This window comes from Musca autumnalis, unplaced genomic scaffold (assembly GCF_047663935.1).
Source record: "Musca autumnalis isolate F117 unplaced genomic scaffold, ASM4766393v1 scaffold_3, whole genome shotgun sequence".
NCBI classification, from domain to species: Eukaryota; Metazoa; Arthropoda; class Insecta; order Diptera; family Muscidae; genus Musca; species Musca autumnalis.
In genome coordinates, this window is record NW_027411866.1 from 54,740,216 (window position 1) to 54,884,394 (window position 144,179).

The following is a 144,179-nucleotide window of genomic DNA, read 5'->3' on the forward strand; positions in this document are numbered from 1 at the left end:
CTCAATGAATAAAAATATCTAATTCATATAAGGGTACCCCGTTGTGGAGTATTTTGGGTTCTTAAGGGGCTATGGCCACTCATTGAGCATGAAAAACGCATTTTTCATGAATTTTTTATAAGAAATCTACCAACCTTTTTTAGAAGAATTTGCTTCCATTTGGAAAGTCACACTTTCAGCTACTTTTGGAATTTTTCTTGTTGAAAAATATTACACACTGTTCTGACAAATTGCCGCATACAAATCACTGTTTTTAATAAAGCAGTTTGCAGTGCACACTGTAGCTCGAAAACGAATTAACCGATCAACATAAGCTTTTGTGGGATCATTAAGAATCTAATAATCTTGTCCTTAAGCGAAACGGAATTAAAAATATCCATTTTTAAAAAATTAGTGAACTTCCAAAGTCAATATTTAAATTTTACCTAAAAAATTATAGCTGTTTCGCCATAAATCCGTTAAAATAATTTTTAAAAAAGTCTCTCGCTTAAGGACAAGCTTTTTATATGTATAATAATCCCACACAAACATATGAAGATCGGATCATCCATTTTCGAGCTACAGTGGACACCGTTTTCTAAAATGTCATTTCGAGAAAAATGAATTGTATATAAATTAATAAATTTATTAATAAAATTTGTTTTTTAAAAAGTTCCGGAGCGGATTTTATTCCGCTTGTGTTTGATTTATTTCCAATTTGCAACTGATTTCTTAAGTTTACTTAATTCTAAACGATAGCTACTTATTCTATTATTTTTGTTTATGTCTGCATTTTGTTATGATCACGCCACCAGTCATCCGATAGGCTGGGAAAGGTTCGTTGCTACCTGATTGCTTGGGAAGGTGTTGAAGTTATTTTTGGTGGCTCATGTTCCATATTTTGGCTGCGCGTGTTGTAACCTGATCTGTTGTTATTGCATTAACTGACTTATTGACTGTGAGAACATTTGTAGTAATCGTAAGCAATTTATTATGAGGTGGGAAACATTTATGTTGTAAACTCCTCCCCCTTTAAGTCCACGCGTCCTCGTGTGGAAGGCTCTATGTGGAGTCAGAAGAATGGCAGGCTATGAATACTCTTGTTTTTGGTCGGGTTCTGTACTTCTTCACCTTCGTAATGGACCGTACTACTTTGGGAATCTTGTTGATTTGGCGACTCAGGAACGTTTCTTTGGTTTTCAGATGGAACATTGATTTCCGGTGCGATAGAATGATTCTTTTTCAGATAACATGTTGTCAAAAACGCAAATAGTGATACTAATAACAGCAAGGGGACAACACCAATAATCATACTAATGTTATTTTTTGTCCGTAAGTCATTCAGCAAATGTGTGTTATTCAAATTCAATTCGTTAACAAGTTCCAATGACAATATTCTCTTTTGGTCCATGATTTTTATAGGTTGAACTAGTGCCGGTAGAGGTTTCAAGCCTGAGATCTGGGAAGAGTTGAACGTTCTGTTATTGATCTGAACTGTTGAGTTGTAGTAATGAATGATGTAGGAACCATTGAGCCATAATGTTGAGTTATCAGTTATTATTTCTCCAGCGTATTGATTCAGAATGATAATGTTGTCATCTATTTCTTCCATTGTTGGGACGTGATCATTGTTTGATGTAGTACAGGTTGAATGTTGGCTATTAAGCAGCTTCGGAATACAATTAGAATCTGTGATATCAATAATTTGGCTTCTTTCGCAAATATTTAAGGAATTATAAGTTTTACAATTTTCTTTAAGTCCAAAAATTGTTTTCTTACAATCAACAATGTATTCAAAATCTGTTTTTACAATTTCCTTTCCGTTTTTTATGGGCCTTATAAGTTTTTTTTACAATTTTCTTCATTAGTTGTAGGAATACTAATAATATAAATTACATTTAGTCCTTCTGATACAATTTTAACTTTAGAAAAATGCAATAATTCGGAATGTTTTCTTTATCGAATATGTTGTTTAAAGTCTCTATTTCAATTGATGATAAGATAAATGAATTTACAACATTTACTTTGGCTAGATGTATTGCTAGTTCGACATTAACAATCTCATCTTTTAATATTTCAAGTTTATATTTGAATTCAATTAATTTTTCATTTTCTTGATAATCTTCTGATTTTATAATTTTTACGATTTCATTTGACATATTGGTTAGCTTATTAATTTTTTCTATTGACAATTTATTAATTATTATTTGGTTTTCACTATTAATTAGGGTGTTATCAATTTTTTTTCTGTACTATTTCGAAGTCGTGGCTGTCTGGACTGCCGGCCAACCATTTCCAAGCTGTTCCGATAAAATCTAGTGATGTCTTGGATCTTATTCTGGGTTTGATTCTTGAGATGTGGGATTTAATTTGGGATATTGTGAAGGAAAGGTATGGGATTAGGGGATGACGGCTGCTATTTCTAAAAATTGTATATTCGAACTGACGAATTATATTCTCGTAGTTTTGTAGATCTATAGTGTGGACTATTTTAAACTATCCAGTTTGAATCTTTGCTAGACCTGCGTACATGGTCATTAATTTAGAGTTAGAGTAATCCAGTATTTGAACTTCCGCTCTGCATAGTAGCAGTAAGAAAGGTATGCTGTAATTTGATAAACGTGATAAAAATCGATTAATTTCTGATATGGCTCTTGTGGACAACTCGTCCGTTTTCGGTTATTACTGTCGAATTTCTATTTTCTTTCACTATTTCCTCTTTGTATCTTTCTGACAGTTTTGTACCTAGTCTTTTATTAATCCTCACAAAAATATGCTGTCCTGGTAAATATTCCTTGACTTCGGTCCTTTTATATCCTTTGCCTGTTTATCCTTCAATTTATCAATATTCGAGAGTCGTGTGCGGTCAAAACTTCCAGGAGAAAAATCTACAGTGCGACCGAAAAATAAGTCAACTGGTTTCCTTCCTATTGTCGAATGGATTGAGTGATTGTATTCATTGATAGCTTTTTCCAAAAGTTCCTCAAAATCCCGACAAATTCCCTCGGCTTTGATGCACCTTTAAAGTTCAGCTAATGTTGAATGAAATCTTTCAATTTGCCCGTTCACTTCACTCCTGTAAGGTGGGCATGTGAATGCGTCAATACCTAATTCATCTCTCATCATAAACATTATTGTCGCGGAATTTAGTGATCTTTCGTTGTCTATCACGACAGTCTTTGGAACCCCGTAATAAAATAGCAGATCTCGGAGTGGTCTCCGTACGTCCTCAGTAGATTTACCTTTAAGAATTCGAACTTGGGCGAATTTTGAAAATTTGTCTATGGCGGTTAAAATTAGTTTTTTTTGTCTGTGGAAAAAATAGCTATGTGTATGACTTGGCCTGGATACGTGGGGATAGGAGTTTCTTTTATTTTTGGTTCATTTGGGTGCCTTTCATACTTATTTTTTTTTGCAAATTGAACAGAGTTTAACCAATCTTTTTACTTTATTAAGCATCCCGGGAAAATAAAATTTTTCTAAAATCTGTAGCTTATTTTCTTCAGCATTGCGGTGTGCTCTAGTATGTGTATCAATTATTAAATTTTCTTGATCTGCTTCCGAAGTTATGTCGTCAACAACCTTTTGTGAAAAAACTATTTTGTAGTTTTGAAAATGATTAGGATAGATTTCCTGAATTTTACCCATTATGATTTCTGGTGCTTTTATACAGTTCCTGATTGACGGATTTAGGTATCGTTTCAAAAGATTAGTAAGGTTTTCCACTGTAAATTCCCTCTCTTTGATAATATGTCGATGATATCCCGGAAAAATAATTTGGAATTGGTATGATGGTTCATCGTGTATGGAAAACCAAATTTGGTTTTTGAACACGTTTATGGGGACCTCAACACTATGAATTAGGTTTTCAGAGGAACTTTCATGACTATGCACAGTTCCTGTAAGAGAATTTACATTTGTTATATTTGTCCCGGACAGGGCGTCAGCTACGATATTTGTTTTTCCTGGCTGATATCTAAGCCCATAATTATATTCTTCCAAGATAGCTTTCCATCTCTTCATTTTGGCATTATTATTTTTGTTACTAAGGGCGTAAGTAAGAGGTTGATGGTCTGTGTAAATTACAACTTTAGCCGTCCCATATACGTAATTTCTTAAAGTATCTAGAGCCCATATGATTGCCAACATTTCCCTTTCGTTTGTGGCATAGTTTTCTTCTGTCTGCGAAAGTGTTCGAGATATGAATGTGATTGGTCTACCGTCCTGGCTAAGAACGGCACCTAGTGCTTTATTTGAAGCGTCTGTATTTAAATGGAACTCTTTTCTATAATCTGGATAATAAAGCATAACATCTCTGGACAAGAGAGCATTTTTAAGATTATCGATGGCCTTTTTTTTCATTTTCTCCCAATCCTAATTTTATTCTGCTCGATTCTGATCTCGGAATTTGTCCGTAAGATCCTCTTAACATTGAAGTTAATGGTTTTGCAAGGTCCGCAAAACCTTGTACGAATCGGCGATAGTAGTTACAGAGTCCTAAGAATGATCTCAGTTGTCTTAATGTGGTTGGATATGGTATGTTAACTATAGCATCAACCTTTTTCCTTATAGTTTTTATGCCATCGCCAGATACTAAGAATCCTAAAAATTCCACTTCCATTTTGAAGAATTCACATTTGTCTAATTGTATTTTCATATTGGCATTATCTAGTGTCCGGAAGATTTCGTCCAGGTGCTTTAAGTGTGATTGTTAGTCCCTACTAAATATTATTATATCGCAACTTGCTAATTTCTTCATCAACTATTCCTTTAAGTGATATTGGGTATGGATAATTTCTGGTGTACGTCGGTGTGTCTGTTGTTGTGCGGATTTCTCCTTTAACTCTGGTGGTATACGTAAGGCTCTAATCTGGGTCAGCGAACAAATTTCGAAAAGTATCTACCATTCTTGAAAGTTGCATCTTTTGATTTGGAGTCATATGGCCCATTCTCATTTCAATATTATTAACGTTTTGAATAGTGTATTGGTATATTGGTATTTTAACTTGATCCTTAAGTGTAAAGTAATTTTTCGAAGAGAAAATCACAGCAGACAATTCTACGAGTGTATCGTTCCCTAAAATAGCATCGAATGTACGTAATCCTGGCAGTATATAAAATTTGATTCCCCCAATATTTTTTCCAAAAACTTCCATAATTGTATGATGAGTAACTAAGACATTACCCGATATTGCATTTGCCGAAAAGATGTCTTGATTTGGTAATGGATTTTTTACCAGTTCTGATTTAATATAATTTTTATTACTACCTGTATCTATTAAAATTTTAAGTTCTTTTCCGTTCCTCGTTTTAATTTTGAAGTATGGTAACGAGGAACTATTTAACCAAAAAAAATCATGTCTTCATAAGGATGAGACGGATGATCATTGGTTTGACCGTGTTCTTCATTGTCAAATCCATACGGTTCAAGGTACTCATTTATTTCATTCCGAGCGATTGCTTCGTCATATTCATTGCAGTTCAACATATCGCATGGGGTGTCCATGGATCCATGCGATATGTTGGATTCTATTGTTTCTATAGCACTTGTATTCCCATCAAATCCTGGCACATCATCGTCAGTAGTTTCTAAATGAAAATTTCGTTGCATTTTATTGATTGGTCCCTGAAAGGTTCCAGCAGATGGTCTTTTAAATGGAACATTATTCAGTTGCGGTCTGTTACTGTAATTAACGTTTCTAGTTTGTATGGATTGATCAACATCCACAGGTTGTGGATTAGGTTGTGCTGAATTGAACTGAGGACGATTGTGTCCGAATTGTTGTCCGAATGTATTGTTTGATCGAACGGTATTGGAGTGAGGACGATTTTGTCCGAACTGTTGTCCGATTGCATTGTTTGGTCGAACGGTACTGAAATGAGGATGATTTTGTCCGAATGCATGATTATTATTGTAGAACTGAGGCGTTCTAGACCAAAATGGTTTTGAAGTTCGCGGAGGAACTGGAGGTCTTGGCTGATATCTATGTTGTCCTTCAAAATGGACTAACTCCGGGAAAAACCCTTGTTTGGGCATTGGGTAATTTTGGTGATTCGCATTGAGTCCCCTCGTATGACCGAGAGCATGATGAGTTCTGATATTCATATTTTCTAGTTTCAAACAAATATGAAGTGCCTGTGGCAGTGAGTTAGGAGCCGAAATTGCTAACAATCTCGGTAGCTCGCCCTTAAGACCTCTGATGAAAGTATCTAATGCTTTATCTCTGTAAGCTTTTGTCATATTTGATAAACTATTCTCGTCATAATCCAAGCATGCTATTTTATCTAAGATAAGAGAGAGGTGTTGGTAGACAGCACGATAAAATTCTGTTACTGTCATATTTCCTTGCCATAAGGAACTCATTTGATATTCTAGTGTGCTTATGTCACGTTTGTCGGAATAGTGCATCATAAGACATCTTTTTATTTTTCCCCAGTCCAAAGGAGTTCTATATGATTCCAACGCTGTGTCGGCATCTCCGATAATTTTGGATCTAATGGTGTGTAAAATGGCAAAGTATCGACTCGTACCCTTAATAGTCTCGAATAATTCTAGTATCCTGTCAACTGATTTTCGCCAAGAATTAAATTCGCCTGGCCTTCCACTGAATTCCCTCAGACTTTTAACAATATCTGGAATTGAATCCAATTCCTTAATGTTAACCTGTGTTATAGGTTGATCTCCTATATCTTCAGTATTGTCTTGCGAAAAAAACTTTTGATGATTTGGATTACGTCATCCTTTTGTGTGGAATTCAATCCTATTGTTTTAGAAGAGGCGCCTAAATCTAGCCCTTTTTTCAATTTTTCTGTAATAGCATCTATTTCCGTCATGATTGGGTGATAAGGAAAAAAGGATGTAGGTGAAAGAATTTAAAATACAGGACTATTATTATATTTGCTTTTTCAGGAGGTAATAGAACTTAACTTTAACAAATTAATATTTTATTTTTTGTTTAACAAAAACCTAAAGTTCTTAAAGATAGGGCTTACAGTTTGATGGCTTTCATCTTTCAAATGCTTTAGTGTTGTTTGATGATTTTACTGCTGCTTGTTGTCGTGTTGATCCTGTTGGTTTTTCTTAGTTGTTATTATTATTGCTATAGATGATTGTTTCAGTTGTTTGATTATTTTCCTCTTTAATTTTTAATTTCTGTTAATGTTTAAGTTCCTTGTTTTTAATTAACTTATTATAATTCACTTTCAATAGTTTAATTCTTCATCGTAGTTTCACTTAATTTGCTCTTTATTTTTTTCTTACTTGTAATTTTCACTTTTTCAATTCGTGTCTTTGCTTATTTTATTAATTCTTCATTTAACTCTCATTTTATGTTCTTAATTATATTTTCACTTTAATCTTATTTACTTTATAATTTTTTCAATTTTCTTTTCCGCTATATTTTCTTGTTAGTAATTCGTACTCTTCTTTATTTCTTATCGATTCAATTCGGTTTCCTTTTCATTAATTTATTTCATTTATTTATTCATTAATAGCTCTGTTCCAGAACAAAAAAGTTTTTAAAATTTTTACCACTTTTACACATTTTGCGTTCCCGTACACAAAATTTATATGAAAATCGTTTACGACTTTTACAACTTTTACGACTTTTACCACTTTATAAAGTACGGGAACAGGCCAAATATTTTCCTTTAATTGTTCTTATTCAATTCAATTTCCTTTTTCTTGTTAATAATTGGTAGTTTTTCTTAATTTATTGTTTATTTACTCATTACTTTTCATAATTTTATTTATTTTTTAACTCAATTCTTTTGAATTTTTTTGTAATATTCACTTATTCCCTTTTGTTCTCTTAATATTTTATTCAATTATTTATTTCACTTTCTTATTTTTTATTCAACCGTTCTATTTATTTTTAAATGTTCACATGTTCTTTTTATTTTTTTCAATATTTTTGTAATGTTCATTTGTTCTCTTAATATTTTATTCAATTATTTATTTCACTTTCTTATTTTTTATTCAACTGTTCTCTTCATTTTTAAATGTTCACATATTCTTTTTATTTTTCAAATGTTGATTATTGTTTAATTCACGTTTTATTTTCACTTTTTTTCTTACATCACTAGTCGTACCAAGGCCGCAGGCTTTTTGTTAACTTGCCTCCTTTTCGAAATAAATCTACTAAGGAGCTTCTTTTCCTTGGATTTTTTATACTTTTTTTGAGTGCAAACCCGGTAACTTCTTAACTCGCGAGTTCGATCTTTTCCTTAGTTAAAAGAAGACCCACGTTGTTGGGCGCCAATTAATAAATTTATTAATAAAATTTGTTTTTTAAAAAGTTCCGGAGCGGATTTTATTCCGCTTGTGTTTGATTTATTTCCAATTTGCAACTGATTTCTTAAGTTTACTTAATTCTAAATGATAGCTACTTATTCTATTCTTTTTGTTTATGTCTGCATTTTGTTATGATCACGCCACCAGTCATCCGATAGGCTGGGAAAGGTTCGTTGCTACCTGATTGCTTGTTGAAGTTATTTTTGGTGGCTCATGTTCCATATTTTGGCTGCGCGTGTTGTAACCTGATCTGTTGTTATTGCATTAACTGACTTATTGACTGTGAGAACATTTGTAGTAATCGTAAGCAATTTATTATGAGGTGGGAAACATTTATGTTGTTAACTTATATACTAGTTAGCAAAATCAAAATGAATTGTTTATATACTAGTTAGCAAGCTTAGCCTTCGTCTGCCACAAAACAACATCCTAATATGCCTAATGATCGGACTTAACCACCCGTGAAACGTAGCATAATAGTTGGATGATGTGTGGGACCTGCGACGTACGCAGGGTGGGGCACAAGGAGCCCGGGCCCCCCCATCCCCCCCCCATCCCCCGAAATGATTTGGTCGACTACAATTTTTTGAGCTACTTTAACAACAGTAAAATCTGAATTACTTCTTTATCTCATGTAATTTCATTATCAAATAATAAAGGGTCGAGGAATTCTATAATGAATATAAAGGTCTTGAGGCTTTAAATTCATTCTGTATTCAAAAAATGACGAGTTTATTATTGTGCGGATTGGAAGTGCATGAAATGACATGTTTACTGGAGAAAATGTACGATATATCAAGTGTTTTCCGTGGAGTATATCTCTAAAACCAATTAGAAAATAGTTTTACTACCTTAATTTTTTTATTATTTATTTAATGGAGAAAAATTTATTGTTGTGCGTTATAAAGTGCTAATATCTGCTATAAGTAGCATACCCACCAGAATTTTTTTCCTACCATTAACAAAGTTGTAGCTGAAAACAACCGTAAACGAAATTAATGCTCAAACATTGGTTAAATTGTATTAAAATCTGCTGTAATTTCGGCCTTTAGGCTAACGATAAAAATGTACCTCATCGAAATAATGACCTTTGACTTCTCATATCTTTCGACAAAAGCCGCTTCAAATAATTTGGCGTCGATTTAGCAAAAATATACAAAATATTTCGCTAAAATGGTGCGCACAATAACTCTCGAAGGTCCAAATCGATTTCTTCGAGACATATGTAGATTAGGTTCGAATATGGATTATATCGGTTCACTCCTTCAGGTACCTCGCACACAAAATTTCAATATCCGATTTCACCGAAACTTTGAACATCCTAAAATTACTTCCGGACGTACATATCGCTCATTTACTCAAAGAGTGCCACATTTCAAAAAATCGAGTTTGGAGAAAAATGCGTTTTAAATTGGCGATTGAAATTTGACTTCCCAACTTAAAAAGAATATTACATAAAAAACAAAATAACTACGTGGACCATATTTTTCAAACACCTAGCCAGATATCAGTGTTAAATTTCTGTACAAGATCAAGCATGATTTGAAGTGTTTTATTGATTCATAAACTCCAAAAACTTTTGTGTTGAACTATGCGAAACTCGTAGTAAATCAGCTGTAACTCGTCGAGTTTTAGAGATATCAGCATGAAAAAAATAGAAATTGCTAACTCAGAAAGTGAATTTTTGAGTTATGCCACTCTTTGAGTAAATGAGCGATATGTATATCAAGTACCATGAGGGTCTATATGCGACAACATCTTCGGATACCTCCCTCACATAATTTCAACATAAGTGCAATTTATGGGCTGTTCGAGAATCCTTTGGACATTTTGACTAATGCTACTGCTTGCGGTCTTGGTTACAGCGATATTCTATTTTTCGTGGTAAGTCCATGCTTCCTGACATAACGGTTCAAAAGCTACAAATCTTACCATGATCAACTAAAATAACGGCTTGACACCATAACTATCAAAAGGAATGACTTCCAAAATTAGGTCCACTTCCAAAATGGACCATTCTTTCAGGTATCTTCTCCACAAAAGTGCAAAACTTTATGAAACTTATGAGCTCAGCATAAGCATTTAGTCGCAACACCCATAATCTTGATGTTTTACACCCAAATGTTTCGATATTTTTGTCGGAAAGTTTATACGTCCAAAAAAGCCACGAAAGCAGTGTAAAGTTATAACGATAGTAAGACTGTTTTAAATTTGTATTGAACTTTTCATATATAATTTTGGGTTTAAATTTTACCGATTTTTGTCGGTAACTCAAAAAATGTGTTTCGACTTAACCTTAACCTGTAGTGCGATTCTGTAACTTTTTTTAATAACGAACCGACATCGGTAGTTAACGAAAATATTCGGTTGAGTTAACGAATGTGCTATTCTGTAACTTTATGTTAACGATTGTAGAAATCGTTAACTCATACCGACGAAAATCGATAGGAAGGAAATGTCAAATATTATATTTTAATATTTATTAAAATATATTTTGAAGCTAAAAACATTATTTCGTCGCGAGTACAAAACATAAAGCGTTTAAGAAGGAAACAATTCAGATTTTTGAAGGATTTTGGCTAAAATGTGTGTCTTTTGGATGAATACGGATGCCAGTAAAGAAGGATTTCTTAAGATGTTTTTATTGTGTGTGGGATTTAAAAGTAATAAAAGTGATAAAACCATCATTAATCTTTTTTAAAAGCGCAGTTGTATTTTTTAATTAAAAGTTGGGATCATATTTTGGGTTGTGGCGCTCTGTGTGGAAATTCAGCTTTGATATTTGACATGACTTAAGCCCCTTCAGTGATCGTGGATCCACGTTACCGTCATTTGAGTTTATATATTCACATATTCAATTCACGCCCACATTAAATGAAATTTCTCATAGCGGAGAGTATGAAAAGTTCGAAAATCCAAGCTTATACGCCATTTTTAGCATTCTGATTGTTAGTGATGCTGAGTTAAAATCTATAAGATTATCACAGAACAATGCTAAATTAAAGCCAACGAAAGCCTCCTAGAAAGATAGTGTTACGGACATTGCTATAGGTCTTACATAGCAGTACCACACTTGAGTTCTTTTGAAGCATTAGCAAACGTTTTTCCTCTTTAGTAAGTAAAACAAAGGTTAGCGTAGTCTTCATATGTAGGATAGCATGGGGCAGCTTCGCCACTGTTGCGCCTTCGCCAGCGCCGATTTAATTGATGCTACATGAAGGTGGCCTAAAGGAAATTTATGAGTTAATCGAAGATCAAAGAGAACTTTGATGATCTTTATGCAGTTTCAATAAAATCGGCTCACACATATGTAGTTAACCCTTATGTAAACGCTTTAAGAAGATTTTTCTCTTGTGTACACTCCTCATTAACATAACATATGCTCATATAAAAACGCCGTTTTTAAAAGAAATCAACAAAATATTGCAATAATGTACTGTCGTTAAGACTTAACAACAACTTTTCTTTGGTTGTTAACTTAACAATAATTTTCGGTAATTAACGACAAAATTTACCGACAACAATTGTTAAAATTGGTATACAGAATAGCACTTACCGAAAATTATCGTTAACTACCGAAACTCGTCGTTAATTCTGTCGTTAAGGAGTTACAGAATCGCACTACTGAATCGAAAATGCCAAATAAGAGCTACTGTGGTTAAAAATTCTGGGATACATTAAAACGTAAACCTATATGGGTAATGTTTATTTGAAAGATTTTTTAGTTATTGCGTCAATTGCGTTGGAGAATTTGTTTAAAATCTTCAAAATAACAGGCGAAATTTGTGTATGGGGACTATACTGAACATGTTCTGATGTGGTTAATTTCAATTCTAAACATCCAAAGACTAATTTATTATACTCTGTTCCAAATTTCAAAGTTATATCTAAAATATTGTAAACTCTCTCAATTGAAATTATATACTTTGTGTCAATATTTCATATAAAATCAACTAAAACCCCTTTAAAATAGCTTTACGTAATGCTACACAACATTTTTTTTGGTCATGTCGTTTTCAAGCAAAATCTTGAAAACCCAAAAACCCTAAAAATTGTGACATTTATTTAAATTATTTACAAATCTCTCCGGCAATGTTTTGCTTTTTGATTATTCTCATCTATGAATATTGTAGTTGTTGAATCCGCAAAAACTTCCCAGGGTGTTAGCAATTTTCATTTAAAGTTAGTTTAGGCGCACCGTGTACATTATTACCACAAAAATTCCTAATATGTAGAATGCCGCCTATTCTAGGGATATCTTACTCATTCCATTTGTAGCCACCGTCGAGGACATGAAAATTCACTTAACGACAATAACCAACAATATATTGTCATTCAATTTCAATTGGAAATTTTTCAACAAATAAAAATCCTTACCACGGGACATAGTGAACATACACATATGTTATACACTCTCGTACAAGTAAACACACCACAGCTAATCTAAATACATCCACACAGTTTTAATTATTTTATTAATAAACATTCTCGCACTTTTATAGATTGCAAGTTCCATACAAAAACGAATACATACAGTGTCCCACAAATGTCTTCGTACACCTGGTAACAAAATATTTTTTTAGCGATAATTATTAGTTTGCGAAAAAATTCTACAAAATATTTAACTGTATTTGTCCTTCTTATACATTTCTTCTAGCGAATTTCGCTCAATAGTTCAAAAGTTATTAAAGAAATACTAAAAAATGTGCCCTTATTGATCCCACAAAAGTCTTCGTACTTTTCAGAATTGATTTGATTTTATTCAAATTTCCGCATATTAAAGATTCTTTTACAATTGTTCCTGTTAAAGAACAATAAGAGGGCCGCGCACTATTACAATTTGCATTTTTTGTTTATTATCAAATGAAAAAGCGATAACATTTTAATTTCATTTTATATATACCCCACTTTACACATCATTATAAATGAGACAGTGTATGTATGTACGAATAGACATGTTATATAAATACGTTAGGGCGGCCAAAAAAGACAATTTTTTATCCAAAAACCTTATATACGAAATTTCATGGCGATCGGTTAACGTTAATCTGTGCCACCAGAGGGATCATTGTTTCCATAGTCATTTGTATGGGCCCAAAGGTGCATTTTCACAAAAATTCTCTAAAATCCACAGTTATGGCCCAATCGATGAAAAATTTTTAACCAGTTCATTGTCGTGCCTAAAAAAACGAATCCTACAAAAATTGTGAAAATAGGATCGAATTTTGGTATAGCTTCGATAGGTCGATTTCAGGTATTTTGGGCCTAATATGCAAAATTTTTTGTAGGATTTGTTTTTTAGCCACAACAATCTTTGTACAATAAATGCGGAGTTTAGAGAATTTCCGCGAAAATGTACCTTTGGCCCCGTATAAATTACTATGAAAACAATGATCCCTCAGCTGGCACGGGTTAATGTAAAAACAACTTCGTCGTTTTTTGAGTCGCTCTTTCTATGTGTATACGCCAACATAAAACATAAATTTTTTGCATGACTTTAACACTATTGTGCAAATAAATAAAATGGCGAAATGAAAAATCAATGTAATGAATTTTCCATTATAATATTAGAAGACTGTGATCCTGCATTTGTCAGCTAATCACCCAGCAGGAGTTTATTTCGTTCTATAGTCTTCCAAGGAGATATCACATATTTTTGTTAACGAAAGGAGCAGAAATTCCATTTTAACAAGTCTAAAAAAGTTGTACAACACTTTTTTACTTTTTTTATACCTCAAAATATTATTTTCTTTTTGGGAACATTTTGATAAGTCTTTATTTCTCGAAGGATTTGTAAACTGTTAGTCCAAAGAAACCGCCAGCCACCACCGCCACCGAAAAAAGACTCAAAAATCGCTCTAACATCAAGTAATTTGTAATAAAAGAAGATCATTGATTTGTCAGGTATCTGAAAGTTCTGATACATGGATTTCATTGATCCACCAGTTAATAATTTATAGTCGAAATGCAATTCCGATGGTCACGAATTCTCGAAAATTTAACGTCACTTGGAGCTACAGGTGCTTCTCAAAATGGAGCAATGGTAAAACAGTCAATAAACCAAAATACTCGTAGTATATAATTTGGATATCCCTTTTCCCTAACCAAACATTCAATCGACAAACAAGCAAACCTGCTACCGGCATCCTCGCATCTCTTTTGAACAAGCGAACAAGGTAAAGATTATTAAATAGTTTCCTTAATTTTAGGTGTGTTTGTTCTTGTCACCTAGGTAAGTGAAGTTCCGTCATTCAATCATTTCTTGACAATTCTGTTCCTAGAATTAAATTACAAGCCAATACCGTACAAAATGTGTAAAAACTGGGGACATATTGCTAGGACTAGTTGCCGATTAAGTCCTGTTTTAACTGTGATTCGTATTAAATTGTGGCGAATGGAACCATACAGCAAATTGGAATTATTGTAAGAAGTACCAGGAATATAGAAACAGACTATTAGAGGAGAGTAAAGGTAAAAAGAAATTTACCGCACAGGATGTTCTTCGTGCTCTCACCCAGTTAGTGGTAGGAAATCGTTTGCACCCTATCTTAGGAATACTCATACACTCAAGAACTACTCCTCAGATATTGTGAGTCGTCTAAGGACCTATCCCGTAATAACGGATTTTTAGAGAATAAATAATAAAATATGTTCGTAACTTACCAATCGTAACTATAAAAATGTGTCGAAAGAACAAGCAAAACTCGAATGTTGTTGTAATGCATGTTGCATTTTTCTGCTTAATCTAGCTCCGGGTCTATCTCCATTTTCAGGAATGTGGCTGCTTCGATGTGTTTTTACAATAAAGCCGCTAGAGTTAGATGAGTAGGTTTGGCAAGACAGTTGAGAAGTTGCATTGGAATTTAGACGGCGGCATCAACCAAAACTGCTCTGTTTGTCGCTGCTGCTGACGCTCCTGATGGCTCTCACAATAATACCCGAACAAGTACTGCAGCGAGAACATGTCATCGTGTTGTCGTCCTGAAAGAATTTTCGTCTCTTCATGCAGATGATCCACTAAAGACATGAGGAGGGTGTCTTACAGTTCTCAGGGTTTGAATATTTTTTCATCGCTTTGCACTTTCATTCGTGGATCACAATGATTCCGCATCGACCGACCTATAGCGCTATATGTGGTCAACAAAGTTTCTTTATCTGCACCCCAATATCTGTCTGCTATGGACCTTGTGTCTACATCTCAACTTGTTTCTACATCTCAATCCACTGTTCTATCTCATGGCTTGTTATGGTTTATCCTCGGCTAATATGTGCAGATGGCGTGCACCACAACAGCGCTTACGAAGCCAATACTGATTGATCGGCTACTGGATAGCTATTTCTGACTTTGGATAGGAGTAAAACCCCAATAGTCTTTGCTACGGGTGAATGAAATAGGTCTGCACGATTCACTTTTGCTGGCATCCTCGCCCGACTTGAGTAGCGGGAGCCCCCTGCCCATTTTACAGACTTCGGATCGATGTTGGTGGCCAGCGACAGGTTGAGAACTTTCGTGATACTGTTTGCTGAAACAGCAAAACTCGAATGTTTGTTGCTATTGAAAGAAGTTTTGCAGTCTTATGCAAAATAAGACTTGGACGTTTCTGACGTTATATGTCAGATCTCTCGTGGATACGAATCGAGCTAAGTGAATTAATACCGTGTATCAATAATAAGCGAGTTAACTTGCAGCAATATTCATTAACTGTAGTCCTGAATATCTCTTGACATCGAAACAGATTCTGCTGCTTGGAATAATTATCAAATCTAAGAAAATTTACAACATTACGAGGTCTAGGTTAGGTTAGGTTTAGGATGCGCAGCTGCCGTGCTGGCAACCACTCCACTCGGAGACCTTGAGGTCCATTGTGATCATCCTGACTATTGACGTATATGTGTTGTATGTGATGATGATGTTATGATGTGATAGGTATGTAAGTCGGCTATGGATGAAGTGATTGTGGGTCCGGCTATATGGTGATGTGAAGTAGAAGTGTGATGTGATGTTTGTTATGGATGAGGCTGTATGATGTTGGTTTGGTTTCAAATTTTTTAACTGTAACCACAAGTAATTACATTAACAATTGCTAATTTCTTCGAAAAGTGTTTGACCACGCGCATCACGACACAATCACCTTAAAATTGATGAAGTGAGCGAAAATATCGCTTAATATGCTGAAATTTCGTAAATGCTGCTATATTTATGAATTACTTTATAGGACTTTTTAAATGAACGTATACTTTATATGAGAATGTTTGTTTGTATACATAAATGAGATTTTAAACATGTGTATTGCTACATTTATTCATACATATGTACATACATATGTGTATGCCGTATGTATCAATGCCATGGATACACGGAAAATAACAGCAAAAACTAACTTCACTTCCAGTTCTACCTACCATAAACACAAGAAATGCTCACATCCTGCACAAAATCACACACACACATAGAAAATTCCAGCACAAAGAAGAGATAACACAGCGAGTCGGCAAACGAAAAACTAATAGATTTTATCAACTTTTTCGAGAAATAGAAAAAATGCTACAAATAAAACCATATTAACGACGATATTAAATGAAAGAACGACAAATACGACCCTTCTGAAACATAAATATACACATTTGTATGTAGGAACATGATGATGATAGAAGAATTAAAAACCAATTTTAAAAATTCGCCAACAATAGAAATACATACTTTTGTAGAATGAGGAAGCGACAGCATTGTCCTTCGTATACATACAAATATATTCATGTGTATGGATATGCCAATCCATCCATGGCTGTATGTGTTTATGCGTTAGAAACAGGAAACAAAGAGGATACAACTTTATTGAGTGTAGCTGTCAGTGGGTCGAGTGGGTGGTTGCTTTGACAAGCCAAAGCTTTGTCAGATGTCAAACTGTCGGTAATAGTGGCAGAACAACCCCAAGGCGTATAAGTGGGGTGATTACGCGGGTACACTGGCAGCAGTGAAACAAGTGACAATTAATTGAATTGAGAGTGCGTTTGTTTTTCCTGTTTTTGTTTTAGTCGTTCAAAGCCCCCTTAGTGGATAGATTCATGGCAAATGATGATGGAAAACAAATCATTTTCAATGCCCCTGTATGCGTGAGCATTTGAATGAATTTTTATTACCTTTTCTATCTTTCTGAATACATAACCACATAAGTAGAGTATTGAGAAGGATTCAGAATCAATTAAAAATCTCAAATTACAAGTCATATAGTAATTAAAAGTATCAAATTACATATCTTAAGTAAACAAATGGGGTAAAAAGGGTCGCAGACTCATTTATAAAGTAAACAAACAGCATACCATGAGATGGGGTGACCGTGGGAAATTCTTGGAATTCCTTATGCTTGGGGGAAGCATGTCCACTATCAACGTGGGTGGCTTCGTTTGTCCGTCCGTCTGTCCGTAAGCATGCTGAATCGTGTCCATGATCAATGTGGGTGGTCTCGTTTGTGCGTCTGTCTGTTGATTGATCTAATTATGAAGCATTGACCATTGTTGAGGCATTGTGTTTATTGTATGTTTGTGTGTATGTCGTTTGGTTCCTTTTGCTTAGCATTGGATCAGCAGCCACGATAGCTTTATTGTATGTTTGTGTGTATGTCGTTTGGTTCTTTTGCTTTACTTTAAGTCAGAGGACAAGTGTACTGAGTATTTACTGTGTGTTTGAATATGAATTCGATCGATCTTTTCGATTTGTTTATTATTATTATTCGATGAAGGCGACAAAATCTTTAATATTGAATTGAAGGGTGGGTTGAATTTTTGGTTGCTTCAAATTGATCTTTGCAATGGATTTGGATATGTATGCAAATATGATTGGGAGAGTTAAGGGGGAAAGGGAACCAATGTGTACAAATGAGAAATCGATGACCATTGTTGGGGCATAGCGTTTGTATGTATGTTATTGAGCTTCCTTTAAATTTATGTTGTGTATGTTTGCATTAAACCTACATTCAGCATTATACAATATCGGATTTGTTTTGATTAAATGTTATGAAGCTGGGTTATTGAATTTTTTAAAGACGACACCACGTCTGGTTCTTTAAACCATATATGTATTTATAGATGTATGTATATTTCATATTCATATGTTCACATTGGCCTTGAAAAGGAATATGTTTAGATTATGACTTTGATTTCCTTACATCTGTGTATGGAAGAGTGAAGAAAGATTTATAAAGCTACTGTAGGAATCAGTTCCTCACTTTCAATTGAGAGTTTGAAGGAATAACATATCCCATTCAACATCAGCTTAAGTTAAAGTTCCTTAACGATTTCAACAAATCCAAAGATTTCTAAATAGTGAACTCATACTATAGTATAAAAGGAACAAGTGCAAAAAAAGTTTAAGATTTAAAGTGCTTTTGAAAAAAAAAAAAAATGGAAAGATTCGAGTGTAACGTTTGCTCCAAAAAGTGTGTGTCTAACGCTGCATTAAGGAAGCATTTGCAGTCCCACAAAATTTGCAATATATGCAATAGAATACTGCTACATTCGCAAGCGCTTAGAACACACTATGCTGTTTATCATCCGGAGTATCCGCAAGGACTACAACGTCAGGTTAATCATCAGCAGCAGAGATTAAGACAGGTGCCTCAATACCAACAACAACAACCTCTTCAGAATCATGGAATATGGCAAAATAATGGATTTTGGAATCAAGATAATCGATTATGGCAGCGATATAATCAACAGCCTCAAGCACTCCAACAATATCAAGACTTATGGAATAACTCTCCTGGATTTTGGCAGCCGTACAATCAACAGACTCAAGCACCCCAACAATATCAAGACTTATGGAATAACTCTCCTGGATTTTGGCAGCCGTACAATCAACAGTCTCAAGCATCCCAACAATATCAAGACTTATGGAATCACTATCCTGGATTATGGCAGCAATATAATCAACTGCAACATACACCACAACAACAAGTCAATCAAGATTTCGGATTATGGCAACAAAACAATCAACAACAGCAGGTGCCCCAACAATATACAGGTATATGGCACCAAGGTCATCGGTTATTACAACAACAACAAGCAGAATTTCAACATCCATATACTATGAATCAACATCCTCAACAATTACCGCAACAACAGGAACAACAAGTTGATCAAAGCACTCCTATATTTAAATATTGCGAATATTGCAAACTTTTTATAATAAGCACAAATTGGCTTCAGCACTGTAAAACAAAAAGCCACAGACAGAAAGTAGGTGGACGAATTAATGATGATATGACATTGGTCAAAAGTGGCTTCAGCAATAGGGTGCAAACTTTCCAATATAAAATAAAAAGGGATACATTTGATGTCGACTACATATTTCGTGAATCGAAAACAGCTCTAATGAATCAGCTTGATGATGCCTTAATCCGCCATGATTTAATAAAATTCTATTTGGAGCTTGGAGGAAAATATGTCAAAATTTCTCAAGAAAAGGTGATAGAAAAAAATATTTACCACAACACAAAAATGAAACAACTCTCTAGATCTGATAATATAGAGAGTCAAATAAATGATCATTTTGACTGCATTAAAGTTAAAATGTCTGAATTTCAAGAACGGGGATCTGGTTGGGCTCTTTCAAACATAATGAGCCTGAAAATTCACATTAATAAGTGTTGTCCTATAAGAGGTTCGCACTACATACCAACCCCCCGAAGAACTGCTTGATAGACATGCATGCATAAATGTATACAATAAAGATATATATTGCCTAAAGTGGAGTATAATTGCAGCGTTGCTAAACCCCAAAAACCCCTCAAGAACGTCATCATACGGGAGGATTAATATTGAATCAGATTTAGTCAGTTTGCAGAATGGCATAGTCCTTAATTTTAAAGGGATGGAGTTTCCGGCGGATGTCAAACAAATAAAAATATTTGAGGAAAATAATCCAAACATAAGTATAAATGTGTTTGGATATGATTATAAATCAAAAGCTATCGTTGGTCCGTATTACATCACTCAAAAGGAAAAAGATACGCATATAACGCTGTTACTTTTAGAAAAGGATGATAAAGCTCACTATATTCTAGTGAAGCATATATCTAGGTGAGTTATAATAGTTCAAGTATTATTTTAACATCGTTATACTAATTTTTTATTTTCCCTTAGGTTAATACGTCCACAGATAACTAAGAATAAAAGACGTGTATACATCTGCAACCAATGCTTACATTATACGTTTAATAAAGATTTAATGGATAGACATAAGAATATATGCAGCAGGATTGTGACCAGAATGCCTGTAGAAGGTAAATCGACCTTAGCATTTAAGAATTTCAAAAAACAAATGTATGTACCTTTTGTTATATATGCAGACTTTGAATGTATTTTAGAAAAATCAGGTAATAATGACAATATTGTTAATAAGCACATTCCCTGTGCTTTTAGCTTTTATATAAAATGTAGTTTTGACAGTAGCTTAGATAAGTTTTTTATATACACTGGTGAGGACGCAGCCAAAAAATTTGTTGAAATGTTAGATAAGGAATGTAAAGAAATCTATACAAACTATTTAAGCGTCAATAAACCTATGTCACCTTTAACTCAATCACAATTAGAAGATTTTGATGCAGCAGTAAATTGTCATATATGTGAAAAGAAATTAGACAATGATAAAGTTAGAGATCATTGTCACATTACTGGCGAATATAGAGGGGCTGCACATAATGAGTGCAACCTCAACTATACAGTTCCAAAATTTATCCCAATTTTATTTCACAATTTTTCATCGTATGACTGCCATCTGTTTATAAAAGAACTCATTAAGTATATACCTAGGAAGAAAACTAATATAATTCCTCAAAATAAAGAGCTTTACATCTCCTTATCTCATATCATTGATATGGGAAATAATGAAACACTAGAATACAGATTTTTGGATAGTTATAGATTCATGGCGGCAAGTTTAGACACTCTAGCCAGAAATTTGAAAGATGACGACATGTTATCGGTAAGATCACACTTTCCTAACAATAATGAATTCTCGTTAATGAGGAGGAAGGGCATATTTTGTTATGAGTATTTAGATTCATTTCAAAAGCTCAATGAATCAACTCTTCCTCCCATAGAGGATTTCTATAGCAACCTAAATAATAAACATTGTGATAAAGACGATTATGAGCATGCTAAGAAAGTGTGGGAAAACTTTAATTGTCGATCATTGAAAGAATATATGGAATTATATTTAAAAACAGATGTGCTCCTACTGACTGACGTTTTTGAAAATTTTCGCAAGTCTTGCAAAAAGGATCACCAGCTCGATCCTTGTCAGTATTATACTGCGCCAGGGCTAGCTTTTGATGCGATGCTGAGACATACGAATGTATCGCTTGAACTGATTAGGGATTTAGACATGTTTAATTTAATTAAAAAGGGTATACGGGGTGGTCTAACCCAATGCTCAAAAAGATATGCCAAAGCTAACAACAAATACATGAAGAATTTCGATAAGGATTTACCGTCAAACTTTTTATTATACCTAGACGCTAACAATTTGTATGGTTGGGCTATGAAACAATTTCTTCCCATATCAAATTTTAAATTTCTGGAGCCAGAAGAAATGATTATAGACGAAGAAGAAATAAAGAAGCTTCAACCAGATTCTGACATTGGATACATATATATAGTTGACTTGGACTATCCAAAAGAACTTCATGATAGTCATAATGATTTGCCCTTTTGTGCACAAAATAAAAAGGTAGGGGGTTCTAAATATGAGAAGCTTATTGCTGATTTTGCTCCAAAGAGGGAGTATCCAATTCATTATATGGTTTTAAAGCAATGTCTTGAAAATGGACTTAAATTGAAAAAAGTTCATAGCGTTATTTCCTTCAAACAAGCTCAATGGCTTGAGCCATATATAGATAAAAACACCGCTAAAAGAAAAGAAGCAACCAATTCGTTTCTTAAAGATCTATATAAATTATATAATAATGCAGTATTTGGTAAAACGATGGAAAATGTTGACAAACGAAAAATTGTGAAATTAGTAACTGAGTGGGAAAGTGAAGATCGGCGCACATTAGACGCCAGAAAATTAATTGCAAAGCCAAATTTTCATAGTATGTCGCAATTTGATAATGATCTTTGGGCAATACAAATGAATAGAGTAAATGTATTATATGATAAACCAATCTATCTAGGATTTTGTATTTTAGAATTAGCAAAGTGGAAAATGTATGATTTCCACTATAATTACATTAAGAAAAAATTCGGAAATCGGGCCACTTTATGTTATATGGATACTGATTCTTTCATTTATGATATTTTATCGGAAGATGTTTACGAAGAAATTAAACCTGATATAGATTTATACTTTGACACTTCCGATTATCCTGAAAATAATATTTACAACATACCACGGAAAAACAAAAAAGTAATCGGAATGATGAAAGACGAGAATTGTGGCAAAATAATGAGTCTTTTCGTGGGTTTAGGAGCAAAAATGTATTCTTTTAGAACTGAAGAGGATGAAGAGGTAAAAAAGGCTAAAGGTGTAAAGAAGAGCGTCATATCAAAATATTCCATATATGATTATAAAGATTGTTTATTTAATGAAAGCACTACTAGTGACATAACACTTAATTTTAGATCTAAGATGCATCAAATATATACAAATATAATGCATAAAGTTGTCTTAAGTTCTAAAGATACTAAGAGAAAGATTATGCCAGATAAAGTACATACTTTAGCTTGGGACCATTATAGTATAGAATTAAATGATTTAAATAACGGGCCTGAATTGAATGATTTAATAAATTTACCTGAATTTGTAACCGATATGGATATTGATTTAGATTTAGATACAACACTCAGTACCGAAGACTATAATCATTTACCCCCATTTTAAGGTATATATTGTTATTGTAATACATAAGAAAATACTTACATTATGAAAAAAGGACATCTAAATAAAACAAAACTTGTATATTGTTATATAATAAACATGTGTTTTATTTCATTATTGAATTTGCATGATGCAAAGGTAAGTATACAAATACATACAAACTTATACTATTTTTTCTGACAATTCCAGTCAATGGAACATACTCTACCAGACGATCATGGATAATTAAGCAGTATGCTGAGGTATTTTGAGGAATTGGTGTATTGGTTTCAAATTGAATTTTTAAATCGATGGGTCCATTCTTCACAGTTTCGTTTTGATTGCTGATGTCAATAACGGCAATGGGGTTGTCTTTAAAACTTGCATATGTGAGAAGTGGTTGTGGTTCCCTCATATAATAAGATTGTTGAAACTTGGCATACATGTCATAGAGTACTGCATAACGATTTTCTCCAAACTTTAGATTCAAATCATCATACGGATAAGTTTCAGAGTTCAAGTGAACTTTAATATTTTGAAGTTCACAGTGTTGTAGCTTGTTGTCTCTTTCAAATATCAAAGCAACGTATCGAGGTCTTTCGTGATTGGCAGACAATTTAACACTCCAGCTGTGTTGCCTTCCACCAGCAAAAGTTGGATTAAAGTAGCAATCCCAGCTGCGGAAAGCTATCGGTAAAGTTTTTCCATCCTTGATTGTTTTCAAGAAACTGATTTTTCTATAGTCTGACAAATGAATGTGTTGTACTTTCCAAACAATGTTTGTAATGGTGAGTTGAATTTCTTCGTTTTCAGCAGTTGAATAACATACATTTTTATCGTTGGCGCTTCTTAAGAGAATCAAGTCATGTTTACTATTGCAAATTACTTTATTAAAGTCCTCTGCAAAACCCAATAGACGATTCAAGGGAACACAAAAATTGAATGAGCTTGTATTTACGTCACCATCTGGATTCCAGCCTGCATTACTCATAACCTTGCTTTCAGATTCACTTAGAGAAATCCAATTTTTAACTTTTGTTGTTGTACCCAGATAACGAGTACGATCAATTTCAATTCCATTTAGCTCATAGCGAATTTCATCAAACATGTAACCCACACAATTATTCCTCAGTTTAGCATTCTGTGAAACATCCCCCTTTGCATTTTTCAAATTTCCTTCAATGTATAGATAGCTCCCCGATGGTAGTATGTAAAGATCTTGATTTTGTATACTTATACGAATTTCATCGTTATTTTTAAATGATTGGATGTATGGAACATAGCTGTGGTAGTCTCTCTTTACAATATTCTCATCAGAGATTGGACGTTCATTAATATCGAGTATTTCAGACATTTCGTTTAACTTTTAATTTAATGAGTTTTAAAAATTCTTTATTTTCCTTGGTTAGGAGAGGTCTTGTCGGTTTGACACCTTGATGTTGAATGTGTTTTGGTGTTTGTTTATGGTTGTATTTATTGTAAATAATCATGGTTGTCTTGGTCTAATATGAATTCGTAGAGTAATTTCTTCTCCTCTAAAGTTTATCAAGCGACCTTCTTGATCTAATATGAGTATCTCCAGATGACTTATTTCTTTGACGTTCACCGGCAAATAAATGAGGTTCATAGGTCTTTCTGCCAATTTATAGCCTGGAGGGACGTCAAGAGCGAATTCGTGCAGAATATGAGCAGGCGACCCATTCATGAATGAGCCGGTAACAATATTGCAATGTATTTGTATGGCATTGACCTTTAAAATGTTAACTGGAAGGTTTGAAATGTGCTTTTTGCCAGGTTCCAAAACTTTTCCGGTGAAACCAAAGAGTTTTGCAATGGATTTTTCTTTATCAAAGTATATGGGATCATGAGAGGATAAGATCTCTATCTGTAGCGTATTATTGTTGGCTTTAATCTCAATAGATCTGTTAATGTGGATTGCTCTATACTGTGTCTCCAAGTAGTGAGCAATGTCTTGTAGTTCATATGATCCTATGGGTATCTTTATAATTTTGTCTCCGATATGGAAGAGATTGTTATCATTGTCCACATTTGGAATGGAATTGTAGGATTGAAAATCTATTAAACAACACTCATAACTACCCTCTCCCAATTCAATAGGTGGTGAATAGTTTGAGTGTAAAATTGATGATTTACCCGTCAAAGTAAACGTTGTTGACATTGTAAGATTCTTTCTAGTAATAAGGAAAACATCAAATATACATATGTTTATATAAGGTTTTTATTTATTTTATTAAAATTATTTAAATGTGTTAAGTTTACAATACATTTGTCTTATCTATCCAGGAATTATGCTTGCTTGAAAATCCCAGCCATTTTACAAAGACTTTATCACCCTTTGTTTTTAATATTTTTTCTACTAAGTATGTGTTGGGATATTTTGTGGGTAAAAGTTCTTCTTTATAGAAACATCCATGTATGGGATTTCCTTCGTAGTCTTCTAGTAAATAAGTAGCAGGGTTGGTTAATCGTATTCCTCTTATTTTGAATATTTCTGTAGTCCAATTTGGCGTATACCCCTTTTCAAATTGATGTTTATATTTGCTTATGCGAACATGATCACCAGCACGAAGATTTTGCCTCTTAAAGATTTTTATATGGTTATACACAGTTTTTAACAACATCTGCTCATTGGATGAATTTACTTGAATAGGTGCCATTTTTATTGTTCGATGACGAGTTTTGTTGTATTGATCAACCAGCTCTCTATAAATATCAATCCATTGATAATTTCCATTGTAGCTAAACTCCTTCCACATCATACCCTTTAAAGTTCTATTGAAGCGTTCAACAATTGAGGCTTTCAATACACTGTATGTAGAGTAGTGGTTTATTGAATGTTTCTGCATTAATTTTTTAAATTCCTTGTTGAAAAATTCTTTTCCATCGTCGGTTTGTAAATTCTTTGGAATTCTTCCATCTTTTAAAATTTTTTCAAATGCTCTATATACTTCCGTTGCTGTTTTTGTTTTAAGTGCTTCGCACCAGGCAAATTTCGAAAAGGTGTCGATAACAGTAAGCATAAATCTGTAGCCCTTGTTTGCTTTAGAATAGCTGCCCATTTCAACTAAATCAGCTTGCCAAAGATCATCGATCCCCTTTGTAATAACCCTTCGTCTTTTAAAATTTCTTCGTGCTTGAGAGTGGAGTTCGTTTACCAATCCTCGCTTTTCCATTATTCAAGTTTTGGGGGATATATTAGAGCAATTGAGTTGAATGGGGGTTGAGATAAGACTTTAAAAATTTCCTTATGTGATTGTTTGAGATGGGATATTTCTTCTCTTAGTTGAGTACACTCCCGAATAATATTTTGGTTTAATACTTCTTGTATGTGCTTGATTTGTGAATATATGTATGCTTGGTTGACTGCATCCGTTCCTTCTGTTGGGGGTGCAACGTTCCTAACTTTTTTATTTTGCACGTCAAGGTTGTTATCTTCGTCAATATTAATTCCCAGTATTCTCGAAACATTGTCTCTTACTTCTATTGAGTGGGTTTTTGGATTATAATGATGACCAAACTTGTCAACAGTCATAGGTTGTTTGTTTCCTTTAAAGTTTACTTAATAGATTATGTTGCCTTCTCGCAGTTCTTCGATAATCGAAACAATCTCATTAGTATGATTATTGTTTCCGGCTTGTTGTGATGCCATCAACAGCTTTAATCGTTCTACCAACTCGTTGGGATCGTCCCAGTATATATAGTTGGGTTTACTAGGATTTAGTGTCATTAAGCCTTTGCCACTGTGAGTATTCCCCATTAACTTTTTAATTATCCGCTTATATTTTTGTCCTTTATTCCCCTTGATTCTACCATTAGGGTCATAGTTTATTTTAAATGTATTTGAGTCCAACAAGATTGTTTTATATATGTCGAGTTCCGTAGGATCATATTTTTTGGGGTTTTGATAAAATAAGAGTTCAAATAGTCCTGGTGTAAATGCCCAATTTTTATTTCCAATCGTAATCTTTTCATTACTGATTTTCAGTGGTTTATCTCCAAACATCCATTCCCCATTTTCATCTTTATGCGGTCCATATACTGTATCTAGTTTTTTATTTTTCTTCAAGAGTGTTAGACTAATTGGATCGTCTTCATCATCCTCATTTTCTGAATAAAATGTGTCATCTTTTGAGGTATTGTAAGTATCATCATTTTGTGAATAATCTCCATTATCCTCTTTCCCCTCCAATATACTTGGCTCAAGCTTAATCTCCGGTTTATATTTTTTAAAGGGTGTACTCGCAACAAAAGATTCTCTAAATGAATCCATATTCTCCTTCTTGGGTGCAATCATTTTGCTGGCATTCTCAGTTGAAAGCTTTAGTAGTTTGTTTATGGGTTCTGTTAATGGTTTAAAAGTATTTGTCAATTCAGTAGTTTTAGCATCTTCGCCCATTTTAATGCTTTGAAATTTTCTTTTCAAAACATTTTTGGACTTTACAAGTCGTTTCAACATTGCTTCCTCCATGGTTGCAGGTGTACTAATGTAAATATACTATATAACATCTTTTAAATAATATTATGGTTGAATAAATGTATGAAAGCCTTTTCGATATCTCCCAGAGTGAATTTCATCATCTTTAGAAATCGTTAGAAATCCATATTTTTCTTTCCAGCATTCATGACACATGTCTTTGAAGATATCAAAACTCATGTCACATCCAACATGATCGTTGTATATGTGTCTTAAATTCAGATCGTCTTGTTTAAACATGATTATCATATTGGCATTATCACGCAACAAATGCTTTGGGATACGGGTGTATGTTTGACATAAGTAAAATGAGTCAACACTCTTATGTCGACCCATACTAAAATAGTTTTTAATATTGTTCTGTTTATCACACGCTACATCGTCAAAAATCATGATTGAGTTTGGTTTTATTTCATCTGGTTGTATAACATCATCATTGTTGGTGAATGTAAACAATCCCATCCCTTTTACAGAGGAAATCAGTTTCTTTAGGTACTCATATTTAGGTTGATATAGCGATTTTGAATAAATGTAAACATTTTCAAATTTTAATCCATTTGGGCTTTCAATCAAACTAAGCATAACATTCGTCTTTCCACAGTTTGATGGACCCACTATTAATGCTCGTATAGTATTGGGTAACAAAGTACTATGTCGAGGGGTTTTCCTTTGTATAAAGTCCCCATTTCGTACTGTAATTTTAGCTTGTTGCTCAACTAATCTCATGTTTACAACTAATGATTAGTATAAGAACACATGACTATTTATAATATATTAAACCAATTTACATATATCTTTTGTTTAGAACCTGTAAAAAAAAGTATAAAATGATTGTTTACAACGCAAATCGATTTATTAGAAAGAAAGCCGTTAAAGGAGGAGGACTTGTAAATAAGTTGATAAACTCTCTTCCAGTCGAACTTCATCTACCAGGTTACCAATTTTGTGGACCAGGTACAAAGCTAAGAAAACGTATACAAAGAGGAGATCAAGGTGTTAATCCACTGGATGCTGCTTGTAGAGTACACGATATTGCCTATTCGCAGAATAAAGATATTGAACAACGTCATATTGCTGATCGTGAACTAACTGAACGAGCTTGGGAACGAGTAAAATCAAAGGATAGTAGCATTGGAGAAAAAATAAACGCATATCTTGTAACTAATATAATGAAGGCAAAGACAAAGCTTGGCATGGGGTTGGGAACCAAAAAACCCAAACAATTGATAGGACAACAAATTTTTAAAAATGCTGTAAAGAATGCTACGAATACACTTAAAAGCGTTAAACCAACTGATATTAATGCTGCCATAAAAATAGCAAGGAAAGAAATACAAAAGACATTCCGAGGAAAAAAGTCAAAGGTGGTCATACCAAGAATAATAAGGGTACCCAAAAGGGGAGGATTTCTTCCTCTCATACCTATTCTAACTGGTTTGGGAGCGTTGGGTGCATTAGCTTCGGGCAGTTCAGCGATAACCAATGCAGTTTTGAATGCTAAAAAAGCCAAACAAGAGTTGCAAGAGCAAACCAGACATAACAAAACCATAGAAGCTATAGCTATGGGTAAAGGTCTCTATCTCAAACCATACAAAAAAGGCTATGGAATTTATGTTGATGAAAATGAAAATCCAAAAAACTAATAAAACAGCTGCCCAAAGGTCCACTTGCCGATACACATATAAATACCTTTGGAAAAAAATACATACCTCACTTTAGAGGTGTTTATATGCGAGATAAACTACCTAAAAAACCGTATCGAAAAGAATGTGGTATCATAAATTTAGATATTGACAGTGGTCCAGGTACCCATTGGGTAGCATATTATAAAAATAACAATATCATCGACTATTACGATAGTTTTGGGAACCTTCAACCTCCATTAGAAGTTTTACATTACTTGGGACCAGCTACAACATATAATTATAAAAGAGATCAACGATTTAATACATACAACTGCGGCCATCTTTGTTTAAAGTTTTTAATGGAAGTGAGCAAGATTTTATAAATAAAATACACCAACAACAAAAGTATTCTCGACAGTCTAATTCAACTAATCCAAGATGTCGTATCTAATCCAAAGATCGGATGTAGCATTTGCCGACTTTCAATATTGTCATGGAAATGATAAAAATATTTTCATGAAGGAACTCTCATTTATGTGTGGAACTTCTGTTATTCCGAATCATTTTTTGTTTCGACCACCTTATAGTGCAAAGGAGCTTGATGGAGAAGCACTCAGAACAATCAACTACACCAAAGCACATGTGAATGGATTAGACTGGACCGATGGAGAAATCTGCTACAATGATATCGAGGATGTTCTCTCACCATTAAACAACTATCAATACGTTTTTGTAAATGGGAAAGAAAAGAAATGCTTTTTGGAAAACTATCTTCAAACTAATATTGTTAATTTAGAAAGTAATATGAATCTTAGAACTCGTCAAGATTATTTCACCAACTGTCCAATTCATTTAGATTCTAAGTATAAATGTGCTGTTAATAATGTATTTAAGATATTTGTATTCATTGAACAGAAATGGTATTATATTCGTGATATAATACAAGATGGATTATAAAACCCAAAATTAAATAAATAAAGTAAATTAAAATAAAAGCAAAACAGATTAGTGTGTTTTTTTTTTTTATTTTTATTTGTTTAAAATTTTATTCAGAGAAGTACAGACAATGAATGTGAACAATAATAAGAATATTGTTGAAAACTTATTTACTCTACTGGTTCCGCAAACATCTGTACCAATTTCAGGAAGGATACGATCTAAAATGTCTGGGTTGATGGGAATATTGTTCGTAACACGTCTTCTCATCAAGGGGCAACTGTATGACCATCGTAAATGTTCTTCCGTCGGATCATCAGTTTGTTCCCAACGATGAATATCCACTTTACAAAAATGGCATCTAGTCAAATCTCCTATCCCAGTATAATAAAGTCCCACTGCAGCCATTTTCTTTGTATCTGGATACGATAACGGCCAACGATCAAACGTTTTTAAGCGATGATTTTCCCTATTAAGCGCAGGCATCTTTCTATCTAAAGATATAATTTCAAACTGAAACCTCTATCCCCCCAAATTTAAATAAAAAGACTTGAACATTTTTAGTTTATTAAAGTTCTTTATTTGTTAATTTCTTTTTGCTTAATACGGTGGATAATAAAATGTTGGAATTTCCAACTGTTTTAATTCTAATTTATATACATCTGTTCCGCTACCATCTTTCAAGGTTGATTTTATAACGGCATATCCTCCACCAGCCAATTGCCTTATATGTTCGTCTCCTAGTGAGAGAAATCTTGTTGGCAAGTATAGAATAGAGTCATTTATCCACAATACAATTCTCTCCCCGTATTTTGTTTTGGCCTTGAATGCACCAGTTATGATGTAATCCTTATTGTCCTCCATATCCTTCAAAGGAATTATTGATTTGATGTTGAAGGAATTGAAGAAGCTAATTAGGTCTCGGCTCGCCATGTTTTCACTTGTAATTTAAATTTAATACTGTGATTCCTAATTAAAATTATTTGCTTTTTATACTAAAATTGTAGTGTGATTAACATTAATTTTGCAATATTGTGAAATTCGTTAAGCATACATATGTTAAGCCAACTAAAAGTTCTTGTCGATTTCTTATTTGTAAAGATTGATTTCTTTTTTTCGCTATTCCCCTTTCCCCCTTCACTCTCCTAAAATAAGTCTATCGTCACTTTCCATACACAGACGTAAAGAAATCAAAGTCATAATCTAAACATATTCCTTTTCGAGGTCAATATCACCACAAACATACATACATCTATACATACATATAGGATTTAAAGAACCAGACGTGGTGTCGTCTTTAAAAAAAATTCAATAACCCAGCTTCATAACATTTAATCAAAACAAATTGAATATTTAGTAATATTGAACGTAGGTTTAATGCAAACATACACAACATAAATTTAAAGGAAGCTCAATAACATACATACAAACGCTATGCCCCAACAATGGTCATCGATTTCTCATTTGTACACATTGGTTCCCTTTCCCCCTTAACTCTCCCAATCATATTTGCATACATATCCAAATCCATTGCAAAGATCAATTTGAAGCAACCAAAAATTCAACCCACCCTTCAATTCAATATTAAAGATTTTGTCGCCTTCATCGAATAATAATAATAAACAAATCGAAAAGATCGATCGAATTCATATTCAAACACACAGTAAATACTCAGTACACTTGTCCTCTGACTTAAAGTAAAGCAAAAGAACCAAACGACATACACACAAACATACAATAAAGCTATCGTGGCTGCTGATCCAATGCTAAGCAAAAGGAACCAAACGACATACACACAAACATACAATAAACACAATGCCTCAACAATGGTCAATGCTTCATAATTAGATCAATCAACAGACAGACGCACAAACGAGACCACCCACATTGATCATGGACACGATTCAGCATGCTTACGGACAGACGGACGGACAAACGAAGCCACCCACGTTGATAGTGGACATGCTTCCCCCAGCATAAGGAATTCCAAGAATTTCCCACGGTCACCCCATCTCATGGTATGCTGTTTGTTTACTTTATAAATGAGTCTGCGACCCTTTTTACCCCATTTGTTTACTTAAGATATGTAATTTGATACTTTTAATTACTATATGACTTGTAATTTGAGATTTTTAATTGATTCTGAATCCTTCTCAATACTCTACTCACATAGACTAAAAGACACAGACATACAATGAAATTAAAATAAACATGGCGACTGATGTTCAACTCGAATGGCATGATGGGGCTATATATGTATCTCGCGAACATAAGGAATGAAGTTAATTTGGAGTTTCGCCTTCCTTCAACTTATCTCCCACACATTTACCTTCAAACAAACAGCCAACACCAACCCCGTACTTTGAGGTGTAAATTAAGAAACATTTTCCAAAGGAGATTAAATGAAAATGCGTCAAAAACTTTTTAGAAAGGTAGTGGGAACGCCCTTAACACTGCTTCAACACACAATGAATGTGTTCATGAAATACGAGAATGTTAGAAAAGTTTGTTATGCTTAGGAGTCTCATAAATCATATTTTAATACCATTTTAATAAAAACAAGTAAAGAAATTCTATAGTAGGAAGCGGCCGACCATGTGATACCCTACACCTCTACCCCTCGGTATTAGCTTTCAGCAAATAAAAATTCCTTTATGGAAGTAATAAACTTATTGTAAGAATTAATTTTGTGGATTCTGTCACCTTGTCACATCAAGATTAAATAAGGTCGTTCAAGGTCGTGGGTTCGATTCCCCGTCTAGGTAAATTCAAATTTTCAACGGTGACAAAATACCTTTCTGCACTGTTGACGACATGTAAAACTTCGCTTCAAGAGGTGTCAGATTCGGCGATAGCCAATACGAATCGGGGTGCACTCATTGATATGAGAGAAGTCTCCCTTGTCCCTTCTTGGATGTTTGTGGAACAATCATATATATTATACATTTCTAATAAATATTCTAAAATTGGCAAATTGCAATTGTTTAGCCCCTTCTGCTATATCTTTAATAATATAACTAAATTATAAGCCCCCAAAAATATTCCCAGTTAAAATGCAATTTGCATATCTCTGATATTTGACCGTGAAATTGCCGACCGACAAACCATCTTCGCAAAAATACGTAAAAAACAAACTTAGAAGTAAATGAGCGATATGTATACCGATAAGTATACCGTACACACTTATGTACGCGCACGGAAGCGTTTACTGCAAACAGTAGTTCAATTGGCTGGAAAATATATCCATATTTCAACAGAAAAGAGAATAGTAAACATGGCTGACATTTGTTTTCAAGATATAGTTCTTTTCGATTTATTGACGACTGATCCATAATCACTACCAAGTCCTTAAAAACCTCATGAGGTCGGCTATCTCTGTTACTTTGAGTAAAGGGAAGCTAAACTCGAAATGTTGACCCATAGTTCAGGTTGTGAAAACAAGTTCAATTCACCGTATAGATTGTTGAAAGTACTGATCTGGATAACATGTCTACGCAATGGCAAAGTCTCGATGCAAACATCTGCAAATCCGTTCAAAATTCGAATAGGGGTTAATGTCGTTAGAAAATACTGGACAAAAAGTATAATGAAACAAACAAAACAAAAATCACCCAATGCCTAGAAAACTGCAAAACATACCTTTTATGACATTGTAAAACAAAATATACTTCTAATATATAAAGGGGCACCAAAAACCTTCTGACATAGGCAACACGCAGTATCGCCAGGCCTCATTTGACACCTTTTTTTTGGAAAGTTTGACATACGATCATGTGTTGTGTTGTTTACAGTGACTTGAAAAAATCACTTTGCAAAAAAATGCAATTTACTTGTGAAAATGTTCTCCCTATAATTTTTCACAAATTTCGACATGGATAATCACGGTAAGAGTGTGTCGATTAAATAAATTTTGTGTATGTCGATAAATGGCCATCCTATATCACTGTTTTCATAATGAATTCAATCGCGGCCGAAACTCGCAAAAAACACGAAGGAAAAAAATTAAGCCGTGCATGAACGGATAACGCAAGATCGCCATGTTATATAGCGTGAGATAGAGGCATCCTTGGGCATTTCATCCACCAACTAAGATTTGATATTGCATGAACACCTGGCCGCAAAAATGGATTTTTCCGCTAGATCCAGCAAAATTGTTCAATCGCTGAAAAAAGGCTCTTGCGGATTGGTGCAAAAAAATTGTGAATAAAAACAATCTAGGTGCTTCAAAAGAAATTTATAAGATCGTGTCAGACGACGAATCTTGGATCTGTGCTTAGCAGCCCGTATCAAAACAGGAATCGACCTTTGGGTCTTCGAAAGAGAGTCAAATGCAACGAAAGTTGTTCATGGAAGAAGACCTTAGTACGCTTAGGATTAAAATTGTCAAACTTTCCAAAAAAATTGTCAAATGACGCCTGGCGACACTGCGTGTTGCCTTGGCCAGAAGGTTTTTATTCACGTTTTGATAAGACCCACCGTTTTCAAGAAAAAAAAAATAGGAAAACCTAAAAAATCCCTAAATTTTGACTTTTGACCCCGAATAACATGGGATCGATGGGGACTTTTAAGATATTTCTTCCAATGACAAACCGTACCTCTACACCAAAATTTAGCTTTGTGGGAATTTTTGCTATTTCAATGTCTATTTTGACTGGGCTATAATAATTGTTCCACAAACATCCCAAAAGGGACAAGGGAGACTTCTCTCGTATCAATGAGAGCACCCCGATTCAAATTACACGCAGAGAAAAAATATGGTTGGAACAATCATATTCTAAGAGTAAAATAGTGTATTTTAAAATTCTTAAAATATGTATTGTTGGCGCAACAATATATTTTGTGTCATCATGTTTCCTTATAAAAAATATATGGTTGAAACAACAATATATATTTTCAGATTTTTAAAATACACTATTTTGCTCTTAGAATATGATTGTTCCAACAATATCTCTTCTCTGTATGTAGCTCAATGGGACCTGCTGTTTATCGACGATTTCGAACGGCGTGTCTTAAGACAAAACTTGTAGAGAAGTTTAACGTGGCTTAAATACTCAGGAAATGTCTCCAACATTACTGAGGGATATTTGCCAACGTTGAAAATGTTGATGTTGCCCGGCCAGGCAATCGAACCAACGACCTTCAGCGTGCAAGGGGGGTAGTGCATACCATTGCACCACGGTGGCACCCATTGTGCTTCTAATAGCACTTGAAATTTTGTCTGTTAGGGCGAAGATCATTTTTAATGATTTATATTAATTTTCTCGTTTAGAGTTAAGCTTGATGATCGACAATTTTTTGCAAGTGAAAAAGGAAAGCCAAGGTCTCGAACTCACACAGTCACCAAATTACATGACCTAGTTTCTCTGTTAGTTGAGCAGCTCTTCAGACGTATCGACTGTGGGATGGCTTTTCTGTCCTAGAACTTTTGGTTTTTCAAATGCAAATGTGTTTTTATACAACCACGGATATTTGGCCGTTGAATTGTATTTCTTCATATATAAACAACAAATTTTAACTAGTACGAGCTCCCAAAAAAAGAAATAAAGTAATTAAAATTACCTTGGTATATTTTCACAAAATCACTGTACTTGTGCAGTAACAAGCACACTTAGAATAGCGATAATTCGTACATCGATAACACTGCTCAACAAAATTGAAAAAGTTGAATGTTTCAACCGAAGTTGTTGTTGTTTCTTAATGAAATCGGCGAGCTATTTTCAAATCTGGTCACGGTTTTTCTCCATCAGCTCTTGTTCTTGAGATATAGCTTTTTACGAGTTTTGCCCAGAATTTGGTTATTTTCGGATACAAACAAATATTTTTTTGCGGGTTTTTCGATACTAATACATTAAGAAGATGTTGTACGCTCGATACAAAACGTTTTTTGAAATAGTTATGGCGAATGTTTATCAAAAAATATAGAAAACATACGATGAATCTTGTAAAAATTATTTTGAGTACTTTAAGCTGTAATTACGTCATCGGGGGAAGTCATAGGAGCTTCATATGGCATTCCGGATATGCTCAGGGTGTCTGCTATATAGTCCTGTATGCAAATATATAACATAAAGTTCATAGCGCCCACGACTCGCCCATAACCTAAAAATCGTCATGAAACAAACAAAAGTCGTGTTGACCAGTGTAATTTGTAACAAGCTGCTATTTTGTTGTCAAAATCTTCTTATTACAAATTTTTACATGCCAAAAGCATAGCATCAATAATTCTTGTGAAATTTCGTAATCACTAAGCATAACATTAGCTTTACCGTTTGTTTTATCATGGTGTTGTGTGCAGAGCTCCGATTTACGGGCGTGCGAAAAGTAGAGGGGATGTGTTAAGTTTTTCGGTTGCAATTTTTTTGTGGTGATAAGGCAAGTTTCTTTGTTGGTGGGGTAAGTTTGTGTTTTGTGGGTGGAGGAAGCATATTTACCCCCCCCCCCCCCCCACACAACTTGCGCCGAATTCGAGAAGAGTTCCACTCGCGAGTGGAATTCGAGCGAGTATTCGGAGGCCTGGTTGTGTGTTTTTATTGTCCGTTTGTTCACTAAAGGACTCTTTTCAGAGTCCTTTCGGTGATCAAAAACTCCCTGTAATGATTAAAAAGAGTTCAATTTAAAATACAACATCAAATGTGTAGCAATCGTTCTAAAACGAATCCAAATTGCCAGAAACAGCTTAGCTTAAAGGCTGAAAATTCATTTTCATTCATTCACATAACAATCTTTGTCTAGTAGCTAGCAAAGCGTCCAAAATTATCTAAATATCCCGATGTAGAGAAGGCTTTAGATTTACGGTTTCTGAATTTTTATGAGAGTTTTTCAATATGTAAATAAAAAACCTCGATAATTCGTATTTCTTTATATTAACCTCGTTAATTCGTAATCTCGCTAAATCGTAATTCTCGATAATTCAATGCGACTCTACTGTACATACAATTCAAACTTACACTGTTTATCCTTGTAGGTATGAGCTACTTTTTTATTTCATTGTATATTGCATGCCTTGTCAAATAAATAAAGATATCAAAAATTTATGAAACATAAACCATTTTTCAGCTGATGGTCATTGTATACAATGCTATGTCTTATTAACATTATATTTACTACAAGTTAATATAATAATAAATAAATAAAACAATATTACTTAATGAATACATAAAACAATCAGTACAATCACTATTGAAGAAAGCGTACGATGTACTTGCATACATATCGCTCATTTACTCAAAGAGTGGCACATCTCTAAAAATCTAGTTTCGAGAAAAACACGTTTTAAGTTTACTATTGAAATTTGACCTTCCAAATTAAAAAGACTATTACACTAAAAATAAAATAACTACTTTGATCATATGTTGCAAACAGCTAGCCAGATCTCAGTGCTAAATTTCTGTGCAAGACCAAACATGATTTGAAGTGTTTTAGTGCTTCTTACCATCAAAAAACTTTTTGTTGAATTATGCCAAAGCCGTAGTAAATTAGCTGTAACTCGATGAGTTTTAGAGATATCAACATGAAAATTTGATACAAGATAAAGTAGAAGTCGTAGAAAAAATAGAAATTGCTAACTCAGAAAACGCATTTTTGAGTTATGCCACTCTTTGAGTAAATGAGCGATATGTACATGCATGTTTGAGGGCTGAGAAGCTGTTGGAGAAACTGACAAAGTACGCTTACTTAGTACACGGACATCATGTGAAAATATTGATAATGATAATTTATGCTTAACACACAATAAAGATTCATAAATGCCATTACCAGCGAACAAACAAACAACGTCAAGTAAATAGAAAAATAAAACCATAAGTAGGTACCCAGCAAACCAAATGTCGGATGTACGACACATCTGAACAATTTCGGAAGCAAAATCGTTCAGATTTCGTTCCGATTTCTATATGAGTTTTCGTATGGGAATTCGATCAGATTTCGTTCCGATTTCGGGGAGAATGTCGGAAGTAAATTTCCCTTCGAATATGCATTGTTATTTCGGGACGAATTCGGATCGATATGTCGAAAACTAATTTTACTTCGTACAACAACCACCTTTTCTATATGTACATCTACCTGCAAGGGGTTGGTTTCATTTTATTTTGTTGTCGAAAAAGAAAATGTTTGGTTATAAAATTCGCATATACAATTATTAAATATGTTAAATATAAATGCAAAATGTAATAATTCAAGCTTGTGCTGATAGACTCAAGATATTAGTACACGAAGTTTACGTTGTTCTACTATAAGTATAACATGATAACAACAGTCAAAATCATTAAAATCGTTTGAAATTACAATCTACCAATAAAAAACATAACAAAGAAGAATTGATCAATAAAGATGAGGCGTCAGAGAAAAATTGTTTCCTTCGATATTCATACGACATTATTCCAAAATCTATCATAAGTCTTTAGGTAGATTCGGAATGTACCTCCGATTTTCATACGACATTATTCCGAAATCGTTCAGAAATCTGTACCAAAAATTTGGAAGAAAAAACTCGAATTTCCCAAGGACTTTCTTCCGATTTCGCTCTGAATTCTAAACGAAATCGATCCGAGTTCGCTCCGACATTTCGTTACGAAATTATGTCAACCACTTCATACAACTTTCGTTAAGATATCGTTACGATTTCGGATCCGACATCGGAAGTAGCGTCCTAAGTTTGTTCCGGTTTCGTTATGATGTCGGTACGATTGGTTTGCTGGGTATTTACATTTGTACATGTATATACAGTGTGAAGTTTTGGTAGGGATATTTAAGAGATACGTTTGCAACGTGTATAATATGAGAGCAATGATATATTGTTAAGTAAATGAGGATAACACAAGTGGCAGCAGAGAGCAAAAACAAAGTAAATAATAAACTCTCACAAAAAAATTAGAAGAAACTTCACATGAGGTGCACATAAGTTAGAGGTAGTTTACACTATGTATCAATGTCATATGTGCTGAAATTTTCCATCGTTGTACAGTCGCTAATGTTTATAATATTGGGCATTTTCCTTACGCCATTTACTTGCGTCCACACCAACTAAAATGCATAGAAATTACGACTCCACATTGCCTGTGTGGGTTAGATTGGTTTTAAAGAAGCGGTGTCGATCGATGTTTAGTTTTGTTAAAAATTAAGATTGCCAAAGTTTGAGCTCTGGGGCCTCCAAGTTTCCTTTATATATGATGAAAACAGTTTACCAGTTCTTTGTAGTGGATAAACAAGTATTCCTATAAAAAGTTTTGAAAACCGGGTCAGATTTTAATATTAGCTATATAAGGCCCCAGTGGCACGTGTTAACATATTCCGATTGAGCTCAAACTTTGGCAATCTTAATTTTTAAGGCGGCCATCAGACCATCTGCTTTTTCACATGTATGTTGTAACTTTGGGTATACTAATTAACAGAACAGCTGATGTCATACATGTGAAAAAGCAGATGGTCTGATGGCAGCCTAAGAAAACTAAACATTTTAAGAGGGTGCCGCATAAAAAAATCCGACACCAATTTTTTCCCTTTGAGTTAAAACCAGTCTAGTGTGGGTACATATGGAATGTTATTATTTTGTGTCATATGACATTGATAGCTAGTGTAAACTACCTCTTAATGTACAGTGCATATGTATGCATCTTTGTATGTACATTGTACATACACATGTTGCAAATTACTTGTACTTTGTCAAATGGGTAATAACCACTCATAATAACTTTTACGCAGAGTCCCCAATCAAGTGGCACTTGCCTTTACTTGCAACAATACTTTTTGCGTTTGTTGTTGCATGTATAAATACATACCTCTTGTTTGTTTCTTAAACAAAAATAATAAATAAACAAGACTACAAACATAAAATGCAATTTATTAAAGTTTATATCCCTTTTGTAATGTTTTTGTAGCTGTTTTTTTCATTGCCACTTCAAACCTCAATGAAATGCAGTTTGGTAATTTCTTCTGAAGTACATCAAAAAATACCCAGTATTTTTTCGGGGTACTAAACCACACCCTAAACAGCAACTCCACTATCGTTTAGCATCAATAATACATATATCTGTCTTACTCTATCTTTAACATATTGCCTATAGCAAATAACATGCTTTGAGGTTAATATCTCTCCGTTATTGTTGTTGTTGGTGTATGTATTCTCTCCTCTGTTGGTATGGATTTGTTTTTTTGGGTCTTTCAACGTTGCTGCTTCGTCGGATGTGGCGGCATTCGCTATTGTGTTTATCTTAAGTGTTTGCGTTAAGTGAAACCATTTTTATAATAGAATGAATGAAAATTCATGTTTTATTGTTTTACTCTTTTGCACAAAAACAATTCGAATATACATAGTTTAATAATTTTTCAACATCTTTACTCTTTTGCCAGGAAACCATAAAAATAACCACGACTTTGGAATGCATATTAAGATGTTAGGTTTTGTATGCTTTTCTTAAAAGTGGAAGTTTTCAATAAAGGTGAATTCCAAAAATACATGGCGAAAAATGGAAATTTTAAAATCCATATAGGATAAGTGCTGTTAAGATCGGCATCTTTTGAATTTTAATTCAAATAACTAAAAATTACTGTAACAAAATATGAAAATAATCTTAAAAAATTTTATTGAGCTAATAGTACGTTCATTATTATTATTTTATTATTATTATTATATTATACGTCAAACAAATCTTCCTAAGGAAGGTTAATCCGGTAATAAGCTATAATAAAAAAAGGTTGTAAGGCCGTTTTTATATCGGAATTTAACTTTTTATCAGTAAGGGGTTTCCCTTTGATAAAAAAGTGCATGTCTCTTATAGGGATACGCAGTGAAATCCAATAATCGGTTTTTCGATTATACGGTTTTCGTGAAAAACTTGAAACACGATTTTCGGTTAACAAAAAAAAAAAAACATTGTTCCACAACAGCCCATACGGGACAAGGGAGACTTCTCTCATATCAATGAGTGCATGCCGATTCATATTTAGCTCAATGATATGGGACCTACTGTTTATCGCCGAGTCCGAACGGCGTGTCTTAAGACACCACTTGTGGAGAAGTTTTTCAAGGCTGAAATGCTCAAGAAATGTCGCCAACATTACTGAGGGGTATTTTGCACCGTTGAAAAATGTTTGATGTTGCTTGGCCGGGGAATCGAACCCCCGACGTTCTGCGTGCAAGGCGGGCGTGCGTACCATTGCACCACGGTGGCACGATTTTCGGTTAGTCGATTATAAAAGTCGACTTTCGATTATTCGTTAACCGCCGAAAACCGATTATAATCGAATATAATCGACAATTTTTTTTATACCCTCAGCCTTTAGGCTGATACGATGAAAATGTGCCTCATCGAAATAATGGTTTTAGACCCCAAGTATGTTTGGGCGAAATGTGTTTCAGACAATTTGGAGTCGATCTAGCCATGTCCGTCCGTCTGTCTGTCCGTCTGTCTGTCTGTCTGTCTGTCCTGCTGGCTGGAGCGCACGATAACTCTCGAACGGATGAACCGAATCGGTTCAAATTTTGGCTTTCGTAATATTTTGCCCAAACTTAGTTTAAGTTCGAAGATGAGCTACATCGGTCCACTCCTTCCGATACCTCCCCCACAAAAGTTCGAAAATGTTCGGAAAGTTTGTGCGCACGATAACTGTTGAAGGGAGTGACCGATTTGATCCATACTTTTTACAGAGTAAACTTTCTACCAGAGGAATATGAGGTTTTAATATGGTCTCAATAGGTCCACTCCTTCGGGTACCTCCCACACAAAATTTCGGAAAAGTTCAGTTTAGGGCCATCTCTCGAATAGCTTTGATTTTTGTTTTAGCAACTTGTATTCACTGCCCTTCATACGACGGTACAAGTTTCATCAGGGGCAAGTCCATACTTCCTGAGAAAATAGCATGAAAGTTACAAAAACCACTATGACACCGCGTGAGGTGGTTGGAGCGCAAGAGAACTCTCGAACGGATCTGCCGATTCGGTCCGAAATATGGCCTTAGTAATATTTTGTCCAAACATGGTTTAAGTTTTTAGATAAGCCATATCGGTCCACTCCTTCAGGTACCTCCCCCACAAAAGTTCAAAAATTTTCGGAAAAATTTTTCATACGGTAACTCTCGAAGGGAGTGGCCGAATTGGTCTATACTTTACACATCCTAATATATCTACCAGATATAGATCAGGTTCAAATATGGACTATACTTGTCCACTCCATCCGGTACGTCCCACACAAAATTTCGGATAAGTTCACTTTAAGACCTGATATCGAATCACTTTGTTTTTTTTGTTGAAGCAACTTGTATTCGCTGCCTCATTTACGATGGTAAAAGTTTTGTTAGGGGCAAGTCCATACTTCTTGAGCAAACAGCCCGAAGAGTGTAAAAACCCCCTATGACACCATATGTTGTGGCTGGAGATCCACTTCCATAACGGTCAATGTCGGTCCATTCTTTTTAGTACCTCCTCCGCAAAACTTTTGATCTTTAATCCTAATCAACATTTTTGTCTGTTCAAACGCCCAACATTTTTAAAACCCCCTAAATACATACGTATTTTGAAAAAAAAAAATTGTTTCAATATACACAGGCTGAGGGTATATCTCTGTCGGCAAAGCCGACTGATACTTTTTTACTTGTTATTTTTTTTATTATTTATTTTTTATTTATGCAATCCGAGATGTACATATCGTCACCATAAATGCCGGAAGACGTAACCGACATGGAAATGGAAATTCGTTTTTTGATGGAATCTGATATATTAAGCTAAAATACATGCTCTGGCAAAATTTCAAGCTTCTACGTTTAAAAATAACGATCCTATTCAAGAAATGCCAATAGACGTAACAGCATACTGTAATTTTCATAGAACACAAAGGGCGTAACCCACATTATTTCAAAACTAAACAGCAGTACAAACAATGTATTCTTTGATATTTGCAGCAATTATAATGCCAGAGGGAGGGCTAATTGAGTTAATGTATAATTTCCACGGGGCGGATTCGGTTAACCGGTTATTTGACCCGAAAGTCCAGGTTCAAAACCGGGTTAGACCCAGTTCTACTGAACCGATTACTACAAAATGGGTAAGGTATGAAAGCTTATGGAAATACCTATCACATGGTGTAGTTACTTTAACAGTTTTGTCTTTTACTCGGCTTATTTCTCCATATGTGTAATTTGACTCTTAGGTTATCATATCTCAAGAATGGTAGCTTTTTTCAAAAATCACAAAGACCATTCTTTTAGTTAATTTTTAAAGCAATAACTTTGACTTTAGACGGTTTTTACTGGTCTTACAGAAAAAATCCATAATTGAAATAATTGAAGATGATGACAGAAGACCTATGCCCTGATTTAAATAAACATGTAAAACGCACATATGGAAAACAATACGTTAACCGGACAAAAGGAAGTGGTTATTCGGAAGGCAATGCTCGTCCCGATATTGTTCATTTTTCCAAGAGAAAGAACGAACGGAAATGTTCAAAATTTGAGACGTTGATACGAAAACGTGTAAGTGGTCAAAATTCACGTCGTTCTAGTACAAAGATGTATTCTTTAAATACGGATACGATTAGGCTGTAAATTTGTAAAAGATGGTCTGGTCAACCAACCCATGGTTTAATAGAGATCAACTGATTGTAATAATCGAATAGGTCCAGACAAAAACGCAAATTTTCTGTATTGGTTTGGATTATACAAAAAGACAGGAAATCCTACAGTCACTGCGAGCATTGGCTTTTGATCATAGCAGTATAATCTTTTTTAAACTTGATATCAAAGACGAGTAGCAGATTCTACCATAGAGAAGTCCGACAAATTTTGAGGCAGTGAATCCTCCTCAGATGTACACACAAAGGCAATAAGTTTCAAGAAAGAAATTTCAACACCTGCAAGACTTAAAACGCTTAATTCCAAGTGATTGTCATTACTTTTATGACAACATTCCTTATGACAATTAAAAGTTACATTTAAACTGTTACAGATCACTTAATTTATGTGAACTATATTCTGTCAATAAATTGACTTAAATACAACAATAAATATAATATTTCAGATTTAATATCGTCTAATACAATTGAAATTATAAGTAATTATAGTGATGGTTGGAATAAACAGTTCACCTAATTGTGGTCCATTGAAATATCAACGTCATGACTGGGAATTGAACCCAACACCGTCAGATGGCTAGTTTAAAGTTCGCTTAACCGCGTAGGCCAATAAACCAGTCCTAATTTGTTTATAATTTTTCATTTATACTAGTTTCTTCAAATGTATACTCAATAAATTGTAGGTTACGTCTTTTAGTATTTCAGAAAAATACAATACCAAAAGACGTAACCCACACAGCTTCTAACATTCTGGAAAAAATTTTAATTTTTTTCAAAAAATATATTTCTTCTCTGTCTTAAAACACGATACTAAATTTTTTCGATATTTTATAACACCGTTTTCATTTTATAACGTTTTTTGCTTCTCCTGCAAAGTTTTATTTTTGTGGGTTACGTCTTCCGGCATTTATGGTGACGATATATAAGTATAAAAAGTACCGTCCATTACGCGGTTTTAGCACACCCAATAGTCAACTACGACTAATAGTCGTCCACGATTAATAGTCGACTAGGAATAATAATAGACTACGACTAATAATTGACAACGAATAATAAGTTGTGTCTTTTTACTTTTTCAGTAATAATAATTCAGTAACTTCTTTCCAGAGAGTAAAAGAGATTTTACTCTTTGATACGAAAATAGAGAAAAAAGTAAAAAGACAGCATTTAGTAAACTTTAGCAAGATAACAGTTGATAACCAAAATAAAAGCATTGGCGCCAATGCATGAAAGAAAAACTTACTCCAAAGCAATGAAAAAGTTCTTCAATTTCAAGCAAAATAAATAAAAAAATATTAATATATTAATAAAATAATCAATAAATATAGCTAAATCGTAATATTTATAGTATTTTTCCACAAAAATAAGATAAACATTGAGCAGCTGACCACTAGCAGATGATTTAAAAACAGCTGATCGAACTTGCTAAATGTTGCTGGGAAAAATTCTTTTAGCAACTTTTAGCAATTTCTCAGCAAACAACTGTCAAAATTGTTCTCTCACTTCGCTCTCTTTTACTGAACTTTTGTGTAAAAAGACAGCATTTAGTAAAATTTCGTAATAATTATTACAAATTATCACGTAAAAAGACACACCTATAGTTGACTCCGTCTTTCGAAAGTCGATTAAGAATAATCGATTATACGGGTTTCGCAAAGTCCATAGTCGACTACGACTTTTAGAAATTTTACGGCCAATAATCGATTAACAGAAATCGCTTCTACGTACCCTAGTCTCTTAACAAAAAATTAGTAGAGACCACAACATAATATTAAAACAAGTGAGCAAAGGCTATAGTCGGGACGGGGCCGACCATGTGATACCCTACACCACTACCCCTGTGCATAAGCTTTTCACTGGTAAACATTTCTTTTAGGGAATATAAACCGACTACCACCAACAATAATATGCCTCTGTGTCTCTCGGACCCCCATAAGCAACCAAAATTTCGTGACCATCCAATCAAAATTACGACCTGTAGCTTGATTGCAAAAAATGGAAGAATTGGATGCATTACCGACTATTGTGGTATCTCCCTTGTTTGACCACATTCGCCACCGTGCTTAACACCAACGTAAAGGTAGGTAATATTTTCTTCTTCCATTGACAGGCTTTGCCGTTGGAATACCCCTACCAGAAGCCAATATATTCACAAAGAATAAAACTTTGATTTTGTCTCCAAATGAGTTTTTCCCCATTCCGATCCCTAAATATTATCCGACTATCACCAAATCAATAGGCTTCTTCCTATGTGGGACCCGCATCAACTCCCAAAAAATTCGTGACGATCCGATCAAAATTGCGACCTGTAGCGTGATTACAAACAAATCGGGAAATGGGATGCATTACCGACTATTGCGATATCTCTGTTGTTTGAGCAGCTACGACAACCTCCTTTACAACGTTGTAAAGGTGATATTTTCTACTTTCCCTGCCAGGTTTTGCTTTTTATATACCTCTTAAAGAAACAGAGATATTGGCTTTGAAATAAAACGTAGACCTTTTCTCCAAATAAGTTTTTGCCCATTCCGACCCCTGAATATTATCCGACCATCATTAACATCAGTAGGCTTCTTCCTCTGTGGGCCCCCATTAACCCCTAAAATTTCGTGACGATCCGATCAAAATTGCGACCTGTGGCGTGATTACAAAAAAATCGGAAAATGGGATGCATTATCGACTATTGCCATAGCATTGCTATTTGACAACCTACGACAACCTACTTTACATCGTTGTAAAGGTGATATTTTCTACTTTTCTCTCCAGGTTTTGCTTTTGATATACCTCTTAAAGAAACAGAGATATTGGCTTTGAAATAAAATGTTGACTTTTCTCCAAATAAGTGTTTGCTCATTCCGACCCCTAAATATTATCCGACCATCACAAAAATCAATATGCTTCTTCATCTGTGAGACCCTCATTAACCCTCAAATTTTCGTGACGATCCGATCAAAATTGCGACCTGTAGCGTGATTTCCAAAAAAATAGAAAAATGGGATGTATTACCGACTATTGCGATATCTCCGTTATTTGGTTACCTACGCCGACCTAATTTGCATCATTGTAAAGACGGGATCTTCTACTTTCATAGTCAGGCTTTGCTTTTGAAAAATTTTCAACCAAAGCTGTGATATTTGTCAGTATAGTTAAAATCGCAAAAATGAAAATTGGGGTTTTATTTGCTACTATTGCGATATCTTCGTTGTTTGATCACCTACGAGCACTTACTTTACATCATTAGAAAGGTGATATTTTCTGCTTTCATTGTCAGGTTTTGCTTTTGGTATACCCCATATGGAAGCTGAGATATTGGCTTTGGAAAAAAACGTTGTCTTTTTATCCACCTAAGTTTTTTGCCCTTTCCGACCCCTAAATATTATCCGACCACCACCAAAATCAATAGGCTTCTTCCCCTCCGGGACCCCCATCAACATCCATAATTTCGTGACGATCAGATCAAAATTGCGACCTGTAGCGTGATTACAAGGTTTAGATGGACAGACGGACAGACGGACAGACGGACGGACGGACGGACTGACGGACGGACACACATAGCCAGATCGACTCAGCTCGTCGAGACATTCATTTTGATATATATAAGTATGGGTCTACGACCATTATTTCGATGCGTTACAAACTTTTTGGCCAAAACCAACTTATAATACCCTCCCCACATAGTGGTGTAGGGTATAATGAAAAAAAAAAATAACAAAATTTGTGTTGTTTTAGTAGAGAACAGTTAAAAGCACAGATTGTAAAAATTAACTAATTTGTGAACTATACCTATATGATAAATATAGATAAATTTTCTATTCCATTTCCATAATTTTTCTCTAACTTTAACAAATTCATCAGTTCATGATTTTCCATGGATAATGTAAAGACTTAGAAAACAAACTTGTTAATTTGTATAACTGCAACCACAGACAATATTTGGTAACTCCCTAACAGCGAGGAATTGATGATAATATACGAGTATATAAAAATATTTCTACTCACAGGTAACTATATTGATTTTTTCAACTTACAGAACTCGATGAGTTCTTAGTTGAATCGTGCTGGCAGCTTGCAAAATATTTTGTTCTGTCATTTTTTACGAAAGCTGAAAAGTGAGTATCTTTCTCATTAACATGGTAATACTCGATACTTAAAGAGTTCGGTTTTCAGTACAAACATAATTTCAAAAACTTAAAAGCCACTTGATTATTTACTTCGCCGGGATGAAATCATGATATTGGTAGCGATCAGTAAATTTTTGCAAGGCTGTCAGTGCGTTTTGAAAACATTTCTCTCTATAATAGAGTGTAATACGAAGTTAACCCATTGGGATATGTACTATTGACTTAAACAATTATATAAAAATATTTTTATCTCGGCGGAAAAAAATCGGGGTTCAAAGGGTTAAGCGTTATTTACAAAAATTGCAACAGATTTTGGTGTAAATTTTTCATTATTAGCAAATATTTGTGTGTTCTTATCGGACCCGATTAGCATAAGTAATCTAAATTCATATAGGGGTTCCGCGACTATAAAATGAGCTAAAGACTATTAAATATTGAATAAACCCTTGACATTTACCAATTATCCTTAGAGCACAGAATTCCAAATGACAATTTATTTACCCCCAGTTTTTGTAAAAATATTTATTGTTCTCACACGAATTGTCAAATTTTGTAGATCTATTTACTCGCCTTAGAGCAAATGTAGAACGCTGATTTTTGAATGAGGAATTCTATACTATATATAGAACATGACTACAAAGAATTAGTTCTGAATATCGTCTAGGGGCTGAGCTATGGATGCTCAAATTATTACGAATATAGACGAACGAACAAAAAATAGTTACAAAAACAGGGGGTAAGTTCTATTGATCCCTTTTTGATGTGTATGGATTATATAAAGGTATAACTAACAATAATTTATAAAACAAAAAAATCCTCACATTTTGAAACAAATATTAGGTCTGTCCGGTTTCTTTCCCAGCAAGAATTTTCTGTAAAAAGTAAACAGACACATACCCTGCGAAAACTTGCAAGCAATCAGATAGTTTTCCGAAACAGAAAAATTTGTCCGCCATTAAAGGATCTAAAGCAAGCAAACATGTTGTATTAAATTAAAAATAAAAAACTTTGTTCTCCAAAAAAAAAAAAAAAAAAAAAAAAAAAACAGGTACAAAATCGTTAAGTTCGGCTTAGATTGGGCCTATACCAAAAAGTGAAAATTTGTATTGAGATCGTTTTGTGACTATGGTGAATGTCAAATTACGGGTAGTTCCGTCAAACAATGTAAACCTTCAAAATACAGAAAATTGGGAGGTACAGTTATAAGGGGGCTTAACATAACGTGAGCCAATGTTCGAATTTTTTGATAGAGAAGTTTTTAACCACTTTAATTCATATAAGCAAAACGACGTCCAATGTTAACCGAAAATCTAGATAAAAACTAAAAAACCTGAAATAGGTGCTACCGTTTTACAGCTCCATAACAAACCGTTGAATAATGTTGATAATTTTTGTTGGAGACGTTTTGTGGCAGCTGGGAAACTCAAACCGAAATCTAGATAAAAACTAAAAAACATGAAATAGGTGCTACCTTTTTACAGCTCCATAACAAACCGTTGAATAATGTTGACAATTTTTGTTGGAGACGTTTTGTGGCAGCTGGGAAACTCAAATGTTACATATCAGGGAGTTTGGTCAACAAATGTTGCTGAAATACTGAAATTCCTTAAAACAGGGAGGCACTGTTATATGGGTACTATACCAAAACATGGACCTACATATGTCGACAATTTTTGCTGGAGAAGTTCCGTGATTGCAGGGAACATCAAATGTCACATTACATGTAGATCAGCCAACAATGTAGTTTAAACCCTCAAAATACCTTAAAACCTATGACGAAAATTTTTGGCGGAGAAGTGTCGTGACTGCAGGGAATCTCAAATGTCAAGTTAAGGGTAGTACAGTAAAATGTAGATAATCCCCTCAAAAAACCGAAAATCGTGAGGTTATGTAATATAGTGTCTGTACGTAAAATACCGAAAATCTGGAGGTACTGTTATATTGGTGCTACACCTAAACATGGACCTATGTTGACAATTTTTGGTGAAAAAGTTCTGTGAAGTGCAGATTCCCTGCAGGCACGAAAGGTCTGCACCAAAAATTGATAATATAGGCTAATGTTTTGGAATATTCCCCATATAACGGTACCTCCCGACTTTCGGTTAATTTGATGTTCACTGCTGTCACGAAACTTCTCCATAGAAAATTTTCAACATAGGTCAGTCAAAAAATGTAGCTAAAACGCTCAAAATATGGAAAATCGCGATGTACCATTTTATGGGGGATATAGTACCTTAACATGGACAGTTTTTAGTGGAGTAGTATTGTGTCTCCTGAGAACCTTAAATGTCAAACTACAGCTTGTTCGGTTTAAAACTGTAGCTAAAACCACCAAAATACAAAAAATCGGGAGGTACCATTATATGGGGGCTATACCTAAATATGAACCTATGTAGTCCGTTTTTAGTGGAGTAGTGTTGTGACTCCTAAGAACCTTAAATGTCAAACTACAGCTTGTTCGGTTTAAAAATGTAGCTAAAACCCTCAAAATACCGAAAATCGTGTGAAAACATGGACCTATGTTGACAGTTTTTAGTGGAGTAGTGTTGTGACCTTTAAGAACCTCAAATGCGAAATTACAGCTAGTTCGGTTGTAGCTAAAACCCTCAAAATACCGACAATAGGGAGGTACCGTTACATGGGGGCTATACCTAAAAACTAACCTATGTTGACAGTTTTCGGTGGAGTAGTTTTGTGACTTTAAATGTCAAATTACAGCTAGTTTGGTTTAAAAATGTAGCTAAAACCAACAAAATACCGAAAATCGGGAGGTACCGTTGTATGGGGGCTATACCTAAACATGGACATATGTTGACAGTTTTTAGTGGAGTAGTGTTGTAACCTTTAAGAACCTTAAATGGGAAATTACAGCTAGTTCTGTTAAAATTGTGGCTAAAACCCTCAAAATATCGAAAATCGGGAGGACGCTAGAGTGATGACAACAGACGGACATGTCTAGATCGACTCAGAATTTTATCCTGACCAAGCATATACATATATTATAGGCAACATTTGTAAAATAAGTGCAATAATTACAATTTATTTTTTACAGTGTTTTATTATATCTTTAAACAGGACTTAATAAACAATCAACATACATTTCAAATTCATAAATATCCTCGGGACTATACAACATGTGAAATATTTATTTACTTTCAGTGTAAATCGCCACTATTCTTGGCCAGAATCAAGTATAAACCGAGGAAGAGCAGAGAAGGTGATAAACTTCAATTGTGGTTGTTGCTGGTGTTTCTCAATTTACTGCTTGCACAGCACAAGTGGTTGTTGTGCTGCCATAGAATAGTGGACACCATTGAAACTTGTTGTTTGTTATTCACACGGAAGAGATCTTTGTGTTTTTTGTCATTTCGCCATCTCTTTCGCTCCAAACACATGAAATGACCCAGCAAACCAATCGTAACTAAATCGAAACAAAATTCTTAAAGAAAGTTGTATAAAGTGGTTGACATAATTTCGGAACGAAATCGAATCGATTCCGGTCAGAATTCGGAACGAAATCGGAAGGAAATCCTTGGGAAATTCGGAAGTCGAATTTTGTCTTCCGAATTTTCGAACAGATTTCTGAACGATTTCAAAATAAGGTCGCGTGTTATGTTTTTTTATTGGAAGATTATAATGATGTTAAATCTATCAGCACTAGCTTGAATTATTATATGTTGCATTTACATTTAAAATATTTAAAAATTGTATATGCGAATTTTATAACCAAGCACTTTGTTATCAAAATCAGCCTTTTATTCTAGCCATTCACATTCGATATGCCTGATGAGCTGAATTAAACCACCAGCGAAACGATCGTAGCATATTGGTTGGGTGTGTGGTACTTTGCTAGAATTCACTTTTTCAATACAAAATCCTTAGTTCATGTTATATGCTGTTTATATTAGAGCTTTTTGCAGGGTTAACCTTCTTTGAGAGGATTTGTTTGAAATATAAGCAATGGAATTGACATTTAAAACCCAGTCGGTTTGTTAAATCCGGTTATATATAAACGGGGTATTAGCTCGATAAAAATTCAATGAATTAAAAAGACTTTGTTTTTCGACAACAAACTCAAATGAAACCAACACCTTGTTGTTAGATACATACAAAAGGTGGTTGCTGTGCGAAAGGATATTTGTTTCCGACATTTCGCTCCGAACTCATACCGAAATCGAAAGAAAAACATTGGTATATTCGTATGGAAATTTAGTTCCGACATTCTCTCCGATAACAGAACGAAGTCGGAACGAATTCTCCTACGAAAAATCGTATAGCAATCGGAACGAAATCTGAACGATTTTGCTTCCGAAATTGTTCAAATGTGTCGGACATCCGACCAGAGGTGGAAGCGAGTCGATTTTCAGTCGGCGGCGCGCCGCCACTTCTCTTTTTTCAAATGCCGCTGATTACATCGGCTCAAATCAGCTAAAAATCGCCGCGGTCAACCCGAGCCTATTTTTTTAATCGATTTAACGGAAAAACGCTGATAATCATTCTAGTTGTCAAAAAGAATTATTGTGAATAAAATCACATACAAAACGTAAACGAGAAATTCACAGTAATGAGTTATTGTTATGGGTACTTTACACTATATGTTTTTACATATGGGTTGTCACTTTTTATGTACAAAATGTATACGCAAAGTGACAACACATATGTAAAATAACATATCGTGTAAAGTGCCCATTAACAAATTTTGACGTTTAGACTGATTTTGAGCAACTGATGTATTACCTTCTTATTCCGCCATGATTAACACGTACCGGCACAACTCAGATGACTGCTGAGCAGTAAAACATAATCATTTAGTGATTTAAATAATTTCATTAGAATTTTGAATTATATTAACACTGAATGCGCATTATTTCGTTAAAAATTTAATTTTTTCCATTTCTCCTAAAAATAACATGAAACGTTTTAAAAATTTTAATAATTTATGTACTTCTTATGGGCTTTTCATTTTGAAATGACGTGCATCTTCTTTAAAATTCCGTCATTCTACCGATATTCGTCGCTAAATTTATGTGTAGATAACTTTGTGTTACAGAATAGCACTTTCGGTATTTCAACCGAACATTTTCGTTATTTAACGATATCGGTTCGTTAGAAAAAAGTTACAGAATTCCATTACTGGTCCAATATTTACATAACGTAATCGTTCTTCTAAGCCTACTACCAATTTTACTACTTTTAAAATTTGTTACTTTATATATTTGTAAAAGCAATAAAATGTTTAGATTCTTGGATAGTACGACCACAACATCAGGAGTATTTCCACTCCACGATCTCTCAAAAACCCACTTTTTTACGGCAAAATATGAAAAAATTAGCCGCCTGTCGCTAAACTAGTCGGCACGCCGTCGGCTTCGTTGTCTGCATCCGACATTTGGTTTGCTGGGGAAGTACCCGCAATATTTGTTGTAGTTCATCACACCGCAGAAAGCAAAAGGACATTCTGTCGTGGTACAAAACCAACAACCACACGTTGTATTTCATTTCATCCCAGCAAAATGTTCGATGCCAAAGATGACATTCAATCATGGGTGCAAGTGATCTAGCATGTCATCTTTTTAGCATCTTCATCGATGAATTTTATATGAGCGTGGACCCCAAAAGATGACGTTATTTTCTGGATCCTAAGCATGTCATTTTAACCAATGCGTTGACATGTAATTTCCACCAATGCTTTGGCATGTCATTTCCACCAATGATTTGACATGTCATTTTCACCAATGCTTTGACACGTCATTTTCACATATGCTTTGACATGTCATTTTAACCAATGCTTTGGCATGTCATTTTCACCAACCCCTTGGCATGAAATTTTCATGTCTTGTTTGGAAAATGAAAATGCTGTATTGAAATATGGTTTTCATGAAAAACAAAACTCTTTATTAATTCAAACGAATTCATGAAATAGCTACAATTAATTTATCAGTTTAGTTTTTCAAATGTTTACATCCAAAATTGCAATGTAATCACCACCGCTGCAACGCAAAAGATTACTTCCTCCGTTCTCCGCAACTGATATTCTTTCATCTTACAAAAGGTTTTTTCAATTATCTTCCCATCACCAGTTCAGATTTCAACATGGACTCCAAATGCACTCCTTTAAGTATTTTTATTTCGTAAATTACTTTTATTTTATAATTTTGTTATTTTATAACAACATTTTGGTAATTTATACTCTTTTGTTTAGTGACGGAAATATGTAGGGATCTACAACCCGGCTTGCTTTAGGGATCTCTAAGAACAAAATGTAACGAACGGGGAGGAGAGACTTTTTATGGAAAATACCATTTATGCTCAATTAATTTATTTTTAATTGTTTCTTTACAAAAGTAGTTTCTTCTTTATTTTCAGATTCTTGTTCCTTTTCGTTTCGGACTTTTTTTTTTTCAAATTCCAAGAAGCGAGATTTGATTGATTTCATTCTATGTCAGATTTAGAACAGACAAGGGAACTTTTAAAATAGCAATGTGTGCAGTCCGATTCTATTTTTAGCTCGATGGTTGGGACTTTATATAATACCAATTGTTTAGAAGTTTTAGTTGTTTGATATGCAGGAAATGTAAGACAACATCACGACGACAGTTCTAACAACTTTGGTCTGTTCCAGAAACTGCAAGAATCTACTTATTTTTACTACGATAACAATTTTTCCTTTATGTTATCGGAAAAAATAGTAAAAATTAGTAGATTTTTGCAGTACTGGAACATACCAAAATGAAAATAAACAGGTGTGTAAATAAAAACATAAACATCATCTCTATTGGATCGATGGAATGGGTACAAATGCTGATGAAAAGATCGGATCTTTCACGACTTCCTTTGCATTGGTTCAAATCCTAATGAAAAGATCGGATCTTTCACGACTTCCTTTGAACCAATGCAAAAGATGACATGAAATCACGTCATCACAAAGAACCCCTTTCGTCAAATTTTGCTGGGAATGAGTTTCTATTTTTTTTGGAGGAGTTACTCGCAACACGAGCTGTACGTGTTAATTGCCGTTGTAAACGTTTATGGCCTGCAACTGTACTGCAGCCGACGCCAGAATATGCAGAGCAGAATTTCGGCGGCAAGAGTTTTGTAATGTGTTGCCAAAATGAAGTGAGTTCTTGTTTTTGAGCGCCAAAAACTACATATATAGAGACCAGAAGGGAGATTCGGCGCTTTACATCAAACCAATTTGTGGGGGTGAGAAAATAAGTCTGTCTGGTTACTTTCCCAGCAAGAATTGTCCAGCAAGAACTTTCTCAGAGAGTAAGGGGTTTTATTCTCTTTTGCTAGAAAATTGTAAAAAGTAAACAGACACCTTCCCAGCAAAAACAAGGAGGCAATCAGCTGACTTGCCAAAACAGAACAATTTGTCCGCCAACAAAGGATGCAAACAAGTTGTATTTTTTTAAAAATAAAAAGAAAATGAAACAAAAAAGTATTTTTCCACTTTACAAATTTGTTCTCCATAAAACAATACAATTAGACTATGTTATTTCCACAATAAAATTGTTTTTAATGTTCACAACAAACATAAATCAACAAAAAACTAAAAACGGCTGATTGATTGTTTTCAGGAAGAAGAAGAGCTTGCAAGTGCTTGCTAGAAGAAATTTGACCAGCAAGAATTTGCAAGCTCTCAGTGAAAGAACTGTCAAAATGTCTCTCTCGAATCGCTACGTTCCGACCCTTCACCACCCGAAAGTAATTGTAATTTGAATCAATTTGTACGCCATCGACCAAAATATCTTCCACCTTTAACAGCAGCAGAAGCATCACAACATACCACAGTTTTCTTAAAGAGGTGACTGTTTGAATTATAGTGGTGCTTATATCACAAGTAACTCCCAACCTATGCTACTCATCAGTCCGGTCTCATCAGCCCGGTCAAATTAACACATTAATTACACAGTGCTACAGTGAAAATTTGCAGGGGTTCTAATGCATAAATTCGGTTTTGTGGGAGTCCACAGAAGACGAAAATACCTTTGGTTTCTTTGGGTCACTTCGGTTTTTCATTTTATAACGGTAAATGTAGTGAAAAATGGGATTTCTTGAATTTTCAACTTTAAAGTGTACGAAAAGTTACTAAATTTGGTACCAATTGTATATTTTAAGCGGATATAGCTACAATCTTCATATTTGGTATGGGAAGTGGTGTTGATAAAAGGAAATGATTTTGGAAGTTCGTACTTATGTGTACGAGTAGTACTAAATGGTACTAAATTTGGTACAATTTGGATTTGGGTGAACGGATAGAGCTAAAAACCTGAAATTTGGAATTTAGATTACCGTTGAAGAGTATGATTTAGATATGGAAATTCATACTTATGTGTACGAAAAGTACTAAATGGTACCAAATTTGGTACAATTTGGATTTAGATAGACATGGAAACCTGAAATTTGGAATTAATATTACTGATGGAGTGAAGGATTTAGGTAGTTTTGGAAATTCTTACTTATGGGTACGAAAAGTAGTAAACGGTACTTTTGGTACAAATTATATTTGGGTGAACGGATAGAGCTGGAATCCTGAAATTTGGAATTTAATTACTTTTGGAGTCTAGGATTGAGTTAGTCTTGGAAATTCGTACTTATGGGTACGGAAGGTACTAAATATAACTAAATTTGGTACAATTTAAATTTAGTTGAACGGATAGAGTTGGAATCCTGAAATTTCAAATTAAGGTTACTGATGGAGTGTAGGATTGAGGTAGTTTTGGAAATTCATACTTATGGGTACGGAAAGTTCAAAATGTACTAAATTTGGTACAATTTATATTTGGGTGAACGGATAGAGTTGGAATCCTGAAATTTGGAATAAGGATTACTGATGGAATGTAGGATTGAGGTAGTTTTCGAAATTCATATTTATGGGTGCGGAAAGTACAAAATGTACTAAATTTGGTACAATTTATATTTGGGTGAACGGATAGAGTTGGAATCCTGAAATTTGGAATTAAGATTACTGATGGAGTGTATGATTGAGGTAGTTTTGGAAATTCATACTTATGGGTACGGAAAGTACAAAATGTACTAAATTTGGTACAATTTATATTTGGGTGAACGGATAGAGTTGGAATCCCGAAATTTGGAATTAAGATTAATGATGGAGTCTATGATTGAGGTAGTTTTGGAAATTCATACTTATGGGTACGGAAAGTACTAAATGTACTAAATTTGGTACAATTTATATTTGGGTGAACGGATAGAGTTGGAATCGTGAGATTTCGAATTAAGGTTACTGTTGGAGTATAGGATTGAGGAAGTTTTGGAAATTCGTACTTATGGATACGGAAAGTACTAAATGTACCAAATGTGATACAATTTGGGTTTGGGTGAACGGATAGAGCTGGAATCCTGAAATTTTGAATTTAATTACTTTTGGAGTGTATGATTGAGTTAGTCTTGGAAATTCGTACTTATGGGTACGGAAAGTACTAAATTTGGTACAATTTAAATTTAGTTGAACGGATAGAGTTGGAATCCTGAAATTTCGAATTAAGGTTACTGATGGAGTGTAGGATTGAGGTAGTTTTGGAAATTCATACTTATGGGTACGGAAAGTACAAAATGTACTAAATTTGGTACAATTTACATATATTTGGGTGAACGGATAGAGTTCGAATCCTGAAATTTGGAATTAAGATTACTGATGGAGTGTAGGATTGATGTAGTTTGGAAATTCATACTTATGGGTACGGAAAGTACTAAATGTACTAAATTTGGTACAATTTATATTTGGGTGAACGGATAGAGTTGGAATCTTGAAATTTCGATTTAAGGTTACTGTTGGAGTGTAGGATTGAGGAAGTTTTTTTGAAATTCGTACTTAAAAAAGTACTAAATTTGGTACAATTTGGATTTGGGGGAACGAATAGAGCTGGGATTCTGAAATTTGAAGTTATGATTACTGTTGGATTGACTTAGTCTTGGAAATTCGGAAAGTACTAAATGTCACTAAATATGGTACAATTAAATTTAGGTGGACGGATAAAGCTGGAATCCTGAAATTTGGAATTATGATTACTTATGGAGTGTAGGATTGAGGTAGTTTCGGAAATTCGTACTTATGGGTACGAAAATTAATAAATGGTACTAAATTTGGTAAAATTTTGATTTAGGTGGACGGATAGAGGTGGAATCCTGAAATTCACAATTACTGTTGGAGATAGTTATTGAAATTCGTACTTTCGTACGAAAAGTATTAATGGTATTATGAATAGAAGTGGAATTCGGAAATTTTGTATTTATGTTGAGATATGGATGTGGTTGTGGATATACAATAAGTGTACGAAAATTACTAAATGGCACAGAATTTGGTCCAAATTGTTATTGTGTAAAGGAGTAGAGCTGAAATTGTGAAATTCGGTATTAGTATAGCAGTTGACGTTTAGAGTGGAGATATAGAGGAAGTTTTGCAAATTCGTACTAATGTATACGAAAAATACCAAATCGCGGTTTGGATATAGTTTTGGATAAAAGGAAGTAATTTTTGGAACTTATACATACTATAAGTACTAAATTTGGTACCAGTTTGGTGTTGCATGATGGGATATAGGTGGAATTTCGGATTGTTGTATGAGGGATTCTAAAATTAGGCTGAGGGCTGGTTCATTTATTGAGAAATACGAAATGTACTAAATGCTATTAAATTTGACGTTGGGTGTAGCAATGATTATGGAATTATGAGGATAACTGTTGAGATTGGATCAGAATGTTTATTTAAATCCGCCTTTAAATGTATGAAAGGTTTCTACATGTAATACCATTGACATTGGGTGAACAAGTAGAGCAAAAACTGTAACATTTGAGCTATGGTCCTGGATTTTAAAAATTGTACTGAATAATGTACTATTTTTTCTAGGTTAACACGAATTCGATTTCTAAATAATGAACTGAAATCAAAAAGTCAAACGTACCTTTTCAACAAAATTGTTTTTATCTTTGTTGTCTATTCTAAACGTTATTGAAAGTTCATTTGAAAAGGTAGATCTATGCGGCTAATGTTTTGCAAGAAGGTTTTTATATCCTGAGAAAATAAAATGTCTCAAAAATTAACTGTTATATAGGGTAGCATCTTCTGAATAAAAGTTTTCTAAATTTTTATATCACAAATTCCAAAATTCGGTTGGAAAATGTGGATAAAATTTTCAAAATACCCACACCGTTCTAATAAAACATGGACTGGAATTTAAAATGTAGGCCGCTGTTGAAGTGTGGAGGTTTGAAATTCGTACTTATGGGTACGGAAAGTACTTGAAATTCGAACAAAACGTATACGAGCAGTACTTGAAAGAAATTAAATATTAATTCAAATAAGTATTAGTACATCAAAATTTTCAGTGTTCTACATATTAAATATTGTTTATTTGTATATTATTCCTTTTCCGCTTACGAAGTGGCGGGCATTTTGCTAGTTCGTAATAAATTTGTTTGATTTTTGAGTTGCTAATTGAACAAATTGAAAAACATATATGTATATATGAACATATACTTTCATTGATGCTGCGAATATTTAACTTATTTATTAATTATTTGTACTGAATGTAGGGTGTACGAAAAAAAAAGAATTTTTAAGTTACTTAATATAAATGCATCACTGAATTTTTTTACAATAATCACTTAAACGAATATTAAATTTTTGCTGTCATTATTTGACTATTTTAGTTATATTTCATATTTCACAATGTAATTTATAAATTAGCCTGCTATGCAATTCAATCACACATTCAACATAAACCGATCAATTTTTCTACTTTTTTATTACAAATTAAATACTTTTTTTCAAGAAATCGCGGTTTTCGTTTTTAAATAATGTTCAGCGACCGAGTTTCATAAAACATTAATTACAACTAGATTAGAAAAACCAGTCAAGAATTCCATCACTCGGCGATAACTGTAGTTGTTATAGTAGTCATAAGGAAGAGACAAAAATGTGATCAATGTATGCTGAGTAGGTTTTTGTTACGTTGGCAAATGCAAATTTGAGTAGAATAAAAGCAAAATTTGTGTTGTTGGATATTCTTAGTTTATAACAGGGTTCCGGAGTCGGAGTCTACGAGTCGGAGTCGAGCAATTTTGCTGGAGTCTGAGTCGAAAACAACAACTCGAATCCGACTCCGGGCAAAATTTTTTCCATGTTATAGAAATATAACATTAAATTTGGAACAAGAACATTTTTTTAAAAAATCATTTATTTTAAAAGAAAGATATAAGAAAATATATATGCAAACGGTTTATTATACTAAGTTAAAGGACAATTCAAAGGATATTTACTATGCTCTGAAGTGTAGTCTATTCATCCCTATTTTGTTGATCCAATTGATTCTTCATATTTTTGCAAACAAAGGTAAAGTTCTATGACAATCGAATTAAGATTGGACCTTTATGCCATGTTCATACTAGAATTTGAATCACGTAGTTCGTTCTCATAAATACGTACACGAATTAACCCGTTCATACGACATGGTACACAATTCATAGCAACATGATTCATATTATCATACTTTTTATTTTCTGATTTTAAAGAAAGTTTCGCCCAAAAACGAGTAAAATTAATTGATATGAACTGAAAAACTATTTGTCTTTCTTTCAGATATCTATTTAATATTTAATTACATTATTTTCATTCATCTTTTCTATTTTTGCTCACAATTTTGGTGTTTTCAGCAAATAAAAATACTTTTCTATTTTCAAAATTAACAAGAGAGAGACCTGCCAAAATAACTTTTTGGTATACAGACTTTCTGGCAGGCATTTGATTTTTGTTTTTAAATTTGTACGCGAATTTGAAATGATGGACAAGAAATGCAACTGCAATAAACGAAAATAGAAAATTTGCTATGATTTGAATGTTTATTAGTCCTTAAACCGTTTACTTTTCATTTAGGTTTTGCAGTTTTACTAAAAAAATTTGGGTTTTTAATAAATTTAAAATTTTATATTTTTCCTGTCATAATTAATTTATTTCGATAAATTCTCTCATTTGTTAGAGATGGGACATATTTTATCGTCGTTCTGAGAGTAATTTAAATTGAACAAAGTACACAAATCGTTGTTCGTTCTCAAAATTTTGTATGGGAAATGAAGTAATTATATCGTAATTTGGGTTCAAACAACGAATAGAGAGCGAATTACCGTCAGTCTGAACAAGGCATTAACCTCTTTCGTCAGAAGTCTTACTGGTCTTCTCACAAAGGTCTATTGGTATTCTCATCTTGTCTTCTATTCTATTAAAGGCACAAAATGGAAGTCAAGATCTGGGAGTGGAAAAATTCTTTTTCGGAATGAAAGCCTAAACGGAGAACTCAGTTTTACCCGTTACTTTCTATTAACTATATATGAAAATTGGATGGTTACGCTTCTGAATTAGGGCATCATAAATTCGTTGTTGGTCAACCACAGATTCATCCCGCCGTAACTCAGATGTCGGACAAACGGCGAGTCTTTCATCTAGGATTCATTACATACTCAATGAGGGCTTTAGATGTAGACATTCAAATAACCCGATCTGTCCGACAGGAACATACTAAATTCAATGAAATACATAATCATAGAGTTTTCGACAAAAACTTTCTAACTTTGCTATTTTTCAATGTAAGATTCGGCAGAAACAATATTGATATGTTCGAATGTATTCGAAGGAATGCCCTTTCTAAGGAAAGACTAACACGTTAGCCTATAAAGGACAAAATATAGGAAAAAGTTAAAAATTTGTGCACATTTTATTTATTTTTTGTGGTATAGGAATTCACTCTCGGAGTCGACCCGGAGTCGGAGTCGGAGCCGCAGTCGTGAAAAAACTCGTCTGGAGTCGGAGTCGAGGTATTTTTGGCTGGTTTATAACTTAGTTTTTTTAGATCTCATTCTTTTACTCTTTATGAGATGATATGCAATTACAACTATTTTTCTCTTTTTTTCTCTTGCAAATTATGATTTTAGTGGAGATTAAATTTAGGGTTGAAAATCGAGATATTTAGTTTGAATTGGAATAAAATAATGGGAAATGTAACATTTGCCCCCAGTTTTTGTAACTTATTTTTGTTCGTTCGTCTATATTCGTAATAATTTAGGCATTCATAGCTCAGCCCCCAGATGACATACACATCTAATTTTTCGTATACCCGTTCCATATATCGTTAGGGATTCCTCATTTAAAAATCAGCGCTCTACATTTGCGCTAAAGCGAGTAAATCGATCTACAAAATTTGACAATTCGTGTGAGAAGAATAAAATTTTTTACAAAAACTGGGGGTTGATAATAATTCGAAATATTTTCATGTAAATACTACTGGGACTGATTTTAACGATGCAATACTATCATTTTATCATACCGAAATGTTGAGTTTCCACCATATCAAAGATGGTTTATATTGGAGTTATGTACTTATCGATCGAACTTTCCAAGAAATTTACCAGTGAAATGATGCTGAAGTACTGATGATTGTAGTTACCCTGACGAGAATAATGATGATGACGAGTATTTCTTTTAAATATAGATGATTATAGAACTTTCATTAGATGATTACGGAACTTTCATCAGGCGATTATGGAACTTTGTACTAGCACTAATATTTAGAACGTTTCACAAGTCTGAATGATCGTTTTAGGAATTCGTCTGACAAAACCCAACAGCAGTTGACAGGTACAGTTGTTACCCACGAGTGTTAAGGTCAGTCCCTTGAATGGAGCTTGACTTCAGAAAGCTCTTGGTGTACAATATCGCCTAAATTATGAAACATATTAACACTTTTCAATATTTTTGTAAAGTATAATTACCGTGTTAATATCAAGCTTCTTGAGACCCGTTTTATGAGACAAGTAGTTCAATATAAAAATTTAGAGTTGCCAGATCGTTAAACATGCAGCAAATTTATAATTATAAAATCGAAAAATGTATCGTGGTGAACATGATAGTTCATATGACCGTTAAATGTTTAGTGCCAATTGAAAAATTAGAAAAAAGTTGGTTTTGCGATGAAAGTGCACGATATGGGCGGGCATCAACTGCTCAAACAATTAACAAATTATTTGAATATAAATACTTCGGCGTCGGAGCAAGCATCAAATCAATAACCACATCCACTCATTGCGGAAAAAGAAGTTGTTCAAAATCAGTTAGTTGTTCAAAATCAGTCTAAAGGTCAAAGTTTGTATGGGACCAAAGGCGAATTTTATGGGTCCTAAGGCGAATTTTTACAAAATCACTCTACAGACCACATTTATTGTCCAATCGATGAAAACAGTTTACCAGTTCTTTGTAGTGGCTAGACAAGCAATCCTACACAAATTTTTGGAAATCGGGTCAGGTTTTAATATCTATATATATAAAATAGAAAAATGTTTGTATGTTTGTTTGTTTGTTTGTTTGAAATTTATAGACTCAAAAACCGCTGAACCGATCTTGCTGAGATTTTCAGGGTATATTACTACATCGCCTGAAAGTAACATAGGCTATAAAAAGTTTCGAAATTCCGCTCTAATCCGGAGATATAGCATCAGAATCGGACGTATCTCCAAAAAATTTAAACTTTGTATGCTCCCATATATATTTTCGTCCGATTTCAAGTATTTGATGTACCAAACACGCTATATATGTCCGATTTCCATGAAATTTGGAATGTGTAACTAAATTTGTTGTAGAAATGAGTATGCAAAATTATATTGAAATCGGTTCAGATGTGGATATAGCTCCTATATATATTTTCGGCCGATTTCATGTATTTGATGCACCCAACCCACTATGTATGTCCAATTTCAATGAAATTTGGAATGTGTGACTAAATTTGTTGTAGAAATGAGTATGCAAAATTATATTGAAATCGGTTCAGATTTGGATATAGCTCCTATATATATTTTCGGCCGATTTCATGTATTTGACCCACTATGTATGTCCAATTTCAATGAAATTTGGAATGTGCGACTAAATTTGTCGTAGAAATGAGTATGCCAAATTATGCTGAAATCGGTTCAGATTTGGATATAGCTCCTGTATATATTTTCTGCTAATAGCAATAGAAACGCCCTTCAATTTTAAAAGATTGCAGTTTCCTGTACGTTTGGCATTTGCAGTGACTAAAAATAAATTCGAAGGACAGACTCTTCGTGTATGCGGCCTAAATTTAGCATGTTCTTGCTTTTCTCATGGTCAGCTCTACGTTACATGTTCACGTGTTGGTAGACAGGCCGATTTGTTTGTTTACGCTCCTGAAGGAAAAACAAAAAACATTGTATATCCTAAAGCATTACAATAAATACTTTACTTTAAATTTTTGAATTTGATTTCTTTCTGATTTCAAAAAATCCGTAAAATTTCAAATGCATATCAATCTAAAGGGGTAGCGAAGCGCACCGGGTTCAGCTAGTTATCTATATAAAGCGCCCATGGAAACTTTGAGGCCCCAGTGGCACGTGTTAACATATTCCGATTGAGCTCAAACTTTGGCAATTTTAATTTTTAACGCAACTAAACGTTTTAGGAGGGTGTCGCATAAAAACTCCGACATCGATTTTTTCCCTTTGAGTTATAAATCCAGTCTAGTAAGTACCTACTTGATGATAGGGTAAACAGGAAAATCACTACTACTGCAAAAAATAATTCAATTTATGAACAAAAACATAAAAAATTTCACATTTGAGCCTGTTACAAAAAAGGTTTCATGTGAAAAAATAATTGTAAGCTCATCTTTGCACAGTGGTTCCACCCATTGGCCAAAAGTAAAAAACTGAATGTCAAATTTATGGTAGAACATCTCGCAACTCTGACAGCTATGACATGGACCTTTTTTGAAATATATATATATATATATTAGTTTTTGTTTCTTTCGAATGCGATCTGGTTAAAAATAGGTCCAATAGTCGGAACATTTGATTACTATTTTTTGTAGTGAACACAAGATACAATTAACGTCTAAGTAAATATATCCAAAATGTCGCGAAACTAATACCTTTTGCAAAATATATTGGATTTTGAAGGAGGAGGTAATAGCTTAATTTGTTTTAATAAAAAAATGTTTTAACGTGTTATGGAATTCCAGTTGGGTGCATCTTTCCTTAGGGTATTTTAAATGCCAATACGATCATATAATTAAATTTGATATAAGGTTTTAGCTATGATGCCCACCTGCGCCCACCTCGGGAATAATTTTCCAATGTAGGTCATGGGTAAAAGATTATCCGCTATTAATATCAGCTGCCACCTAGTGCTAAACTTTAAAGCTGCCCTAGATTATGGTTTCTACATATATATTAGGGTATAACTCTGTTATCTGACCACGTACATAAACATAATTGACATCAATGGAAAAGTCAAAAAGTTTTCTTCCAAATACGTCTTACGTGGGCTGTACGTGTCTTCCAGGAAGAACGCTATACGATCTATATTTAATATGTTTACCAATTTTCAGACAAAAATTTTGACATATTTAACACGCTAAATTGGTTGGTTTTTATTTTGTTTTGGAGATTGTTTTGTTTCCATTTTTGCATCATAAGATATTCGGTACTTTTGCTCATGACATATAGTATTAACAGCATAAAAAAATCATACGTATACCCCCACCAGAGGGGAAAAAGGGGACAGTTCTACGCTCATGGAATCTTAAAACAATCTGCGCAGCACCACAAAGCTGTAATTAGCGTATTAACATGATATTTGCACTGGAAATATTGTTGGCCACTTTCTCCATACAAGTGGATCCTCTGTGCGTTGGTTACAAATTTGAAAACTCTTTAAACAAACTTGAGCGACCTGTCCAACGGTCTAAAGGCTTAAATTTAAATTTGGATGTTATGACCGTTCTCACAGGACATTGTGGAATGTTCTAAACATTTTGAAAACATTTGCTTGATACCTAAAATTGCATGTAATTATTTGTTTTGGTTATTATTGTTGAACTACGTACAAAAATAATTAAAACACTTAATGGCAAAAAATCGTCTGGTCCGACAATATTTCTAATTATTTGATTAAAGAACTTCCAGTGACTGCTTTTCAGTTATTAACAATAATTTTTAAGAATTGCCTCAACAAAATCTATAGTATTTAATTAATTTTTGGCCAGCTTAATTGTTATAAAATCTAGGAAAATAGATTTTATATTAAAAATATAAAATATTGGTGTTTCTACTTCCTATATTCGGTCATATCAATTTTGTTTTGAGTGAGGACATTCAACGGAACATGCTCCTCCTTAATTTGAAGATAATGTGTGGTGTAATTTAAAGCAGAAACGATTTACAGTAGCGATAGCAATAAATAAATTAATAGGTCTGTACGATAACCCAAAAATTTGTAAAAATTCGTACAAATTTGTACAAAATGCTGTTCGATAACGAAATTGTCCAGTTTTGCTGGGAAAATTTGTCCAGTAAAATTTTGTAAGTTTGGCCATCTAATTTTTAATCAGTGTTCAATGTAACCAATTTCAAATTTCATATTTTTTTAGATTCTTAAGCGTTGTGGATAGGATTATTGCTTTAAATAATTAATATAAGTATCAAAGTAATGATTTTAGACTGAAACTATGTTTGGACGAAATGTGTTTCAGTCAATTTGGAGTCGATTAAGCCATGTCCGTCCGTCTGTCTGTCTTACGGTCAATGAGGACGCCCCTACCAGAATTCCGAGACATCATCACTGCTGCAGCCGCCCGCCATATGCCTGCTGGTCCAATATCCGAAGTAAGACCAAACTTTCCAGCAGAGGCGACGGGATTAGCAAATCAACGTGATGAGCTTCGTCGAACCAACCCCAACCAACCCAGAGTCAGGGAGCTGACACTAAAAGTTAAGAGGCTGATCGGCGAGTATTACGTCGCATCATCATCATCATCTTTTCCTGCCGAGGAGGAACCACCACAGTTTACAATGGATGATGTTGCCAATGTCATCAGGAACCCTAAATCATCCAAAGCGTTGGGCCCTGATGGAATCTCACTAAAGTTCTCAACTTATCGCTATCCACCCGCATTGTTCCCGAAGTTTGGAAAATGGGCAGGGTGGTCCCAATATGGAAGCCCGGCAAGGATGCCAGCAAAAGTGAATCGTACAGGCCGATTTCGCCTTTGTCGCCCGTAGAAAAGACCTTTGAGGCCTTAGTCCTCCCCAGTATCAGAAATAGCTATCAAGTTGCCGATCATCAGCCATTACCACATATATTTGTAAAGGACTCAACCAGAGACGGCCGTGCAATAGAACAGTGATGGCGGCGCTTGACTTATCAAAAGCCTTTGATACAGTCAGGCACTCCATGCGGTTTGAGGACATTGAACAGACAACCCTCCGGTCAAGCTTGAAACGTTGGATAGTCAATTATATGTGTGGACGCCAGTCGTACGTTTAATTCAGGAACAAGAAGTCCAAACCCCGTAGAGTGAAACAGGGAGTTCCCCAAGGTGGGGTGATATCTCCGGAACTGTTTAACCTCTACCTCTCCTGTATTCCGCCCCCTCCAGACGAAATCGATATCGTAACGTATGCGGATGATTGCACTATCCTTGCGTCAGGTACCTATCCTGATGACATCTGTGAGAGACTGAACAACTATTTAACCGATCTTACCACCTTTTTCCATTCGAGGAATATGCAGATTTCCGCCACAAAATCAACAGCCACTCAGTTCACCACATGGACAGCGCAGTTTGGAAGAGAATTGAATGTCGTGGTCGAAGGTAGCAGAATTCCGACCACAAACTGCACCAACATTTTAGGGGTCACATTTGACACTACTTTCACGTCGTGCGCGCACTCCACAGCTGTCTGCGACAAACTGAAAAGTCCCTAGCCGGCAGCACTTGGGGTGCAGATAAAGAAACCTTGTTGACCACATATAACGCGATAGGTCGGTCTGTGGTAAGCTATGCGCCGCCAGTTTCGTCCCCAGGATTATGTGATACGAATTGGAAAAAGATTCAAACCTGCCAGAATGCCGCCCTGAGAACAGCAACAGGGTGCCTCCTCAAGTCTTCAGTGGACCATCTACATAAGGAGGCGAAGATTCTTCCAGTAAAGCAACACAAAAAGATGCTTTCGTTGCAGTACTTGCTTGGGTGTTACCGTGAGAGCCATCCCAATCACCATCTGCTGGCTAGGCCCGACAAATTCAGGCATATCAGGAAAGATATTCATGCTCTAGAGAGGGAGGTCCAACAATATAGGAGAGAACCCTAGATCAACAGGCATATCAAGCAGGTTTAAATAGTATTCACACGGATGCAGTTGCTAAGGCCATAAGCAAATATAGTGAGAATAAAGTCCTCGAAATACATCCCCCATCTATTGCAGCTGAGGAGCGTCAGCTGCCACGACAAACTAGAGTAGTTTTGGCTCAACTATGCTCGGTATATTGCAGTCGCCTAAATTCTTATTGGGCGGAAATCGACCGCGCCGTGCAAGACATCTGCCCAGTATGCGGCATGGGCCCGCACGACACAAAACACCTTTTCAACTGCCCAGCTAAACCTACTCATCTACCTTCAGTGGAGATGTGGTTACATCCCATCGAAGCAGCCACTTTTCTGGAACTGGAGATAGACCTAGAGCCAGATTGAACAGAAGAACGAACATACAAACATAATAATAAACACTGTTGCAACAACTACAACTAAACATTTTTTTATATTTAAGGACCTATAACTTTACAGTAATACCATATATCAACAAAATTCTTTCAGGATTGTCGCTTGGAAGTGTTCTCAATAAAATAAAACCAACAAATTATAAAAAATCAACAACACCTTTTCGATATTTGTCCACTGAGGCACCATTGTGCATCGCCATTATAGCAAAGTTTCTCATAGCGTTTAAACAGTTGTATTACCAGGATCCGAATTATATAGTAACTCTCCTACCATCCAGTAGGCTATTTAGTTCTATTTTGTATGGCAAATAGCTTAGATTTTAAACTACAGAAAAAAACTACATTTCAAGATTACTAAAATTTTTAATAACTCATTTTAATACATCCGTATAACCACCAAAATATAGACAGAACAACAAACCAATACTATTGGACAATTAATTTCCAAGTCATTAGCCTACAAACACACAAAGAAAGGCAACATTAACTTTTTTATTTTGTTAATTTAATAAATGACTCCACGAGACGATTACCGGAGAAAATAACAACAAGAAAACATACAAAACACCACACCAAACCATCCATCTATCCATTCAATCATCCATCTAACCGGCCAACCATACAAATGTCCACCATTCAGTCGGTTGTAAGAAATACCCAAAAATAAAACCCAATGAAATTATTCTGCTGTTACAAATTGATGGCCATAAATATGGACGAGTTAAAAATACTGGAAGTCTAAATTTTACGACAACCAAATGAATGTTTCTTGTCTTCGGCAGAGTAATAGAGCCTATTTTGTTGTGTTTTTTGGCTGCTTGCCTTACAGTTTTTTCTATTTAGTGGAATATTTACTTTGTTGATAACTGTTAAGTAGATGGCCCAAAGGCAAAAGAAAAAAACAAATTTCTTTTTCTTGATGATAGAAAAATTATACCAATTAAAACTTTACTACCGATTTAATCACACAAAACATGGCTATTTCATTATTTTTCACTCCCCCTAACGAATTAACCAAAATTTGTAATGTGTACAAATTTTACCGCTGTCGATGAAAATAAAGCCATCAAAAATGATGAATGTTGTGGTCGTTGTTGTGGAGGTGAAGTCATCATCATTGTTGGCCGCTGCTGATTTTGATTGAAAAACATTAGAAAACGGGAACAAACCTTAAGTGGCAAAAGTGGTGAGCAAACAAGATCGGATGAACTTTTGAACCGTTCATTGTTGGGTCTGGTGCTGCTGCCAAGAAAATAACTCTTGGCTACCTAGACTTAACCAGATACACTCTCGGCACTATTAATTATGTTTGATATATTTCCCATTTTTATCCCCGATGCATGCAGCAGACATGTACCACAACACTCATTTCAATCACCGACAAAACATTGCCGATGAAATCTTTAAAGATCATCATGAGACATGTGATAAATAGCCATAGTCAGATAGCTGAGTACATCGGCTGCTATGAAAATTCGATTAATAGTTCAACCATAAGGAAAGTTTTTAATTAAATTTTATCTGCACAGTGTTTCGATGCAGTGATTTAAAAAATACTGGGCGCCCAATTGTTTAAATACTATGTATAGATAAAAATATTTATTCCATATTCTTGCTATGCTATTCGTGTTAGAATGTTGCCTACCTCACATAGTCTGCAGATGTCAACACCACACCATGATCTCCACAGTGATGTTCATCTTTAGCTTCCCAGCAAACCAAATGTCGGATGTCCGACACGTCTGAACAATTTCGGAAGCAACGTCGTTCAGATCTCGTTCCGATTTCTAAACGATTTTTCGGAGCGGAAATAGTTCAGATTTTGTACCGATTTCGGAACGAATGTCGGAAAGAAATTTCCTTTCCGAATTTCCCAAGCATTTTCTTCAGATTTCGTTACGAAATCGGATCGAAATCGATACGATGCCGCTCCGACATTTCGTTCCGAAATTATGTCAACCACTTCATACAACTTTCGTTAAGATATCGTTACGATTTCGGATCAGACATCGGACGTATCGTCCGAATTTTGTTCCGATTTCGTTAAGATGTCGGTACGATTGGTTTGCTGGGTTATAGTGAAAAATAAGTCGTGTAGTTTTACATGATTCTATGGGGGTGTTCCCCTAAAACAAAAAACAAGTATGGAAGGAAAAAAAAGAAGAAAAAGTTACGTGCAGGGCCTAATAAAACCAGTGCCGGCGGGGACCAGTGATCTGCCTACGAGTCACACCCCGTCGATATTATGCGATCGTGAGCAATCTCCCATAGATGTGGGTGCCTTGGCATCTGTGGTCGAAGGTAATGCTACAAGCACACAACCTAGTGTAAAAACGGAGGAGGATAAAGGGCAGCGCAGGGGGAGGATTAACTTAACCCAACTATCTGATGATGGTAGCGACCCTGATTCCGAATCCGATAGCTGCGGCAAATCGAACACCACCGTTGTGGAAAATCCCATGAAAGAGGAAGTCCACACGATGGTAGAGGAAGTAAGCGAGAGCATCGCAAAGCTCACGACGAAAAGAGTGCAGTGGTCTTGGGCCCAAAGGAAGAAATATAAGAGAAACCAGGCTAAACTAAAGAAGGAACAACAGCTGGCTGCTTCAAAGGTTACCACAGCCAGTCCCTCCACTTCTTCGGAAGCGGCGAAGAGGACAAGGTCTCCAGAGGAGCAGAACGTGGCAAAACCCAGTAAGAAATAAAAGAGCTTCCCACCTTCAATTGCCCAGGACAAACCTCGTCAGAACAAAAGCCAAGGAGACTGCCAAAAGGATCCTTCAAATGATACTGAAGAGGCGAGTTCTGACAAAAAGAAGGTGAGCGCGTTGTCGGAATCTTCTGCGGTGGCCAAGGACTCAGTAAAGAAGCCTACTACCACCCAGAAGAGGAAGATGGACGCTGAAACCGGAACGGAGCCGCCATCGGCTTACGCCAAGGTAGCCAAGAGATACTACAAGGACGAGCTGTGCTACGCAGTAATCGATACTAGTACAGGATCTGGAAGGCTACACAAAGAGTACTTATCGGAGATCGAGAAATCGATCAACGGTAAAATATTGGAACCACCTGGACTCACACGCAAACTCTGCAGCTCTCGGGGAGGTAGTCAGCAGTATAGCAAATCCATGGGAAGGTGGCAGACTAAAACTGGTGAGGAAAGACGAAATTCCTCATCTAACCAAAGCATCGGTGTACGTCAAGGGGTATGGCTGCAAGCTCGAGACGGAGCGCATGCTCGAGGTCTTTGGCGTACAAAACGAGGCCCTAAAGGTGGAAAGATGGGAGGTCTTCCACAGGGAGGAGAAGGAAGACGGCACTCTCCTTGTGATGGGGATCGACGATCTCTAGCTAGCCGGGCTCGTCAAAACCAAGGGCAAGGCATTCTTCGTCTCGAACTGTCTTCTTCAAAAAGGCAAGAGTTGGTGAGGAGGAGATTGCCAAACCAAACAACCAAGAGGTTAACCTACCAAAAGGCTTACAGGAGGGAGGAGCAGACGAAATTAGCGACTCCCAAGAAGCCAACCTACTGGAGGACCAATGATTGAGGTCATCCAGATCAACCTCCATCGGAGCGAAACGGCAACACTAGCCCTGATGGACAAAATAACTAAAGGTAATATACATATTGGTTTCATCCAAGAACCTTGGACCATAAAAAACAAGGTTTCTGGACTTAACCATATAAATTATCAACTTTTTTACGCAAATACGGGATCCCGACCGAGGACCTGCATTATATGCCACAAAAACTTATGATTTCTTTTTTCTCCAGAGTTGTCATCGTCGGACGTCACAGTATTGAAGCAGGGGAATGGTAACATATACCTAGCATCATTATACCTGCCGTTCGACTCCCCGACATTACCACCTTCATCGGAATTGCAGCAACTGGTGAGAAGGATAAAGCAAACAGGTAACGAAGTACTAGTAGGTAGCGATGCTAACTCTCACCACATCTCGTGGGGTAGTACTAACATTAACAAAAGGGGTCAAACCCTTATAGATTACTTAAATACTAACGACCTGATTACACTTAACACCGGAAATACGCCAACCTTTGTTAATAGAATTAGGATAACGAATTAGATATAACGATATGTTCAGAAAATTTAATAAACGAGGTACACGAGTGGAGGGTCCTGGAGGAACACTCCTTCTCACACCATAAGTATATTAGATTTAAAATAGCTAGGCCATCGCTTAACCCGATTACCTTCCGAAACAAATCCAAAACAAATTGGACAAAGTTCGGAAAACGAGTAAAAGAAAGACTTGGGCAACCAGATGAGGAATGCCTAAGAAAGGAGGACATAGAGAGAGATGTCCTAAAGTTAACTGAGGCACTAATAAAGTCTTTCGAGGAAAGTTGTCCCCTTCGAGAGAGGAAATCCGCCTACGAAAAACCCTGGATGACAGGGGAAATTCGGAATAAAGGCAAGGAGGTCCGCAGACTTTATAATAGGGCCAAACGTAAAAAAGCAGTTGTATTCTGGGACAACTATCAGGCAAAATTAAAGGAATACAACAAAATAACAAGAAACGCCAAACGAAACTCCTGGAAGCTTTTCTGCGAACAGGTGGATAGTGTAAATGACGTTTCAAAGATTAAAAAGTTTTTATCTAAACCCCATACACAGAAACTCTAGGCCTTCTGATGAAAACGCACTTCCCGCAGAATACCGTGGTTAACACTGAGGCATCGACGGAATGTATTAATTCATCGGAAGAGGCACCAAAGATCGACAGATTAATGGTCCAACAAGCCATTTTAAGTTTTTCACCATATAAAGCAGCTGGACCAGACCAGATCTTCCCGGCTTTACTACAGAGGGAAGTGGACTTTATTGCGTCGGGATCTTCAATGCATGCTTAAAACTTGCATACACTCCTATAGCCTGGCAGGAGGCAAGGGTAGTCTTTATACCCAAACTTGGCAAGGCAAGTTATGCAACACCAAAATCTTATCGACCGATAAGTTTAACTTCATTCTTACTCAAAACAATGGAACGGACAGTCGACACCATGATAAAGAGTAAGATCCCCAACGATATTCTTGAATTCAAACAACATGCATACGTTAAAGGCAGATCAGTGGAAACCGCATTGCATGAGTACACCACATAGAAAGAACCTTCGAAATGAAAATGTACACACTTGCTGTATGCATCGACATCGAAGGCGCTTTCAATAACGTAAGCACCGAGACACTTATCCACTCCTTAGACGAGTTTCAGGTAGACAGGGCCTTAAGGAACTGGATAAACCACATGCTAAGGAATAGATGGATAAGCTGCGGGCTATACGACGTGAAAATAAGAGACAAAGTTGGACAAGGAACGCCACAGGGAGGGATACTATCACCTCTGTTGTGGGTTACCACCATAAACAGTCTCTAGAGGACCCTAACCGAAGAAGGATTTGACCCAGTATGCTACGCAGACGACGTTATAGTACTTCTGAGGGGGAAAGAATCCGAATCAACTCTGTCGAAGAGCAGAAACGGCTCTAAAAATTGCTTTTAACTGGGCCAGGCCGAGAGGTCTGAACGTCAACCCGGAAAAAACAGAATTATGTCTATTCACTGGGAAAACGAAAATGGGACACTACGAGGAACCAGTTTTTCTAAATAAGACAATAAAAATCTCTTGTTCAGTTAAATATCTAGGAGTAATTCTGGATAGGAAAGACCATATACAAGAAAGGGCCAACAAGGCCCAAATATGTTGGTCAACCTGCAGAAGGGCGATAGGCTCAAAATGGGGGTTCAATCCTAGGATGATACACTGGCTATACAGAAGCGTAATTAGACCAATTCTAACGTACGCGTCTGTGGTATGGTGGACAGCCATGGACAAAAAATGCAATGTGGAAATATTGCAAAAGGTCCAAAGAACATGCTGCCTAAGCATTAGCGGAGCAATGAGGACCACACCGACTAGGGTTCTAGAAACAATTTTGTTTGTACACCCAATAGATATTCAGGTAAGGTATGAGGCAGCCATCGCAGCTGTAAAGCTAAAGTCGATGAGCGAGTGGATCGAAAAGAGCCACCAAAACATATTAAAGGTCACAACGGGTGAATCTATAAATCAGGTAGTATCGGACCGTATACCTGAAACTAGTGAAGTAGCCTTGTGTGAAGTGTCAATACCTGACAGAGACATGTGGATCGGGGGAGCTCTAGCACAGATTCCCGCTGGAAGCTGTGGGTTTACGGATGGGGCTGTGCTAGGGGGGAGAACCGGACTGGGTCTTTATATAATGGAACTGGAAACGGAAATCTCCCTCCGTCTGCCGGATCCTGCAGGCGGAACTCCGGGCGATAACAGAGTGTCTGCTTTGGTTTGATACTCACACAAGGCCTACCACTGTAAATATCCTTACGGATAGCAAATCAGCCATTAGAGCTATATCAACCAAGACAGTGAAATCTCGAACTGTCTTGGAATGTATTAAATCTATAAATAATTTCTCCCAACATGGTAACGTAAACATTATATGGGTACCAGGGCATACCGGGATTAGGGTAATGAAATAGCAACCCACGGTAAGTCTAGAAAACGCTAAGCCGTTTAAAGCTACGCGAATAGAACTAAAAAATGCACATGTATCCCTCTGGAGCAGTGTTCACCAGCGAGCCCTTACTGAGAACAAGTGAGCGTAACTTTCAATGTAAAACACACAGTAATGTATTCTCACTTCCTCTCAGTAAGGGCTCGCTGGTGAACACTGCTCTGGAGTAGTGAAGAGAAGGGAAAAAACACAAAAATCCTATGGGGAAAACCAGACGAGGATAAAACAAAAGAATTACTTTTACTAAGTAAAAAAGATATTAGTAGACTGACAGGAATCCTTACAGGTCACCTAGGTCTAAAAGCGCACCTGCACAAAATAGGTTGTGCAGAAAACAGTGAATGCAGAGCATGCGGAGAGGACGACGAAACGTTGGAACATTACCTCTGCCATTGTCAAGCCTTCACAAATCTGAGAACCCAGTTACTAGGGAATGACATTATACCAGGACTCGACCAAATTAGGACAATCGAGTTCAAAAAGATCAGAGACTATGTAAATAGGACAGATATCTTAGACTAAGTCAAAAAAAGATAATCCTCCATAACCCAAAATTAGAGCGCACAACAGGCCTACTTACGGCTTAAGTGTATGTCCACATGGGCATGTGGTGATCTAGTATCACCCCTCTTATCAACCTAACCTAACCTACATGATTCTCGCCTTGACGGCACTATTGCACCGAAAGTCGCTATACAATGCGTCGACCAGCGCCCCTTTGAAATTATCGCAGATTACTCTCAGAGAGTGGCAGCTCTCCGCAGAGCCTTCAAGTCTATTCCGTAGGTATCAATTCGAAGATCCACAATTTTGGGATTAATTTCCCTCTTGGTATGGGCTTGAGGACTACCTCACACCTTAGCTGCTCTATGGGTCGCAGCACCCGATTGAGAATGCAACTCCACACATAGCCGAAGTTCTACCTATAATTTGGGTCCAAACCACAACAGGTTTGCAATCAGAAACAAGAGGAACCTATCTCACCATAAAAAGTCTAGATAAACAGATCAAGACTACTACCAGTTCCAAGGTGAACGGGGCTGGTCACCCAAAGTGAGAAAGATTTGGCACGATCGGGGGATGCAACACAAGTTTTAGACTGATGTAGAGAACTAGTCACCACGATCACATGGACGTAGCTTTCTCACAGAGAGGAGCGAAGCTCATTCACCTCTTCCGCTCTGAAGCTTGCGAACGGCAATCGATTAGGTTTGAAAATGCCTTCGACAAGATCTGTGATGGCATGGTTGAGAATTGAGATTCCACACAACACATGCGACAGTGTTAGACTGGAGCCACACATTTGCACGATGAAGTGCCAGAAAGGTTTCTGCTATACAAAAATGCATTAAGAGACCCATGCCCAGTCAACAGGAATACCATATGAGGGCCGAAAACAAAATCGGGGTACGTCACGGCAACAGTAACATCCGTCCTAACCTGTCTTCGGTAAAAATTAGAACAAAATTCGACGAACAGGACTAAAAACAATGCACATTTTCTCTTGGAGCCGATCTAAGTGAGTGATAAAATTCATCCTCTCACCCATTGTGATTCCCAGATCACTTGCGTCTTATACGAGATACCACGACTATCAAAGACGACACTTGGATGTCGACTGCAAGACAATCTAACCTTGAGTAGCATTGTCACACCCTTCATTGTTGCAACTTCGACACCAACCCTGGTACCCCAAGTGCAACAAAAGACATCATTTTGCCAACATAGGTACATAGTTAAAGACACCCTTAAAGTCAGCGAATGTGCACAAGACATATAGACTATTAGACTCATCCACACAGCGCTTATTATGCAACCACGCGTCTTCGACACTACGCCCTGTATTAAAACCAAACTGCCGTTCAGACTGCACCAGAATGCCACTTATGAACCCGAATTACCATTATACTCTCCAGTACCTTTTCTAGTACTGGAAGAAGACTGATGCCGCGATAAGATCGAAGATTACTCCTTACCTTACATGACGACTTCAGCAGTACAATGACTGTTGCAGATTCCCACTCAAGCGGTAAAATACCCATAAAATACCCTTTGAAAAACCACAGTACAGTGCTTCTTGCATTTCCGTCTAGTCTGTGTTTCTTGATCCCAACTCAAAGCCGCCTATCTCCGCTCATAAAAGGGGCAGTCACGTCAAGATCTCATGGGTCCCCATTTCTAGGTCCATGCGATTGTTGTAGGAAGACCCTTTTTAGACCTCCCGCTCAGAGCCAGTTAATCGGAAATGTGTATCCGAACCTGCACGGTCAGTTTAATGGGACGAGGAATGAACTTAATTAGAGCGTTGTAAGGTTTTAACGGGACGGAGGTATAGGTGGAATTAGCCTGAAAGCCATTTCCGTACCGTTCCTCCCCACAGTCAGCCCTGAGTTGATAAATTTCAAATCGTAGTCCCCCAGCAAAAATTCGGATCCGATAGTCATTATGTAACCCATTACAAATTAATGTAAATAAAAATAACTACTTATATTACTTCTTACTAATCGTATAAACAACCCTTAATAATCGTACACGTGGCGTAGTGTGTTCCGCTACAAAGCAGAAGTTCGTGTGTTCAAATCCAGCAAGGAGCGAAATAAAACAAAAATATGAAGTGTGTTGAAATTGAAAACAAATTCCAAATATTTGTATACCCTCCACCATAATGTGGAGGGTATAATTAAATTGATCATTCCTTTTGTAACACATCGAAATATTCAAATATATATAGATTGACGTTTTGATATAGCCCGTATAGAACGGTACCTCGCAAATATCTGTATCTTCATACACGAAAGGAAATTAATTATTCCATTTATCTTCAATACAACTCGTGGTGGAGGGTATAACAAGTTCGGTCCGGCTTGTTTTGCAATTTCCAGTGGCCATAGAATAACTAGTTATTTTAGTGGTTGTAGAATAACTAACAATATAGTGCGACATGTCCCTGTTAAAATAATGGGTAAGTAGGAGGTTTTGTAAGTAGTTACGACTACCAAAAAGTACTATAAAAACCCATTTTTAGTAAGGATTTTTTTGCTGCGTCAGTCAGTAACACCGTAATAAAGATAGTGCTGGCTTGACCTTGGTAGCTTCCAGCAGAGTTTTATTTTTCCCCTTATAGGTGTTTGACTGTGGGAAAACTACGGTGTGGTCACCTCCTTTCCAACCCTCTCTTGGCGTGTGCCCCTATAGCAGAGTATATAATTGTAGGCCGTATTCAGTAGCCGCGACGCAGGGTTTCAAAGAGCACTTGCACAATTTTAGTACGCTCTCTACACCTGCTAAAATTAGGGTCCGCGGGTAGTTACTCCGGATACGCTCTCCCGAAGATTTATTCACTCACTTCCTATTATTCCCTGCAACGAAGTTACGAATATCATGTAGAACTATTCTATAATGTTGGATCTCGAGTGTATGGTCCATAACTTGTCGGCTGAAAAGGTGGCTAACATTCAGTACAAGTATCTCTGCTTGGAATAATTACATTTATAGAGCCATGTAGTCACTAATGTGATTATCGTCAAACTGCTCAATTTGATGTGATCTTTAAGACCGTCGAAGTTTTTATCATGGCGGAATTAGATCAATAGGATTGCTATAATAGGACTGAACTTAGAATTCTCAAAAAAGCTAAATTTTCATTCACTATTTTTGAAATTAAAACACTGTGTAGCAGGGCTACATAACTTATATTAATTATTTTACATTTTGGATATCCTCTCTACCTGCGCACACTTGTAACAATTTAATTTAAATGCTACTGCCCATTTTTTGACTACGTATGAGTTAAAATTCGGCCGTGTTTGTTTGTTTGTGGCCCAGTTAAAAATGATTTCCACGGCTGTAAAAACTCTCTGGAAAACGAGATCAGAGTAAAATAAACGATTGTTAAAATGGACGCAAAACCGACAAGAACAGACAAAAGAAAAGCTCTTTATTAAAACCGTTTGTAAAATGTCCGTTCGTCCGCTCTTATAATGTTGTATTTTAAAATGAAACCATTTCTAAATTATTTCAACTTAATTATGGGCCACAAAACATTACTTGGTCTAGGGCGGCTTGGCTGGTTGGTTGTTTGACTGGCTGTGGCAATACAATCGGCACTATTCTCAAATTAGCCGTATTCTAAATTACCAAGCATATAACTAATGGTAGATAATTTCCTTGTTTTGTTATACAGTCGTGTTTTTTGTATAAATAGAACATCATTAAAATTTATTCCACATTTTGGTAGTGTTCTATATGTTCTTTATGTAAATTGTTAGACGGCGTTGCGACGGCTTTTAGCGCTGAAAAAGGTTTATATTCTAATAGGCGGGTTACTGTGTCGGCAACGAAGTGCATAACCGCTGTTTTTTTCTTCTCAGATAGAGACAATTTAAAAATAAATGTTGCCAAAAAGTTGAAGATTCTGCACAATTAAAAAAACATTAGTAAAAAAAAAAATAATAATAATAATAGTAATAATACTAATAATAATAATTGTTTCACATTGTCCTGTTCTCTATTATTTCGTCAGATTCACCTCACGCCAATGATGATTTAAAACGGATTGTAAAATTCTCTTTTTGTTGTCATAAATAAATTTGTCGGGTTTTTTACTAAGTTAATATAGAAATGCATACAATTTGTTTTTCAATGACACATCAGTCCATTACAATTATTCGATTGCTTATGTTGAAGCTGAATATTTCTTTAAAACAAACGTTTATGGCATAAAATTCAAATCAATAAAATACAAAAATATAATCTTTCCTTTGGATATTAATCAAACAGCGGATAACTAATAATTAAAATTTAATAAGCAATCTGAGGAACATTTATTTTTTTTAATCATATAGCAATGACATATTTTCTCACATATAGAGATATTTAAATTAGAAAATAATTACTTAATTAAACAAAAGATGAATTTTCACATTGTCAGTGGCCCCAATCGGAAGTTGAACAGATGTAATTGGATAATTAAGGTATGCCTAGGGGCCATACCTATTTTTAAGTTTTTTTTATAAATAATTTGAATGGGAGTTTTCCAGCTACGAATACATTAAAAAGTGATCAATTTATATACATATTTATCATCCAACTTTTAAATTAATAGAATACACAAAATGAACACAGAATTAAAACCAAGTTATAATGTATAATATAAAGAAATGAATAATCTTTGAATGAATACCAGTCCAATTTAAAACAGTAAGGAATGGATCAAACTTAGGCGGAGCCGACTATATGATACCCTACACCACTGTGAATGTGTAAAGTTTATATGGGATCTATATCCAAAACTAGACAGATTTCAATATTTTTTTCGTAAGCCGTGAGCTTATATTTCCAAAGCGATCTCATATCAAATTAATGAATTCCACTTCTGTCCTTACTTATTATTTGTAAAGTAATTCAACTTAAACCCAGGTATGGTGTTTTCCATTTTTAAATTTAAAGACAGTAATTTTAAAGTGGGAAATAGTTAAATTTGATTTGCTTCCGGGAAAGGCTGAGAAGACTATAGGTTCGGATATCGTATATCCTCATAAGTTCTCTTAGGTGTTTGTACTGAAACAAGAAAGTCATTCACAAACACGACCCGAGCTCAAGAATAAATGTGACTGGTAAATTCGGTATACTTGCACCAGGCTAGTTTTGTATGCACTTACCAAGCTTCAGATAGATCCGACTTATATAGCGGTATATACATATATTAATATCTTCATATCGGTTACCAATGTATATGAGAGCTATATCAAAATTTGGACCTGTTTTCACCATTTTCTGTAGAAGTATTCCTTGTACCGAACATTTTATTATGAGCTTTTCATTGCATTTACGTAATATAAATCAGTTAACCCGACAAAGGGCTCCAATGGGAACATGTTATCAATTCATATTTGAACATCATTAGCTTTGTTCCTTTGCTTTTTTAATAGTAAAAGTAGCAAAAGAGAGTACTGTCAAATTGCTCTCACGTAACAAATTTTGTACAAAAGTGAAGGAACGGACAAGTAGTATATCTGGCAGCAATGTCAAAAAACAAACATGGCTGATTAAAAAATAACAACAAACTAAATTTCACAGTTTCTTATTTTTTTATTTTATTTATTTTTTATTATTTATATTTATTTTATTTCTTTTTAGATATTTTGCTTTGACAATACGTGTTGTTCTCTTTTTTCTTTTGCCTTAATTGTCAAATAAATGTCAAATCAACAGTTTGACAGATTTCCACTTTTTACAAATCGAAATTTGTCGAGCTGAAAGTAGTAAAAGAGAGAGCCATTTGGCATGCTCTCTCTTAAATTAAAAGTTAAAAATGGCAAAAGGGGTAAAACTTTAAGAAACTTTAACGTAAAGGAAAAAAGCTGTTATGTAAAAGTCAACATATTTTAGAAATATTGTCTATAGCATGTATGTGGATATTTGTGCTATAACCTTCTTCTACAATCCTTAATTTGAATAAAGTTTTATGCGACAGGCTATTGAAAAATTGCATTAAAATAAACAAATATTCATGCTTGCTAATTGTTATGTATGCATATACACATGTATATTAGGGCTATAACCAAAAAAATACCACCGCATAGCCGTGTAGAGAATGGAAAACTACGATTCTCACAGGCAAAGTTAATAAAAACAGCCTGTAACTTTCGCGAATTCGTTGCAAATGACCCCATATTCTCTTGTCCGATAGGTACAAAAAATATAAACATAAAATTCACGAGTTTATAAAGAAAAACCAAAAATTGCAATAGTGTCAAAAGTTCCTAATATGCTCCGAAATGGCGCGATTTGAGAACAAATTGGTCCAGAACGGTTTGATAATGATTTTAAATTAGATTACAAAAAAATAAAAATTTTAAAGAAAAGCAAATATGTTGTTATAACAGATAAATTTAAAAAATGCATTACTGAACTTCAACGCATTTGGTGCGGAAACATTCTTTGCGATAGAGAAAAAAATTGCACCTTATTTCATAATAGTTTTTCATGCTCTACACGGCTATGTGGCGGTATTTTTGATATTTCCAAAAAAGTGCAAAAAGTTATATCCCTAATGTATATATGTACATATGTATGTATGTGTATAGAGATTACTGCATGTGTATACATATTTAATGTAAATTTAATCCTGTCAATCTACTTTTGGAACATTGCTTTTATTTGTGGCTGCTTGCTGTTCGTTTTTGACAATTATCTACACACTCACACATACTTGCGCATTTGTGTTACCGTTTTTTGTGCAAGTGTTTAATTTGTTTATTATTGAAGTCATGAATAACACGAGATCTTGGAAATGCCCGGTTTGCATGAAAACAATGAGCCGTGCTGTTAACAGTATTGGATGAGGGAAATGTAGCAACTTATTTCATCCGAAATGTATCAACGTGGCTGTTTGTGACTTAAAAAAGATGAAATATTTGGATTACACTTGCGACAGCTGCCGTGTGAGCAGTGTGGTACCAGCTGGCCGGCGTGGCACTGTTGACAACTCTACTCATTCCTCTGCACCTTCTAGGAAAAATATAAAAATTTTAAGTACTAATGCTTTGTCCACTGGGGCTGTTCCGGGTGGTGGTCAGCGAATTGTTTCTAAGCCCACTAACAGTCGTAAGAACCATAGTCTTATCAACACACCTGTTGGGAATGTGGTTTTGAATAATGGTGTTTTGTCGTCTACTACAAGTGGAACTTCCTCTGACATGAATGGTAAATGTGGCAAAAAGAGTGACGATGTTGTTAAATGCAGTGTGGCGAATTCGTGTCTGAGTACATTAGACGGTGGTGCTAGTTCGTTAGTGGCCAGTAGTGAGGGTGTCGACAAGCCTGCGAGTATCTCATTTTCTGATGGGAATAGTTCGCTGCAATGTGCGATGGATGGAACATCGTCTGTTTCAAAAACGTCAGAGGTGCTCGTGAATACAAGAGATATTACAATGCCTCTCTCTGATAGTTTTTTTGCCAAGGTTACTTCGTCTATTGAGGAGTTGAATAAGAAGATGTTTGATGACCTTGCTGCTTCCATGAGGAGGTTAATTGATGAACATGTGCAAAAATGTATGGTGGATTTTCAAGTGCTTTTGCGTGATATGGTCAATGCTTATCGGTCTGAGATTATGTCACACATTCAGGAGATGAAGGAGGACCTGTGCACTTACGAAAGAAGGTTATTGGGTATGCAGCAGATCCTTGATGAAAGGCTATTAGCTATAGAGCGTCACAATCTTGTGTTTGAGAGAAGGATTAATAGGAGTGATATTCTCATTAATGGACTTCCTCGGGCTATAAAAAACCTGCGCGAGCCAATCGTTAAGATTGCCAGAGTGTGTGGAGTTAACATTGATTATAAGGATGTTCACCACTGTTGTTACATTAACAATGGAAAATCTGTCCTGGCTAAATTTAATTCTGTACATGTTAGAGACATGATAATGGCAAAGTATTCCCGTCATAGTTCCATATTTTTGCGTGAGGTATTGAACAGTGAAACTAATTCTCGCCTGTACCTGAATGATCATTTAACATCCCCTGCTGCTAACTTGGTGTATCGGTGTCGGAAACTTCGCCAGCAAGGGCGTATTACTAAATATGTTCTGAGGAATGGTGATGATCCAAGTGTTCTCCTTTCATTCCCTGATGCTCCATCTAGGGTTTTGAATGCACAGGAGTGTGCAGAATTATTTCCAAATTTAGAGATTCCTGTCGTATAGTCATGTTTTTTTTTTAATTTTTCGATTTTGCATTGTGAATTTATGAATTTAACTAATTTAGGCAATACCGTCAGCAATAGCTCTTTTTTGCATTCCACTTTAAGTGCACTTTCTAAAAATAATTTAAATCTGGCTCATTTCAATTGCAGAAGCTTTAATTTGTCTTCTAGGACCACAAAACTTTCTGAAATACGTAATATATTTGAATCCAGTCTTGTAAATATTATTGGTGTTACTGAGACGTGGCTCAAGCCAGAAGTCTCATCTAAAAAAATCTCAATTTCCGGCTACTCCTGTTCTAGAAATGACCGCCTTAATCAAAGGGGCGGTGGTGTTGCGTTGTTTATCTCGAAGTCAATTGCTTTTAAAGTCGTGTATAAGAGTTCTGGGTGTAGCACAGCAGAATGTCTTTTTGTGGAATTGTCACTTGGTTCTCGTAAAGTCTTGGTTGGTGTCGTTTACCTTCCTCACGGGGACTTAACTGCTTTCAAAGAGGAAATTTCTGATTTGGTAGTTAAATATTCTGATATTATCATCATGGGTGATTTCAATACAGATCTTTTCAATGTTTCCTCTTCGGTGCGTTGTAGGGATGTTTGTACGAGGTTAAATCTTTCTATTGTTCACAATTGTTTGCCAACCCACTTTAGCGTTCCCCACAGTTCCACGTCATTATTGGACTATTTTTTGGTTTCTAACATGTCTGATGTCCAGTTATCGAAACAATTTTTTTGTCCTGGCATTTCTGACCATGCGGTCATTTTTATTTCATTGAGTTTAAATCAACATTCGGTTGACCAATATTTTGAGTTTACGGATTGTGATGCTGTGAGTTCTGAGGATATACGGGATGCTGTTCTCTCGTGTGATTTTTCAATGTTATATTCAACTAATAATGTAAATGTTCAGTGGGATTTTTTTGTGGAATGCCTCGCGTCTTTGCATTCCATTTTTCCTATTAAGAGAAGGTGAGGTATCAGAATGATGATTGGTTTAGTGATTCTCGGATTACGTATCTTGTTTCTATTAGAGATTTAGCTTTTAAGGCGTATTACTGGACAAGACTGCCTTGAACTGGAGAAACTATTGTAAGGCAAGAAATAGGGCAAAGTCGATGATTAGAAAAGTAAGAATGGAGGTCCACTCTAGCTTATTTAAAAATATTTCTAATTCTAGGGATTTTTGGGGGTTTGTAAAATCTAAGGGGTTGTTGGACACCGATTCTTATCATTGTGACCTTAATGCCGATGATTTGAATCAAATGTTTTTTCGTAATCAGCTACCTGTGTCTGATAGAGTGCGTCAATTTCAGGCTTTTGGTAGGGAAGGGTTTTCTTTTCGTTGTATTGACATTTTGGAATTAGATAAAGCGTTTTTTATGGTTAAATCCAATGCATCGGGGTTAGATGGGTTTTCTTTGAAATTTCTTAGAAAAGTTTACCCGTTTCTCTCCCGCCATTTTTTGCATATTGTGAATACAATTTTGATAACTTCAGTTTATCCAGATGATTGGAAGATATCGAAAATTGTTCCAATCAGGAAGAAAGGATCATGTTCTAATGATTTTCGCCCTATTTCAATGCTTCCAATCTTATCTAAAGTAGTAGAACATGTCATAAAAATGCAGATTCTGTTGTATTTGGACTCTAATAAGTTGTTGGATGATGCTCAATGTGGTTTTCGGAAAAACAGGAGTACGACCTCATTACTTTTAGGTTTGACGGATTCTATTCGTGGCAGTTGTTCTAGTACCAAGTTCTCTGTTTTACTCTCGTTGGACCTAGAAAAGGCGTTTGATAGAGTAGACCATACATTGTTGTTGAGTAAAATTGGTTCCATCTATAAGTTCTCTGATAGTGCATGTTCTCTGCTTCGGTCATATTTGATGGATCGGAGCCAAATTGTTTGCGTTGGTGGCAGATACAGTGGCATGTTGCCAGTTGTGAGTGGAGTCCCACAAGGCTCTGTCTTGGGTCCACTACTTTTCATCATTTTTATGAATGATCTTTTTCCTAAGCTAAGTGGTTGGTGCTCGCTCTATGCATATGCTGATGATATACAGATGCTTTTCAAAGGTGACACTCGGTATTCTCAAGTTGCTCAATCCAAAATAGACCTTGTGATGGATATGTTAGTGTCTTGGATGTTGAGGAATAACCTTAGAGTTAATCCCAGCAAAACTAAAGCATTATATTTTTCCAGTAATAATCATACTGATATTAGTATTTCTTATGATGGTACGAATGTTCAGTTTGTAAATGATTTGGAATGTCTGGGTGTTGTTTTGGATAGCCGGCTTTCTTTTGATAAACATGTTTGTTCCTTGGTGTCGAAAGTTAATTTCAGTTTGAGGTGTCTTTACAATACTGATATGCACTTGCCTTTGGAAGTTAGGATGAGACTTGCACGTGCTATTATTTTGCCAACAATTATGTATGGTTTGGAGGTTTATTCTGGGACCACGCAAGGAATATTGGATTTTATTCAACTGGCAGTCAATAGATCCGTTCGTTATGTTTACAAGTTGAATCGTCGTGCGCATATTACACCCTATGTTGTTCAATTCCTTGGCCTTTCTTTTAATAATTTTGTCAAAACACGTTTGTTGTTGTTGCTTTTCAAGTGTATTAAGAACCAAACTCCCCTATTTCTTTTACAGACGTTCTGTTTTTTGCACTCTACGCGTCTGAATCAGTTGACTATGCCGAATGCTTCTCTTCTTATGTCGGATTCTTTTGTTGTTAGAGTAATCCGTATTTTTAATGCATTGCCTGACCAATTAAGAAATTTTGGTGTATCGGTTAATTCGTTTACTAAATTACTTATCCGGCATTTCACTTCGGTACGTGCCGTTGCCGTACCTTTGAACAGATAGTGACATTAATATTGCATTCTTCAAGTATATTACTTTTTCATCTGTTTTGTGTATTTGCTTGCCTCCTTTTTTGATTTTTTAGAAAGTGCACTTAGATATTATATATATAGATATATATAGATATTATATATAGATATATATAGATATTATATATATATTATATATATAGATATTATATTATATATATATATAGATATATATATATATATATATATATATATATATATATATATATATATATATATATATATATTTATTATTATGTATTACTTTTGCTTAAGTGACGTTATGTCATGTGAGATTTGGATGTTGCATATTGATTGAAATTGTTTTGGAGTAGCTTCAAAGTGAATCTGTATATATTATTGGTATGCATATTTTTTATATTAGTTTTTAGTTTCTTGGTCTTACATTATATTTTTCGAGTAGTTTTTCCTTTTTATTTGGTTAAGCAATTCTTATGCATTTTGTAATTTACACTGATGGGCCGGTTGGCTTTGAATTACAAGTTAAATAAATTGAATTGAATTGAATTGAATTAAATGAAAACTAAATTACAGAATCTGGAAAGTGAATATCCGTTGCGTTAAAATATACACTGAAGAAAAATATCAATACGAATAGGAACAGAAATCTACTAAGTATAAAAAAATAAAGTCGTTTCAAGTTAAATGCATGCGATATGCATTATATATTGTGTGTGCCTTTACTTTTAAAAATTGTAAAGGTGGCAAATGTAGAAAAAGTTGTGTACTGTTCCCAAATTTATTGTATGCTTACATTAAGTAAAGGAACAGAGCTTATGTGAAAAAGCTCATCTTCCCTAACTTTTTATGAAACATCCACCGAATGTAAATAAGTGGGCTCCGAGCTTTTATGTGATGTTTGAGTTTCTTATAGTTTGACATGCTTATTTCTTTTTCACATCACTGTTTTTTTTCGTAGTGTTCTCATTTACTGAATAAATCTGGTCGTAAATAGCCATTATTATAATCGTTGTTGCCTTTGTGGCTATGGTATCAACAGCAGCAATAGTAGCAGTCCTTCCACAACCGACGACACTTTTATTAAATGAACAATAAAAATTTAGTTGGCAACAATAAATATCCACACTGACATACTATCATTTTAACAGACAGACACATACACAAACTAAAATAAACAGGAAAATCACTGATTTTCAATTTACCAATAAACGTTAAAATCGCTATTTTAATCAATTCGCAAATTAAAATTTTAGCCTACAACAACAGTTAGCCAGTGACAGAAGCGTGGCTCCACAAGGATTTCATTCAACATTAAATACTGCGAAACGCTGTGGTCACACAACAAACTGCCAATACGAAAAGTCATGGCAAATTAAAAAGTGAGAAAATCAATACATGGCGGTTAATTAACAATCAAGTGGAAACCACTTTTTGAGTTCATTAAAAAATATTGAGTGTTAATTAAAAATGGCACAATGGTAGCAGATGTGTATCAGCAATACCGATTCGTGTAATTAATGTGGGGAAAACTAATTCACTGTAGTAACTGTGTAAGTCAATTAACTACATCTTTTGGTACAAAGATCACAGGGACACATTATAATTGATATATATAAAAATGGTGTAAAAAATGTATAGTAATTCATAAAATGAGAACGGCTAGGCCGATTTCTGTAAAATTTTTTGTCAGTTATTCGTATTTTCGAGGAGAAGGTCTTTGCGGAAGAAACTTTTGGAAAATCTCTCTGGAAAAGTCGGAAAATTGGAAAAATCGAAAATTGAGTTTTTGTATGAAATTTTATTCTTTAATAGCGAGACGAAGTTCGCCGGGTCCGCTAGTTGATTATAGTTATTGACAAATATCAAAACTACAGCTCGCAATCAATAAGGAGGAAGCAATATCGAAATTATACAAACGACTGCTAATACAGAAACTGGCTGCCATGTTTTTGGTTTCGTTAGCAACATATCTCGGAAAAACTTCAAACGTTTTTGGTCCAAGTGAAAATAAGTTAAATTCTATATCAATTGGCTTATGTAGTTAAAGAGTCAGGGCACAGGTGAGTGGATTAACTTGTGTATTTAAAACTTAATGCAATGCTTCTGCTTATCGTGTAATCTGAGTCCACATACTGGGCAAGTGTTGTGTGGTAAACAGTAGAGTTGTGTCGTTCATGAACGAACCGGTTCCAAGGAATGATTCCGTGAAAAGAACGAACGGATCCGTATCCAGCACATTCGTTTATGTCGTTCATTTAGATCCCTGATTGCCAAGACATTGCTGCTTACAAAATTAGCAGCAGAACCACCATAATTAATTTTACACACAAAATCTTCTTACACAAGCTGCGTTGATGCAAGCATCACAAACTGACACACACAAAACAATCAATGTAAAGACGAGGAACCATGAACGATATTCCAAAGAAAAGGATGGGCTAAAATGTTTTATTGAATGAAAAAGAGCCAACGAACGAAGTGAACGACCCGGATCTTTTTAGTGAACGGAATGAAAAAGATTGATCCGCTCAATGAACGAGATTGTCCAACACTAGTAAACAGGCATACAGGGATTGCCTTCGGTGAAAAGCGAACATTTTAACTTTTGTTGGGTAATGTAGTAGTTCGTCTTCGAAGTTGATTTAAATTTGAGAGAAATATTACGATGTGCAAAATTATAATAATCTGATATGAAAACACCCGCCATTTCAGTACACCGAGGCAGCTGTTGCCTTCGATCAACCAACCAACTAGTAAAAACATTCAACCACCGTTGTTCCGTTGTTGCAGCTATCCAACCAAGCCTCAATTTGTTTTTGTTGGTATTATATGTAGTACGTAAGCATATTGTTGTTGCTATTCGCTATGTTTCCATCCCAAAGCAACAACGACTTAAATGGGAAATTAATTTTTAACACGATAACAAATTTTCTCACTCCATTGTTGAATTGATTTTTGGTGTTGTTGCTGTTATAGTTGTTGCCATTATTATTTAGCAGAATGTATTAATGTTCATTTAAATGAATATTAATTAAAAACATTAGATAGCCAGAGAGAATGTAAACATGTACACAAAAAATAAGGCTATTTTAATTAATTGAAAACGAAATACACTGGTAGAATTTTTGTATAAAATGACAGAAATTCTGAACGATAAACAAAAGTATGGGGCTAATTTAACCTACGAATGCAAAATGGTGCTATTTTAAATGTGATCGAGACAAGACACTATTGGTTGTATGTTTTGCCATAACTTCCGAAAGACTCCATGACATTTTATTTATTTGCCTAAATTCCTGGGATGCTCACTACACGCCGGATTGAACGATAGGAAAGAAGTTCCACAACATTGAGCTAAAGTTAGAATTGACAACACTCTTCTATATGTATAACACATTGTAACATGTCTTATCTACATAGTATTCTATTTTTCTTACCGATATTTTCTGTACATATTTATATTTCTTAACGTAGTCGTAAAACTATCCACTTACAATAATTCCTTTGCGATATTTTCTTATTTATAAATATTGCCAATTAAAATGCAATGTATTTCAATTCATTTCCATATTCAATACTCCGAATATAATCTCTTGTTTTGCACACATACTTACAAACAAACTGTTCACTCATATGACCAAGAGGACTCAAAAGATCATTGTTTGTTTTAAAATTTAAATTAAATCTGTTAAATTCAATATAAAGTCAATTACATGGTTTAGTCAGTTGGCTAATGTCATCGTCTCTCTATAACATTGACTCCTCTGTCTCATCTGTCGGCATCGTTATCACTCAATTAGAGCACATTGGCTAAAACAAAGTAAGGCCATAGAAGGCCACATTGGTGTGCCGCCAACAAACTTGTGACTTCTGAGCTTGCAATTTGTTGTGGAAATCTCTTAGAACACACCGCCACCATCAGTAAACACGAATCAAATGTTTACAAATTCAAGAATAAATTATGTAAAACTTAACTAAAAGATGACCTCTTCAAGAATTATGACACTCTGGGGGATACACAAACCAGTCAGCCACAGCAACAACACTAACGAAATTATTGTCATAATCATCCTTGTATCGCTGGTGTAAATTGTTGTTGTTTAATTTTTCTCCTTTCTTTTCCCCATCTAACTCAAACAGTATCCTTTTAAAACAAGCCCACGATGATGATAAAGTTGACTGGCAACAAAGAGCATGGTACTTCATATGGATTTCATTCATCCTATTAGCCAACCAACCAACCACCTACCATGAGGAGATATTATTTGAATTAACGGCACAGCAACAACTGTTGTTGTTCAAGCCATTGTCGCCCAAGAATATCAACGCTTATGTTTGTTTATATTGAAACAGTTTGCAACTCTTAGGCAGCACTGTGGTCTACCATTGAAGACAAATGACTGCCATCTAACCGAAATAAAAAAAAAAACAAGTAAAAAAGCGTTAAGTTCGGCCGGGCCGAACTTTTCATACCCTCCACCATAAAATATTCTGAACTAAAATGGAATAATTAGTTTTCATTCCTGTCCCCAACTTTAAGTGAGTACGTTAAAATGTCAGATAATGTACATAAAATGTTTCATTCGGTAGGCCTATTTTCTGGTGCCTGTATCTAACTGTATGTATGTATGTATGTTGAAAATTTTTGGTGGGCTAGAAATTGGGATGTACCGTTATATAGGGGTTATAATAAAACATGGATCTATGTTGACAGTTTTTGATGGAATCCTTTAATTTCAAATAACTCCTAATTCGGTTAAAAATTGTAGCTAGATCCTCAAAATACCGAAAATCGGTACATAACGTGGGAACTTCAAATGTCATTTACAGATAGTTCGGAACAATTTTTGTTGGCTTTTAAATTTCAAATTACAGAAAGTTCGTCCAAAAAATAAAGCTAAGGTACGGAAATCGGGAGGTTTGTTTTGGGGCTATACCAAAACATGGACCTACGTTCAGTTAAACATTTTAAATAAAATCCTCAAAGTACCGAAAATCGGGAGGTATCGTTATATTGAGGCTATGTTGAAAACTGTTGGTGCAGATGAGTGGTGACCACTACAACCTTCAAATGTCAAATTACAGTTAGTTCGGTTAAAATTTGTAGCTAAAATTGCCAAATTACTAAAATCGGGAGGTACCGTTATATGGGAGCTATATCCAAACATGGACCTATGTTGACAATTTTTGATGGAGAGGTGTTGTGACTACTAAGAACTTCAAATGTCAAATTTCGGTTTAATATTGTAGCTAAAATAATCAAATTACTGAAAATCGGGAGGTACCGTCATATGGAGGCTTTATCCATACATGGACCTTTCTTGACTATTTTTGGTGGAGAGGTGTGGAGACCACTAAGAACTTCAAATGTCAAATATTCAAATTACAGTTAATTCGGTTAAAACTTGTAGGTAAAATTCTCAAAATACCGAAAATCGGGAGGTACCGTTATATAGGGCTATACCAAAACATGAACCTATGTTCATATTTTATCGAATATAAGTTTTTTGGTCACTAAGAACCCTAAATATCAAATTATAGCTAATTCGGTCTAGAAATGTGACTTTAAACGTCATAATACCTGAAATCGGGCGGTAACGTTATATGGATGCTATTCCAAACCATGGACCTATGTCCACTAGTTTTGCTATATATGTTTATTGACACTTAAGAACCCTAAACGTCAATGTATAGCTAATTCGGTCTGAAAATGTAGTTAAAAACGTCAAAATACCGTAAATCGGAGGGTACCGTTATATGGGGGCTATACCAAAACGTGGACCTATGTCCACAAGTTTTGTTATATAAGTTTATTGACACATAAGAACCCTAAATGTCAAATTATAGCTAAATTGGTGTGAAAATGCAGCTAAAAACGTCAAAATACCGTAAATCGGGGGGTACCGTTATATGGGGGCTATACCAAAACGTGGACCGATATAGACCATCATCGAACTTGACCTGCCTGCAAACAAAAGACGCATTTTCCCAGCGTCCTATCTCCATTTTTGTGGGTGCTAGAGTGATTACCACAGACGGACGTGCACAGATCGACTCAGAATGTTACCCTGATCAAGAATATATATACTTTATAGGGTCGCAAATGAGTATTTCAATGCGTTACAAACAGAAAAACAAACTTAATATATCAGTGGCATCCTCAGCCTGTGTGAATTGAAACTTTCATCTATTGACAATATCAAATGTACTACCGGATATAAATTTTCAAATGATCTTCGAACAAATCCTAGGCTGTACTTAAACAAAAATGTTGAACTTTTGTGGATGAAGACCAATAGATCCAAAGTTTGGACGGTTGCTCCGTTCAAAAGATATAGCGCATAGCTTTTTAGTGACTTTTTTAATTTTTCGGGGGGAGGTACCGGAAGTTGCGCACCGATAGTGCCCATTTTTGAAATTAAACATAGCTTGGAAAAATATTACGAAAGCCAAATTCAAATTCATATTTATTGAATCTTTTTTTAATAAGTAACAAATTATAGAATTATAATAAAACGTAAGCTTAAAACTATTTTGTATTGTTTAATTACATTATTTTTATATTCAGTAGCGACCTTGTATGATAAATTGGTGAGTAATTATAATTAGGTATCTATATATATATAAAATTCTCCTGTCACGGTGTTCGGCTTTGAACTCCTCCGAAACGGCTGGATCGAATTTGATGAAATTTTGTATGTGGAGTTTGTAGGTCTGAGAATAGGTTTTTAACTACTTTTTATAGTGGTCAGTGGAGTGACCAGGGTACCTCCCACACAAATTTTTTTAACAAAACGTGAAATCGAAGATATTTTTCAACCTATTGTTTAAAAATTGTTTGCAATGCTATGGTAATTATTGCCCTGACCCTGAATGGCCATCGCGGAAGAGAAATATAGCGGTCCACAATTTTTTTTTTTTTTTTTCAAAAATGTATAATTGCAGATGGTATCCTCAATGTTAGTACGCGTGTCTTTAAAAGCGCTATAAATACTGGCTTCAATAATTTAGACGTTGCGGTCAACTTCACAATTTTTACAGTAAAATTCCGATAATTTGAAATGGCACTTGACCAAAATTCCAAAACAATCGATTGGGAAATCAGCCAAAGTTCTTCAAAATATCGAAATAACAGCTTTCAATGCAAATTCTCATAGTATAACGGGAAGTAGTGGTCTCGGGTGACCTCCCCCACAGCTGTTTTGAACAAAACGTGAAATTTCAGATATTATTACTGGTAAACATGACATTGGTAATTGAGGTCTACATCATTAGTTGATGTGTTGGTAGTAGAAATCCGTTGTAGAAAAAAGTTGCTGTTTATGTTAATACCGGGAACTCAAAAACGGGCCAGCAAAGCGGACCGGGTCAGCTAGTATTTTAATAATTTAATTCGAGCTTGCTCTCGACCCTTTCATATTTGGAGAGAAAATCTCCTCTTATTTTCACTTATTGCTACACTTAACCTAAACCTAACTAAACAAAACTTACGTCCATCCTCTACATAATGGCCCCTGAGTAAAACCAAGTCACCAAAGGTAGTTATATATAGGATGTAATTTAATCTCTGTGAATTCCACGAGAAATATGGGTATAGAAATCAGGACTTTGCGTATTATTTAGATTCATAGCCAAATTAATACCGAGTGCCGATATCTACATAAAAACAATCATATTGCTTTGAATAACACTAGGTAATACTACCTTCTAAAATAATGCAATATGGATTTTTTTTGAATTTATTTCAAAAGGTTTCAGTTAAATCTTTACAGTCAGTTTGATTTTTTAGGGCATGTGGGTTAGGCCGTTTTTTAACATTTCCATTGATGTAAATTATGTTGATGTACGTGGTTGTTGTGCGACGGGAAATTTGTTTCCGAAATCTGAACGAATTCTCCTACGAAAAATCGTATAGAAATCGGAACGAGTTTGCTTCCGAAATTGTTCATATGTTATGTTTAAAAGTATGTGTTTCTAATAAGTGTTAAACTTTTGTTTTCCGTTTTATTTTGTTTGGTGGTATACATTGTAGAATCTGCAAATTGTATATGTATTGGATGTATGGAAGACGTTCCTGTAACACACTCACACAAATAAGTTTTAGGCCACTTGTTAATTGGAAAATTGGTGTATTTATGTTGTCGTTATTTTCATTTTCTACAATTTTCTTTGCCTTCTACATTTCTGGTTTTCGTTTGAACCTAGTTAGCACTGCTTTGTTGAAAAAACATTAGGATACTTCAAATTGAAGAATTAGAAAAAAATAAGAATAGGAGTGATGAGGCCCGAAGTTATTGTTTAAGTGTTTCATGCAGGCAGCTATATATCAAAGTCATGAGTAGCAGAAAACATGTTTTTTCTTAATCCTTTGCAAATCAACAGAATTTAAAAGAAAACTACAGTTGATCCTATTGTTCAAACACATCGCATATGTATGTATGTCTAAATGATACTCATCCTTGCTACTTCATTTATGTAAAACAGTGTCTGTATATGTGGTTGTGTTCTGTTGGCAGTCTAAGCAAAGATTTAAAGGATATGTTAGTTGGCATTTTGAGAAATAGGTTCGTTTATTTATTTTTGTCAAAACCCCAAACCTTTGCCCCACTCTTTATCTGTAATTTTAGAAACCATACTTTGTGTTCATATTTTTTCACCAGCTCCATCCTCTATCATGGCAACATTCTAATAAACCTAAATGAACAATATTGCGGTGCTATTTCGGTTTTATAGAAATGTAATAAAACGGTATTGAATTCGTGCTGATATAGCATTTTCAATGACAAAACATTTTCTTTCACCCAACAAAGGATCATTGTAATTTAGATGAATGTCGAGACAGTACGCTTCCAAAAATAAACTCGTTGAAAGATAAAAGCAAGCTTTGTTAGGCATTACACTTGATTATTAAATGAATCCTTTCCAAAGCAGGATATGTGGGTGTATCCTTAATCAGGTGGAAAATACTTTTACTGAATATGTCCTGAGCCCACTATCTAGAGTGCTGCTCAAAACATTTGCAACTGGAATGACTAGTTCATGTTTTATATAGTTTTGAGGTAGTTTGTGGATTTGAAATGCAAAAATTTTTTGTAGATTGTATATTGGGTCCCTTTTAAAGATTTAAAAATGAATTTGAAAAATTATTATTATTTTACAAAAATATACAAAACAAAGCTCGAACTCGCTTTTGGTTCTGATAAAAACATTTGCAACTGAGAAAATTTGATTCAAAATCTGAAGATATTATGTTTGTTTTGGTAATATATTGTGAGTTATACATTTTATTTATTATCTGGAGACATCGTAAAGGAAACCAGGTAACTAAATAAAATAATATAGGATATATTGGAATTGGAATTTTGTGATCTAAGGATAAGTGTTAAATACCAAGGTTTTTTCGATATTTAATAGTCTAGAGTCCAGATTTGAGTCCCGGAACCTCCTATATGAATTTAGATTACTTAAGCTGACCAGGTCCGATAAGAACGTAATCATATTTGCAAAAAATTACTAGTTTTACGTGGTTATATATACGTTTAGGGGCGGTATTGTGCCAATGCACCCTGTTATACGACAATTCTGTTGTGAACATGGTGGGATTTTGACATGTTAATAAATAAATATATCGATCTCCAGGGCAATATAAAACACCTTCTACATTTTGGGTCAACTTTTTTGTTTAAGGGGACAAATCCTATTATCTTTCAACCTGGTGATCAAGTAAATTTTTTCAAGTCATATAACTTAAATATTGATTTAAATCGACGAGAAGTACTCGGTTTCACTACTCCAAAAACAATACCACACATTTTTTTCAGAATTTCTATGAAAAATTCCATTTTTCCTGAAAATTATTGTTTTCCCAAAATTTGTATACCGGTGTCATTGGTATGTATCGGAGGAGTTTCTATAGATTTATCAGTGTCAAGCCTTATTTTAACACATGTTGATGACCTCTGAGAGATCTGTTTAATAATTCGTATAATTATTTAATCATCCCATGCTGGAGATGTTGTTGTCCTTACACCCCCTTCCCATCTTATGGCGATTTTAGTTTTTTTACGCGGTGTCCAGCTTTGTTTAAGATATTGTGCTGTTCCTATGTTGATTTTTGGAGTTCGTTGGATCCAAAATTTTCAAAAATTACCATTTAACAAAGCTTTGATATAAACTTCCGGTCATAACTTAGGTTTTTCTTAAAAAATTGGACAAGTCTTGCTTTCGGCATATTTGTCTGTCGAAGGTAAACATAGGTGGGATAAAATGTATTCCTCATGAAAGCCCTCTTCTAATTAAAATCAATCTGATGTCAATCAATACAATAAACTCGTCAAAAAATAACTAATAGATATTTGCACCACGGAGTTGCAAATGTTTTGAGCAGGCAAGAACATGTGTTCCTCCCATATTTCACATAAGTGTTTATAACTGAATAATCGTTTTTAAATCTTGAAAATAGGGTCAATAAAGAATAAATAACAATAACAAATATATTTTAAAACTCAAAATGTCCCTAAAAATAGATTGAATGTGATATAGGCATATGAGTTGCAAATGTTTTGAGCAGTATATCTGTTTCCAAATTACCTTGCTGGTCCCAACAGGAGGATGTGAGTGTATCAAAGGCATCAGTTTGATGTCTGATTTTTTTTTAGAATTTTCAGACTTTATACTGGATCTTGTATATGTCAATAATTTTTCTCTCACTTAGAAGGGTTTGCGTTTTTTATTTGGGATGACTACTTCTATTTTTATTAAAACAACTTAAATTTATTAGTGGGCAAATTGGAGATGTTTACCAAGGGGTAAAGCAGGGAAGACTATAGTTTCGGACCTCGCCACATATCCTCATCACTTCCCTTGTTTTTCAACAAGAAACTTTTTATACCCAAGTGTCAGTTGCTAGCTCAAATGGATACGTGTCCAAAGAAACACTCCGCCTTACCGCTTAGTAAACATAGCCCATTTTTTCCCACTAATAAATTAAAGTTGTTTTAATAAAATATTAAAAAAATATTATTTTGAAAAGCAAAATAGAAGTCGTCATCCCAAATAAAAAACGCCAACCCTCCTAATTGTGAGACCGGGCACCGTCGGAAGTAGGGTTTATTGCTGTAATAAGCAATGCAAACAAATTAGTTATGTATGTGTTTTCCGTTGAGACTCAACTAACGCATATTAGTTGGAAGGAATTGATTTTGTTCGCAAGTGAAGTTGCTCGGGCACTATCTAGCCAAAGAAATTCTCGATCAAAGTGTTTCTTTGGACACGTATCTATTTGAGCGAACAATTGGCACTTGGGTATAAAAAGTTTCTTTTTGAAAACCAAGAAATAAGGGAACTGATGAGGATCTGTAGCGAGATCCGAAACTATAGTCTTCCCTGCCTTACCCTTTGGTAAACATAGCCAACTACTATGGGTTTAAGCCTGAAAGTAAAATTTTTCTCTCACGCTTTTGCATTTCCCTCTTTTTCCGGCGGAAAAGGTGTTTCTCCTCTATAACACAGTGTGGCACCAGTTGCATAACGGGGAGGTCAGTGTCCAATTGAGATGAAAAAGGGACCAAGAAAAACTCTGAGTTTTGCCAGATTAAAATCGGTCATGGCCGTTGATTGATATCTTTCATCCCCTAAGTCACCCACAGATATAGCACTCAGGATATCGATAATATTTCGCTTGGGTGTTTGTATAGTTTCATCAAACAAACATGCTAATTTGATTTTTTTTAAATATCAAACAAAATTTTGAAAAAACGTGTATGTAACATTTCTTATATAACCAGCTAACAACATTCTAAAAGCGACATCATACATAAATAAGTATTTTAATTAAATTTAGGTTATATGATACAGATCATTAAATTAACAAACTTATTATTATTTTCTCTTCTTTTTCGCTTCATGTCCTTTTTCATGCATTTTTTTCCTCGTGTATTTATCATGTCTAGTTTCAACAATGCTAAAACAAACAATTCAAGAGGACAACCCTTTTATTAGAGAGATTATTAAGAATAATAGGGTGGTGTTGCGAGTTGAATTGTTAAATTGCTAGTACTTAAAATAAGTACAACAACAATTCTAATTCAACGCGGATTATTCTCTGGTCTAATTAACTTTAAACGTTACAAAACACCCGAAATCTTTTGACGCGTCATTCTTTTCCCCGAAAATACGAAGAACAATACCAGGGCGTTAACAACAACCAGACTTTTTCTAGTGCGACTTTAAATATAATAGAATCTTTACAGCGATTTGCATAAACTAAGGAAGTGAGGCGTTACAATAAGCCAACCTTGTACAGCCCATCATTGTGCCATTTCTGTGGCGGGTAAATAAAAACGAAGAAAATCCTTAGATAGAAACAACAACATAATACAATAATAGACACTTTGCCAGAGCAACAACCCTCAAATAAGCCATAATATAAATGAATGAATGAAATTGGCAGCATATGCCTGTTCGTCTCCCTTTCAGTCTGTTTCCTTCAGATTCCCTTTCAGGTTATCCACACTTCATTGTAGGTTTGTGTAAATACCACAGGCGCACAGTTATAAAATAATCCATCCGCTGATACGCGGAAATGAGTGGGTAAAACAAACAATCTTAAATGGCACAACAAACAGACGAATAAAACACTTCGACCATCTGAAGTGGCAAAGAAACAATGAACAAGCCGACAAATATGCTTTGATACCCTGCCAGCATTTGGAAGTGAGTTTCTCACTCCCTCGTCTAAGACGTCACTCCGGAAGATCGTTGGTGAATTACACAAACAATTTCTATAACATTATTATGATTGCCTTTTATTGCGTATGTCGACACTTCGCAGTGACTTCTGAGTGACTTCCAAGGCGATTATGTACATTTATTTAATAATTCAACACATTTGAACAAATATGGAACATTTTTTTATCTGATGATTATATGAGACGGTGGTGCAGTGGTAAGCATACTCGCTTTGCGGAAATTCCAAAGAATAAATTCGCTAAAAGAGCGTACTTAAAAAAATAAAAATATAAATAGAAAAAAATAAAAAAAAAATATTTTTTTAATTCCAAGAACTATAGCGGAAATGATCTCCAAGAAGTGTCCCTGGAGTGACTTCCAAGACGTCACGCCGGCATGGTTCATTTCTTCACAACGGAGGTCACTTCAGGATGGCTTCCGCGACTATCGCCGCGACTGTTTTCATCGCCTTGGGCGACACACCTAAGCCACTTCCGCGATCGTTTTTGCTTGCAGGGTAGAGTCAAAAGGTTAACAGAATTGTGAAGTAAATCGTTGTTGTGTTTGGAGTCATTTGTGGCAGGAAAAAGAGAAAACCAAAATACTTGTAGGTACAAATTTTATTTACTATGTCCCCCCACCAGCAAATATAACAACCACTTAGTCAGCCATTTTTTTTTGGTTGTTTCTGCAAGTGTAGTGTTGTCTATTCTCCATTAAAATGTTTATAAAAGACGTTTCGTAAGTGTTAAAATGAATTTTTCAGTTTCAATTTGTCAATCGAAATAATTTTCCTCTAACAAAGTAACGCTTTCCATTAAAAAGTTTGTATTCAGAAATGAGGTCTTATCTCACGAATCACACCTGATCAGACGGATGTGGATTCTAGAAACCCACTAATTGGACATGTTGTTCGTCGCGATGAAAATAATTTTGCAAAGCAAGGGTTGCGTTGGAGTCCCTTCAGCTAAGAAGAAAGAAGGGTTGAAAGACCAATGACAACTTGGACTTCATCACCTCTGAACGATACACTGTAATCAATTCAAAGAGTTCACTAATTACCGCTTCAGATGTACAGGTAACAGAAAGGACCTTCCGAGACATGATCACTGCTGGCGACATTACTGGGACTGATCTAAACAAGTGCGCAAGTTGTTTTAAGCGACAGTTTATCTAGAAACCACGGGGGTGGCAGGACGAAGATAAGAGTACTACGTCGTTTTAGATATCTTCTGCCAAGGAGGAACCACCACCATTCACAATGGATGATGTTTGAATGCAATCAGAAATGCAAAATCAGTCAAAGCGCTGGGCCCTTAGGGAATCGCCATGGTAATGCTGAAATTGCTGGATGAGCCAAAAGTTGAGGATCTCACCAAAGTTCTCAACCTGTCGCTAGCCATCCACATCATGCTCGAAGTCTGCAAAATGGAAAAGTTATCCCGCCACAAGGATGACGACAACCGCGCTGCACGCCATCTCCTCTCCAGATTTGTCGGTGGCAAACTTGATGACATGTTCACTGTTTTTTTGAATGGAGTTCAGAATTCTCCATTTTCCAATCAAAAGACCGGTGTTCTGTTTCTCGACTTACTTCAACATTCGTCCTAGCTCCATTGAAGGAGTAGGGACACATACTGAAGTCACCACTCCACATGGCATCTCATTGAGGTACAGATGGCAGTTTGTTGCCTTGTTCTTGCAATGTCATTAACGGCCTGAATAAGAAAATCTACTGATTCCTTATTATCCCCGTCATTGACTGAAGATATTTTTGTATCTCCTGTGGAGATATTCTAACTGACCGGCTGTGACAGTGTAACCTTCTTCGCGACAGTAAGCTGTTCCTCAGTCGAACTCATCCCCTCCACAAACACTGCTTGTAATTTTCGATTGGTCGACTGAGTGCCAGCCACCTTTGAAGCAGTCGACACTGCCACATACCCATCATTGTTCCGCCTGCTCATTTGCACTTTGCCTCCGGGAGTAAATTAAAATTCTTAACGGTTTGGAAAATATGAGCCTTGCAAAAAATTCCTTTTGACATCAAGGTCTCAAGTGTAACATAACTCACAGAATATTCCAAAACCCAATGATTTGTATTCAAAATTGTATTCCATAACAGTTAAATTGAATATGATTTTATCGCTTAAAATTGATTTACAAGTATATAAAACATATAGCCTGTTGAAAATGTTTAACAATTAAGTTGTCCCATTTTTTCTTTTGGATAGTACGTTGACTGCACGATAGCTATCTGGCCTAACAATGGAATCGCGAATATTTATAATCACAAATAGTTTTATTGTTTTTTTAAGTAGTCTACAGCATGATTTATAAAATGTTCATGAGCTCTAACCATTAGTTGAAGCACTTTTTCCACTCCGATTGAAACACCTCCAAAACACTTTTACAGCATCTTCTGGCGTCTTTTTTCTTGATATGCTGGAACCGAATGAAGTCATTAGATCCCCAGTCAGGGCTGTACGGCGGATGTCCGGTCAAACAGGCGCTGGTTCGAATCGATGTGTGAGAGCTCGCATAGCCATGATGCAGAATGATTCGTCTTCTCTTGTTCCTTTTTTCGAATTTCTCAGGAGACTTAAGACAAACAAATTATAGTGTACACTCAGAATTAACCGTCCTACATTTCTAAACCGTCGATTTCTGTTTTGTTTCGGGTTCCTAAGCATAGATCCAAGATTAGTCGTCTGTGGTGATCTTATAAACGTCGTTTGAAGCCCCGCGATAATATTTTTTTACAATTTCTTTGTACGAATCCACAAGAGCCTATTTTTGAGCGATTGTCCAATTTTGCTGGATCTAACGAGAAAAATCCATTTTTGCGGCCATGTGAAATATCAAATGTTAGTGGGTGGAAGAAATGTCCAAGGATGCCTCTATCTTACGGTTTATAATATGGCGATTTTGCGTTATTCGTTCACGCACGGCTTAGTTTTTTCTGGCACAACGGCCGATTTTGAGCGACCCTCACGACCATTGTTTTTTTTGGCGAGTGTCGCCCACGATTGATTTTATTAAACCAGTTTTTCATAGTGCTATAGGACGGAACTTTATCGACATACAAAGATTTAATTTAATCTATGCACTCTTGCCGTGATTATACGTCGAAAGTTGTGAAAAATGATCGAACGAAAATGTTCACACGAAAATTCCATTTTTTGCAAAGTGATTTTTTTCAAATCACTCCTAAAAACACAATAAATGGTCGTATGTCAAACTGTCCTGAGTATACTAAACTAAAGCTAAAAACTGTCAAACTTTCGAAAAAAATGAGGACTGGCAACACACGGTGCCTATACCAGAAAATTTTCGGGCAGCCCTCCTATCGTGTACAATTCCTGGAAAAGTTTTCTTCTATGTGCATATTGACAACATTGTACGCATGGAAAAATAATTCAGTACACATAGGGCTCACACTGTTACGAATTTTGTAAGGCTGATAAACAGACATCGGCAGCCATCCAAACAGCCACAGATGGGCGTTTTTGTTGGTTAAACTTAAATTGAAAACATTTAATAAAGGACCAGATTCCAAAACAAAACAAAAAATAGCTTCTCTTCTTTCTTTAGCAATTTTGTGGTATTTTATTTCCTTCATTTTCTTTCGATTTCATAATTTTCCACTGCTACTATTTAGGAATACAGTATTTTATGTTGATGTTGTTGGGTGTTGTTGCTTTTTGAGATTTTTAACTGAGATTATTTTGAGTTTACGTTTTGTCTTCTCTACCCCATATTTTGGAATCTTAAGCTAATTTAGTAGCTTTTCTTTTCGACAACCTTTTTTCAGATAACTCGAATTATTGAGATATTCCACGATAATCAGTTAAACGGCTAAATTACTTTAAATGGCATACTTTGTCGTACGTATTTTGTCTTGATGTTTTGTTAATTTAATTTCTCATACCGATGGCGGTTGTTTGTAAAACAAATCACGTACTGTAGATCTCATTAATTTAGGTGGGCTGTTATTATTGGTCGGTAGGATGGTTGGTAGTTAATTACAACAGAGGTAATTTCATAGACAATGAAAATGGCAAAAGAAAAGTAGATTATCTTGGGTTATATTAAAAAATCAACTAAATTGAAATGATAAAATTAAAAGCAAATATGAAAATATATTCGGACGGTGCGAAACTTCGAAAATACCGGTAGTTCAGCATCTCTTTAGGGCTTCCTCCGTGGCACTTTAACAAGTTGCCACTGCTGTGATTATGGAAAGTGATATAGTGTCTGAAAAAAATTTATTAATAATAAATGATGAGCCGAAGCCACCAGGAATTCCCGAGTATCTCAGCTATATAACAATACTCAATTTGGCCATAAAAAGGATCCACGAAGTCATTGACCAAAACCAATCGAATCAGCCTTCACTGAGTTGAGAGAAACGTCCCCAGTACCCTCTCCGCGTTGTGAATGGGAAATTTTGATGTAAATATAAAACTGTGTCTTGTAGAAACTGATTATTGTTGATATTTGGGAGAATGTACAAAGGGCGGAACGCCCACTGTCAGTATTCAGTATGCCGTAAACCAAACGGCGATCTGGATATGTAGTACAAAATCCCTTTTTGTGACTATTCAAGTAAAACTGGATTGTCTTATACGTAGACGTCACGTTTGCCGCACCAAAACGTCATCTAATGTTTGATGCAATCCCTTTTCACATTATTTGGGGTCTAATTTAAGTAACTTAAATTTAAATTCAGACAAAATATTTTTTTCGAACCTTGATATTATTTTTATAATGCATAACAAAATTATTATGGTCGTCGTATATTTTTATAATCTTTCATTTAGGTTAGGTTAAAAAGAGGGGTGAGTAATAGTCACATGCCCTGGTGGACATACACTTAAGCCAGAAGTAGGCTTGTTGTGCGCTCGTGTTTCTTTATAAGAACAATAATAAGAATTTCCTTCGTCGTCTACAATCTCATTTTCAATGACTGAAAAAACAACAACAAAAAATAATCAACACAGGAAATTCTGTCCAATTTGCTTGACTAGAATCCATAATCAGATATAATTTTGTACTAAAGATGCCATAAATTGAAAATTATTAAGGCCCAACCCATGAACGTTATTAAATTTCAATCAATATTGTCAGAATGGCTGATACAGCAGCAGCAACAACAAGAAAGTTATTAAAAAAATCAAAAAACTAGTGATACTACAGTTTTTCAATTTTTTTTGTTGCTTTTTCATTACCAAGAAAATGTTCGTATTCAGAATGAGATGAATAAAGATCTTTGTTGTGCTAGTGTTTAGTGACGACAAAAACTAAAAACCGAATTCTTGGTTGAATTCTACCTCCTCAAGTTCAAAAAGTAAAAACAAACACTATGTTAGGACGGCACGAACGTTTTATAAAAATTCTGTACTAATAGGTAATAATTAGTTTCCTTTCCAGTCCACAATTTTATGTGGAGATTTTTTTGAGCCAAATGCTAAATTATATTTAATTAGCACAGGAAAATGTAGCTAAAAATTTAGAATTACTTCAAATCGGGCGGTGCCGTTATATGGGCATTATATTATCCTCCATATTAATGTACAGGTTATAAAAAGGGTAATGTGTGAAGAAACAGAATATCTTTCTGTCGGTGTGAACGGTCATAACATCCAAATTTTATTTTAGGCTTTATGAAAACAATATTTGTTTCTGTCTTTCTTCATATGAAACTTTTGTGGTTTGAATCTTTTGTGATTTTGTTCTTGAAAGATTATGCATTTGTGTGATAAATACTGCGGGTGACGTAGGGGATGGAAGATACCAAGCAACGGTCCTGACCGGTTTTAACATGGCAAAGCCCAGGATTTATCTTGGCCCCTCTTTCATCTCAAGTGGACACTGACCTCCCCGTGGTGTCACCTGGGGAACTGCCTTTAACACCCGTTAAAGGTAGTGAGCTAACATGTGCCGCGCGTTCACCCATAAGAACGTTAAAAACTTGGGTTTGGGCGTCGGGTTAGTAACCCTCCCCTAGAAAAAACAGCCTACTATGAAAAAACGAAAGAAAAGAAAAACAAACCCCTCTAAAGTTGACGAACCCCGCCAACGTTTTAAGGACCATGATCTGCGAATCTGCACCTGGAATGTTCGCACTCTTTATAGAGAAGGTGCAGTCTTCGCATTGGCAGACGTACTTGAAAAGTACAAGACCGATATTACTGCCATACAGGAAATACGATGGATTGGGAAAGGCGTCACAACAACACCTAAAGGTGACGCACTGTATTATAGCTGCCATGACGTAAAGCATGAGTTTGGTTGTGGATTCGTAGTTAGTCGGAGACTAAAACATCTGGTATCCAGCTTCACCCCAGTGAATGAAAGACTTGCTGCAATTCGAATAAAAGCTAAATTCTTCAACATCAGCTTTATTTGCGCTCATGCTCCCACTGAAGAAAAGGACGAACAGACCAAAGATATATTTTACGAGCGCTTAGAAGAAACATATGACCGTTGCCCTGCCCATGACATTAAAATCATTCTAGGCGATTTTAATGCCAAAATTGGAAAGGAGAATATCTTTGGCCCAACAGTCGGGAAATTCAGTCTCCACAGTGAAACATCTGACAATGGTATGAGGCTGATAGACTTTGCAGCTGCAAAAAACATGGTAGTTAGCAGTACCAGATTTAATCATCTCGATATTCATAAGGGCACCTGGCTGTCTCCAGATCAGAAAACAAGAAACCAAATTGATCATGTTGTGATAGATGGAAGACATTCATCGAGCGTGTTGGATGTACGATCGTTCCGAGGCGCAAACATTGATTCGGACCACTACCTTGTTGCAGCAAAGGTACGCACCCGCTTAAACGTAGCAAACAAAATACGAACAGACACAACACGAAAGTTAGACATCAGTAAGCTGCAATCACAACAGATAGCCACAGCATATTCCACTCAATTAGCCCAATTGCTTAATCAAAGCACTCCTCATCCCGATAACATATCAGCGCAATGGCAAAGCATTGCCCACTCCATGCAAACAGCCGCAAAATCCATACTTGGATACCAGAGACCTCCACCAAGGAATCCATGGTATGATGAGGAGTGTCGTGCTGCCACCGAAGAGAAAAATGCGGCATATAAGGCTACTTTACAATCCGTAGCAACGCGTAGCGCACGAGAGAGATACAGGGAGAAAAGGAGAGAGGAGAAACGTCTTTTCCGCAGGAAAAAGAGAGAGATGGAAAAGCGGGAGTGTGAAAAAATCGAGATGTACAGGAGCCAGAATGAAGTCCGAAAATTCTACCAAAGAGTCAAGCATCAAACTGATGGCTTTGGTACAGGCACATCCTCCTGTAGAGACCAGCAAGGTAATTTGGTAACTGATACAGATAGTGTACTCAGGATATGGAAAGAACATTTTTCAAATCTGTTGGTATCCAATAGCAGCGAAGACGACGAAGATACCACAGTCCCAATCCCAGAAGATGGTATTGAATGTATACCGCCCAGCCAAGATGAGGTAAAGACAGCAATAAATCGGCTGAAGAATAATAAGGCAGCAGGGGCCGATGGCTTACCAGCCGAGCTGTTCAAAACCGGAGGCGACACGCTGATAAGGTGTATTCATCAGCTAGTTAGCACCATCTGGCAGGAAGAACGAGTACCCGACGATTGGAACCTGAGTATCCTGTGCCCCGTCCACAAGAAGGGAGATAAGACTGTATGCTCTAACTATAGGGGCATACGTCTACTCCCTATTGCCTACAAGATCGTGTCAGGGATATTGTGCGAACGACTAAAGCCTATGGTCAACGAGATAATTGGACCATACCAATGTGGCTTTAGACCTGGCAAGTCCACCATTGACCAGATATTTACCCTGCGGCAAATCTTGGAGAAGACCCAAGAGATGCAGATCGACACCTACCACCTTTTTGTCGATTATAAAGCAGCCTTCGACAGTCCGCTGCGTTCAAAGGTATTCCAAGCCATGTCTGAATTTGGTATTCCCGCAAAGCTTATCCGGCTTTGTAAAATGACTTTAACTGACACGAGGTCCTCAGTTAAAATAGGAAAGAACCTCTCCGAAGAGTTTGGTACCAAAAGAGGTTTCAGACAAGGAGACAGCCTTTCGTGTGACCTCTTCAACATCCTGCTAGAAAAGGTTATACGAGAGGCAAACGTCAAAAGAAGTGGCACAATCTACACCAATAGTCACATGTTACTTGTTTATGCTGATGATATAGACATCATGGGCCGATCAGTAAAAGAAGTAACTGATACCTTTATAAAGGTCGAAGGAGAATCTGCTAAAGTGGGTCTGGCGGTAAACGGTGAGAAGACCAAGTTGATGGTGTCGACGCGCAATGCGTCCATTGAGCTCGGACCGACTGTGGAAGTTGGTTCCTATAATATTGAGGTAGTAAAAGACTTCGTCTACCTCGGCACCTCCGTAAACACAACAAACGACATCAGTTGTGAAATAAAAAGAAGAATTGTATTGGCCAACAGATGCTACTTTGGTTTAAGTAAGCAGTTTAAAAACAAAGCCACAACTCGTCAAACAAAAATAACGCTCTACAAAACACTGATACTACCCGTGCTGATGTATGGCTCCGAAGCCTGGGTACTTGCGCAAGCAGACATGGCAGTGCTTGGTGTGTTTGACGGCGTTGACGGTGAATATCGACGTCGCATGAACCACGAGCTGTATCTGCTATACAACGACATCAATATAGTTAAACGTATCGAGATGCAGCGATTGCGTTGGCTAGGCCATATCATAAGAATGAGCGATGATGAACCCGCTAAAAAGGCGTATGAATACATGCCACATGGCGGTGCACGCAGAAATGGCAGGCCAAGGAATAGATGGCGCAAACAAGTGGATGATGAGATGAAAAGGCGCGGTATTCCAGAGTGCAAAGCAACAAATAGAGAGGAGTGGAGATCTCTTCTTAGTTCGGCCTATAGAACAAATGTTCTGTAATGGGCCAGTTAAGTAAGTAAGTAGTAAGTGATAAATACTGCAATCATTAGGTTTGCTTTCGTTTATTTGTTATCCCAAATATCTTCATTTATTACACTGATCAACACGACTTTTGTTTCAACCGCAGTTGTTGTTGTTTCTAAATGAAATCGGCGAGCTATTTTCAAATCTGGTCACGGTTTTTCTCCATCAGCTCTTGTCCTTGACAAATAGCTCAAAATCGGTTTTTACGAGTTTTACCCAGAATTTCGTTATTTTCGGATACAAACAAATATTTTTTGCGGGTTTTTCGACACTAATATATTAAGAAGATGTTGTACGCTCGATACAAAACGTTTTTTGAAATAATTATGGCGAATATTTATCAAAAAATATAGAAAACATACGATGAATCTTGTAAAAATTGCTGATGGAGACCGTGACCAGATTTGAAAATAACTCGCCGATTTCATTTAGAAACAACAACAACTTCGGTTGAAACATTCAAATTTTTCAATTTTGTTGAGCAGTGTTATTATTTTCAAGAAAGAAATGCATTAAATCATTTCTCTCTAATATGGTTATTATACGACAAAATCATAAATAATAGTATTCGAATAAAACTCTAATCGATATCCGATTACTTAAAAAAACAGTCTTGCAGCTGAACAACAAAGGCGGAAGAAACCCCATTTTCCCTGCCAATAAAAATACTTTGTAAACTGACATCTTTATTAGTAGTTCTATTGCAAGCCGATCTGTATGGCATGACTCTGAAAGTGTTCAAATCATGTTGGCTGACAAAGCAAATGTCGGCTCTTAAAGAATTCTACCGACAACAACTGCTACCAAAACATGACATTTGCGGTTACTCCCATACGTTAATACGATCAGAAAAAATATAATTATATGAACACCCAGTTATGTACGAGGGGTGTAAAGTAAGTTGAAAGTTGTTTCTTTATGTTATATTCTAAATGAAACATTTAACCGGGTGGCTGTATTTAGTAACCTGTTTGATCATTGACTACCAAAATTTATGAAACTTTATTTCTTTTATAATTTGTATACCCTATGACATATAATGAAGGGCTTATTAAGTTTGTCATTCCAATTGTAACTCCTTGAAATAATCAATTCATAGCCCACAAAGAATACAAATATCTATATGGATTACTGATCAGGGTGCAATTCTACATCGATATAGCAATTTCCACCCGTTTGTGGAAATCACTCTAGTGTCCGTACGGATTGAATTAGGTGGATAACATTTTTGTTAAATGTATTGTAGGTCCGTAGAACTGGTATTGAAAATCTTCTAGTAGGTCCATTTGGCGTCCGAATTGGTTGTAATTTGAGATTTTGTCTGTTTGTGTGGGTTAAAAAACATTTCTACCAATTTTTTTTATCTAGGTCTACGCTTGGTTGTAGCCCCCATATAACGCAACACGTCACGTCATTATTAGTCCAATTTGACGACCAAATAGGTTGTAATTTAGGATTTTGTGTGTTCTGCTATATAGGTCCACTTTTTGTATAGGACGTTTTAAAATCAATTTGGATGTAATTTGGAAATTAGGGTTTGAAGTGGTCGGAAAACTTTTGGACCAAAAAACATCGAAATATCCGTCGGAGACCCTATAAAGTATATGGGGTTTTCTGAGTGAAATCGGACACAAAACATCGAAATATCCGTCGGAGACCCTATAAAGTATATGGGGTTTTCTGAGTGAAATCGAACACTTCATTTTGAAGAAGTTTTTGATTTCCTTTATTTTTTGCTGTGGTGATGTTGCTTCCCCCAGAATTTTGCCAGTATAGGTCTACGTTTTGATACAGCCCCACAGTACGGTACATCCCGATTTTCGGTATTTTGTAGGTTTAAGCCAAATAATCGTACTAAAATGTCTACAAATTTTTCCTCCTGAAATGTGTCAGTGCAGGTCCATGGTTTTTTATAGCCACCATTGCAAGATCTTGAACGAACTTTAAATGAAACTAGCTTACCGAATTGATTGGATTGTTGTGTTCCCATATGAGAGAAAACTTACTCGCAAACACACTGTCTATAATATCCAGGTTTAAATCTAGCCTGTATTGTCAAAATGTATGTATTTCGATAGTTTTTTTTTGTCAAATAGTATTGTGTATTGCCAGGAGTTCAAAAGTTCGATATGGAAAATTGTAAATATTGATCCATGTTTTGGAAAGTACTATGAGGACGCCCCATATGCGCTCTTTTGAAGGGAGTATTAGCAGTTGGGATATACTACCCCTGCAATAAGAGGAAAAGTTTAGTACTTTCATAAACGAAAGGAAGCTAATTGTTCTTATTTACTTCAATACAGTTCGTGGTGGAGGGTATAAAAAGTTCGGCCGGGCGAACTGAAAACCGTTCTTACTTGTTTTTTATTTTATCTTTAAATGAAATTAATATTTCAACGAGAGTTGGTAAAAACAACATTTATGCTAAAATTATTTGGAAAATGTATATGCGAATTATATAAAGCCAAGCCTTTATTGTCCAGTTTAAGGAAAAGCATATTTTCTTTCACTGCCTTTAATGAATGCCAGAAGAAGATATTTTAAGGTTGGTATTTTCCACGGTGATATGGACGAGAGACCAATTAGGTCTGTTTATTACAAACCGCTTCAGAACCGTTACTTGGTATTTACAGTTTCTATGGTTTCGATATTATTATTTTTATATCTAGAGAACTATATATATTTTTCCAAAACTTGTAAATCGTCCCACCTATTTTTGTCTCTAAAAATATATGTATTTTTGCCGGCAATTGGGTTTCTATGTATATTTGTAAGCATAACATGAGATACTCGTAATGTTTTTATTAATTGAAAAGTTAATTAAAAGCGCTAAAAGTTACACATGCCACCGATTTTCTCGCCGCAGGCGCTCTATTGTTGTTGTTGGAAACAGAAAAAAAACAACTGCCTTACAAACAACCAACCGAACAACAATAACAGCAGCAGCTACAGTAAAAAAGAACTTGTTTCATGTTGTTGGTCTTGTTTAGACATTATAGCACTTTGATGCTGCAAAACGGCGACGTCGAAAAAAAAAACTCAAAAGAAACAATTCTGGCAAAACAGAAACGACATAAACTGGTTATGATGTCCATTGTGGCTTGTCCTTTTGTTCCAATGGTCCCCTCATGCAAACGGTTAAAATCAAAATACATGTGAACCAAAACCAAAGGAGAACCCACATCCCGCAATCTCCTCATTTAAATGAAGGCCTCTTTTGGCAATGACTTTCCTGTTCGTTTTCTGTGCCACAGCCCACAAGAATCGAAAAATATGTGTTTAAGGAGCTTTTTTATGTTAAAGTAAGTCATAAACAATTTTTCAATATTAATTTTAAAAACTTGATGAATGACGAACCGAATTTTTTCGATTTAAAGATTTTCTCCAAGTTGTTCCATATTTTGATGGCAATCATCATAAAATAAATTACATTTCAATATCGATTGCAGCAACAAAGTAAGTTAATGAAAACTATGCTCAGTAATAATATGAACGTTGACGCCAATTAGTAAGATCGGTCTGGTTTAGTTTGAATTGAGACAGGCCAATTTATAGGTTGAGTTTTTGCAGTGTTTAAGAAAAAGTTATAATCTGCAGAAAAAAGAGGTATCAGGAATGAAAAATAAAAAAGTAATGATTTGGGATAACATTACTTGAAATTCTTGAAAGATTTATCTTGCATTTGTAATTTCAAATTTTTACTGGACTGAAAACATTGAGGTCTACTCCTTCTACAAATAAGCCTTGGCTTTAGACCCCAAGTACTTTCGGACGATATACGTTCCCGCTTGGAAGCGGTTTAGCTATGTCTGCCTGTCTGGCTGGAGCGTACGATAACTCTCGAACGGATCAACCGATTCGGGCCTTCGTTATGTTTTGTCCAAACTTAGATCAACTTGAAAGTTCGCTCTCACTACTCCTTAGAGCAGTTTAAGTTTAAGACCTGCTCTCTAATCGCATTGATTTCTTTTGGTAACCACTTGTACTCGCGGCCAGGCAACAACTTACGATGGTTCAAGTTTTTTCAGGGGGAATTCCATTCATGGTACCTACGATGAGTTTCAAACCCGATACTGCATAGGTCCAAACTTTAGTCTACTCCTTCAGGTACCACCAACACAAAGTTTCTTCTTACGACGGCGCAGTTATTTTCGGTGGCCAGTCCATACTTCCTGAGACAATGGACCCAAAGATGCAACAACCTCGGCCAGCATCAAATAAAATGACTGACGAGTACGATAACTTACCTAATGAGTATCCAATTTGACCGAAACTTTGCACATCGTAAAATTTCTTCCAAATGCACGTAAACCTCAAACGTTCAGTTTAAGGGCTGTCTGAAAATCGTTTTGAAAGTTTTAGCGAAGGTGCACCTGGTGGAATATTGGTCCAATTGCTGATGGCAGTATTGGATCTGTTCATAAATTAAAGTCTCAATTCACTCAGGCTTACGGTACACTATGTCTCGAGTTCATATAAACCGTGGCCAAAACTAGAAGGATTTGGCGTTGGTGGATGAATTTTGGTACAAGTACTTATTGTTGGCTGAAAATGTCGAGGGAAAAAATTGGGAAGGTCGATCGTCGTTTTGATATAGCCCCATATAACGGTACCTTCCGATTTTCGGTATTTTGAAGATTTTACATAACTTTCTTGATCAAATTGGTTGAATTTTAACATTGAGGGTGCCTAGCGGACAACAAACTTTTCTGATAAAAAAAATTGGGAAGGTCGATCGTCCTTTTGATATAGCCCCCATAGGACGGTACCGCCCGATTTTCAGTATTTTGAAGGTTTTAGCAACATTATCCAACCGAAGTACCTGATATTTGTTATTTAGTCTTCGCCAGGGCTGCGAAATATTCCTACAGAGAATTGTGAGTAGTGGTCCACATTTTAGTGTAGCTCCCATGGAACGGTACCGTCCGATTTTTGGTATTTTGAAGGTTTTAGCCATATTATCCATACATAATGACTGACAATTGGTGTTCAATCTACATATATTATTGTGGGCTTATTGAATACATCAAATTTTTTGTTTTAAATAAGAGAATTTTTCTTAAAAAAAGTTCTTTTGACCGATTAATGTTCAAAAACGGTTAATTTTTTACTAAAAATCGGAATTTTGACTTTGACAGTTCACACTTTTTATACCCTCCACCATAGTATGGAGAGTATATAAAGTTTGTTTTTCCGTTTTTAACGCATTGAAATAATCATTAGCGAACCTATAAAGTATATATATTCTTGATCAGCGTAAAATTCTGAGTCGATCTATTCATGTTCGTCCGACCGCCCCACAGTGCGAAATTTGGGAAGTTTAGTGGAACTTTAAGGGATTTTCAAAGTAATTAAATTAATCAAACTTTTATTGAATTCGTTAGCTAAGTACTCCACTGCAAATGGTCTATACTCAGTTTGCCGATTTACTCCACGAAACGACTAAAAAATGCATTTGAAGTTGCACTTTTGTTTAATATATATTTTTTTTGTAAGAAATGTATTTTTGTTTCATTAAAAAAATTGTGCGGCGCGGACAAATGGTAAGTCAGTATGCCATGATTTATTTTTCTTAATATTTTACAAAATAATTATGATATTTTACACTTAAAAAAATGCAAAAAACCCTTATTGTTTTCGTGCAATTTTAGTCGGAAAGAAGTGATTTTTTGAAGTTTTCAAACTTGTCATTTTTTATTTTCCGTGGTCATTTCAAAAGTGAGTTACGTACATTCACGTATTAAGATATATATAATCTGAAAGATTGGATTCTCCTCTGTTCGCAAAGCTATAAAATTGGTGCGGTATCGCGCGGTCTTTGGAGATATTCAAGATTTTCTAAAAAGACTTCGGGAATTTTATTCAGCTGCATTTTCCAAAAGTGAAAGGTAAACGCGACAATGATCGCCATTGTTGACTGTGTTTTGACGAAATGGACTCACTAATTCTAACAGTGATAATTTCTGTAAAATTAAGAAACCTCTCGCAATTTTTCATAGTTTTGACCTCTAAATGTTGGTGATTTACATATAGTGCAACATTTTTAGATGCTGCGGTACAAATACCAAAATACGTTAAAAATTGTAATGCAGTGCAGACCTGAACATGATCTGAAAGACATTATTAACAAAATTAATGGTACAGACCTGCTGAATGAACCAATAAACATTATATATATAAATGAAAACAAAAAATATTGACATTTAACTCCTTAATAGATGTGTAGGGTTGTGGGGCTTCACCCAGAAGTGGGCCTATGTTGACAGCTTTTGTGTGAGGAGGTTCTTTATTCGCTAACATCTTAAAATTTACATTTGCATCAAAATCGGCTGCAATTTTTGTCTTTAACCTTTAAAATACCCAATATGAGGGAACACGGCATGTGGGACTATTCTAAAACGCGAACCTATATTGAAAATATTTTGTACATAAGTTTTCTATCCGCTGAAAACTCAATATACCAATTTGCATCAAAATCGATTGAAAAATGAATGTAAAACGTAAAAACGGCAGCCACCGTTACGTGACCGCTACAGGAAACCGCGGGTCTATGTGGCCCAATTTGAGTCCCACACTGTCCACTAATATAAGAAACATTTGTGCAAAATTTTAGGAATCTACACCTTTTCCTTTAAAAGTTATTAGTAAAGTTCCACTAAAGTGCTCATATTTTGCAGTGTGCGCCCGTCCGTCTGTGGTAATTACTCTAGCATCTACAAAAATGGAGATAGGACTCTGAAATTTTGGAAAAATTCGTCTTTTGTTTGCAGGCAGGTCAAGTTCGATTATGGGCCATATCGGTCCACGTTTTGGTATAGCCCCCATATAACGGTACCGCCCGATTTCAGGTATTTTTACGTTTTTAGTCACATTTTCAAGCCGAATTAGCTCTAATTTGATATTTAGGGTTCCTAGTGACCAACAAACTTACATTCCAAAAGGTATGGGCATAGGTCCATGTTTTGGTATAGCCCCCATATAACGGTACCTCCCGATTTTCGGTATTTTGAGAATTTTAGCTACAATTTTTAACCGAACTAGAAGTTATTTGACATTTGAGTTTATCAATGGTCATGAAACTTCTCAACCAAAAATCGTCAACATAGGTCCATGTTTTGGTATAGCCCCCATATAAAGGTACCTCCCGATTTTCGGTATTTAGAGAATTTTTTGGCTACAATTTTTAACCAAACTACCTGTAATTTGACGTTTGAAGTTCCCAGGGGTCACAAAACATTTTTACCGAAAACTGTTAACATAGGTCCATGTTTTCGTATATCCCCCATATAACGGTACCTCCCGATTTTCGGTATTTTGAGAATTTTAGCTACAATTTTTAACCAAACTACCTGTAATTTGCCGTTTGAAGTTCCCACTGGTCAAAAAACTTCTCCACTAAAAATTGTCAACATAGGACCATGTTCTGGTATAGCCCCCATATAACGGTACCTCCCGATTTTCGGTATTTTGAGGATTTTAACTATAATTTCTGACCGAAGTATTTGTAATTCGACATTTGAGGTTCCCAATGGACACAAAACTTCTCCAACAACTATTATCAGCATAGGTCCACACTTTGATTTATCCCCATATAAGGTTGCCAACAGATGGAATACATTTCTATATGCATTTTTTAATTTATTTAGGTATCAGTGGTCACAAATGTGGTCTTCGCCACAAATTTTGGACAGGATAGAAAATAATTATTCAATTTTAGTACAGAATTTTTAATGGTGGAGGGTATAAAAAGTTAGGCCCGGCCGATCTTAACGCTTTTTTACTTGTTTTAAACCTCCTCGTGTAAAGACAATATTTTAGGTACCTAATAAGCCCACAAAAATATATGATGGTCGAATGGGCCGTTTTCGAGCTTTAGTGGACATTCCAAAACACTTGCGTAAAATTGGGGGTAACCCCTTAATGTGTTGGTCACTGAAAATGATAAATAACATGTTTGGGTGCAGTAGGGTTATCACTTTTTTACAACCTCATAACCCTGTATCATAACGTAGAGTACATAAAATTACATAAAATCTAAACTAGAAGGTGATTTGGTGAAAAAACTTCACGCGCAAAATGATTTTAAAATTTGAATTTATCCGAATCATGGGAAATTTGTGAGTTCATTATAAGCAGATATATAATTGAAAATAAACTTTAGAGCCACATGAGATAACCAAACTGACATAACGTTTGTATCTCACTAATTATCTTTAATTCTGAGAATCATAAAAATATCGTAATCGTTTTTTTTCCAAGATATAATTTTTTAACAAAAAAATCAAATTTTTTTCAAAGTGGTAGGTGCATGATCTTTTTCAATATTTAAAGGGAATAAGCGTTATTTTAGAAAACAGGAAATAATTAAAAATACATACATTTTTTGACAAATATATTTTTTTTCAAATCGATTTGGGTGTGAATTTTTTTTTATATTTCAATGTAATAAGCGTTAGTTTAGTGATTAGTAGGGAAAAGTGTATTCATCCGAGCTGCAGGGAATCATCATTTTTGAGAAAAAATGTCGAAAAGTCATAACCCCAATGTGCAGCAAATATAATCTATATACACTTTTATACAAAAATTTTCCCACTCCACTACAGACTTGGGTAAGTGTAAACACCATATGATCATTATTTGCCTCCAATCAAAAATAAAGCCAAGTTTATTACATCCCAAGCAACTGTAAAAATTACTTTTAGAACGACCATTACTTTAAATATTTGAGTATTGAAGCATAATAAAAGTTATTCATTTTAGTAAAATCAGAAAAAATAACTTATTTCCAACAATTTTCGAATTTGCACCTTCACATTGACAAAACTGCTTGGCATATCAGTAGTGGAATTCTGTAACTCATTTTTTGAATTAGCGACAAAAGTCGGTAACATTAAAACGAAAAATTATGAATGAAAAATATCAATAAAAGTTGACAGCACTGTTGCTATCGGTAGAATTTAGCAACAGCTTTATTTTGGTTGTTAACTTACCGAAAAATTTCGTTAATTACCGAAATTATAAACATTTTAATTTTACCGATATTTGTCGGTAACTCGAAAAATTAGTTACAGAATTCCACTACAGTTCTATAATTTAAATTCATTCAAATTTAAATGTTTTCTATCAATTCCCATCAATACATTTGTATTCAAAAATACTTGGTTTTTACCATTTTTGGCCACGATCGTGAGATTGTGCGGCATGTCTCTGTTATATTTACTAGTTATATTTCATCCGGTTGATATGATTTTAAGCTGAGCCTCGGCAATACTTTGGTCCTTTATGGCTTTGTTCAAGGACGCTGAACTTGTTAGACTGAAAGTTGCACCTCTACCACTAAAAGATAAAAAGGACAACAAAATGGCCTGTTGCAGTCAGTGAAGTCCTATCGCAGATGACAGAGAGCCAGCTCCGGGAAATCGGACGGAACCACAATCATATGAGGAAACTATAGGAAATATATTCATATATGCCTTGGGGAGTCAACTCGACCGAATTATTCTTATCCCAAAACCTGTGGAAGGAAAATTGTAGTATAAATTTTGTATGCAAATGCGGGAAAATTAACATTGTATAGGGGCTTTGACTAAGGTTTATACCAGGTTGTACATGCGCCTTGAAAAAGTCGAATTGCTTAAAAACTATATGCAAAAAATACTCATAACTTCATTAATATTGTTCCAAATAGAAAAAAAACTTTTTTATTTGCTTCTTTTTGCACAAGAAGTTTGGATGCAATTCAAAATTTTTTAAAATTTGTCAATAAAGTCCAAAATATATTATTTTTCCAAAAAATAAAAAATTATAATAGCTTTTATTTATTTACATTTGTTTTGTTGTTTTATTTAGGAATTTATCTTAAACATATTAAAAACTTTTTCATTTTGCTGTTTTAAGAATGGTTTAGCAATTAGTGTACTACCTTTAGTGGGTAGTACTTAATGAAGTTTTTTTTTGTGCCCGCGATAGGTTTAAACATTGCATATTTCAAATTCAAATCCTCTTTCGTTTTTAAATAATCATCTTCAGAAGAAAATATCACTTTAATATTTGGAAAATTAGTTGGCGCAGATAATTCCCAAGCTGTAGTTATTTGATCATCAGTTTAGTTCGTTTATTGACCGGCTGGTACAATAATTGCTACTCCATTTTAAAAATCCAAAAAATGTTCCTAAATAAAACAAAAAAAAAAGCCTAAATAAAACAACAAAAAGTAAATATTTTTATTAGATAGCTGATAAAAAATAGAAAAAAGTTTTTTTTTCTATTTTGACCAATGTTACAGAATTCGACTTTTTCAAGGCGCGATATCTCTGGAACCTTTAGTCACAAAATCTGAAGATATATAAAGGAAATCAAAGACCTCATTTTGAAATAGTGTCCGATTTCACTCAGAAATCGCCATATGTATATTCTTTATCAGGATAAAATTCTTTGCCGATTTATTCAATAATTGAGCTAGAACACTATATTTGTGCACCAGAGTGTCTTTCATAGGCAGGTCAAGTTCGAAGATGGGCTATATCGGTCCACGTTTTGGTATAGACCCCATATAACTGTACCTCCCTATTTTAGGTGTTTTGAAGAGTTTATCAAAATTCTTTTATAAAGGAAAATATGAAAAAAACCAAAAAGTTGAAACACAAAAAATGCCATAGCGCATTCATTTTTCAACCGATTTCGTTGGTTTTTCCCATTTTGGAAAGCCAACTAAATTTCCTACTTGCTAACAGTAAATAATTGTACTGTCAGGTATCGTTTACGCAGCCTAGAGCACGAGGAAAAACATGCCACTGTTTTTAATGGGTTTTTGTCACATATAAACCACTATTACTTAGCCATTTGTAAACCAATTTTAAAAACCAATCGCTTGTTCGAAAGACAATATTCTCCCCTTTCCAATAAAGGATAGAGTGTGAAAATCGGTTGTGGAAAAAAGAAATAATGTCCGTTTAAATTTGAAAATCCAAGAAAGCCCATTTTTCACTACATTTATCGTTATAAAATCAAAAACCGAAGTGACCCAAAGAAGCAAAAGGTATTTTCGTCTTCTATGGACTCCCACAAAACCGAATTTATGCATTAGAACCCCTGCAAATTTTCACTGTAGCACAGTGTAATTATCCCATTTTAGTTCAGAATATTTTTTGGTGAAGAGTATACTTGTTGGATTTCAAATCACAATAATGCAGCTGGCCTTATCGCAGAACTTGTATAGACCGTGGCTCATACCTTATGCAGCTCCAGTTTATTTATAGAGGGAATCATGTCAATAATGTTTCACTAGAATTTAAATAAACTTTTTCTGCCAACTTGAGACAATTTCCGTTTAAAAATATAAGACTTATCTACTTTGTATGCGTTTTATACAGACATGTGAGGGTTTCGTCTTTTCCAACTAACCTAGAAAAATATTTGACAGACAATCTCTGGCAGCGATTTATACTTAAAATAGCTGTCATTTTACAGGCTTAGATTGTTAGTGCATTTTCAATAAAAATTTAGGCGACTGCAATATCCCGCATTTTATTGTGTTGCTTTACTGGAAGAATATTTGCCTCATCATGTAGATGGTCCACTGAAGACTTGAGGAAGCACCCTGTTGCTGTTCACAGAGAGGCATTCTGACAGGTTTGAATCTTTTTCCAATTCGTATCATATAATCTCGGGGACCAAACGGGAGCCGCATAGCTTACCTCAGACCGATCTGTCGCGTTATATGTGGTCAACAAGGTTTCTTTATCTGCACCCCAAGTGATGCAGGCTTGGGACTTGACTACCTTGTTCCTACTTTTCACTTTGTCGCAGATAGCTGTGGCGTGTACGCACGACTTGAATGTAGTGTCGAATGTGACCCCTAAAATTTTGGGGCAGTTTGTGGCCGGAATTCTGCTACCGTCGACCACGACATTCAACTCTCGTCCAAACTGCGCTGTCCATGTGGTGAACAGAGAGGCTGCAGATTTTGTGGCGGAAATCTGCATATTCAATCTTGGTCGGAAGGTTGTCTGCTCAATGTCCTCAAACAGCGTGGAGTGCCTGACTGTATTAAAGGCTTTTGATAAGTCAAGCGCCACAATCACTATTCTATCACACGGCGGTCTCTGGTTGAGTCCTTGACAAATATATGTGGAGATGGCACGCAGCGCTGTTGTCGTGCTGTGCTGCTTACGGAATACATGCTGATGATCGGCAACTTGATAGCTATTTCTGATACTGGGGAGGACTAAGGCCTCAATTGATGATTTAGCGTTCAATGATTCAATGATTTAGCGTTCCCGATGGTATTATAAACTGTGGTGGTTATGTCTGGAGAACTGTGACACTCTCCTCTAATTCTGGTAGGGGCGTCCTCCTTGACCGTGCAAAACGTAGAGCTATCAATCTGCTCGGCCAGCGTTGTACTCCTCTGGTCGTTTCCGAGGGCCGAATGCCTCATCTCATGATGCGCATTAAAGTCCCCCCGGACCAGACGATTATGACCTTCCAAAAACGGACTAATGTGAGGCTTGTAATCTGAGATACAGCTATTTCTCGGCGGGATATATACGTTCAGCAACTCTATCTCGGTAGTTGCACACCTGACTGCTACCCCCATACATTCCATGTACGGGTCATTAGAGACAGGCTCAAGCGAGATGGTCTGTATTGGTCAGACTGGTGCAACAGGAAAGCTAATCCCCCATCTCTACTTCTGGTGCGATTCTTTCTAAACATCACAAGGTTGTAAGCTACAGTTGTTGTTGAGCTTGGTTTCTTGCACTGCCGCGACCTTGATGTTCATTCGACTCATGAAATCTACTATTTCCTCGATCTTACCTCGGAGTCCATTGCAATTAAATTGAAAAAAGGATGTTTTTTCTAGGATTGGACTGCATGAGAGTTTCATAATCTGACGACGAGGGAGTTTCGTAATACGACGACGACTCATTGGGGACTGAATTCACACAGAACGCAACAACATAGTCCCTGTCGTAGTCCCTCACCTATAAATTTTAGAAGTTCATTGTAAGAACATGTTTTGTCTACATACATATCTTCTCAGACAAGCTTTAGACAGATTAAAATAAGAATTATTGAGTCCTATAAGATGTATTTGGAATCTCTAACTTCCTGGTCTTCCTTTTTAATCGTCCACCTGAGCTAAAATTATTATTCCAGCACATTATATGTATGAATGCCTTAATGCGTGCATACTACTTGCGTGTTTCTTCTTTTGACTGAAAATTAATTGGATGATATATTCGCAGTGCAGAAATAAGTGAAAACAAAAGGTATTGCCGACAATCACAGGCAAAAACTAAAACAGAATGCATTGAAACAATGCAGAAAGAACAATTCAATTTACCCCATGGATATTTCAGACAATAAAAGTTGTTGATGAGTTACTTTTCCACAATTGGAATGGAATGATGTCTTGCGTAAATGATAGCCAACAAAAGAATATGGTGTTATTATTGTCAGTTTGTTTTGTTTGTTGCCCGACTACTAAATTGTTTTTTTTTTGTTGCCAAGGTTAATAATCAATTTTCTGCTGTTTGCCAAATCTGTGTTTTGACGTTTACTAATCGTTTTGTCGACTATCTTTTAAATTCGTACAGAAGATAAAAATGTTTTCAAAATTTTGCGAATTGAATTGGCACAATGCCTGATTGTGACCAGAGTTTCGCTGTCGGAGTCGGAGTCTAACAAATTTTGCTGGAGTCGGTGTCGTGAAAAAAAGCTCAACTCCGACTCCGGACAAAATTCTTTTTTCTAAATTTATCAACACAATTTTTATTTTATTTTTATATGGTAGAGAGATGAACATTAATTTTGGGAATCGCTTATTAATTTTATAAGAAAACTATGAGAAAACGTGTAAGCAAAGGCATTATTATAATTATTGTTTGGTCAAATTGATGTTAAGTTCCATGAAAATATAATTATAATTGCACCTTTTGCGTAAGTGTTCAAGCTGAATCAATTTCTTAAGATACCGCCATATTTATGGCAAAATTATATACACTTTGAAACACTGGTTTTAGATCCCACTTATTTACAACCTCACTATAATGTGGAAAGTGTATTACATATTTGTTTTGGCCAAAATCCATGTATATCTGCGAAATCGTCTTCCTAGACCCTCTTTTCGCATACCAATTCCAACAACATTCCACATGACGACTTTTGGTTAGAAAACTTGAGTATTATTTTTCTTTTGACATTGATTTTAACAGATAAGTTTCATATTATAAGTGACAGGTTGTCAATGATCTTGCTATAGTTGTTAAAAGCTTTTATTGAAAGAAGAAAATACTATCAGCCTTATTCTTGGATCTTTACTAAAGTTAGGTGCTTGACAGCTTTACATAATATTTTAGTCGCATGATTGAGCATTACTAATAGATAAAGTCGACTGTATATGACGGATTTGGTAGTAATTTTGTTCCATATACATATCCTGATTGCAGGAAATGGTATAAAAATAAAAAGCCTTCAAAAATGTATATGTTGTATGAAGTCTTTTATTGCGAATTTAGCTCATATTGACCAAAAGTGTATTATATTTTGAGGCAACTGAAAAACTCAGAGATCAAGTCGAAAACTTAGCCGCAAATTAGTACTCCGCTCGTGGAATAACGTCTGAATGTTATAATTGTGATTTTTAACAGGAAAAAAATCATATGAAAGAAAACTACAGATTTTTCTGTCGTCAGGATATGGATTGCAACTTTATGAAAAAGATTACGACCCAATCCTTCGTAAAAATTTGAATTTACCTGTTTGCAATGCTAGGGCATGTGCTTAAAATATTATGTAAAGTTTTCAGGCACCTTTTTGAAATTCCAAAAATTTAGCCGATAATATATTTTCCTTTCAATAAGGAACTGTAACAAGTATTGTATGACAATCGCCTCTAATAATCGATGTCAAATGAATAATATCCAAACTTTCTAACCAAAAGTATTCCTGTCGAATAATTTATAGTACCAAATTTGAAGTGGTTCATTTTGACTGTTTGTCCTTTATTAGATTTCGTTATATATCTTCCTACATAACATTGACATCCCAGCAAAATTTTATGGAAGTGGTTCCATGAGATGCCATGATTTCACTGGATCTTTTGCATTGGTTCAAATGAAGTCGTGAAAGATCCGATCTCTTCATCAGCATTTAAACCCATTCGAAGGAAGTCGTGAAAGATCCGATCGTTTCATCAGCATTTGAACCAAATCAAAGGAAGTCGTGATAGATCCGATCTTTTCCTTAGATCGATGTAATAAAAAAGGTGGTGGAGTTCTGCTTGCTGTTGATAATAAATTTTCTTCAAATATATTAGTATTGTCTGATTTTGATGATATCGAAATTATAGCAATTAGCATTGATTTAAAAAAAATTCAAATTATTTATTACGCTATCCTATATTCCTCCTTCATCCGAATTTATTTTATATAAACGACATTTATTAGCAATTAATACTGTTGTATCAAAATTATCCGATTCTTATCGATTAATTGTTCTAGGCGATTTCAATTTACCGTCAATTAAATGGATTGCGTTACCAGACTCCGATGCGTTGACTCCTATAAATTCTCCTTCACTCTCTAACCAATGGATTAGTGACATAGCTACCTGAAAGCTATCTGAAATTAATTTGTATCAGATTAATAATATCTTAAATGTTAACAGTAGGACCCTTGATTTAGTGTTCGTAAATGATCCTCATTTTTTCGAATTATGCCGTCATTTTCCAATTTCTGTTCCCGAAGATATTCATCATCCAACATTGCTGATATCAATGGAATATGATCCGTCAACGAATACGAAATTTATACCTTCTTATGAAACAATGTTTTGTTTCAAGAAAACTAATTTTCAAAAACTAAATTTATTAACATCTTCATTTAACTGGAACTCTATTTGCGTTTGTAATGATTCCTCAGACCTCGACGTAGTTCTGGATAAATTCTATTCCACTCTAAATAATTTCTTACTAGTATGTGTTCCGAAAATCCGTATTGTAAATTCTGACAGATCTCCATGGATCACTCCTGAATTAGTATCTCTAAAAAATTCCAGGAATCGATTTTTCGAAAATTTAAGAAAACCGGTTCCACTACTGACTATGCTAATTATTCTATATATATATCATATAATCAATATCTAGAAAAAGTTAAAGTTGGATTTAAAACAAATCCAAAGTCATTTTATGAATTTGTTAATATGAAACGTAAGGTTTCCTCTAAACCCTCTGTTATTAAAAGCGATAATAAAGAGTTTGTTACTGATAAGGAAATAGCAGAATGTTTTGCAAATTTCTTTTCATCAACATATTCAGACCATGTTTGTAATTTAAATAGCCCGTACCCGTACCAGATAAACTCGGTTAGTACAATATCCATGCCCTTCCTTCAAAGTGCTCAAGTCTTAAAAGATTTACGCTCTTTGAAAATAAATAATTGCCTGGACCCGATGGCATTCCAAGTAGTATTTTAAAATATTGCTCAACTACATTGGCTATTCCATTAACAGTACTATATAACTATTCCATAAAATATAGTTACTTCCCTTCTGTATGGACAGAATCATTTCTAATACCACTTCATAAATCTGGTAGTTTGTCTGAAGTCTCAAATTATAGAGGAATAGCTAAATTGAGTGCTATACCTAAATTATTTGAAAGGCTCATAACAGAAGTAATCACTTTTAAAGTTTTGCCTATTATCTGCCCCCAACAACATGGCTTTCGTCAGGGTCTATCCACATCAACAAATCTTATTAATTTCACTTCAGATGTGATAAACGGTTTTGTTCATGGTAAGCAGACTGATACGATTTATACAGATTTTAGTAAGGCATTTGATAGAGTTAACCATAAGCTATTGCTTTATAAACTTGACCGGATAGGCTTTAGTAATTCATTGTTATGCTGGATCTCTTCTTATCTACTTGACAGGTCTCAGGTCATTTCATTTCGAAACTCTTTATCTAAATCTATTACAGTACCATCTGGCGTTCCTCAAGGTAGCCACCTTGGTCCTATTCTGTTTTTATTATTTGTGAATGATTTGCCTTCTTCAATTCATAACTCTAGAATACTTATGTATGCTGATGATGTTAAGATATACTTAACTCATAAGTCACTAACTCAAGTTACATTACTCCAAAATGATTTAGACTCACTATCCAAATGGTGCAACATTAATAATATGGACCTTAAATTAAAGAAATGTAAACATACATATGTGCTTCTCTAGAAGATCTCCATTGCGTGCACAATACAGTATTAGTGGTTCATTACTCGTGACAGTCGATTCATTTGTCGATCTTGGTCTTTTGGTGGATACAAAATTAAATTTCAATAACCATATTAAGTTTTATTAAACGTTGGGCTAAGGGGTTCTCAGATCCTTATGTTACTAAACAGCTATTCACTGCTCTAGTAAGACCTATATTATAATATTGTTCCGTAGTGTGGGATCCATATTATGGAATTTATAGTGACAAAATTGAATCGGTACAGAAACAATTTTTACTCTTCGCCCTTAGGGGTATGAATTGGAATGATAATTTTGTACTACCCTCGTACACTAGCAGACTAAAACTAATCAGACTACCAACTCTAAAAAGTCGACGTACAATGCTTAATTCAATTATGGTCTACAAAACATTAAATGGAGATGTACCATCAGACTTCCTTGTTGCATCAGTTAAAATAAATGTTCCATTTAGACAATCTAGATTTTATAAATTTTTATACACTAATTTTAATCGTACTAACTATTCGTCTAGTGAACCTATTAGCAAAATGTGTTCTGATTTTAACTCCCTTTATTGTAATATTGACTTTTGCATGAATATTGAAGCTATTAAGTCGAATATAATTTCTTTTTTAAATGCATAATTTATAATATTGTTTAACTGGCTGAAGAATTTTCTGTAGCTGGTATTCTCCCTACACATACTGCCCCACCATGATTCGGATTATGGTGTGTACGCGATCCCCACGTTATGGGGAGGTCGCCCCCTCGGTCGGCAGGGGCGGGTAAGTGTGGCCTTGGGAACGTTCGAAAAAAAAAATTTGAACCCATTCCATCGATCCAATAGAGATGAATTTTTTTGTTTTTATTTTTACACTTGTATATATTCTTTAATTTATCTAAATGTGTACGTTTAAAGCAATGTAAGATTTATTATTCTAGGAAGGCCCAATCATTGAGCTAAAAGTAGAGTCGGACTGCACTCTTTGGTATTAGTCGTGTTCCTTTACGTGCCTGAGGTTACCAGTTTTTACCCGCAAAGTGTTTCCTTACTTTTAAAGGCATATAATTTATATTTTGCAACAGGTACCATTTTTAAAAGTAAAGGAACAGACCAATTACAAAAGTTTCCTTGCCTGCTCTAGAGAACCCTGCTCAACAAGTCGATTTGTAGATCCCTACAAAACAACAAACATTTCCAAAGTCCGTGTTTAGACACACGGGAAAGTAAATTCAGTTTTTAGGCAATAGGGCGTAGGAAAGAGTATTGAGGAGCTCCTTCCTCTCCGCTCTCTCCCAAAAACTCAATTTACTTTCCCGAGAAATTTGTGTGTCTAAACACAGACAAAACGTTGTAAAATAAAATTCACGAATAGCAATCTGTCGAAATCTGCACTGCACTGATGTGAAGTAAAATCCTTTTGTAAGATGAATCAAAACCTGTTGCGGAGGAAGTAAACTCTGTTGCGTGCAGCGGCGGTGTTTAGACTGCAACAGCTGGGACGGCCGGAAGTCAAGTTTCTCACTTAAATTTACAACCTGTCGCTTGCCAAACACATCGTTTCCGAAGTCAGGAAAATAGGCCAGCTACTGAAGCCCGAAAAGGATGCCGGCAAAGGTGAATCTTACAAACCGATTTCGCTTTTGTCACCCGTAGCAAGGACCCTTGTGGCTATAGTTCTTCCAGCATCAGAAATAACTTTCCAGTTGCCGATCAATAGCATAGGATCCGTAAGCAGCACAACAACTGCGCTGAAGGCCATCTCCATCTCCATATTAGCAGAGGACTCACTTAGAGCAAGCCGTGCTCATAATCTAGAAAGAGAAGTCTAGCGTTACAAGAGAGAACCTCTAGATCAACAAGCCTTTCAACCAAGTAGCATTCACACGAATGCAGTTGCAGATGCAGTAAACAGTTATCGTGTGAATGCGGTCCTTGGAGAACATCCACCATCTATAGCAGCTGAGATGCGCCAGCTTTCAGGACAAACCAGATTAATTTTGGGTCAATACGCTCGGGATGGTGCAGACGTCAAAATTCCCATAGGGCAAGTACTGATGACACCGTGGAAAACATCTGCCCAGGCTGGGCCACGACACACTGCTCCTTTTCAATTGCCCTACCAATCCTGCTAAGAAACTTAAGTTTGCAGCTTTGTGGTTACAAACCATATAAAAAGCGAAATAGCCACATTCTTACGACTGATAGACCCAGAGTCAGATAAAGCAGAAAAATGAGAATACAAACGTATTAACTACTGTTACAACAATGAGAACAAACTGCAATTATAGATGTAAACTTTATGATGATAAATAAATTGTAGTTATTTCATTAATTCCTTTGAATTAATATAATAAAAAAAATGAAAATCATTTTTCAATACAGCATTTTCCATTTTCCGAACAAGACGTGAAAATTACATGCCAAAGGGTTGGTGAAAATGACATGCCAAAGATTAGTGAAAATGCTATTCTTGGGAATTGGTTAAGATGGCATGCCAAAGGATTGGTATAGATGCCATGCCAAAGAATTATTGAAGATGCCATTCCATCGAGTTAGTAAAGATGACATGCTTAGGATCTGAAAATGAATTGCATCTTTTGGGGGTCACGCTCTTGTAAAAAGAATGAGTGAAGATGCTGAAAAAATGACATTCCATTTCACTTGCACCCATTCTTGAATAGCATCTTTGGCATCGAACATTTTGCTGGGATTATGTGGTCAATATTTTGGGATCCAAATGTTGTCGTTTATATACTTTTTAATGTAATTTAAATTCAAAACCTTTCGTGGAAAGTTAGTGTCCAGGAGTAGTGGTGTTGGATATCACATTATCATCCCCTTCACTTCACTTGTTTTGACTTATTTGTTTTTTATAGAAGTCCTGCAAGTCTTCTGCTATAGATCCACTGGTCTTCTCATCTTATCTTCTGTGAGAGAACCTATTGGACTACTACCTTGTGGTCTTCTATGAAAAATGCTACTGATCATCAAGATAAAGTACAACATGTTTTCTACATAAGTCCTAAGATCTTCTATGAGGAAACACACTTCGAAGAAGATTTTAGAACAATTTCTTGTCTGCCTATGTATGTCACGATAAATCTGGAATATTTTAATAACATTTTTCATTCCACTCCTTCGGGTACAATTCCACAAATTTTTAAAATTTGTGGGCTTTTGTCCAGTTTAAGACCTGGTCTTGAATTGCTTACCCCATATAGTACTTATGATCCAGATTACACTTAAACAAAAATTTACAAGTTTTGTCATTTGTATTAAACAATCCAAAGAAGATTTTGTTGTCATATCCCACATTCTTGAACAAAGTGATCTCTCCTTGCATGTCTGAGAAATCAATATAGAGCTTTAAGGTAGGTTATTCAATTTTAACACAGAAATTTTATCCAACCGAGTTTTAAAAGCGTATATACTCTTACATATATTTCGGCAAAACCGACTAAAACTTTCTAACTTGTTTCTCTTGCTGGCAGAGTCAATATGGAACATGCATTACAAAATACCTTAGGGAAAACAACATATAATTATACCTATATGGTCCAAGTATAGGAAAAAGTTGTAAATAGTGCATATTTAATATATTTGCATTGTTATATGAAATTACCCTCGGAGTCGACTCCGGAGTCGGAGTCGCGAAATAAAGTGGCCTGGATTCGGAGTCGAAGGAAAAATGGCTCGACTCAGCAGCCCTGATTGTGACATATCGATTATAAGAAAAATTATAAGCCTAAAACTGGAATAAATTTCAAAATGAAAACATTTATTGAAAACTCACCATTTGTTTAAAGTTTATAATTTAAGAAACATTTTCAATAATTTCAGTTAACAATTTTCAAACCGTTATGTTCACTAATTTCCCAGATAACCCAACCTTATATTATTTACTTCATGGCCATCGATGAGATAACTCCTCTTTAAAAACTTCAGTGTTTAGAGTGAACACGAAGGAAAAAGGACAGACTTCATTGACTAATTATATTGTCAATATAAATATTAAACCATTCTGTCGCCATGTGGTCTTCTTTTTCGACATCTCGGCGTAATGAAAATAATTCTGCCTCTTATTATTTCTTTGGGAGTAGAAATACTTTCAAGCACCAATTTTTTAACATATCTTTTGGTTTCAAAATATACCTAATTTCGCCATCAAGCTATCTTTATTGTGTCCAGTGTCAGAATTTCATATCGATCAGTCATGGTAGAATACCTTAAAACGATTAACCTAATTCGTTAGCAACAAACAACAACAATTACTTACCATTACGGAAATGGCGGCCATATTATCACCTGGGAACGTTGTGAATCAGCAGGCAGTCATGCCCAAAAGGTCTTGCCTTGTGCTGTTCCACTTACACCTACCTACCTCTGATGTCTTTATTTGTTTCCACTTAAATGAAATGAATGCAAAAATTTAAAACACTTACAGGTGGCGGTCTCCTTTGAGCTCACCGGAATAATCGCCTCTTGCAGACATCTGAAATTGTTCCGCTGTTTGTTTGCTTTTGAAGCGGTTGAAGTGATTGTTGCAGCGAATGTGTACGATGCTCACTCACCAATAAAGTCATTTTGCAAATTATCCTTCATTTGTAAGCAGTGGATTCACGTATGCTACATGGGCACGTTGCATGTTGTGGTGGCATCAGCTTGTCAAGGAGTCGTGCAGCTTGTTGTTGACCATGATGACGAAGTTGATCGTCATTGCAAAGTAGTCATTTGTGGCGATAAAATATGACAACTCAATCATGATCCATAAAAGTGTTGTAAGCTATTTATTTTAACGATATCTCGTATACGCGACCATATGTATACGAATATGTGTGCGCGAGAGAATATGACATGCGCACACACGAAAGTGCAACTAAAATTGATTACTTTAATACTTGGTAATTGTTTTAATGCCAAGTCCATAAATGGCGAGTGGCCATGAATTTCAGAGACTTCGTTCATGTCTAGCAAATATGCGTGCATAATGGAGTCAGTTTTACTGTTGTACGGTATCAATTAGATTTTTGCTGCTTCGTACGAAATCAGAAACAATATTGAGTTCTTGTTACATTGGATACGAATCAATATGACATTCATCGAGCGTGTGGATGTACGATCGTTCCTGGGAGCAATCATAGACTCGGACCACTACCTTGTCGCAACAAAGGTACATACCCGTAGCAAAAAAAGTACGAACACACACAACAAGAAATTTGAACATCCGTAAGCTGCAATTACAACAGATAGCCGCAGTATATTCCATTCAACTGGCCTGATTGATTAATGAAGGCACTCCTCGTCCAGATAACATATCAACACAGTGGCAAAGTGTTGCTCACTCCATGCGGCCGCAGCCGCAAAATTAATACTTGGAAACCAGAGACCTCAACCAAATAACCCATGGTATGACCAGAAATGTCCTGCTGTTACCGTGCGCACAAGATAGGAAGCCGGATAGTAGAAGAGAGGAGAAACGTCCTTTCTGCAGGAAAGAGAGAGAAATGGAAAATCGAGATGTACATTCTACCACAGAGTGAAATATCAAACTGATGGTTTTGGTACAGGCACATCCTCCTGTAGGGACCAGTATGGTAATTTGGTAATAGATGTGTGCTCAGGATATGGAAAGAGCATTTTTCCAAACCGTTGATATACAGTACTAGCTATGACGACGAAGATACCACAGATACCGCCCAAAATGACGTAAAGGCAGCAATAATCCGGCTGAAGAATAATAAGGCAGCAGCCGAAACGTTCAGGCTGATAAGGTGTATGCATCAGCTAGTTACCACCTCTGGCAGCAAGACCACGAACGCGATGAGCATCCCATCCACAAGAAAGGAGATAATACTGTGTGTTCAAACTATAAGGGCGTAAGTCTACTGCATATCTTTATTATATAAAAGAGCTTAGTGATAAGTGAGTGAGTGAGTGAGTGACTGAGAGATCATCGCCAAGACGAAACGGCTGAAGCTAGAAGCTTGAAATTTTCAGTGTGGGTTGCTGTTGGTGTGTAGGGGTGAGACAAGGCTGGGTTTTTGGTAATTCGAACTGGAAGGGTACGAAGAGTACTAAAAGGTACTAAATATGGTACCCTTTGTATTAGGTAAACGGGAAGGGCTAGAATTCTGAAATTTAGAATGAGGGTCACTGATGGAGAGTTAGAAAGATGTTCCAAAGAGTTTTTGGAAATTCGACCTATAAGTGTACGAAAAGTACTAAAAGTTATAAAATTTAGTACCAATTGTATATTTTGAACGGCTATAGCTAGAATCTTGAAATTTGGCATGGAAATCAAGGTTGGGAAATGGAGTTTATGAAAGGAAATGGTTTTAGAAATTCGTACTCATGTGTACGAAAAGTACTAAATGGTACTAAATTTGATACAATTTTGATTTGGGTTAACGGATAGAGCTGGAAACTTGAAATTTGGAATTATTATTACTATTGAAGAGTAGGATTGAGGTATGAGCGTGGTTTTGAAAATTCGTACCTATGTGTACGAAAAGTACTAAAGTCTTCTAAATGTTGTACAATTTGAATTTGGGTGAATGGATAGAGGTGGAATCCTGAAATTTTGAATAATTACTACTGTTGGAGTATTCGTACTTATGCGTAAGAAAAGTACTAAACGGTCGGGAATTTGGTACAAGTTGGATTTGAGTGAATGGGTATAGGTGAAATCCTGAAATTTGGAATTAAGATTACTGTTGGAGCACAGGATTGAGGTATTTTTGAAAATGCATACTTATTGCGTACGAAATGTACTAAATTGTACTAATTTGGTACAATTTGGTTTTGGGAGAACGAATAGAGCTTGGATCCGAAAATTATGAATTAAAATTACTGATGGAGTTTGGGATTGAAACATATTTTGTTTTTTAATTTCGTATTTACGTGTACCTAAAGTACTAAATGGTACTAAATTTGGTACAATTTGGATTTGGATGAAAAGGTAGAGCTGGAAACCTGAAATTTGGAATTAATTATTGAATGAAAATTAATGAATGAAAAACTCTACATCAAGATTCATTTAGTAAGGTTACCCAGAAAAGTAAAAGGTCTTCTCTTGCTGTCAAAAGTTGTTCTAGTGATAAATGCGCCAAAAAGAATTAAACAACGAAATATGATTTGAAAATGTCAAAAACACAATTTGTAAAATTATACTTTTGATTGAACTGAAATATCTTTTTAAAACAAAAATGTATTTTGACAGCAAGAGAAGACATCAGTAGTGCGATTCTCTAACTCATTTTTTAGTTATCCACAAAAATCGGTAACATTAAAACACAAAATTATGAATGAAAAGTTCAAATAAAAGTTGAAAACACTTTTGCTATCGGTAGAACTTTATGACTGCTTTTGTATTGGTCGCTAACTTACTGAATAATATTGTTAATTGCCGAAATTATATGCATTTTAAGTTTACAGACATTTGTCGGTAACTCAAAAAATGAGTTAGAGAATCACACTAATGCTGGGCTTACAGGGTCATCTTGAAATTGCTTAATGCTCTGCATGCTACAATGTAGTAATTTTTATTTCATCAAAAACATAATACTCCTATTACGATTTTTGTTAAATTGAATTACTTTGATTCTCTGATGCTGCTGGGAGCGATTGATTGGAACATCGTTAGTCAAAAAAAATTGCTTTATATGTTTAAACATGCCAATTGACGGCATCAAATGTGATTTGCGGTTTGGTATACACGGCGTTTAACGCCCATCCATAAACCTAAACAAATTCAATAGATACTTGTTCCGAATATGCCTAAGAATGGGTAAGGAGTATTGTGATGATAGTGATGAGGCGCAGCAGTAGAGGCAGATGATCATGGAAGGTATTAAACTGAAATATTTCTTAAAAAGAAAATAATAACTTTATATCCATGTGTGTGAACAATTTTTTGCTTCGTCCTGGTGAACGGTGAAGCGGCAGTTGTCTGAGTTGTTTGGCCATCAAAAGCACACCAGGAACACTTTAATCATACCACGTCCCAATGTTTTTATTGAAAGTTTCGAATACATCCATAGCTTTGGAGTGGATGATAGTAGATTGTTGTTGGGATAGTTTGTAGACGAAAATGATAGTTGGGTGAGTGTATGGCAGAATTCGGATGTACGGCTTGTTGTCGATGTTACGTTGCGGTTTGAGGCTGCGTTAATAAGAAATTAATGTCTTGATCATTTTCGATCGTTATGTAAATCAATCAGGCAAATTATACATCAGGGGCTTGCCACAATAATTAGACCCTACTCGTTTCAAAATGAAAGCAATCGAGAGTGGCTGTTAGCCGAGTTAGAGATTCCGTTGCAGACTTTTTCCAGACACTTCAAAAGTGGCAAAAGCTACATTTATAATAACTCAGGCTTGAAATGTACCAGCTAGCTATACAAAATATGACATGGTTTTAACGACATTTTTTCTGAAATTTGGCAGCATTAATGTCTATAACATTGTATTTAAGAGATTTTAAAATGAACTAGTAAAGCCCAACTAAAGTAATTTTTCATGATTTTTTCCAAGAAAACTGCGAAAAATTTTTAGTAGATATTTTTCATCTAAAAGACCACATTTTAATCTGCTTTCTAAATTTTTCTTTTAGAAAAGTATTACGTAGTTTTGTGGCAAGTGGCCGTCTACGAACCCCTGATTTTATTAAAGCGTTTTGCGGGGCCGAAACTAATGAACCGATCGTCATATATTTTTGTAGGCTTATTAAGAACGTAAAGATCTAGTTCATAATCGTTGGACACAAAAATTCAAAATTTCAATTTTTGGGTTAAAAACTGATGTATTTTCGTCACAAAACGGGCAAAACAATTCTGAAAAATAAAATCGATCGATGAAGGACTAGTTTTTGATGTCAAAATTATATGATAATCGGTTTATTGATTCCGAGCTAGAGCTGGCACCGATTTCAAAATGTCATTTCGAGAAAAACACGTTTTAAATTTCTATACTACATACAAATTACAATGAATTTTTCCCTTCCAACACTCATATCTCAACCAACTTTGTTATGATCAAATGACAAATTTTACCACATATTTTATGCTACTTATACTTTAAAATAAGTCTATAAAAAATTTTCAATTGTCTGAAATTTACAAATGAGCAATTCATTGATAAGTGCGAAAAACTAGATCTGTTAAACTCATTATTTTTACTTTAACAACGAGACATTAAAAGACCTGATAAATGGATGAGTTGAAAACGCATCGACTGGGTTCTGACAACGAACTATCGATATAACATACAAACTGCAAGAACTAAGATCGTAAGTGATTTTACCGAGTGAGTAATTGTAATAAAGAGATCAAATGAAATCTCCAAGTAATAGAACAACTTTAAGAACCAAATAATCGCCTGTGCTCCACAAAAACGGCGAACGATGTAACAAGAAACCCGAACTAATGATTGAATCATACTAAAAGGGCGAAAAAAAAAAAACAATTAACTAAGAGAGCGGTTCAATTCTTTGGAAAGAGCTCATATATTTTGGAAAATGAGCTAAAAGCTTTTAAGATTATTACAATTGTTTTCCTTAATTTTTGCCATTTTCTTGATATTGGAAAAATATCTAATATGCAACACCTAAATCCTTGAGGTTCACTAACTCGCAACTTAGTTGTAGAATTTTATCGGAAGAAAAAATACAAAAAATATAAAAATATAAAGACATGCAACATCGATGAGGGAACAAATGTTAGCATTCAACATTACAAACAACCGATCGATTTGCACACGTATCAGTAAGGCAATAGCTTCGCAAATTCTACCAAATGTTTATGTTGGGAGTGGGAGATTTAGAAGGATTTTGTAATATATTCAGATTTTCTTTTTCTAATCTAAATGATTAAACGGCTGGGCAAGTGCCCAGGAATTATTAACATATTTTTTTAAACAAAATACGAGTTGTTATTATTATTTATTGATTTGGCAGAGCAGTTTTTTCAACGAGAATTTAAGGTTGATGCATTAAATTGTGCCAAAGACAACCGTTTGTAGAGGTAGCGACACGCGATACTAGTGGAATTGAAAGACCTATCTTGATATGCAGATTTACTGCCGAACAGTCTTATAAGCACGACACGAGATTTAAAGATCAATATCCTCGAAGACCGAGTGTATCATTTCCAGTAAAAAAGTAAATTTTCAAAAAAACCAAATCCTCATAATATTATGCATAACCAAAGTTATGTGGAAAGTGTATATGAGAATTATATACGATCAAATCAAAAATTTCTGTAACAGGGTTGCCAGGCTGACAATAGTTTTTGTAAAAATTCTTTTTACAATATTGATGAATTTCGAAAATTTATTGTTTTGTACGTTTGGAGCAAAAGATGATATTTTTGGATTTGCAATTGCAATGCTTGAACAAAACAAATGAATTGTTGGAACAAAAATAAATATTGTTGTTCCAACAAAAGCGAAAAATATTTTTTATCTGCGTGCATATACATATTTGAATAAAATAGTAACGGTATTATATTCTTGATACTTTGTACCACTAGAAACAAAAACATTTCAATCTGACAATGCTTCATGAAGGCATACCGGGCTTTCAAAGATAGTACATCTTACATTGTAAAATTTTATAAAATTCAGTTAAAAGAAAAACAAAATTGTTTAACGTGTTCAAAATTGAAAATACGTGGAAAAGTATTCTAATTAAGATTTTGATTAAGAATTAAAAAAGTAAGATGTGATAATGAACTCTTGGAGAAGAACTGTCGGTATTGCGACTATTTACGAAACTACATACAGTATCGGCCAAAACTAAAGCACCCCCTCAGTACATTTTTATACCCTACACCACTGTGTGGGGAGGGTATTATAAGTTGGTTTTGGCCAAAAGGTTTGTAACGCATCGAAATAATGGTCGTAGACCCATACTTATATATACCAAAATGAATGTCTCGACGAGCTGAGTCGATCTGGTCCGCCTGTCCATCTAAACGTTGTAATCACGCTACAGATCGCCATTTTGATCGGATCGCCACGAAGGGACTTTCCAAAAGCAAAGCCTGACTATGAAAGTAGAAGATTCCATCTTTACAATGATGCAAACTAGGTCGGCGTAGGTGAACAACTAATGGAGATATCGCAATAGTCGGTAATACATCCCATTTTTCCATTTTTTTGGAAATCACGCTACGCTGAAAGTAGAAAATATCACCTTTACAACGATGTAACGTAGGTTGTCGTAGGTGGTCAATTAACGAAGATATCGCAATAGTCGCTAATAGAACCCAAGTTTTCATTTTTGCGATTTTAATTATAATGACGAATATCACACCTTTGGTTAGGGATCATCTAAAAGCAAAGCCTGACTAAGAAAGTAGAAAATCCCACCTTTAAAATTGTGCAAAGTAGGTTGGCGTAAGTGGTCAAATAATAGAGATATCGCAATGGTCGCTAATACATCCCTTTTTTCACTTTTTCTGCAATCACACAACAGGTCAGGATTTTGATCGGATCATCACGAAATTTTCTCACAGAGATAGAAGCATAATGATGTTGGTGATGTCGATAGTAGTCAAATATAAAATTAAATATTAATTATTTTGGTTCAGTTCGCCTTAAGTCATCTATCTATATATATAAAAATGGTGTAAAAATGTATAGTTATTCATAAAATGAGAACGGCTAGGCCGATTTCTGTAAAATTTTTTGTCAGTTATTCGTATTTTCGAGGAGAAGGTCTTTACGGAAGAACATTTTGGAAAATCTCTCTGGAAAAGTCGGAAAATTGGAAAAATCGAAAATTGAGTTTTTGTAGGAAATTTTATTCCTTAATAGCGAGACGAAGTTCGCCGGGTCCGCTAGTTTGGTATAAAAGATAGATAGGTGAAAACAAAATAAATGTTTAAAGATTATGCCCAGAAGTAGTGGTGTAGGGTATCACATAGTCGGCCCCTTACCGACTATAGCCCTTTCTCACTTGTTTTAAATTATAGTTTTTTTATGAAAACTAAATTATACATTTATTTTTTATTTTTCTTCTTAATTATTTATATCTTTACTAGCTGACCCGGACCGCGTTGCTGGCCCGTTTTTAGTTTTCCGTGTAAACATTTATAACCCATGTACATATTTATATATCTACACCTCTTCAGATTCAATTCGAATCACTTTAGTTGTAATTGGAGAATTCCATTTTTAATTCGTAACATTTTATTTGTAATTCGATAATTGCATTTGTAATTCGAAACATTTCAATTGTAATTCGAATTATTCCATTTGTAATTCGACTTATTTTACTTGTAATTCGAACTATTTTATTTGTAATCCGAATAATTTCATTTATTCCTTTTTGTTCCTTTCCTTTTTATAAATGGAATAATTCGAATTACAAATGGAACAACTTGAATTACAAATATAATAGTCGAATTACAAATTTAATAATTTGAATTACAAATAGAATAATCGAATTACGAATGAAATGTTGTGATTTTCGAACCGAATTGACGAAACTATGAATTCCTCTTAAAACTTCATAAAATAAATATTTAGCAAAACTCTCATGTAATTGTATCTCCAGATTTAAAATAGGAAATTATTTTATTTATTATTTATTTTATTTCTTCTTAATTATTTATATCTTTATAATTGGAAAATACAAAAATAAGGAATTCAGAATTTCATAAACAAAAGTTAAAATTCAAGAAACATTTTAGGTCGCAAATATAAGCGGACAAAGGTGAAGCACCCCCCAATATTGAAATCAATATTTCGTTGCTTATCCTCTATTTTGGATGACACAATCACATCTTTTAGGCATAAAGCATACTAAATTATTAATTATTGCAGGCGAAATAATTGATTTTCGGAAAATTTAGCTTAAATCCTCAAAATACTGAAAATCGGAAGTTACCGTTATATGGGGGCTATACCCAAACGTGGACCCAGGTCTACGATTTTTGGTAGATATGTTTTGTGGCCACTAGGAACCCGAAATACCGAAGGTCGGAAAGTACCGTTATAAGGGGGCTATACCAAAACATTAGCCGATATTGTTCATATTCATCCAAAAATGATGCTACAGCATCCACTAGTCAAATACAAAATCGCTAACGTTTAAAAATTAGCAAAAGAAAGAATTGCAGAAGAACGGTAGACGCCGGCTTATTCAGTCGACGACCAGCACAAAGTATATATATACAAAGTATATATATTCTTGATCAGCGTGCAATTCTACATCGATATAGCCATGTCCGTCCGTCTGTCTGTCTGTCCGTCTGTCCGTCTGTGGAAATCACTCTAGCGTCCGAACGGATTGACGTAGGTTGATGAAATTTTGGGAAAATATGTTATATTTACGTAGGACTTTTGGTATTGAAAGCGGGCTATGTAGGTCCACGCTTTCGTATAGCCCCCATACAAAATGACGCGTGACGCGTCGTCGTGTGTCTCCAGAGGCCAAAAAATATTCCTACCAAAGTTGGGTTATATAGGTCCACGTTTTGATATAGCCCCCATATAAGGCCCCATATAAAGTACGCGTCATTTTAATATATTTTGAATGTATTAGACCCATTTGACCACAGAATTGGTTGTAATTTGGTATTTTGTGTCTTCAGAGGCCAGAAAACATTCCTATTAAGTTGGGTTATATAGGCCCACGTTTTGGTATAGTCCCCACATAAGACCCCTTATAAAGTACGCGTCATTTTAATATATTTTGAATGTATTAGACCCATTTGACCAAAGAGTTGGTTGTAACTTTGTATTTTGTGTTTCCAGAGGCTAAGAAACATTTCTACCATAAAATGTTTATATAGGTCCACGTGTTCATATAGCCCCCATAATACAATATCTCCCGATTTTCGATATTTTGAACGTTTTAGCCTCATTATCACACCGATATTACTGAAATTTGGTATTTAGTCTTCTTTATGCGTATAAAACTTTCCCCCAGAAATTTGTAGGTATAGGTCCACGCCATCATATAGCCCCCATAGAACGGTACCTTCCGAATTTCGGTATTTTGAAGGTTGTGGCCTCAGTAATCCACCGAAATGGCTGAAATTTGTGGTGGAGGGTATAAAAAGTTCGGCCCGACCGAACTTAACGCTTTTCTTACTTGTTTTCGACTCAGACTCCGACTCCTACTCCAGCAAAATTGCTCGACTCCGACTCCGAAACCCTGATATTAACAATATCGGCTTATGTTTTGGTATAGCCCCCTTATAGCTTATATTTGCGACCTAAAATGTTTTTTGAATTTTAACTCTTGTTTATTAAATTCTGATCTCCTTATTTTTGTATTTTCAAATTATATAGATATAAATAAATAAAAAGAAAAATAAAAAATAAATTTATAATTTAGTTTTCATAAAAAAATGATCATTTAAAAAAAATGTACTGAGGGGGTGCTTTAGTTTTGGCCGATACTGTATTTGTGGTAGTAGGTCATAGTGAGTACTACATGTATACACAAATATGTATCCATCTGGACCCAAGAACTTAAAGAAAACTGCTTACAAATTGCGTGACACTAAAAAATTTTAATATTTGTATGTATAGAGCTGGGCTGGGAGTGGGACTTGTCAATATGACACATACCTCCAAATGTAATAGTAATGTTATCCGAGTTATACCAAGCATTGACATTTTATATGTTCAAGATCCCTAAATTTAGTAGTAGGGACTACAAACACTTACTAAATATAGAGTTCTTAACGCCATTGCGTACGCGTATTGTTAATACCCGTTGTGTGGAGGTCCCCCGCCCTACCATTTTTATACCCACAGCATTTATTCTAAGGGGCAAAATGTTCATCATCGAAATAATGGTTTTAGACCCCAAGTATGTTTGGACGAAATCCGTTTCAGACACTTTGGAGTCGATTTAGCAATGTACGTCCGTCTGTCTGTCTGGCTGGATGGTGCGCACGATAACTCTCGAATGGATTAACCGATTTGGTCAAAAATTTTGCCTTCGTAATGTTTTGTCCAAACTTAGTTTAAGTTCGAAAATGAGCCATATCGGTTCACCCCAACAAAAGTTCGAAAATGTACGGAAAATTTTTGCGCACGATAATTATTGAAGGGAGTAACTGATTTGGTCCATACTTTGCACATCGTAAATTTTCTACTAGACATAAGTGAGGTTTCAATATGGACTCTATCGATCCACTTCTGGGGGTACCTCCCGCCAAAAATTTCGGAAAAGTTCAGTTTAGGACCTACTCTCGAATCGCTTTGATTTTTGTTGTAACAACTTGTATTCACTGCCCTCCTATGCAAATAGCCTACAAGTTGCATAAAACCCTTTGACACCGTGTGTAGATGTTGGAGCGCAAGATAACTCTCCAACGGAACTGCCGATTTGGTCCAAAATATGACCTTCTGAACATTTTGTCCAAACTTAGTTTAAGTTCCAAGATAAGCCATATCAGTCCACTCCTTCGGGTACCTCCCCACAAAAGCTCAAAAATGTTCGGAAAAGTTATGCGCATGAAAATTCTTGAAGAGAGTGAACTATCTAGTCCATACTTTACACATCCAAATATATCTACCAGATATAGACCATGTTCGAATATGCATTAGGTTTGTCCACTCCTTCGGGTAACTCCCACATAAAATTTCGGGTTTGTTTAATTTTTGTTGAAGCAACTTGCTGCTTCAAATACGACGGTAAAGGTTTTTTAGGGGCAAGTCCACACTTCTTGAGAAAACAGCCCGAAAGGTGTAGAAACCAGCTATGTCACAATATGTAGTGGCTGGAGAGCACGAAAACTCTCGAAATGATCAACTGATTTGGTACAAAATTTGCCCTTCGTCATATTTTGTCCAAACTTAGTTTCAGTTCGAAGATAGGCAATACCGGTTCCCAACTTCCCGTACTTCCCCTCAATATTTAAAAAAACGTCACTAAAATGGTATGCACGATATCTCTTGAACGTGGCAACAATTTTGGACCAAACGTTGGATACCCTAATATTTTGCTCAAATTTAGCTTAACTTCTAAAATGGACCACATCGGTCCTCCCTTTAGGGTACTTCTCCCACAAAAGTTCAATATTTGTGTCTAGCTGCAGTTTAGGGTCTGTTCGAAGATCCTTTGGAAACGTATACCGATGATTTTCGTTGTGTCCCTGTTTACAGCTTCCTGGCATACTGGTCTACGCTGAGTTGACTAGTGGGCGCGATATCCATCGAAAAGATATAAGTCCCAAAATAAGACACACTCCCATAATGGACTATGTCGTTCCATTTCTTTAAGTTCCTCCTCCGCAACACTTTTGAACTTCAATCCTAATCCACATTTTTGTCGGTTCATGCGCCCATAATTTTAAACCTCCACTATGCCCTATTTTTTAAAAACGCTATTTATGCAAAACTTACGAACGTGTCGGTTAGAAAATTAATTTACGAGGCAACGGTGGTTGAATCTCCGATCCTAAGTACCTATTTGGGGGCTAACGACACGGCCATGCCCACTTTTTTAAATATGTCATGTCTATGAAACTACTGAACCGATTTTCCTGAAATTTTCAGATAAGGTACAGGGGTGAACCCTTCTTTTTTTAATTACGAAGGTAGCAGGTTACCTATTTTTTAAAAACGCTATTTTTGTAAATCTGGCGAACGTATCGGTTTGAAAATGAATTTGTAATGGTGGTGGTGCCTCCCACCCTAACTCTTCTTTGGGACCTAAAGGCCAAACCATGCCTTTTTTAAATATGTTATATCTCCAAAATTTCTGAACCGATTTTTATGTAATTAATTCAGATGATGTACAGGGATGTCCCCTGATGAAAATAAGCTATATATTTGTTAAATTTCGGCGGAGCGGGTTATCCGCTGTGCCCTATTTTTAAATGCGCTATATATGTAAAACTTACGAACGTGTCCGTTTCCCAGACCCTTGGTACATATTTTAGCCATAAGACCCGACCACTCCCATTTTCTTAAATATGTTACAAATCAACAGAAATACCAGATATTACATATAACGAAGCTTTGGTCTTATTGGAAAGCAAGTTTTTAGATTAGAAGGCAACATATCGATAGCTATAGCTTCATCAGTTGTGCGATTCTCTAACTCATTTTTTGAGTTACAGACAAAAATCGATCAAATTAAAAGGCAAAATTATGGATGAAAAGTTTAAATAAATGTTGACAACACTCTTGCTATCGGTAGAACTTTACGACTGCTTGTTATTCGTCGCTAACTTACCGAAAAACATCGGTAATTACCGAAATAATAAGCATTTTCATTTTACCGACAATTGTCGGTAACTCAAAAAATGAGTTAGATAATCGCCCTACAGGTATATAGAATACGCACAGTCGGTCATTAAGTTGACACTGGATATTCATTTGTATGAAGGGCACACATGCAATATTAAATAGAAGTTATCAACTGGACAGAATAGGAGAAAAAAGTATAAAAATCTAATATTTTCAAAAGTTTTTGGCTATTTTCGCATTTATGGACCGTTTATAGACATTTCGAATGTTCCAGAAGGTTGTTTGCTGATATCTTTGCTAAATTATTGTTGTTAATTGTTTTCTTGAATTTTGAACGGTTTAGTATCTATGGAGGGGAAACTTGGCCATTAAGAACCGTTTCTACAGAGTTGATTTGTTCTAGAATGTTGTTTATTGAAATCTAAGGAACATTCTACTAGTTGGTTGTTTGCTTCAATTGTGATCGGTTTGATATCTGCAGACTAAAATCCGAGAAAAGAATATAATTGAAATTAGACCTATACAATTTAGACATTGAAGATGAAGTTGAATGGATTTTATGTGTTCACAATTATTATTCTTTAGGACGAAAGTTACAACCTTGCCTCCACAAGTAATCCTAAATAGTAAGCGGTGCAGAAATTTCTAAAATGTTCCCCCACTGTTCCATCTTCAACACCAATAACATACCAGATGGCCGAACATTGAACAAGGAGTGTTTTTTCGCTAAAACGTCTTTATTAAAACAACCAAACATTAAGACGGCATTTTAGCCACCAAACATTGTCTCCCGCATCACCACCAAGCCAAGTCAACATCAACAATAGAAAATTGATACTTCCAGTTTTTGTTGTGTGCAAAAAAACAAAAACGGCGATTGAAAACCCCAACGGCTCCGGCATATTTGCCACTTTTGAAAATTGGAGTTAGCATTGTTGATGTAAGTTGATACCAAGCGGATTTTGTTTGAACGATGACGAAAATTGGAAGTTAAGATGATCGGTCTTGTTGTTGTCTACCTACAATTGTTGCGATCCAAGTGGATCACGTTATACGCATGGAATACTAAGCACCAGGCAACAAGATGCTTAAAACTTATTGATTTTCTTGGTTGTTGAGTCATCAAAATTTAATCAAAACATGTTGTTAAACTCTTCGCCTTACTGCCTTCCGGCCAGTTTGAGAAGAGTAATTTTGTAGCTATAAAGTTGGTATGGATGGAGTGTTGTGTTATTTCATTAAATACAACTTAGATATGTGTTTTTCACTGCATGTGTTCCTATTGCTAGATGGCCTAGGTAGAAGTTTTATAATTTTTTATAAATTAATTATGATGCTAAATATTTTAGGCATGATGTTATTTCAACATGCAAAACAGCTGTCACCATAG